Below are 133,334 nucleotides of genomic sequence, written 5' to 3' on the forward strand. Positions count from 1 at the left end.
AGGCTAATTAGCAGGGACTGGGCAATTTGCAGCCCAGTGTGCGGGGAGGCTCTGCCAATCACAGGAGGAATGGGCAGAGCGCTGAGTGCTGCTGAAGTGCTGCAGAGTTCAAACCACTTGGAGCTTTCAGAGATCAAGCACTAGATCAGAAAAGCACTGAATTAACATCGGTGCTCTCCCGCGGGGGCTGCTGCTGGAGAGGGGAGCTGGTTCTGTGTGGCTCATGGATTGTAGGAAACCTCTTCTGGCCTTTCTCTTGTCTGTTTTCCCAGTTGTCAAAGGGAGATAACGATGCTGATTTCTTGTTGAGACCACTTTGAGGTCAGCTGAGGAGGAAAGGCTGAGTAAAGCAGGATACAAGTTGAATAACAGTTGTTTTTACAGATGCTCTCCAGTGTTTGTATTGAAAATTCCTGGCTGGGAGAATCAGCTGGCGTTGTAAATCAGCGGGATAAAGGCAGGTTAGACATTTGTTGGTTATAAACACTAAAAAAGGTGTTATTTGTTTGCAGTAACCACAGAAGTCCCTGGCTGTCCCTGAGGTGCCATGTGCTGTGTGAATGGCAGAATTCACAGTGTCACCTGAGACAAGTACGGGCATCAAACGAGTCCTTGGCTCAGTATCTGCAAGGCAGAAATTCAGCATCTAATCAGACATCTCAGAGGGAAAGAGCCGGGTCTCACTTTGTCCCCTGCCTTTGTGCCTCCTGTCACGATGGCCCTGATAACGTCTTCCCAGCAGGAGCTATCCTGGGAAAGTAAAAAGCAGCTTTTTTTTTTTTCCCCCCCCAAAAGTACATTGAAAATAGGAGTGGAAGCAGCCCACAAAGCAAACCCTGCCGGTGATTATGGGGAGCCAGGAGAGGCACAACAGCACCCTTGTTCTGGTGGCTTTGAAATGGAACAAAGGCCTGGAGGGGACACGGCAGAGTTGGGTTTCACCTGTCCTTTGTGCCTGTGGGAGAAAAGCAGCTCCACCTGGACAAAACCCACTGGAACTGGGGACCTACCCATGCACAGGATCCCTGCAAGGCTCCACTGCAGCAGGTGCTCGTGTCCCACCAAAACCTTGCTGAGATACTGGCCCAGCTCAGCTCCTGCGAGCCCCTGGGCTGTGGTGCTGGTTTGTCACCTCTTGCAGCAGAGGACACCCCACAGGTCTCATTTCAGGGATTCTTTTTCCTGTTTTGCATTGAGTGGTGGCTGTAAGAATGAGACCTGTGCCTTTGCCAGCATTTCCCAGCCAGTGTCCAGGTTCTCGTTCCCATTCCATTGGGATCCTATCACCAGGCTCATTACCTTCTGCTTGTTCATTAGCTTGAGATAATGAAAACAACAGAACTGACAGGAAAAAGTGCCATGTTCTGTTTAGTGGAGACATCAAACCTACAAAACAAAATTAGATCCATGGATCATACTGTATAAAAGGTGACCTAAAAAGGAAAAAAACCCACCCAGGCTGTCAGTTCCCTGGCATCCTATTTGTCATCAGCACGGGATAATTATCGTGGATTTTTGTGACACAATAAATGCGAAAGCACAGGTGGGATCCATTTTCAGCTGTTTAATTGAAGAAATGAAAGATCCTGTAAGACAGAGTCAACACAGAGAATTTGTCAGGCTGTGCTGAAAACTTCCAATAGCTGAGACCTTGGGGTTATAAAATTACTCATCAGGAGTAAAGTTTTTTTATGCGCAGAAGTGAAGGGTATTGATTTTATAAAATATAATTTTATATTCAATATAAATGGAGAAAACCGCTCAAGCCAGCCTTCTGCAGAGCCTGAAAATATAGGACTATTGGGTGTAAATCAATACAAATAATATCTTTAACCCAGAAATTTTGATTCATTTATAAAATACAGGCTGCAACTCTTTTTTTCCCTTACACCTAACATTTAAAAAAAAAGGAAGTAGGGAATGGTTTCTCCAGAGATTTCTGCGACTTGCTTTGTCTTGCTGGTGCATTGTGTGTTTATATTTGTAGAATGAACCTGATTTTTAATTCCTGATATGGTAAGTCCCAGAATCATGGGATTGTTTGCATTGGGAGGGATTTTAAAAACCCTTCCATTACCCCAGGGAGCTTCAGCCTGGCCTTGGGCACTGCCAGGGACCCAGGGGCATTCACAGCTTCTCTGGGCACCCTGTGCCAGGGCCTGCCCACCCTCACTGGGTACAATTCCAGCCCAAAATCCTATCTAACCCTGTTGTTACCTCCTCAAACCCAGTGACTCCAGGCCTGCTGGAGCTCCCACTGAACGTGCCGGGATGGGAGAGCGTCTCCCCTCAGCCCTGAGGGACGAGGGGGCGCGGGGCCCTTTTCCCGCCACTGCGCCGGCGCCATCTTGTCTCCCTCAGGACCTGAGGGGCTGAAGGGTCAGTGAGGGAAACCTGAGGGACTGAAGAGTTCAGGAGGAGGCTGAAAGGTCAGTGACGGGAACCCGAAGAGTTCAGGAGGAGGTTGGAGGGTCAATGAGGGGCATCTGAGGGGTACCTGCGGGGATGAAGAGCCAGGAGGACACCAAAGGGTCAGTGAGGGGCACTTGAGGGACTGAAGGGTCCAGGAGGAGGTTGGAGAGTCAATGAGGGCAACCTGAGGGACTGAGAGTCCAGGAGGAGGCTGAAGGGTCAGTGAGGAGAACCTGAAGAGTTCAGGAGGAGATTGAAGGGTCAGTGAGAGGCACCTGAGGGGAATGGCGGATGTGTGAGGAGGTCTCTGATGGGTTGAGGGGTCCCTGAGTGGGGCAGCTCTGCTCCAGCTCTCAGAACCCAGAGAATTTAAAATCCTAAATGACCGTTTTAATCTGCCTCTGATACAGGTGTTCCAGTGGTGGTTCCTTTTGACACGACCCAGCTGGTGTGGGGTACAGCAGGTAACAATATTTAACTTCTTCTGAGGTGAGAATATTACCCTGCCTTGGAGGTAATTTTCCTACAGAAGGAAACAAAAATTCTTCTATCTAATGGGATGGGAACACGTTTGAGGGCCCCATTGTTCAGTGGTTTCTGTAAAGCAAATTTGGTCTGTCTCTCTGTGAGAGTGTAGTTTGAAATGCTCTTTTAGAAAAATCACTTGGTTCTCAGGTAACTGCTTATTTTTCTTTAAAATGTAGACTTATTTGTTCTCTAGTTCAACAGACCTTTATCCTAATGCCTGATGAAATGGTTAACAATTCTCACACGAGGTTCCAGGTATAAAGACTGTGAAAGCCATTCAGGATTTTCTTCTAAAGATTGAACAGGCATCCTCTGAAAAATGTCAGCAGTTCTCTCCTATTAAAGGTTATTAAGATTTGGACAATGCCATGGTTCCTTTTACAACAAAAACCAGAATTTGACAACCATTTGTTAAGTATCTAAATGTCTCTGAGGAACCCATGGAATAATAAGAGGCATTCAGAGGGGCTAAAAAAGCACCCATGGCCCCACTTCAGCATCTCCAGAGAGATCCTAGGTGTTCTCAGGGCTGGGCAGTAAATGCCACATTGGCAGCCTGAAAAAAACTTGTTTTCACAAATTTTATTTTAATAAATTCACAACTTTTCTATTTTCAGGAAGCAATAAACTCACATTTTAAAGTAGTTTAATATTTAGTCCAAAACCTCAGTTAAAGGTGCTTTGCAACGCAACACTTCTCTTTTCTCACATATAAATTGCCTTTTAAATATGAGCTGCCTCATTAAATTCAGTTGGCTTCCCAGAGAGAAGGAGGGTAAATATTTTTCAGAGCCTGGTGCTAATGGAGTCATTTAATGATGAATAATAAATAAAAATTACAGGCCTCTATTTGAGAAGCTTAGGTAGAGCTGTCACAGTAAAATTCATAACTTCCATCGCCAAATCCAAACAATAAAGAATTGTCTACTTCAGATGGCTTGAAATGCTTCTTATTGAAAACAGATGCTATTAGGTCAAAACATTTATGTTAAAAAATAACTTGTTATTCTCACTGTGAGTGGTCTTAAGTGATTTGTTTGGATATTTACAAAATATGAGTCAGTTTCCTTCAGTTTCAGATAAAGAATGAGCCATTCTCATTCAGCACGGGACTTTGTTGCACTTTCAGATCTGCATCCAAACCTTGCTCGTCCTGTAAGTCTCACAGCCTTTTGTTCCCAGAGGAAATTGTATCTGAGTGTCTTATATTACTTCAAAATTATGTAATTGATGTGTATTTAGGTACAGATAGCATTAGTGCAATTGTTGTGTTGGGTAGAAAGGACCTTCCCTTCTTTGTGTGCAAAGCAGCAAAATGAAAATTGATGCTGTTGCAGTGCACAGCCCATGGGTACCACAGGCACAGATATTGACTGGACAATTCCATGTATCAGAGGCTCTTTTGTAGCACTTGAAATGGATGTGCTGAATTAGTGAAGACATTATTGAGGACATGACAGAGTCAGCATTATGCAGCCACAATCATCTGGGACCTCAGCAGCCTCTCAGGCACACTGGGAAGGCAGGGTAAAAACCTCACAGCTCCATGGCAGGGCTGGTTCTGTTTCTTTGGGATGAAAAATGGGTTTGCATAGGATCACAGATTGGTTTGGGGTGGAAGGGAGCCTAAAGCCCATCCAGTGCCACCCCTGCCATGGCAGGGACACTTCCACTGTCCCAGGGGGGCTTTGGACACTGCCAGGGATCCAGGGGCAGCCACAGCTTCTCTGGGCACCTGTGCCAGGGCATGCCCACCCTCCAAGGGAAGGATTTCTCCCCAATATCCTAAGCCCACTCTCTCTGTTTGAAGCCATTGCCCCTTGTTCTGTCCCTCCATCCCTTGTAAAGAGTCTCTCTCATGTTTCTTGTCAGCTCCTTCAGCCCCTGGAAGCCACAATTAGGTGACCCCAAAGCTTCTCTTTTCCAGCATGAGCAATCCCAATTCTTTCAGCCTTTCCAAACATCCTGGAGCCTCCTCTGGGCTCACCCCAAGAGCTCCAGGTGCTCCCTGTGCTGGGACCCAGGGCTGGAGGCAGCTCTGCAGGTGGGGTCTCACCTCAGCAGAGGCAGCATCCCCCCTCCCCTGCCCCAGGGAAACTCTGATGTTCCTGGAAAGAGTGAAAATAGGGAGTTTTCCTATTCCCACCACTTTTTATTTGGGATGGCACAGTTTATTTTCTCATTTTCTTTAAACAAATGAAAGAGGAACTCAGAAAAGGGATGATCTAAGAGAAGTTTTCTATCTCCTTAGAGCCATACTGATCCAAACTGGTGTTCAGCAATGCTAATCTAACCTGCCATTCACAGTTCCTCCCAAATAATGATCCACTAATCCAGCTAAAAGCTTTTATTTTGCAAATAAAAGCTTTTGTTTCACAAATAAAACTTGAGTATTGCAGTTAGCAACACACAGCAATGAAAGTATTTTCATAAAATAATAATTGATGATAGAATGATCAGTGTGTGTTGTGTTAGGCTGTGAAAACAGCTGAACACACAGTTTGAAGTATCCAAATGGCACAGTTTATGAGTTTGCTGTTTATTTTAAAAAGTGAAAGAGATTCAAGTGTAAACACTTGCAGTGCTCAGGAGTTGGTTGAGCAGCCTCAAGCAGAGCTGTGCCAAAATAGGCACCATAGGGGGGGTTCCCCTCCTCTTTTGGGAAATGAGTTGCACAATGAGCTGATCAAGGAAATGATCTCTGGAAGTTTTTCTGCCTTCCTCAGTCCAAAATAGTTTCCAGCCAGATCAATTCCTTCTGCCAGTTCCCCATGCAAGTTTGGGGTTGGAGACACAGAGGTGAATATTTCTACAGCAGGGCCAGGGCAGATTTCTTTGGGAAATTGGATATTTACACCAGAAATTAGGCACAATCAGCCTAATTTCTGCAGGCACTGATCCTAAATGTTAGTTCTTTTGACATTTGGTGGTGAAATACAGGGAATGTTGCACTCTAATTTAATAGATTTTTTTATTATTATTATTAATTAAGAAACAAAACCCAAAATAGAAAAAATCCTAATCAGGATCACTGCATGCAGTGGACATAAAGCATTCGGTCTGGAAGGGGGATATTACAGTGCTGCACGCAAGTGGCCTCTTCCCGAGTGTGTCCCTCCCTGCAGCATAAGGCAGTTCCCGTGCTCCCTCTAGTGATCCCAAGGAAACAGGAGAGCTGCAGGTTTGTGAGCACGTCCTCGATATCGTTGCAGTGAAGTCAGGCAGGTCACGCTGGTTTGGGAATAGGTACAAAGTGAATCCTGACTGCGTTATTGACCTGCAGCCCTGCCCTTCCCAGCTGGCTCTGGAATTCTGCTGGAATGGGACACTCAGGACTGCCAGAAGGGCTCGTGTGAAGGAGCTGGGGCTGCCACATCCCTGGGAGGGACCAAGGCCAGCCTGGACAGGGCTTGGAGCCCCCTGGGACAGTGGAAGGTGTTCCGGCCATGGCAGGGTGGCACTGGATGGGCTTTAAGGTCCCTCCAACCCAAACCATTCCAGGATTCTGTGATGAGGAATTGAGGCAGGATGCTTCATGTTTGAAGGATCCTGGCAGTATTGCATTGTCAGTCTGTTCTTCCAGCCCTTGTCCCACTCTGATTGTCCTTGCTGAACTCTTAAATCCCAAATGAGCACTGCAAAACTCTTCTCTACACCAAGGACCACCCGAAAAACAACAACAACCCACCACAGAGCTGTTAAGTTATGTTGTAAATAGACAGATAGATAATATATCTGTACCTACATGTGTGTGTTTGCTCCCAGTAGTTGTGTTTGACAATTGAGAACAGGATGTTTTTACATAATAGACACAGGTTTAGCAAAGCAGAATAAGATTGATTTTGGTCTGAATCAACAGAAAAGCTCCTTGCCTCGGCTCCCTTGGAGTCACTTGAAAGATAGCAAGAGAGAGGCACCTGTAGAAATTTAGGCAGCTTGGCTGAGGCAGGACAAGCTCCTGTAGGTGCACACGTGTGGCTAGTGGTGCTGAGAGCCAGGAAAACCTTGGGCACTTCACCGTGAAATAAATCCTGTCCAGACTTTCCATGGAGCATTTGAGGAGATCTGAGACCTGTGCAGAGAGCATGAAACAACAACATTGCTGCCTACCTGAGGAGAGATTGCTGTAAAACAGCCAAAATTCTGAAGGCTTGGGGTGAACTTTTGTCCTCTCATTTTCTTCACAAACAGAAACAGATGCATTTATTTTAATATTTTTATTAGTCACAATTTTTTCCTAAAGTAAACTTGTGTGTTTATATTTTACTCTTTAGCTCATACAGTACTGTAGGATAAATAGATTAAAATGATTACCAGCCAGAAATATGTTTATTATCATCAGCAGAGTATAATTCCATGAAATCTAATTCATCATCTACATCTGGGTTTAATACTTGTACTCTATAATCTTTTTATTTTTCAGAATGTAATCGGGCTGGTTATTGGGAAAACAGATGTCAGAAGCTTTCCAGACCGAAAAAGTACAGTCCCTTTAAACTCTTTTTACTTCATTTTCTTCAACGGTATAATTTGGCAGAGATGACTGAAATCAAGGTTTAAATGATAAACAGATTTCTCAGTGTAAAATGGATAGAATAAAATGCACTCAAAAAAGTGGTGTCTGTTTGAGAACCAAGATGAAAGAGCAGCATTGGTTTGGCTGAGCCATATCAATTAGAAATTGGAAAATCTCTGTCATGGAAGAGTTTCATGCTCTGAAGATGGAACCAATATGAACCCACTCTTCCATAAATACTGCTGGGATGGAGCTGGTGCCTTCATATTTGTTCTCTCTTAAAACAGAAATGTTGAGGACATGTCTTGTGGAGTGACACAAGTAATTTCTGGCCTGAGTAGCAACAGCTTCATCTGGGACAAAATGGGAGTTATATGTTATTAATAATGTTAATTGGAAATTGAAATAACAAATTTACAGTCAGGGTTGGTGCAGACACTGTCAGGGAGCACCTCCAGCCCTGGAGAGCCATTCCAGCTCCAGGAGAAGGGCTCAGTTTTTCTGCTGCCACTGGCTCCTGCTGAGGTTTTAGGGGAAAGTCATTGTTGTCACCTGGAACTGGGGCCAGCCTAGTGCAGAGTCCACAGAGGGCTGTTGGTGTGTGTGCCCCATGGGCCTGCACTCAGGGCACTCTGGGAGATCACTCGAGTTTTCCTGGATAATTTGGTCATCTACTGCATCATGCTGTGATCCTGGAAAGCTTTATTAGTTACCTGTATGCGACAGGGCAGGGATGCAGACACCAATATCCTGAATTTTCCACAGCACTGGAAACATTTTGCTTTATTGAATTGCCCCCGCTGGCAGTGACCCTGCAGCCTGGGCCATCAGCCAGCCCAGCTCCCACAGACCTGGGGCTGTGTGACACAAACAGCCCTGCCTGTGTGCCAGCCCTGGTGTCACCTCCCACAGCTCCTGCCCCTCTCCTGTTTGAGGTTCACACCTGCGGGGTGCTCAGGTACAGCCACAGCAGGAGCTGCAGCCCATTCCCAAACAGCACCGTGCACCACCTGCTGGCCTCCAGCGGGAGAAAATTCCTGCTCAAACACAGGAAAACCCCAAAATAGTGGTTTTTATGCACATATTCTAGTTAGAAATCAAGCTGTGCTGAGCAATTGCTGCAGCCCTGTTTGTTTTTGCAGACATTGGCACTGAGAGATACACCTTCAATTTCACCATTCGTGATTCCCCAACTTATTTCATTAACGTCCAGTCCTGGGGCAGAGAAGAGTACATCAGATCCCTCTCAGAAAGCTTCAGGGTTGGTGACTGTGGTGAGCTTGTTTATTTTATTTTATTTTATTTATTCCCACCACGTTTCTGTTTGCATGGTAATCAGGGTTGTGCTGGTGGCTTTGCTGTGTTTTGCTCTGAGGACTCACAAACAGCCTAATTGGAAACAAATTGTTCAGTTCTGTTCAATAGAAAGAGGAAAGGAACAAGATTCCAAGGATTTCAACTGAAGCCCAGTAAATATGTCAACAAAAGAAACCCACTGGGTGCAGCAGCTCAGAGCTGGCCTGCAGTTAATCAATGTCAAAGCTCACGTTATATTGAGGTCTTAAACATGATGAAAAATAAGCTGTAAAGCAGTTTGCTGTTTGTCTTCCCTCAGTTATAGATATTACTATGATTGCTGATAAAACCACAACAAAAATCCTGTATTTATTTACAGGATGCATTTTTATCTTTTTTAAGTTCATTGAAAGATTTTGCTGCCTGTGGTTGTCAGAGTAAAACTTGTGAGCATACAGACTGTGCACACAAAAATATCTATAACTGTACCTATAATCAATTTCTAACATTACTTATCAATGTTTTATTTTAGTTACAATTGAAAATCCATTAATTCAGTCAAAGGAAGCAGAAAGAGAAGAAAAATTCAACCCTGTAACTCCTAGGTAAACTTAAAGCATAGAGTGGTAGTTCTTTCTAGAAAGATCAGAGTTAAGACTTGCTTTAATTTCCAGCCACATGAAATTGGTAGAAATTTTTGGTGTTTTCTTCTTGTGTAGCTGTACCTCCCTCCTGTGCTCAACAGTGTCTGGTCAAATCTCAGAGGAGAATATATTTAATAAACAAAAGGTCATAAAGCAATAATGTTCTTTGTTACTAAACAGAGTAAATTTCATTCTTTGAGTAAAATTGACAAGCTTTTTTTATACCTTTAGGAAAAACTATACTGGAATAAAGTTGCTTTTCCATATGAATGAACATTTTACACTGTTGATACCTCAGTGAGTGCTGTGCTGATCCATGGGATTTGTTCTGTTCTAGTGGCTACAAATTATTGCTCAGTGAAAATCACTCTGTGGTTAAAACCTCCTCCTGCTACGACACAGACACCAGGCTCCTGGCCCTGCTGCACCTGCCTGTCAAGGACCCTCAGGATTATTATTCCCTGGGGGACATCGTGGCCAATGGACAGAGCCTCCATGGGAGAGTCCTCAATGTGCTGGCAGCTGTCATGGCAGTGAGTGAGGAGCATTTCTGAGCTCTGCTATGAGTAACTTCATTGTAAATCTGTGTAAATGTGGATTTTGGACTGTGATGGCAGTGAGTGAGGAGCATTTCTGTGCTCTACCACGAGTAGCTTCATTGTAAACCTGTGTAAATGTGGATTTTGGGCCTCACAGTGGCCAGGACTCCATTTGTTCAGCTTGGCAGCTGAGTGACAATAACCACACACACCTTTTGATGAGATTTTTATCCACAAAATAAAGGGAAAATGAAGTGATCCCATTTTTAGTAGTCTAGAGTCTTTCTTCCCTTTTCTAACCCTTCTCTAGGTTATGAGTTTTATTCTTCCAAACACTGAATAGAACACAAGTGACTTCTCTTTCTTCCTCAAGGTTGGGGAGCCAAAGTATTTCATGACTTCGGACAAAAGGAAAGGCCAGAGGTGTGAAGTAAAGCTGTATGATGAAACAGAGAGGTCTTTCCCAATAGTATGGTAAGATGTTCTTTAATTCACTAAATGTTCTTTAATTCACTAAAAATATAATGCAAACATGCATAAAGAAATTAGCTACCACACACACTAATTAACTATAAACCCGTCTTTTAATTTAAATATATTGTTATTTAGAAGGCAACTGAGATGAGGCAACAATGTACACTGAAAAGAGACTTAAAGAAGAGATTCATTAGAATGGCCTTATATATCTTGTGCAGTTTTATGGCTTGCTGACAGCCTGCTGGCTCATGAATGGCAAAATGAAGCTCAGTTCCAAATAATTCCTTTTTTTAAATGTGGACATTTGAGCTAATTCAGGAAATGACTTTTACAACCAGCTGCAAAGGCTGTTTTGTCTCTTCCACAAGCACGAGGGCAGGAAAATGAAGAGCATGATCCATTTTTAAAGCCAAGCAGAACTGCAAGTGGAGTGGAAAAAGGTTGAAATAGTTTTTAAATATTTAAAATAATGCAGGAACGTTATGATGCAACTTTGGCTGTATTTTCAAACTTTGTCCTGTTTACAAACACAGCTCCACTGAGCCCATCCCTGAACAGGGCCTTGTTCACAGAGGAACCTTTGCATTTTGCCCAGAGTTTGTTCAATAAACTCGTGGCTTTTCCAAGTGCAGGGGCATGTGGGGCTGTGGTGTCCCCTTGCCCTGGGATTGCTCTTTGGTGGTTAAAAAGTGACTTCAGGGCCCTTTGTTCCCTCGGGGGAAGCAGGCAGCCAGCCCTGCACTGTGGGCTGGGAACTGTGTTGCCACCAGGGATGTTTAACACAATTCATGGCCACAAACCAAGAGAAGCAGCTCTGGGGTGAGCCCCTCCAGCCCAGGGTTAATTTGGAAATTACCTCCTCCATCAGCCCTCTCGGTGCTGGCACTTGGGCACTGTCAGGGGATTCCAGAGCCCAGCAGTCAAGAGCTGCCTGGGCAATATCAGATGAAAAGGAAATATCTTAAATCTTTTCCCAAGGATTAAGGAGAAAACCCACCAGACCAAGTCTGTGCTTTGGCTGTGCTCTTGCCAGTCAAATTTAGGAGGAGCTGAATGAGATTTTATCAAGAGACCATGAAATTACCATTTTTGAGGGATGTTTCTGACCTCACTCCAGTCCCATCATCCCCAGCCACAAAGATCCCAGTGTTGGAAGTGCTGAACATCTGGCCTGGGGATCTGAGCAATCAGCCTGGCCCAGCACACACAGCTCCTTTAACTGGGATTTGCTTTAGCTAGAAATTACTTGGATAAAAGCTGAAACACAGCATTTTCCCTGGTATATTCTGCATTTAGACCATCTTTATTTTATCCTGTTTGGGATAAAGCAGGAATTTCATGGCACATGGAATTTCAGTGCCATGTGTGTCACAAAGGAGTTGTGTCCCCTTTGGCCAATTTTATTACAACTACATTATTTAGTAATTTAGTACTAAACACTTTGAGTGCTGTTTCAAAAATGTTTTGATACATCCACTTTTGTTTAATTTAGCTGGGATAATGAATCCATCCAGCTGGCACAGAGTTGGATCCCCCAAGAAACAGGTAAAGCAGTCTGGTTTATGGTTTTATTGAAGTTCTTCATGTGACATTTATTCTCCAGTAACATGGAGGTGTTTTTCTGCACAGTTATATTTGCATCAGATGTGAGAATCAATTTTGACAAATTTAGGAACTGCATGACTGCAACTGTGATATCCAAAACCATCATTACAACTAACCCAGGTAAGAGCTGCTCAAGTATTTGTTTTTAGTAATTATTCTAGTCTAGAATGCATTAATTAATCTACTGGAACTGTGATTTCTTCTGCTTGCTCCTCACAAAGCTCCCTGCTTTTTGTCTGCTATGTGATGACCAGTTCCTTTGGCTTCTACTTTTATTTTATTTATTTCTTTATTTTATTTATTTTATTTGCAACCTTCATATGTTTATTCCATGCAGGATTAACAGTAAAAATAAAAAAGAGAAAAGCAAATCTTGGCTAATTCCAATGTGTTTGTGCTACCAGAATAAAAGCTTGTAAAATATAAAAATGCCGTGCTTTTACATGCAACATATACTGATAACTTTTAAAAATGCATCTTCAGAAACAGCAGAAGCAAATGTTCTCTTCAGCTTCATCAGAGAGAGTGCCCAGGCAGGAGCTCTGCCCAGCCCCATGAAGGAGCTGCCAAATGAAACCATTAACTGTAAGCATTTGATTTTATTTACCTGCACAGACTCATTTCATAGTGCAGCTGAAAGAGTTCCTGCTCTGTGTGTTCACAGAAACAAAGCTCAGGTCCAGCCTGACTGAGCAGGTAAAGTCTGGATGGTTTCTTGGGGCTGTCCCTTATTTTATCTTTATGTATCTCAGCTGCCTGTGCCAGCTGCAGCCTGTCTGCTGTGTTCTTTCTGTCTGCAAACAGCTGGAGAAGTGAGGGGGAAAGCTTTTGTCAAAAACTCCTTTTGGAGGATGCAAAGATTAAATCATAGATATATTCCTGATCTGAACCCCTTTTGTTTTACTTTTTTTTTTTTTTTTTTTTTTTTTTTGAGGGGAGCTTTACTGCTGCTTTAAATCTCTTTTTTATTGCCTTATTGCCATTGCTTTTTGAATAATTTCTGGCTCAGACACACTTAACTTGTCTTTTAAACTTGTAGTGGAGACTGTAGTGGATGTCTACACAGTGGAACAGCTGAAAGAAAAAGCTCTCCAGAGTGATGGGAAGCTGGAGCCTGTCCATGGAATTATTTATGGCTACATTTCCACCCTGGACATCGACGAGAGCGTGTCCAGAGTCCTGCGCAACAGATGGTGAGTGACTGCCTGCCTGGAGTGTGTGCTGAAACTGCTTGTCCCTCTCCCCAGAGCCACATGACATGGAGCAATGTTTTAGTCACATCCCAGAGAAGAAATAAAACTGCTCTGGAGGATGCCATGTGGGCTTCTGGTGGGGGATTTTGTTGTGGGGTTTTGTTGAGGGTTCTTTGTGGTCCTAGAGTGAAAAAGAAAGAGGTCACTTTGTCTCAGACAGACTCAAGAGTTTAGAAGAGGAATAATTTTTTAAAGACAAAGTCTCTTGGGAAATCTCAGTCTAGAAAAATGTTTCAGGAAGAACAAATTGCACATCTGCACAAATTTTCTCCTTGTTTCTCAGCTCAGTGTGCCGGTTCATCGTGAATGAGGTGTCAAACACCTGCACCTTCTGCACCCACGTCTCTCCAGAGGCCAAGTCCACCTTTGCCAGCTTTGACATCCTGGTGGATGTGACAGACCACACAGGCACCCTGCGCTCCTGCTACCTGGCTGACTGTGTGGCTGAGGACACCCTGGGCTGCACAGTAAGGGGGATTGGGCTGCTCCTGCTCAGCTGGGGAGCCTGAGGGGAATTACAGATATCTGAAAATGTTCTCTGTGTGTGGGTGCAAGAGTGACAAAAATGGGAGGGAGGGATGGACGGACGGATGGACGGACACACAGAGCTTGGCAGAAGTTGGAAATCACCAGATGCCAACAGGAATTGTGTTCAGTGTAAGACTGAACCCAGTTCAGAACACTCTTTTTCTGAGAACGTGGCTGGAAATCCCTAACACTGATTTTCAAACACCCTGTAGTTTATCTGGTTAATGTCTTGGTACACATCTCATACCAAGCACTAGGTTAAAATAGAAAAATACAGCTTAGAAATGTATAAAAATATGTAAGATGTTCTTTTCATCATCATTCTGTTGTGGAGATGATTTAACCACCTGCTGAAGTGCTCTGTGGTGTCCTGTTAACAGGTCACTGAATTCCTCATGCTGGAAGATGACCAGAGGACTGCAATGAAATGGCAACTCCTCTTGGAACGAAGCAAGATTTACTTCAAAGTTAGTATTTAATGCTTAATTCAAAACAGTACCTGGTTTTCACTTTTATACTTGTCCTTTTGGGCAAAACTCTTTTTACTCTCCCATCTCCCCTTTCTCTGTCCCTATTTCCAGGACAAAATGAAAGTGTTTGACTTCAGCAGTGACAGGCAGATGGCATAACTGTGTACTCACACAGGAAATAATGTAAATAAACCTGTCAAACATCTGAAAATAATCTCTGTCAAGGTGCTGTGATAACAAAGATCCTTAATTATTTTTCCAGGTTACTTCATCACCCAATTGGAGAACTGGATTAAAAGTGAATCTTCTTTCCTGCAAACTGGCAGATCCCATAGAGGCCAGTCAGAGCTTGTTGGGAAGAGACTGGAATTATTTATAAATGCTAGGAAAGGCTTCCTTCACTCTCTTGTTAGAGATGGAATTCTGCTGTTGTTAGGTTTTGCCAAGTCCGTTCTGATGCTAAAGGAGAAGTGCACGTTACAATACCTCTAAGTGAGCTTCTGAGTTAATATTTTTGGGTGATTTTACTTTAAAAAGTATACTTGGGCCTCAGCCTAAATGTTAATTCTAAAAATTCAACTCCTTTCAAGGGGGCTGGAAATTTCCTCACTCAGCTGAGATCTTTGAAAAAATCAGAAATAACAAATAGGTTAAAAGAGATCTATTGAACTTGTGTGGTTTTAACTGTTTTTGTGAAAGAAATAAAGACCCCCCCCCCTTGAAACACTGCCTGGGTTTGTGCTGCATCTGGCTGAGGCCAAACATGGAGCTGTGGGCAGAGCAGGGCTGATTCCCTTTGGGCAGACTAGGTCTAATTAGAGCAGAGTAATCAATTAGCAGTGACCTCTGACAAGCAAAAATCAAGCTGAGGCTGTAAGCAGGACTCTGGTCTCCAAAGCTGGATTTAAAGAACCCAGGTATGTATATTGTGCCTTCTTCCATGTATTTTTTCCCCTGTTTTTAACATATTCCTGTCCATAGCTTCACTCCTGAGCATGTTGGGACTCAGCCTGTTTCCAACAGAGGGAGATCCCCCAGCCCTGCTCTGCCAAAGGGTTTCAGGGCAGGACATCCCAGGGAACTCTGATCCCCCTGGTGCCCTCCCGACCCTTAAAGCAACGTGGCACAGAGAAAACCCCCCAGAAACAGGAAATCCTGACAAGCAATCCCAGACTGCACCCCTGGCTCATGGGTGGCAATAAAGACCCCAAAAATGCTGCCAGTGCTGGGTCACAGCATCCCTCTTGTAGCAATAAAGGATTCAACATTTCCCAGCCATAACAATTCCCATTCTGAAGGGAATGTTTCCCATAACTTAATCCCAATTCTGTCAATACCCAGGGCTGGAGACCAAACTGAAAACGGTGCCCTGCTGCTGTTGCCAGAGATGGGAAATGCAAACAGTACAGACACTTTAATTCCATCCTTCCTCTTCCAGAACTGTTCACCCTAATGGCTCTTTTAATTCTGAAGAAATTCTAAAGGAATTCTTTAATTTCTTCTGCCAGTGTGGTGTGCACCCTGGACTGTGCTGCTCTCACAGAGCTGCTTCTCTTTGGGAGACAGGATTTTTCTTTGTAGAACTCCCCATTTTTAAACCAAAGCTTTTCCTAGCAGTTATTAAGATCTGGCTCTGATAAATGGAAGTGTTTAACTTTGCTGGTTTGCATTTATATAAAAACAAAACCAAAAAATTCCATCTGTTTTTATTAGAAGTGAGCCAGTTCTGTGCAACCTTTGAAAATCAAGGTTTTGATGTTTGCATGGGGAGGATTTTTTAAATTATATTTTACAACTTGCTGTTGAATTGAAAGAGAACTCGCTGTCATGCAAACCGGTGGGGAGTGCTGGAACAGCTGGAGTTGGGAACTGGGGAAAGTTACCCAGTGTGGCTTTCAGCAGCTGGAAACACTTAAAACTCAAAATGCTGCACTGCACTGGGTAACAGCAACTGCTGCACTTACTGTTTCACTAAAAATACATTGAAATCACTCAAAAGAAAAGTTTGGTGGTGATCTTTATTCATATGCTTCTTTATTCTTGATCATTTTACATTATTTCACTTTTAGAACATTTTAAAATCTCAGTTTAGGCAAAAAACAATCTGCCAAACATCTGGCACGCTTCCTGCTGCCTTTGCCCCCTGGAGTGGAAGGAAAAGCCATCCTTCTTTAATTTGTATGTTTGAAAAAAGCAGGGAGGATCGCAAAACTAATCCAAAAAATCAAACATCTTTCTCTTCTAGAGGAAACTCTTTGCAAAGCTGCAACTCTTGATTTAGGGCTGAACATCTTCACATAAACCTTTGATTTTCCACAGCACAGCTGAGCCTTAGCTCCTACATCATCATTTGAATTGTTTTGATCAGTAATTTTTATTTTAAGGCAACACTCAAAGCATCAGCAGAAGAGAAGCACATGCAGAAGGACAGCCACGCCCATTGCCCTCTCCGATGTCTCAGCCTCCAGTTCCCAGGTACGGTTTTGGAATTAAATGTTGGAATCTGGAGCTTCTGGGCTCCACCTGCTCCAGGCTGGGCCGAACTCCAGGTGTGCTGAAGCCTCCATGGAGATGGGGCAGTGGCACTCAAACACCTTTTGGGCTCTGGGGTTCCGTGCCCTGCACCACCTTGAACCTCATGGACAGCACGTCCCTGATCCCCGCCTCGATCTCATCGTTGGCCTCCACGGACCCCACTCCTTTGGGAGACCCCGTGAGAATCAAGTCCCCTTCTTCCAAGGTGAATATGTGGCTGATGTAGCTGATCAGGTAAGGGATGGAGAAGATCATGGACGAGGTGTCCCCCTCCTGCCTCAGCTTCCCGTTCACCTTCAGCCAGATCTGCAGCTTGTGCGGGTCTGGGATCTTCTCCTTGGGCACGAAGTCACTGACGGGGCAGGAGGAGCCGAAGCCTTTGGCCAAGGTCCAGGGCAGCCCCTTCTGCTTGCACTGCTCCTGGGTGTCGCGGGCGGTCATGTCCAGGCACAGGGCATAGCCCGCCACGTGCTCCATGGCCCGCTCCTGCGGCACGGCCTGCGCCCTGCGGCCGATGAGCACGCCCAGCTCCACCTCGTGGTGCAGGTTCCGGCAGTAGTAGGGCCGCACGATCGGGGCCCCCTCCCGCACGTAGGCCGAGGAGGGCTTGAGGAAGAAGAGCGGCTCTGCGGGCAGGGCGCTGCCCATCTCCTTGGCGTGCTCCGCGTAGTTGCGCCCCACGCACACGATGTTCCTGCCCCACTCCCAGAAGCGGGACAGCGGTTTGGAGCCGGCCATGGCCGCCCTTGCCGCGTCCTTGCGGGTCCCCGCACGGCGCCGCCGCTGCTCCCGCTCCTCCTCCGCGGGCCGAGCGGGCGGGCCGGGGGCCGGGCCCGGGGCCGGCCGGGCGCAGCGCCGCCCCCCGCACGCCGGGCCGGGCCGGGCCGGGCCGTGCCGGCGCTGCCGCCGCCTCCTGGGGCGGACAGCCAAGGTAACCGGGCCGGGCGGGGTGCACGATGCTCCGCGGGGGCTGGCGGGGGCTCGGCACCGCCCTGGCAGCCGGGGCCGTCCTCGGGGCCGTTCTCCGAGCCGGTACGTGCGGCGGTTGCTCTCGGGCCGTGCCTCGCGGCCGCGGGCGTGCCGGGCCCCGGGGCTGACTCACCGCCCGAGCAGGCCGGCAGCTCTGGGCTGTGCCGTGCCGTGCCGTGCCGAGCCCATCGCGGAGGCCCTGCGGAGCCCCGGGCCGGCGGTCAGTGCTCAGGGAGGAGGAGGATGAGGAGGATGGGGGGCCGGGCTGCGTTCGGCGGGTGACAGCTTGTACCGGTGATGGAACCGACCCCAAACGGTCCGAGCTTGCGGTTGCATTTCGGGCCTAAATCCTCAACGCCTCTCCTGGGCTCTCTGGGAATCTCCTCAGGTGGTTTTGCATCGCTGGGGTTTTGAGACGTGGCTGTGATGGGCGAGAATCGCCGGGGTTCTGTGGCAGGGACGCTGCCGAGAGCTGCAGCGTGGCAGTGCCAGACCGAGCCTGTGACAGGTCCCGAGCTCCCAGGGTGAGCTCTGCACCTTCCCCTGCCGGGCCTGGGAGCTGCCCTGGCTTCAGACGCATGTCCTGGAGCCACAAACTCGCTGGGTATCCCAAAAATCCTCGCAGAGTGTAAAGAGTGAGCGTGGTTCTTGTGAGGCAGCACAGCAGCTGGGCGTGCAGTCATTTCTGAGTGACAGCCCTGCTTGGAACGGGAATTTTCCACTCTTTTATGTAATAGAGTAACCCCAAACGTTCTGGAGGAAGTGCAGGAATCAGCTGGGTTCTGAGGGAACCTGCCTGCTGACATTAACACCTCCAGCTGCAAAACCTTTCCCCTGGGCTGCTCCAGCTGTGCCCATGATCATTCCACAAGCCCAGGTGGGTGATTCAGAGCTGCTGTCCCATTCCTCTGCTCCAGACAAAGCTGAGCGAGAATGAATCACTGGGCATTCATGAATTCTGGGGCAGAGCTGTGTGTGTGACAAGATCTGAGCATGGCCAGGGAGCTCCTCTGGGCTGGACAGGTCTGAGCGGAGCATGAGGAGCTCCCTGCTCTACTCCTGAGCCGCACATGGCAACTCACAAAGCACGAGTTTCATTCTTGGTGGATGTTTTCTCGTTCCTTTGTTGAAATTACATGTTTGGAAACATTTCCTTATGTGGTGCAGCTTGTTTGTTTGTTTGGTAGGAATTGCAAATTACACATGCAAAGAGGCTGTGGGATCCCGGCCGAGGTTAGAGATGGTTCATAGGAAAGAAGCGTTTGAAGTTTGAGTTGAAGTTAAGGTTGGGTTGTTTCCTTTTGTTTGGTTGTATTTTTTTCCTAGTTGGTGTCTGGTGTGCAAACAAACACCCAGTATAGATAACTCTTGTGACTGACAGATCCAAAAGTTCTCCCTGTTGGCGAGCAGTTGTTTTGGGGCATTTTTTTCCCCTCATCAAAGACTAGTAAGGGCTTTTTTGTGTTCTTTTTTTTTGAAAGGAGTCTTCTCCAGAGGAGCACTGCAGGTAGGGATGCTTCTCCCAATCCTGTAAATACTCAGTGCATGCCTGTTGTGTTGTGCTTTGGGTTTGCTTTTGGAGCACTGTGTTTAATTTCAGTGTTCCCCATCCCTCACGAGCAGGGATGGTGGAGGTGGAAGAGCAAGAAGCTCTGGGCAGGATGGTTGTGCCAGAGGGCCCTGACAGCTCCCTGTGCCTGGCAGCAGGAGCAGATCTGCAGGACTGTGGGGCTCTTATCAGGGGTGGGCAGGCTGGGACAGTGGGACAGGGTGAGCGCCAGCACAGGGACCCTCCCTGTGGCACGGAGGGAGGTGGCCAAGCAGGAAAGTCAGGAGCCTCTGGGAGAGTCAGTGGTGCAGAATAAAATGGGTCTGAGCCAGCACAGGCACCTCTGGGTTGTGCAAACACCTCGTGGGTGCTCAGCCAGCAGTTCCTGACCTGCAGGGACTGGCACCTCTTTCCCTGCGAGTGTTTGAGCTCAGCTCTGAGCTGCAGCGCCCCAGCAATGCCAGGCCTGGCTGTCTTTGCTTCCCTTCCTTCAGTTCCTGTGGTAACACCTCTCAGGGTTGGTTATTTCTTTAAGAGCCTGTGCACTGAGCAGTGGAGCCCAGGCTATTTGCATCTGGAGTTTGCTTCTTGGATCTGATTAAACATTGAACCCAAAGCAAACATGGAGGCTCTGGTGTTGCATCAGGGCAGGCATGAGCAAGGGCCCTGTGTTACCTGGCCAGGTAACCCTTCCTCCCTCGGAGAGCCTGTTTGCTGTCCATGTGCACTGCAGGATGACCTTTCCCCCAGAAATACAAACTGGATATTTCTGTCAGAGCAATGTATTTCCGTATTTCCCTTTTTTTTTTTTTTTTTTTTGCCCTTCTTCCTTTTGGTTTTTTGGCTCTGACGTGTCCTTTGTGCCTTTTCTGCAAAATCACTGTCCCAGGCTGACCTTTGCCCAGCTCCATTCTGCTCTCCTGCCCCTTGAAATCTCCTCTCTGGTGCAAGTGCAGAGTTGTCCCTGCATGGAAAGCAAAGTGTCCTGTCCTTCTTGGGGCAGCTCTGGAGCACCCAGAGCTCCAGAGTTTTGTCCCATGGTGGCCTCTCCCCTCATGTCTGAAGGGGGCAGGTTGGGCTGTGCTGTGAGCTGGGGCCCCTGCCATGCCCTGTCCCTCCTGTCCCCTCCCAGGGCTGAGCTCTGGCTGTTTTTGGTGCCCAGGTGCAGCACAGCTGCGAGCTGGATTCCTGCACACCGAGCACGAGCTGAGGGAGCCCAAGGCAGTGAGCCAGGCCAACATGAAGGTGGAAATCCTGCCCGCCCTCACTGACAACTACATGTACCTGCTCATCGACCAGGACACCAGGGAGGCTGCCATCGTGGACCCCGTGCAGCCCCAGAAGGTAACACCCCCCTGCTCTGGGGTGGCCTTGCAGGAGGGAACGAGCCCCAGGCTGCCTCAGGTGTGGAGGAAAGGCTGGAAGGGCTGGCTGGGCACAGGGAGAGCCTGGGGACACCCCAGGGACTGCTGTGTCCCTCATTTCAGGGATTGCTGTGTCCCCCACTCACCCCAGGGACTGCTGTGTCCCTCATTTCAGGGATTGCTGTGTCCCCCACTCACCCCAGGGACTGCTGTGTCCCTCACTCATTTCAGGGATTGCTGTGTCCCCCACTCACCCCAGGGACTGCTGTGTCCCTCACTCATTTCAGGGATTGCTGTGTCCCTCACTCCATCCCGGAATTATTGACCTGTTTTGGGATTTTAGCCTTAATTTGATGTAGGGCAGAAAAGGGAAATGGCACTTGGGGCTGGGTCAGGGCTCGTGTGCTGTCCTCTCCCTCCAGCCCGTGTGGGATGAGCTGCTGCAGGGCTGCTGTGGCTCTCTCTCCTTGTGCCCAGGTGCCACCAGGGGTGCTGCCAGCTCATCCCATGGTGTGACTCTCCTCCTGTGTCCCTCCTGCAGGTTTTGGATGCAGTCAAGAAGCATGGAGTGAGGCTGACCACTGTCCTGACCACCCACCACCACTGGTAACCACCCTGTCCCTGGTCCCTCACACACACACAGCCAGGATCCAGGGTGATCTCTGAGCAGCAGCTGAGGCAGAAGGACCAGAGCTCATCCTTTGGCCTTGCTCTGAGCTGTGTGTCAGTGCCTTTCACCTTTGAAATGGTGATTTTCGCAGGCAGCCAGTGCAGTGCAGGGTGTGGAGGCAGCTGTGGGTGTGGGAGGGAGCAAATTTGTGCTGAGGTGCCAGGACAGGCCCGTGAGGCGTCCTGCAGTCAGCACTGTGGGAGGATCACACAGGTACCAATTGGCTCTGCCAGGGTCTAACATGAAGGTTTTGTGTAGTAACCTGTGCGTGGGTCAGAGTGGAGCCACCCCTGTGGCTGGAGAGTGAAACAAGCAGCCCTGAGCTGACAAAGCAGCAGCACAGCAGTGCTGGGCTCTGGGCTGGCTCTGTGCCTGCTCCCTGGTGTTTTGTGGGGTGCTGGAGTGCCCATTTTCCCATTCCCTGCCCCAGGTACTGCAGAGGTTACTGGGAGCCCCTAAGCTGCTGTTTCCCACCTGGGATGGACCTGTCAGGGGTTGATTCCCCCTCTGAGTGCCCCAGTTACTGCAGAAATGATCTCCACTCCTGTTGTTGTGCCTGTCCTTGGCTGTGAGGAGCGATGATCCTGGGAGAGGCTGGATCAGAAATGATCACCCGGAGCTCACCACTGCCCTCCCAGTGACCACAAACCTGTGCTCATCCCTCCCTAAACCCCTTTTTCCCCTTGCAGGGACCATGCAGGAGGCAATGAGAAGCTGGTGAAGATGGAGCCTGGGCTGTACGTGTATGGAGGGGACAGCAGGGTGGGGGCCCTGACCCACAGAGTGTCCCACCTGACATCTCTCAAGGTAAAGGGAGGCACTGCGGGGCTCTGGGTGTCCCCTCCTTGTGGCACAGCTCTGTCCCACCTGGGCTGGGCACCTCTGGTGCCTTTCAGCACATGGGGGTATCTGAAATGCAGCTTTCACCATTTTCCAGCCCTGGGACGGCAACGCCTCTGCCTTGTGTGAGGACAGCTCTGGGACACCTGGGACGTGCTGGGTGTCCCTGTGCAGCTGGGGGACAGGGCAGGGGCAGTGTGACAGGGGCAGTGTGACAGGGGCAGTGTGACAGTGTGACAGGGCAGGGATTGTGGGATGGGACAGTGTGACTGTCCTGTCACACTGGGCTGGGGCTGTGTGACAGGACAGGGTCAGTGTGACAGGGTCGGTGTGACAAGGCAGGGACAGTGTGACAGAGCAGGGTCAGTGTGACAGGGCAGGGACAGTGCTTTGCCAGGAGCACAGTGAGATCCAGGAGAACAGATCCAGCTGTTCCTGTGGGATGCCAGCTGGGAGATGGGCTGAGCACAGCAGTGCCAGCCTGGTTGTCCCCTGCTGCCAGGGAGCTGGGACAGGTGACAGCGCTGCTGGGACAGGTGCAGGCAGGCATGAAGGGCCTGGGGTGCACCCCAGGAGGGGCACAGCACAGGAGGGAGCACAGGAAGGGGGGCACATGAGGCTGTGTTGAATCCTTGCCTTTTCCTCATCCACTTCTCCCCTTCAGCTCCATTTCTGTTTGGGGTTTTTTCCACGCTCCATCAGCTTTGTTTAGGATTCTCTGTTGGCTCCTGCTGCCAGCCAGGCTTTGAGTGCATGGACATGAAAGGATGTGGCAGTTCCCTTTGTCAGGACACCTGCTTGAGGAAACAGCTCCGTGCCAGCCCTCCCTTCCCCCCCGGGCTCTCCCAGGAGAGAGCTGCTGCTTCCTGCCAGCCTGGGGCACATTTAGGGCCATTAGAGCACTGAGAGTAGCAATTCTTCTCTAACCATGCCATTGCAGCTTCAGCTTTAGTGTTCTGCCTTCTTCCCAGGTGGGATCTCTGAGTGTGAAATGCCTCAGTACGCCGTGTCACACCTCGGGCCACATCTGTTATTATGTGACTAAGCCAAATAGCTCCGAGCCACCTGCAGTTTTTACAGGTGAGGAGTTGGGAGGTTCCCTTGCAAAAAACAGAAGCTCCCCCTCTGCCTGGGTGCCTCTGGATGTGCATCCCTCCCTCCCTTCCTGCCAGGATATCCACACCCTGCTCCCCTTTCCAAGCAGGTGGAGCTGGGGAAGCCCCTGTGGATTTGTGAGCCAGGGCTGCACACCCTGCAGGCAGCATCAGCAGCGAGCCCTGCATGAGTCCGACATCCAGCATTTTTTTTTTTTTCCTGGACAAAAGAGCTGTTGGTTTCCTGTTTGAGGCCAAACTGATCCCAAATCCTGTTGGCTGATCCCAAACCCTGTTGCTTTTCCATATATCTGTGCTCAGGTCTGACAGCAGAGAGAGGAGAGAGTAGGGGAGTCAGGGAGGGCTTGTGCTCCACTGCTGGTTTGGGGCCTGGATCCTGCTTTGGGGAGAAGGATTCCCCTTCCCTGGGGCTCTGCTTCATCCCTGTGTTCTCCAGAAGCTCCTGCATGGAAGAGAAAGAGCCTTAAGATTTTAGGGAGCACTGGGCAGAAAATAGAGGTGACTCATCTTTGTTCAGTTTCACAGCAAAGTGTTCCTTGTCCCCTATAGAAAGGACAGCAGGGGACAGGGGCTGCCCACAGCTCGGAGGTGCTGGCAGGAGGTGCCTGGTGAGGCTCCCACGTGTGCCAGCAGTGCTGCTGTGGCCGTGCCCGTGCTCAGCTGCTGTGCTGGGGCTCAGGCTGGTGTGGGCAGCCTGCTGTGGCCTGATGCCATTGTCACCCCTGCAGGTGACACCCTGTTCGTGGCTGGCTGCGGGAAGTTCTTCGAGGGCACCCCAGAGGAGATGTACAGGGCACTGATTGAGATTCTGGGCAGCCTGGACCCCAGAACGGTACAAACCTCTGCTTTTGTGTGAGTGAGCAGCCCAGAGCAGCACCCAGGGCAGAGGAACACCCTGAGGGTGCTGCTGGGCACAGAGACTGGAATGGATGCTTACAGGAGTCCTGTGGTGCTGCAGGGCCCTGGGGAGGGTTGGCCTGCCCCAAATGTGTTTGTGCTGTGTGGGGAAGGAGCAGGGGCTGGTGGTTCAAGGCTGCTGGGCTGGGACATGGGGCTCTCATCTGTTCAGCTGGCAGCTTGTCCTGCCTGCTGAGTCCTGGCACGTGTGCCTGACTCCATTTGGGGGTGTTGGGTGGAGTGTGCTGTTCCTGCTGTGCTGCTGGCACCTGGCAGTGCCATTGCAGTGCCCAGTGTCACTGTGTCACTGTCCCTTCTCTTCCAGAGGGTTTACTGTGGCCACGAGTACACCATCAACAACCTCAAGTTTGCTCGGCACGTGGAGCCCAGGAACCCCAACATCCAGGAGAAGCTGGCCTGGGCCAAGGTGAGCTGAGCTGCTCCTCCTTCCCTGCACACAGAGCCTTGCTCAGGAGCTGCAGGAGAGGAGACAGGGCTGGGAAAACAGAGGGAGTTAAGAGCCAGGATGCTCTGTTCCAGGGGAGCAGGGTTTGCCTGTGCCCACAGTTTGCTGTCTGGGGGAGAAGTTCCCTGCCTGGAAACTCCTGTTGTGTCCAGGACCCTCCCTGCTCCCCAGAATTCCTGGTGGAGCAGCCCTGTGTCCCTCTTTGCAGGCCCAGTACGACAGTGGAGAGCCCACCATCCCCTCCACCATCGCTGAGGAGTTCACCTACAACCCTTTCATGAGAGTGAGGTAGGGAACCGTCCCAGTGCCTCCCACATTCCTGCCCGGGAGCCTCCAGGGCTCCCACTGGCTGTCCTGGCAGAGGGTTCCTGCATTTGGGAGTTGTGCTGAGCCTCATTCCCTGACCCAGGAGGCAGAACAGCCTTTGGTGTGTCTGTTCCTTCATCTAGCAGCTTCCCTCATCCTGCTGGGGCACAGAGGTGCCGTTTCCTCCTGAGCCTGCAGGCCAGGCTGGGAGCTGTGCCAAAGGCCAGTGTTTGGTGCTGAAGTGCAGCCCTGAGCCCTGACCTGGTGCCTGCAGGATCCCACCCTGACCCTGCTCTTCCCTCCTGGCAGGGAGAAGTCAGTCCAGGAGCACGTTGGGGACAGCGACCCTGTGCGGGTCATGGGCGCCATCAGGAAAGAGAAGGACAACTTCAGAGTGCCCAGGGACTGAGCCCTGCCTGCATCACTTTAATGTCACTTCAGGTGTCACTTAGACCTTTCAGATGTTTTAGGAGTCAAATCTTCTGTCATGGTTGAAGTTTTCTTTAGGTTTTTTGTTTTGTTTTAATTCAGAAAAAAAAAAAGCACTTTGCCCTTGTTGAGATGTTCTACAGCATATTTATATTATGATGAAGAATATTTATCCTCCTCTTGCTCTCTCAAGCTGTCACGTGTCACCTGCAGATCATTGTGCAAGTGTTGGTGTGAGACCCCAGGCTGGGCAGGATCAAGCCTGGGGGTTCAGGAAGCAGCTCCTGTCCTTGCTGTGGATGCACAAGGTGGGACTGAGATGTCTTTGTGTGAAGCAGAGACCAAACACAGGAGCTGAAGATCTCAATGTTTCCTCCATGCTGCTACTTCAACATTCTGGGTGTCCTCCAGAGACAGACCTGCCGTGCCAGTGCTGCTTCAGGGTGTCCCCTGGGAGCCCCACGGGCTGCCCTGGCTCTGGGGGTGGCTCTGGGGCCATCCCGCTGCTCTGTTGTCCCCAGGCATGCTCTGCTTGCACCCTTTGAGCCCCAAGCTGTTGCATGAAGCTGCTCCCTGCTGTCCCCTGTGTGTGAGCTGTGCCAGGCTCTGGCTGGTGCCTCAGAATGCAGGAGCAGCCACTCCTGGTGGGTGCCTGTCCCCCTGAGGGTGGTGACAGCCCTGCAGCAGGCCTGGCAGTCACAGGCAGCTGAGCAGTTGTTACCTGTCCCCAGGTGAGCAGGGATGGGGGGTGGCACCAGGTCTCCATTTGCTTTAAAATGCTGAATTTTCTGTGATTCAGAGAGAAAAGTGTTACCTAGAGCCGTGCTGCCACACCTGAGTGTGACTGTCCTGAGGGCTGGGCAGAGGGGAAATAAAGAACAGCTGGAAGCAGAGGTTGTTAACTCACAGATTCCTGAATTTCTTGGGTTTGCACTAGAGATTGAAGTCAACCAGCTGGGAGTGTCATTCTGCCTAATCCTGGGGTCAGTGGGTGGCACTGTGGGGACCCCAGGGGCTTCAGTGGCAGCTGCATTTTTGTGAAGGGAACACAGAGAGGGTTCAGCCCTGGTTCTGCTGCCTGTGAGTGCCAGTCCTTCCTCAGGAGGGGCATTTGGGCCCCTCAGGACAAGAGGGACATGAAGGGGCTGGAGCATGGCCAGGGAAGGGAACGGGGCTGGGAAGGGCTGGAGAATTCCTGGGGGAGCTGGGAAGGGGCTCAGCCTGGAGGGTTGGGCTCTGCTCCAGGGAACAGGGACAGGAGCACAGGGAACGGCCCCAGGCTGGGCCAGGGCAGCTCAGGGTGGGATTTTGGGAAAATTCCTTCCTGGAGGGGCTGCCCAGCCCTGGCACAGCTGCCCAGGGCAGGGGTCCCCATCCCTGAGGGGATTAACAGCCCTGTGGATGTGGCACTTGGGGACATGGGACACTGGTTTTTGGGGGGAATGGTTGGGCTCTGTCTCGGGGGACTTTTCCAGCCTCAATAATTCCACGTGGGAGCCATGGCCAGCCCTGGGGAAGCTCAGCTCTGTTTCCTGAGCCTTTGGGGCTTCCTGCACTCGGGGTGGGACCCTGTCCCTGGGGCAGAGACCCTGCGGGACCCCCCTGCAGCAGTTCCAGTGTCCGGCACCGCTCCGCACCTTCTGTCCCCGCTGGTGTGTCCCTCCAGTGCCAGCCCCCCATCCCTCCCCCTGTCCCCGCTGGCCCTGGGGACAGGCAGGGGCTGATTTTGGGGACAGAGCTGAGGGCTCCCCTCCTTCCTCCATGCCGGGGGTGCCACGATGCGCCCAGGCTGGCACTGGGGCTGTCCCCGTGTCCCCCCTGTCCCCATGGCCGGGCTGTGCCCGCCCCACGCTGCGTGTCCCGCCCCGCACACGCGGCACCGCCCCGCGGGTGGCGCTGGGGACGCGCCGGGGTCCCGCAGCCTCCCGGGGCCATGAAGGTGAAGGTGATCTCCGTGCTGGAGGACAACTACATGTACCTGGTGATCGAGGAGAGCACCCGGCACGCCCTGGCCGTGGACGCCGCGGTCCCCAAGCGGGTGAGCGGGTCCGGGGGTGGCGGTGGCTCCATGGCGGGGTATCCGTGGGACATCCCCGGGCAGGACAGAGCCCCCCATGCCCCGGCTGTGCTGGGACCCCTGCCCTGCCCTGCCCTGCCCTGTCCCTGCGGGTCCCCGAGCCGCCCCCAGCCCGAGCCGCGGCCCCCACATCCAGCGGGATCTCCCCAAAGCCAGCCCTGTGCACGGTGACCCCATGGGCACCCCCTTTCCCGGCCCGCTGTGCCCCCCGTGTCGCTGTCCCGCTGTCCCCAGCCCTCCCTGTCGCGGCTTTTCGGCGTTCGGGGCTGACTCGGGCATTTCCTTCCTCCCGGAGCCGGAGCTGCTCCTGGCCCTGCGTGTTGAGCTGGCACCGGAGCCTCCTGGCACCGAGCGGGGCTGGCAGTGGCCTGTGCCAGGGTGGGTGGCACGGCCGCCGTGTCCCTGCCGTGCCGGTGGCACCGTGCCCTCCTCTGTGCCTTCCCTAAGAAAGCACCGGCCAAAACTGCCCCCAAGGCCGTGGTGCCATCCCCCTGCTCCAGGCAGGGTCACATCTTTGTGTCTCACCCTCAGCGGGTGCTTTTGGAGGTTTGCCCTGCCTGGTGGCACAGGGGACAGGTCACTGTGTGGGTGTGTGTCACCTCCCGTGCCCTCTCACCGCTGCTCTGCTCCCTTTCAGCTGCTGGAGATCATCAGGAAGGAGGACGTGGTGCTCAAGGCCATCCTCACCACCCACCACCACTGGTAGGTGTGACCCGCTCGGGGTGGCCATGTCCCCACGGGGATGGCGGCCGTGTCCCCACGGGGACGGTGCCCGTTCCCAGTCCCATTCCCAATCCCAGTCCCTGCTGTGCCCCAGGGACCACGCCAGGGGCAATGAGGAGCTGGCCCAGCTGCTGCCAGGCCTGCAGGTGTTCGGGGCTGACGAGCGCATCGGGGCCCTCACACACAGGGTCAGCCACGGCCAGGAGCTCTCGGTGAGGGCTGCAGGGCTGGGGACACACACGGCTCCTGCTGCTGCATGGGGTGGTGGGGTGTCCCCATGGGGGGGAGTGGGGAGCGGAGTGGGGTGGTCACACTGTCCCCAGTGGGGAATGCATTGGGATGGTCACACTGTCCCCAGTGGGGAATGCATTGGGATGGTCACACTGTCCCCAGTGGGGTTGGTGCTGCTGGGCCGTGCTCAGCTCTTGGTGTCCTGGGGTGGGTGCAGATGTGGCCCCACAGATTCCAGGAAGCTCATCCCAACCCCAGCCTATTTGGGGTTGTGCTGGAGGCTCCCACCCTCTCCTAGATCCCAAATGCCATCAGGGCAGACACAGCTGGACCCACCCAAAGCCCCTTCAGATCTGTGACCTGCTGGGCCCCAGGCAGGCGTGGGGAGGTCTGGGGGGGTCTGTTTGTCCCCCTCAGGAGGATCCTGACCCTCTGTCCCCCCAGTTTGGGACCATCAGGGTGAGGTGTCTCTTCACGCCGTGCCACACCTCGGGCCACATGTGCTACTTCATGTGGGAGGACGATTCCCCGGATGCTCCAGCTCTTTTCTCAGGTACCCACGTGCCCCCCATTGCTTTTGGGGACACACTCCCTGTGTGCCGCCTGTCCCTGTGTGCCGCACACTCAGCACTGCTGGGGTGACCCTGGCACCCCCATTCCTGGTGTCCCTTGGTGCCCACCCCTGTCCCACAGGTGACACCCTGTTCGTGGGGGGCTGCGGGCAGTTCTTCGAGGGCACAGCGGAGCAGATGTACACCAACCTCACCCAGATCCTGGGCACCCTGCCCAAGGACACGGTGAGAGCCCTCCCCTCCCTGCCTGGGGGCTCCTGGGGCCGGGAGGGGGCTCAGGGCAGGGATCTGGGGCTGGGACAGGGATCCTGGGCTCAGGGCAGGCATCTGGGGCTCAGGGGAGGGATTCTGGATTTGGGGCAGGGATCCCAGGCTGGGACCTGCCCTGGGAGCAGGTCTGATGCCCGCTGCCTCCTACAGAAAGTTTTCTGTGGCCACGAATGCACCGTCAGAAACCTCAAATTCGCCTTGAAGGTGGAGCCAGAGAATGAGGTGGTGAAGGAGAAGCTGGCGTGGGCCAAGGTAAGTGATGGGATGTGCCAGGGGTGCCAGGGGGTGGCCTGGCAGCGGGATTTGGACATCTCTGTCCCCTGGCAGCAGAGGGATGACGAGGACCTGCCCACGGTGCCCTCCACGCTGCAGGAGGAGTTCCTGTACAACCCCTTCCTGCGGGTCACGTAAGCGCTGCGGGCTCCTCCCGAAACTGCTCCCAAACCCTCCTGAACCACCCCTGCTCCCCTTCCCCTCTTGCACCATCCCTGTTCCCAAACCCTCCTGAACCATCCCTGCTCCCAAAACCCTGCTGGGAAATTCCAGCCCGGGGCCAGAGGAGGCTGCCTGGTGTCACCCCAGAGCCACCGTGTGCCCACTGTCCATGCCAGCACAGGGTGGCAGTGCCCCAGTGCCCATCCCAGCCCAGGGCTGTCTCCAGGCTGACAGGGCTGTCCCTTGCAGGGAGGAGTCCCCAGGGCTGTGTCCCCTGTGTCCCCAGGGCTGTCCCTTGCAGGGAGGAGTCCCCAGGGCTGTGTCCCCTGTGTCCCCAGGGCTGTCCCCAGGCTGACAGGGCTGTCCCTTGCAGGGAGGAGCCCAGGGCTGTGTCCCCAGGGCTGTCCCCAGGCTGACAGGGCTGTCCCTTGCAGGGAGGAGGCCGTGCAGAGGTTCACGGGCAGGACAGAGCCCGTGGAGGTGCTCAGGGCTCTGCGCTCCCACAGGGACACCTTCAAGAAGCCCAAGGAGAGGCCCAACCCCCAGGCCATGCTGGCCTTTGACTGGGGGCTCTTTGGGCCCTTCCTGGAGAAGAAGTGACACCCCGAGGTGCCAGGGCTCCCCCTGGCTGGGCACAGCTCAGGCTGGCTCCCAGCTGGGTTTTGGGGCTGCATTTTGTCTTTAGGCTGCTTGTGTGAGGCTGCTCTGCTCCGCTCTGCTCCCCCCTGGCTCCTGGGGTTCCTGTGCTCCTGGATCCCTTTGGGGGGATCCCAGGCTGTGGGACCCCCTTGGGGGGCTGGCGGAGGGTCAGGACGTGGCTTGGAGCAGGGGACAGTCGTGGAAGGAGCCAGGGATGCTCAGGACGGTGGTGCTGTGCCCCATGGAGCCCCTGCCTGCCCTGCATCCCAGCCCAGGGCTTTGGGACTCCTGGAGCCCTCCTGGCCCAGTGTCCTGGCTGATGGACACTTGGATCCCCCCCATGGGACGCTGGGACATGACTGGTGGCACTGGTGCCACCAGAACCCACCCAGCTCCAGCCCTGTGCTGACAAATCCATCACAGCAGGGTTTGGGTGGGTTTCCCCCCCATTTTCCCAATTTTCCAGCAGGTCCCACAGGGATCTGTGGCCATGGCTGCCTTGGGGAGCCCTTGGTCCCTGTGGGGTGTCCATGTGGAGCAGGGTCAGCCCCAGGAGGATTTCCCAAGGTGGGACAGAGTTCAGGCAGCCCAGAACAAAGTGCTGCCATGCATCCCTTTCTGCTTTTTGCTTTTTCCAAGATAAAACCTGGGAAACACTCGGTGCCAACCCCATGGACATTGCCTTGCCAAGAGCCAGGGAGCAGCTGGGGCTCCCAGGCCTCCCCAGCCCTCCCTTTGTGCAAATCCAGGGCTGTGCTTTATTTATTTTTGCCTGAGAAAGGAGCAGAGTTTTATTTGCAGCTGTGGGGAGCCACTTCACACCACTGAAGTCATTCCTTTTTTTTTATTTTTGTGAAGAAAATGAGTGTTTGATGGCAGCTCCCAGCACTGGGGCAGAGTTATTTCAGGGATTTTCATGTGTGGACTGTGAATTTCTTTGTTGCCACTGGAGTCTGGTTTGGGCCTTTTTCCTGTGCTACAAACCTAGTTGGGTTGGTTTTTTGTTTATTTGTTTGTTTTCCCTTTTACTAAGTTATAGTTTGTATTTCCTTTGCATGAAAGGGAAAAGATTTATCCAGCTGCAAAATGGTACCATGGCCTGCATTCCTCAGTTCCCATGAAATGCTGGATTTTGGATGTCCCATTTGGGATTTTATTTCTCCTGGGTGCAGGGATGTCCCTGTGGGTGTGACCCAGCCCTGAGCCTGGGACAAATTCAATTCCACAGCCCAAACGGGGACCAATTCCAGCTGTTCTGGTGCCAAACGGGGAGCCCAGGGTGGCCCTGTCACCCCTGTGTGTGTTGGTGACGTGGGAACCCAAGGGCAGAGCCCTGGGGGTTTCATTCCCAGCCAATTCAGCCTCTCTGGATTTTGTGCATTTCTGGGCTGATGTGCTGAGCCCAGCCTGGAGCCCCTGCATGGCAAAGGGAATTCTCTGGAAGCACCAATTTGCTCCTCAGGAAGGAGAGGGGGGTTGATGCCTTAGAACACTGTGAGGTCAGGAATGATCAGCAACAGCTGAAAAATGGAAAGCTTTTAATTAAAAACATGAAAATTCACCGTTTGCTCTGTGGATTCATTGGAACCAAGTGCAGAGGGGGCTCTGGTTCCTGCCAGCCCCAAGGTCAGGAGTTTTTCTGTGGTAATTTCAGGATGTTATCCAGCTGTAAGTGCCTGTTCTGTCTGGATTTAGGGATTTTATCCCTCAGGAAGTGGCTGCTGAGGGTGGGTAAGGGTGACACTTCTGTCACTCCCTGCTGAGTGTTCAGGAAGAAAACACAGAGAAGGAGCTGCCCTTGGTATAAATTATTATAATTTAAGGAAAAGGAATCACAGGGTTTTGTCCAGCATTCCCTCCAGTCCCTCTGCAGCCCCAGGGATGATCCCAGGCCTTGGATCCCCTCTCTGGGGCCACAGACCCAGTGAGAGGGAGAGCTCCAGGCTCAGGAGAGCATTTCCAATGGGCTGTTCCAGCAGGGGCAGGCCCAGATCTGGGTGCTGTGACAGCCCAGCAGGGCCTGGGCAGGAACACTGGGCTGTGGCACAAAGCTCAGCCTGGAGCTGGGCTCCGAATCCTTGAACTCTCAGCTCTGGGGCTGTCCCATCAGCCTGGCAGGTGTTCCTGCCTCTCCTGCTGTGTCCCTGCCAGATTTGGGGTTTATTGCCCTCACCTCACATTTGGGGTTTATTCCCATCCCTTCACTCTCCAACTGGAGGATTGAGCAGTGCCAGGCCCTTCCCCAGAGGCAGATTTGGGGTGAATGAGCAGTGCCAGGCCCTTCCCCAGAGGCAGGGGCTGCCCAGAGTCCCTGGAGGATCAGCAGTGGAGGTCAGAAGGCACCGAGGCTCTCACCATTTGATGCTGAGGGCAGAGCTGGCTCTCTCCACAGCGTGGTACTGGGTGTGCAGCACCTGCAGGGCCCTGTGTGAGCCCCAGCCCCCCAGCCAGTGCTCATAGAGCTCCCTCACTGCCTGGTTCTGCTCTGGCACCTCAGCCCTCAGGGATTCATACAGCCTCTCCACCTGCTGCAGCTCCTCCTTGCTGGATTCCCCCTCCAGTTTGATCTGCCCTCCTCCATTCAGACAGCCTGGGGGGAAAAACACAAAATAGATTAATAACTTCAATAACTTTAGCTGGGAAAACATCCTCAGAAATTCCAGGTCAAACAGCTGCAGGGATGGAAACAGCCCAGGGACGGAGGTGCCCTCCCAGTTATCTGCCAGCAGCAGGGAGATGTGGGCTGCCTCCAGCTGGGGCTCTGCCAGCTCTTATCTCTTATCTCCTATCTGCTGCCCCCAGGAGGGAGCCTGAGCCCAGCCCAGTGAGCCCAGCCTTGCAGGAAAGGGAAAAGTGTCTGGGATGAGTTCTGGGGGATCCTTGGGAAGGAGCAGCTCCAAGGGAACCTCAGGGCTGCCCCTCTCCCAAGGGAGCCAGCAGCAGCACAGGGAAAATGGAATCAAATATTGAATATTCCTCCACCAGCCACAGCAGCATTTTCTGTCAGTGTGATGCCAGGTTTGGGCAATTTCAGGGGGAAAATCCCCTCAGGTACCAGAGCTCAGGAAATCCTCCTTAAAAGCAATTAATTAATGAATGATGCAAATGTTGTGTGATGGAATTCAGCTGCAATTCTTTAAATCCTGAGGAATTTCTGGCTCAGAGGTAGGTGATGGTGTGGCTGCCACAGCCCAAGGGGGTGAGGAATCTCCCTTTTCTCCTGTCTGGAATGCCCTGGAGCTCCCCCAGGATTTGGAGCAGCCTCACCTGAGGGACAGGCCATGACCTCCACGTAGTGATAGGGGCACTTCCCTCTCTTGAGCTTCTGCACCAGGTTCTGGATGTTCCTGAAGCCATAGGCCAGGGCAAAGTGCAGCAGGACCTGCCCATCCCTCTCCAGGGTCACCTCCTGGAAGTCCTTGTTCCTGAGGGAGCAGAGCACAGCAAGTGGCTTCTCCAAATCTATTAAAATCTATTTTAAGCTTCAAAGAGCAAAACCCAAATTCTTTGTGAGTCTCACTGAAAAGCTGTCCCGGTTCTGAGCCATCCAAGGAAAACAGGAAGGAATTCCTTCCAGAACCTTCCTGGAGCCACCTGAGCAGAGTTTGCAGGAGGACACCTGTGCTGGATAAAGCCTGAAAAGCTCAGCACAGGGAGCCCCTCCCTGACAGACCTGAGTTCCTTCAGCCAACAGCAGTTGGGGATTTTTGACTTCTGCTGGACCATAAAACACGGGAACAAACCCTGACTGAGGATTCCAGATTTCTAAGGTTAGTGGGAATACCTGGTCCTGATAAAAAAGTAAGTAATTTGATTTTTATCAAGTTTTTGAGACTGCTTTTTCTGCTTCTTAAACCAGGGAATCCTAAACATAAAAACTGCTCATTAGGGATATAATTAATTCTAAAGGATACATTAAATTAGAGCTGGGAAGGCAGAAGGAATCTCAGGTGGATGAACCTCAATGCCCAAACTCAGTGATTAATTTTGCGTCTCACTCCAGTTAAACAGAGCCCCAAAACCCTCCCACAAGGTTCTTTGGGATCAATAATCAGTGACAAATCTCCCTGATTGGCCTGATCCAAGGTGAGGAATCTCTGCTCTGCCTTTTCAATTACTCTAAAATTTTATAATTATTCTAAAAATTATCAGTGGGAAAATCCACCAGGCCAAACTTCAGGGTGTGGATGAGGAAGGGGCTGGAATTCTCCCTGGATTGGCTGATTTATTTAATATTGGCTGATTTATTTAATATTGGCTAATTATTGCTGGGCAGCTGGAGGATGGAACAGCCAATCTCAGCCCGGACGTGAACTTTAACATTGCGAAAAACCCCCGAAAGTTCAGCATATCAACAGGGAGAGAATTCTTGAGAAACCCAGAGTTTCCAGTGGGATTGCAGCTCCTTACTTGAGGGGTCTGTAGTGGATGGAGGCGCCGTGGATGCCGAAGAGCTCGCGGGCAGCGTGGATGAAGATGTGCTCCAGGAACCCTCCTGAGCCCCCACCGCGGTGAGAGCTCAGCTCCTCTGCAGCCCTGCCGAGCCTGGGGGGCACAGAGAGAACCCTCAGAGCACACACAGCACCCTCAGGGCTTGGGGGGCACACACAGCACCCTCAGGGCTTGGGGGGCACACACAGCACCCTCAGGGCACACGCAGAGCCCTCAGGGCTTGGGGGGCACACACAGAACAACCCTCAGGACTTGGGGGGCACACACAGCACCCTCAGGGCACACACAGAACAACCCTCAGGGCTTGGGGGGCACACACAGCACCCTCAGGGCCTGGGGGGCACACACAGCACCCTCAGGGCACACACAGAGCCCTCAGGGCTTGGGGGCACACATAGCAAAGGGAATTCTGGAATCCCTAAATCCTGGAAGAAAGAGAACAAGGAAAAGGGGAATTCTGAACTCCCTAAATCCTGGAGGAAAAGGAACAGGACTGAAATGGGATTTTGCTCTTACATGGTGTCCAGGGGAGAAGGATCTACATCTGACAGGGACACTCCTTCTTGCTCCAGCAGCTTCAGCACTTCTCCTAGAGCAGAACCAGGCACAAAGAGTTCTTATTTTTGGGATACAGGCAAACAAACCCCACAGAGCAGTCCCTAAACTGCCCCTGCATTTTACCAGGGCATGATTTGCACTGTTAAATGTAAATCTAGATCAATATCCAACCTCTGTCAGAGACAAAGGGTTAGTGAAGCCAGGGAACACTGCAAGGCTCCCAGAATTTGCTGGAATTGGGAATCTCCTGTGGCTCTCTTACCTGTGGTGATGACACAATCCACATCCCTGGTCTGGAATTCCTGGTTGAAGAAGTCTGGCCTGGAGGCCTCCAGCTTTTTGTCATAGCAGGGCATGACAGTGACGTGGTAGATCCTGTCAGGGGGCAGGTGCTGCAAGGGAGACAAGGCTGGGGCAGCCCAAATCCCCCTGGCCCCAGGGAGAGCATTCCAGGGGCAAGGAGTGGGGGAAATAATGCTACTGTGCCCCTGAAATGGCCCTACTATGAGTATTTGTGTATTTATATGCTTATGAGTAAATGAAATTATTTCCATTTCAGCTGCAGGCAGTGACAGCAGTTATGGAGCTTCAGAGGTTTCATGGAACCCTGGAATGGTTTGGGGTGGGAAGGACCTTAAACTCCAACACCTCCCACTGTCCCAGGGTGCTCCAATCCCCATCCAGCCTTGGGCATTCCAGGGATCCAGGGGCAGGCACAGCTGCTCTGGGAATCCCATCCCAGCCCCTCCCCACCCTCCCAGGGAGGAATAATCCCTTTCCATCTCTCCTTCAGCTCCTGGAAGTTTCCCTCGCTCTGGTGCAATGATCCAAGGTCAGGCAGAGAAGCCAATAATCCCTAATGAAGGCATTAGGGAATAAACTCCCTCCCAGCCCCTCAGGGCTTGATCTGGAATCTCACAAAACCTCAGGATCATCCAAGCAATAAACACAGGCTGAGCAATCAGGTCACTGACCCAGGGCTCCTGTTTCAGTCTCTTGTGCCAAATATTCCCAGAAATTGCCAAATTTTGTCCCAAATCTGCAGCTGCCCTGTGCAAGTGTCACAAGCAGCAACCCCCAGGAGAAATCCCAGCCCCTTGCTGGCTGTGGGGATCTCCACTCCCCCCTGGGAAGATTCCAGAGGTTCCAGGCTGAGGAGAGCAGCAGAACATGAGGCTGGGAATGAGGGATCACCTTTGGATCTGCACCTAAGCCCCCACTGCAGCCTTGGCTTGGGTCACTTATTTGAAATTATTCACCAACTTTAAACAACAGTGGCACAAAGACACTGAAAATAATAAAAATAAAAGTTCCTCAGCTCTCCCAAATAATTCAGGTTTCATTTAATTAGCCCATGCTTAGTGTTCTACCCTAATTACTACTCATTAGTAAGACAGAAGTGAGGAAGATTTCTGCCTTCTGCAAGACAATACTGACCCTTAAGTATGTATTACAGCAAATTTATAAATAATCAGCCTGAAGGGTTGAATTGGAGGAGTTTCTGAGTAAGAAGAGCATTTTTAGAGCTGTACCTGCTGCTCTGCAAAGTAGCCCTTGACCAGGGAGCCCATGACCTGCTGGGGGGATTTGGTAGTGCTGATGTGGGGGATGATGAAGCTGCCATGGGTTTTCTCTGCATAGCAGATCCAGCCTGCAAGGAACATCACCCAAAAATTAATTACAAAAACAAGAATCAGGCCTTCACTCTGCCCATCCTCCCCAAACCCAGGTTTGGTGCCATTGTCAGCACAAAAAGCAAAGCAAGTGTCAGCCCGGACTGATTTTAAGGTGTCTCTCCACTGCTTTAGCACCTAAACCTGTGCTGTGATGAGAATCATCCTGCAGGTCAGAACATCCATCTGCAGCTTTCTGAGCAGCTGCTGGGTTTGGGATTGCAGCTGGAACTGCAGGCATACCTGGGCAGGCAGAGGCCAGCATGGGCAGGGCCTTTTTGTCCTCTGCTTGTCTCTGGAAGCGCCTCACAAACTCCTGCTGGCTCTCCAGGAGGCTGAAGTTCCTGGAGAAGGTTGTGTCAAACACGTGGTGCACACCTGGGCAGGACAGCAGCTGGGTTAGAACCCTCAGGACACAGCAAAACACAGCAAAAATCCTCCCATTTCAACCAGGGGCAGGCTCAGGCACAGGTACAGGGCTCTGCAGTTGGCAGGGGATGTTTTTCAGCAGGGGAAAGGAGGAAAGGTGACAGGAGAGGTGGAAATGTAAAATGTTAAATTGTTTCCAGTGGTTCTTTACAGGTTTTATGGACTGATGGAATGGTTTGGGTTGGAAAGGACCTCAAAGCTCAGCCAGAGACATCTCCCACTACCCCAGGGCGCTCCAGCCTGGCCCTGGGCACTGCCAGGGATCCAGGAGCAGCCCCAGCTTCTCTGGGAATCTGTGCCAGGGCCTGCCCACCCTCCCAGCCAGGAATTCCTTCCCAAAATCCCACCTGTCCCTGCCCTCTGGCAGTTTAAATCCCTTCCTTTGTCCTGCCCTTACAAAAAATCCCTTCCCCTCCTTTTCCCAAGCTTTTCCCAAGCTTTCCTCCCCTCCCTCCAAGCTCACTGTGTGACTGAAGTTTTGGACAGTCTGGAATCCCTGTGGGGGTTAAATCCCTTTAACCTGAGCTCAGCCCAGAGAGCAGCAAACCCCACACTTGCCTAGGCCCTTGAGGAAGGTGGTCAGCTTCTGGGCTGTCTCCAGCAAACCCAGTTTGCACCTTGCAGCCAGGGAGGCTCTGGACTGGGGGGACACAGAAACCACCACCAGCTTCTGCTCGTGGGCAGCAGCAGCCTGGAAAACACCAAACAGCCCCAAAGTGGCAGAGCTGGCAGCACCACAGGGCTCACCCCATGGCAGGAATTTACACCAAACCCTTGAAAAATGAGAATAAACCCCAAAGTGTGGCACAGGCAGAGCTGGCAGCACCACAGAGCTCCCCAGGCTCACCCTCACAACTTTAAAAATGAGAATAAACCCCATGAGAGGAGTGGAATCCCTGAGGGCTCAGGAATTCCCTTTCCCTGTGGATTTTTCCCCCTTTTCCTGTGGATTTTTCCCCTTTTCCTGTGGATTTTTCCCCCTTTTCCTGTGGATTTTTCCCTCTTTTCCTGTGGATTTTTCCCTCTTTTCCTGTGGATTTTCCCCCTTTTCCTGTGGATTTTTCCCTCTTTTCCTGTGGATTTTTCCCTCTTTTCCTGTGGATTTTCCCCCTTTTCCTGTGGATTTTTCCCCCTTTTCCTGTGGATTTTTCCCCCTTTTCCTGTGGATTTTTCCCCTTTTCCTGCAGGATGAGGGGAACCCACCTTGTTTTGGGCCAGCACCTTGCAGAGCTCCCCGTGGCTCTGCTGGCTCACCAGGACACTCTCAGCCGAGGTGATGCAGCCACTGCAGGCCAGGCAATCATTCAGGGTGATTTTGGCCTTCTCCAGCTTCTGGGCTTCCCCATCCTACAAAAAAAAACCACCAAAAATCCCAAAGCAGGCTCAGTTCTGAGCCCAGAATTAAAGGAGCTGTTTCCCCACTTTGTTACAAATAATGAAGGTGTTGTTATTTTGATTTTTAAATCTTTATTTTTAATGAGATGATGACAAAGCCACCAGAATTTGGCTGCTTTTAATGGGATTATTTGGCACAGCAAAGGAGATTTCATCCCACACACTGGAAGGGAATATTTCCCTTCTACCTGCCCTGAATAATTTGATTTTCCCAAGAGATTCTCCTCCAATCATAGCCAGGAATAGACCAGGAAATGAGGCACTATTAACATTTTAAAATAAGGAACAGGCTCCTCAGGAAGTGCTGTGCCCTCCTTTTTTAAAACCAAAATCTGCCTAAAGTTCCAAGTTCCATTCCCAGAGGGATTCCCAGCCTGGTTAACTGAGCTGTGCCAACTTTTTTTGGTGAAAACAGGAAAAACTCAGCCTGAATTCTTCAAGCTTTTAAAGAAATAATTTGAAATATTATTTTTTTAAAATCCAGCACGATTTATTAAAAATATCTCGATTAAATCTCTGAGTGAGCACAAGGACATTGTCACAACCAACCTGGAACTGCCAATCCTTAAATATTGATAAAATAAATAAACTTTTCATTTTATCTGCTCTCTAATGAAAATCATCACCAATTAATAGCAGTGTTTCAGAGTATAAAAAACTGGCATAAATTGGAATTACTGAGTATAAAGTGACTGCTTTGAAAAGAAGTTATAAATTAAAATGCTGATAAAGTTTAATAGAATCTTAGCTTATCTGCCCTTATATTAATAATCAGTAATTAATGCCAGCGTTTCAGAGCATAGAAGTGGCACAAAATTTGAATTATTTATTATAAATTAAAAAGAAAAAAAACCAGGAATGCTGACAGCATCTCTTTGTGGCATTAAATGGATGTAGATAATTAAAATATTTAAAATACACTGATTTTTCTGGGTTTTTACAGTGAACAAAGACCCCACATACCTGATTGACCTGGAAATAGCTTCCATCAGCTTCAATCCTGATCTTGGCTGCTGCTTTTCCAGGCTTTTTGTCCACCTTGACAGGCTTGATGCATTCCTGAAAGAGCAGCAGAGCCTGGAGGTGAGGAGCTGAGCAAGGAAGAGGGGATTGATTAAAAAAAAAATATTGGGAATTTAATTAAAAAATAAATATTGGGGATTGATAAAAAATCAATATAGGGAATTGGATAAAAATCAATATAGGGGATTGAATAAAAAATAAATATGGGGATTGGATAAAAATCAATATAGGGGATCAAATAAAAAATAAATATTAGGGAATTGGATAAAAATATTGGGGTTTTAATAAAAAAATCAATATAGATGATTGGATAAAAAATAAATATAGGGCATTGAATAAAAAATAAGTATTGCGGATTGATAAAAAATAAATATTGGGGATTTAATAAAGAATAAATATAGGACATTGAATAAAGAATAAATATAGGGGATTGAATAAAGAATAAATATTGGGGATTAAATAAAAAATAAATATAGGAGATTCAATAAAAAATAAATCCAGGGGATTTAATAAAAAATATTGGGGATTAAATAAAAAATAAATATAGGAGATTCAATAGGGATCATGGGGATTTAATAAAAAATATTGGGGATTAAATAAAAAATAACTCTAGGGGATTGAATAAAAAATAAAGAACTCAAGGGATCAAAGAGCAGCTCTGGATCCTGCCCCCAGTCCAGGCTGGAATTTCCCAGTTTCTCCCAGCCCTGCAGAGGGGTGGCAGGCAGAGGCTCTCACCCCCTGGGAGCAGGAGGAACAATTCTCCAGCATCATCCCAGCCCGGCTCTGCTGCTCCTGAGCTCAGCTCTGGCTCTGCAGCTGTGGCAGGAACAGCCCCTTCCTCCTCTTCCTCCTCTTCCTCCTCCTCTCCAACATCCAGGACAGGTCCCAGCTGAGCTGCAGGGAGGTGCCAGTGCCCAGCCCAGCTGGCTCTGGGGACAGAAGGGGCTCCGTGCCACCCTGCCCTGCTGTCCCGGCACGAGTCCCAGGGGGATTCTGGATTTTATCCTGATTTCATCCTGATTTTGGTGCTCAGTCCCCCTGGCTCCGTGTCCTGCTGCTCCTCTGAGCACTCTGAGGCTCCCCTAAATGGATCCCCCGGCAGGAACCCTGCACTCAGATCCTGCACTCAGAGCAAAGGCAGGGCTGGTGATTTCCTGAGGAATTCCCTTACAAACCCAAACCCAGGGAGAATTCACCATTTTGGGCTTCGCTATTGCCCTGCCCACAGTCCCAGCTCGGCTCTTCTGCTGTGCTTCTCAGAAATACGGGACAGAAATCTGGATACGAATCCTGGGTATGAATTCTGGATATAAATCCTGGGTGTGAATCCTGGATATGAATCCAGGACAGAAATCCTGGGTATGAATCTGGATCCAAATCCAGGACTGACATCTCGGGTGTGACCCCACAGTGTCCAACAGTGACCCCACAGTGACCCTGTGGTGTCCCATAATGTCCCCGCAGTGTCCCCGCGGTGTCCCCGCGGTGTCCCCATGGTGACCCACAGTGTCCCCGCAGTGTCCCCGCGGTGTCCCCGAGCCCTGTCCCGTCCCTGTGGCAGGATCAGCTCCCAGCCCTCGTTTCCCCCCCAGCAGCGGGAGGGGTTTTACGGCCGGGCACGGTCCCGTGCGGTGACACCGAGGGGCAGAGGCTGAGGCGGCACCGCCGCCTCCCCTCAGGGCCCCTCCCCGGCGCTGTCACCTGCGAGGGGGCGATGAAATCGTCCAGATCCGTCAGCTGCAGCACCCCGCTGAAGCGCGCCGCCATGGCTGCCGCCGAGCGAGCCGTGTGTTGTGCAACCGGACTACAACACCGCCGGAAAGGGAGCCGCGTGTCGTGACACGGGACTACAGCACCGCCGGAAAGCGAGCCGCGTGTCGTGACACGGGACTACAGCACTGCCGGAAAGCGAACAGTGTGTCGTGACACGGGACTACAGCACCGCCAGAAAGGGAGCCGTGTGTCGTGACACGGGACTACAGCACCGCCGGAAAGCGAGCAGTGTGTCGTGACACGGGACTACAGCACCGCCGGAAAGCGAACTGCGTGTCGTGACACGGGACTACAGCACCGCCGGAAAGCGAACTGCGTGTCGTGACACGGGACTACAGCACCGCCGGAAAGCGATCCGCGTGTCGTGACACGGGACTACAGCACCGCCGGAAAGCGATCCGCGTGTCGTGACACGGGACTACAGCACCGCCGGAAAGGGAGCCGTGTGTCGTGACACGGGACTACAGCACCGCCGGAAAGCGAGCCGTGTGTCGTGACACGGGACTACAGCACCGCCGGAAAGGGAGCCGCGTGTCGTGACACGGGACTACAGCACCGCCGGAAAGCGAACAGCAGCACTGACTGTTGTAATAGCCACCGCAATTACAATATAATATTTTTTATTTTTGCTCTGTAAATATCAACCTTTTGGAATAAACTGATAGTGTGTAAGGCCTTTTCGCGTTCTTAGCAATTAGAAATGAGTCAGCGCCGGGAAAATTTGGTGTAATTCCTCTTCTTTCACGCATTGGAATCTCCTGCCTCAAGGGGATGCCAAAATTAAATCCCAGCAAATGTTTCAGGCTCTGAGGAAAAAAAAAAAATTTGGTACAAAATGAGGTGAATTCCCTGCAGCTGCTGGGCCCAGCCAGGTGCTCAGGGGGTACTTAAGGAGCACATTTGGGGTGGGGAACATTTGGGCTTTAGGGAGAGTGGGGGACAGGGAGTAGCTGAGGTTTGTTCTGTGTTTTGGGACTGGGCTGTGTGGGACTTGACACCCACTGCAGGTGAATCTGTACACACACACTTTTCAATATTTATATTTTATATTTATAATCTATATTTATAGTTTACATTTATAATTTACTTATGTCTTATATCTATATTTATATTAACAGCTCTATTCACGCTTATGTTTATATTTACACTTATATTTATGTTTTAAATTTATACTCATCTATATTTCCTGTTTATATTGATATTTATTTCCATTTCCCTCTCTATTTCCATTTCTCCCCAGCAGGTTAAGCTGCCTTGCCCATCCCCAGGTGCCAGCCTTGCTGTGCCAAGCTGGGCACACCCCGAGCCCCTTTCCAGGAGCTCCTTTTCCTGGATTTCCTTGGGCAATTCCAGCCCAATGAGGGTCCTCAGCAGGGGCTGCAGCATTTGGGGTGCCCCCAGCACCTCTCCCTGTCCCCCCTGGGAATGTGGGGCCAAACCCCAACTGCTGGGCTGGGGGTGCTGGGGGCTCTGGGGAGGCTGGGAGGGGATCCATGGGGTGGAGTCCATGGGATGGAACTGAATAGGATGCGAGGGGATCTGTGGAGTGGGATGAGACGGGATCCATGAGAAGGGGATGGAGTGGGTTCCATGGAATGGGATCCGTGGGAAGGGATCCATGGGATGCAATAGAATAGGATGGGGTGGAACCCACATGATGGGGATGGGATGGGATCCATGGGGTGGAATGGAATAGGATAGGAAGGGATCCATGGTGTGGGAATGGGGTGGGATCCATGGGATGGAATGGAATAGGATGGGACGGGGTGGGATCCATGGGAAGAGATCCATGGGATGGGATGGAATAAGATGGGATGGGATCCATGAGATGGGATGGGATAGGATAGGATCCATGGGATGGGATCCATGGGATGGAATGGAATAGGATCCATGGGATGGGATCCATGAGATGGGATCCATGGGGCTCCTGAGCAGCCTTGGTCAGCCCTGAGCCTCCTCCTGCTACAAACCACTCTCCCAGTGACCCTTAAACCTGTCACACCTCTCCCTGCTGTGCCAGGAGTGTCCCCAGAGGGTCCCCAAGGCCCATGGGGTGGGATGGAATCCATGGGATCCTGAGCAGGAGGGGCTGGGGCACTGCTGGCCCCATTTCCGTGCCCCGCTGCTCCCCAAGCCCTGGCACAGAGGCACAGCACATGTCACAGCAGCCACTTTTCCCTTTTCCCCTCTCCTTGCTCAGTTTGTTTGCTCTGCAGGGCTTGGAGCCTTCCCTGAGCGTGGTTTGGGCCTTGTGCAATGCAAACATCACTGAGCCAGGGAAAGCTCTTGTGCAAACCTGCAGGGAGGAACAGCGGGGTTGAATTCCAGCTACAAAGGGATGTTTGGGGCTGCTGGGACTTATAGGGGTGTCCCCATTGTCCCTGGGACACAGGAGGGACTCTGGGAGGGCTCCAGGGCAGGGGTTAAATAAGGACTGAGTTTAGAGGGGTTGGGATGTTTGTGGGATTGCTCTGCAATTTCCAGAGCAGGGGATAAATCGGGGCTTGGGTTAGAGGGGTCTGGAGTATTTGTGGGATTATTCTGCAGGTCTCAGAGCAGGGGATAAATCAGGATTTGGGTTAGAGGGGTGGGAGTGTTTGTATTTTTGCCCTGCAGGTTCCAGGGCAGGACATAAATTAGGATTGGGATGTTTGTGAGTTTGTTTTGCAGTTCACAGAGCAGGGGTTAAATCAGAGCTGGCTTTAAAGGGTCTGGAGTGTTTGTGGGATTTTTCTGCAGTTCCCAGAGCAGGGGATCAGTCAGGACTGAGTTTAAAGGGGTGGCAGTGTTTGTATTTTTGTTCTGCAGGTCCTAGGGCAGAAGATAAATCAGGGCTGGCTTTAGGGGGTCTAGAGTGTTTGTGGGATTGCTCTGCAATTCCCAGAGCAGGGGAAAAATTAGAATTGGAGTTGGGGTGTTTGTGAGTTTCTTTTGCAGGTCCCAGAGCAGGGGAAAAATCAGGATTGGAGGGTTTGGTGGTAGGAAAAGTTCTCTGGCACCCCTGCCTTCCCTCTCTCCTTCTTTGCTGCTGAAAATCCCCCTCAGCTGAGGATGGGATCCCAGAATCACTGGGGTTTAAAAAGACCTTTAAAAACCTAACCAATTCCCCCAGCTCTGCCAGGGCCACCCCCAGAACCTGTCCCCGGGCCAGCTCTGAAATCCCTGCAATGACCCCAGCACCGCCCTGGGCAGCTGTACCAGGGCTGTTCCCCCCTCTGGGGGAGGAAATTCTTTATTAATCTCCAAATTAAACTTCCCCTGGTTTAACTGGAGGCCATTTCCTGCTGTCCTGTCCCTGCTCCAGGGCGCTGTGACACCCAAACCCCACCCGGGCTGACCCCTCTGGCATTTCTGGGTGTTGGCTCTGCGGCTCCTTGGAGCCAAAATTTCTTTCTGTTCCTGAATTCCCGGCTGGGAGCTGCAGCCCTGAGCAAACAGAGTGACACCAGCTCCTCAGGGAGGCAAATATTGTCCTGTTTGTGGGACAGGGATCTCCCTGCTGGTGACATTTACGGAGGCTGTGTCACCCTGGGGGCACGGGCTGGGGTGAGCTCCTCATCCTCATCCTCGTCATCCTCCCTCAGCTCCATGCCAGGTTTGGCACTGGAGATTTTTGTGGCTGAACCAGAGACAACCCGAAGGAACAAACTCCATTTCCAGAAGGTTTAAACTGTTTAAACTATTGCAGCATGCATGCTTTTATACATTCTTATAAAACTCACAAATTTAACTTTGCTCATTGGTCATGAATGACAAACAAAGGGAATAGAGAATATAGAATTGGAATAGAGAATTGCAGGTTTCTCTTATTTTTCCTTCTTTCTTTATTGTTTTCTCTGTCAATGACCTTGGTAGGGAATTCTTTCCACGTGGATGCTCTTCTCAAAAAGCTGCTGTGAAAGCTCCTGCACAAGGGTGGCTCTGGGCAGCCCTGGGGACACCCCTGTCCCCCATCCCTGTTGGAGCTCTCTCCATCCCAGGAGAAAATCCCAGGTATTTCAGGAGAAAAGGCTAGGATGGGATGTTGGAATGTGAAATGCAGGGAACTCCCAGAATAAACCAATTGTTGTGAAAAATCAGCATCAACGTTGTGAGGAAATGGCATCCATGCGTCTCAAAAATCAAAGGAGTCAGAGATGAAACAAAGCTAAAGAATTGCCAGGATATATTAAAGAAAACCCTCAAATATTTACATATATAATAGAAATAATATATATTATATAGACATATACATTATATTATATATTTATATGATAACCATGATAATATATTTAAATTACATATATATTATAATATATGTAAATAAATTACGTATACATGATAAATATATTAAATTACATACATATATTTAAAATACATATAAAATTATGTATTTATACTATAATTATAAGATATTTATAATGTAATATATTTATATTTATATTATTATATAATTCAAATATAAATTTATGTCTAGATGTTTATATTTTTATACAAAAAAATATAAATAAAAATTAGATGTACGTTATTTATATTATAATTATATAAAATATAATAATATATTTATAATAATTTAGATTTAACATATTAAATATAAAATTATATATAAAATATATATAAATATATATAAAATTATATAAATATATATAAAATATATTATTATATAAAAATATATTAAGAATATATTAAAATATATAAATATATATAAATATATTAAAATATATAATGCCTATGAATATGCATTTAAACAGTGCAATGAAAAAGTACATAAGGAAATTTGCTATATCTATCGCTGTGCTTTTGGCAGTTTGCTGGATTTTACCCCTTTTATCCCTTGTTCAGCTTTCAAAAGTTGAAATTGAACCTCGTTGCTCACCCCTTCTCCAGCCCCGGCTTAGCCGGGCCAGCACAAAGCCCCTTTGTCCCGGCTGGGCGTGCCCGGGGGACCGGGCAGGATTTATTGTCCCTGTCACACCTGGCTGAGCTCAGCCTGCCCAGCCCGGCCCACCTGGGCACGCTCGGGCCCATTTGGGGCTGTTCTCCCCATTTTAGGGTGTCCCAACCCCCGTTTTGGGGCTGTTCCCCCCATTTTAGGGTGTCCCAACCCCCGTTTTGGGGCTGTTCCCCCCATTTTGGGGTGTCCCGCCCTTCCCTCCCAGCCAGGGGGGCCCTGGCGCAGAGCTGGGAGAGGATTTTGGGGAAAAAGCGTCTGGGGGGGTAGAGGCAGGGCTGTGTGGCATGGGGTGAGTCAATTAAAGGGGATTTTTTATTCCAGGTGAGCCCCAAATGCCCCTCACAGACCCTGCAGAGGCGTGGGGTGAGTGAATTAAAGGGGATTTTATTCCAGATGAATCCCAAAATCCCACTCACAGACCCTTGTAGGGCTGGTGTGTCATGGTGTCAGATAAAGAGGATTTTTTTATTCCAGGTGAGATCCTAATTTCCCCTCACAGACCCTGCAGGGTCATGGAGCGAGATAAAGGGGATTTTTTATTCCAGGTGAGCTCCAAAAGCCCTTCACAGACCCTTGTAGGGCTGGTGTGTCATGGGGTCAGATAAAGAGGATTTCTTTTTATTCCAGGTGAGATCCCAAAACCCCCTTACAGACCCTGCAGGGTCTTGGGGTGAATTAAATGGGATTTTTTTTTATTCTGGGTGAGCTCCAAAATGCCTCTCACAGACACATGTAGGGCTGGTGTGTCATGGGGTGAATTAAAGAGGATTTTTTTTTATTCCAGCCCTGAAATCCCCAAAAAGTGCCAAAAATGCCAAACCCCGGAGTTTTGGGCCCTGAAACCCGTCTGGAGGATCCCAGAGGCCTCTTGCCCTGAGCTCCAGCCCTGTGACTAATTACTAAAATTACCCTAATTGCGAAGTGCTGATGGCTGCTGCGGGGTGGGTGCTTTGGGACGGGGTTTGGGGCAGTCTCTGAGTCACGGCGGCCGCGTTTGTTGGTGACTCTCGGAATTCCGGAGGGCTGAGAGGGACCTGGAGAGCCTGAGAACAGCGGGGTGTGGTGGCACTGGGAGGGGACAGGGACACCGATTATTGATGGCCACGAACGGGCAAGCCCGGGCCAGGCCCGAGCGGGGCTTGGCAAAAACCCGCCTGGAGAAACACCCAGAAAGGGACCAAACAGCGATTTTTTTTTTTTTTTTCCATTAGTTGGTTGTTATTTTGGTTTTGTGTTTTTTTTTTTTTTTTTTTTTTTTTGTTTTGTTTTGGGTTTTTTTGTTTTGTTTTGTTTTTTGGGTTTTTTTTTGTTTTCTGGTTGGTGGTTTTGGTTTTGTCTGTTTGTTTTTGGGGGGGTTGTTTTTTTGTTTGTTTTTTTTGTTTGTTTGGTTGGGGTTTTATTTTTCGGTGGGTTTTTTGTTTGGTTGGTTTTTGGTTTCTTTTTTGGTTTTTTTAGGTTTTTTCTGTTTATTGTTTTTTGGGTTTTTGTTTTGTTTGTTTGTGGATTTTTTTGATCGTTTTTTTTTGGTTGGTTTGGGTTTTTTTGTTTGTTTAGGGTTTTTTGGTTTTGTTTGTTGTTTGTTTGTTGTTTTGGGGCTTTTTATTTTGTTTTTGGGTGGTTTTTTTGTTTGGATTTTGTTTTGGGGTTTTTTTTGGTTTTTTTTTTTTGATTGTTGGGGTTTTTTTTGTTTGGTTGGGTTTTTGTTTGGTTTTTTTTCGTTTGGTTTTGGGGCTTTTTTGTTTGTTTGGGGGTTTTTTGTTGGGTTTTTTTTTGTTTTTTTTTTTTTTTTTTTTGGTTGTTGGTTTGGTTTGGGTTTTTTTTTTTTGTTTGTTTGTTTAGAGTTTTTTTGTTTTCATTTTTTTTCCAAATCTGAGGATGTAAAATCACCCTGAGATGAATCCAAAGGCACTGAGCCCCCAGCCTGACATCCATGGGATCTGGAATCATGGAATACCCTGGGCGGGGAGCGATCACAGGGCTTGTATCCCAATAAATCCCATCCCTGGAGCTCTCGGGCTGTTCCCGGGGATCTGTTCATATCCCTGGGGATGAACCTTTCCTAAAATCCAACCCAACCCCCCTGGCACAGCTCCGTGCCCCATCCTGCCTGCCCCAACCTCCCCGTGGCGCTCCCGGCCGGAGCTGCCTGGCACACCCGGGCGTTCTCTGGCAGCTCCGGGCACAGAACGGATCCCGGGCGCCGAACCCTGCCCGGGGCTGCGGGGAGCGCTGCCCGCCCGGGGCTGCCTCGATCCGGGACGGACAGACGGACAGACCCGGCTGGCTGCGGCTCCCGGCACTGCCCAAGAGCCTCGGTTTTGTCCCGCAGCTCCTTTGTGCTCCTGGAGCCGGGGAGTGCCCGGTTCCTGCTCCATCCCCTCGGTGTTCCCGGAGCCCAGGAGTGCCCGGCTCCTGCTCCGTGCCCAGGGAGTGCCCGGCTCCATCCCCTCTGTGCTCCCGGAATCCAGGGAGTGCCCGGCTCCATCCCCTTTGTGTTTTTCCCCCCACCCGCTCCATCCCCAGGGAGTGCCCGGCTCCGGCTCCATCCCCCGTGTTCCATCCCGGAGCCCAGGGAGTGCCCCGTTCCATCCCCGGTGTTCCCTCCCGGAGCCCAGGGAGTGCCCCGTTCCATCCCGGAGCCCAGCGAGTGCCCCGTTCCATCCCCCGTGTTCCATCCCGGAGCCCAGGGAGTGCCCCGTTCCATCCCCCGTGTTCCATCCCGGAGCCCAGCGAGTGCCCCGTTCCATCCCGTGTGTTCCCTCCCGGAGCCCAGGGAGTGCCCCGTTCCATCCCGTGTGTTCCCTCCCGGAGCCCAGGGAGTGCCCCGTTCCATCCCCGGCTCCCTCTCCATCCCCGCTGTGCTCCCGCAGCTCAGTGAGTGCCCAGCCCCGTTCCGTGCCCGGGGCGTGTCCCGCTCCATCCCGGGATGCAGCGCCCGGGCCACGCCCCGGTTCCCCCGTCAAAAGGAGCCCGCGGTGCCCGAGCGTGCCAGGGACCGGCACGGGCACAGGTGAGCGCCACAGGGTCCCCTCCGAGCGGGCACGGCCACCTTCTGTCCCTGTGCCACCCACCCGGGCCACCTCCTGGCCCTGGGCCACCAAACCGGGTCACCTCCTGTCCCTCTGCCACCCACCTGGGCCACTTCCTGTACCTGGGCCACCTCCTGCCCCTCTGCCACCTCCTGTCCCACCTGGGCCACCCCCTGTCCCTCTGCCACCCCCCCGGGTCACTTCCTCTTTCTCTGCCACCCCCTGTCCCTCTGCCACCCCAGACCCAGCTCAGGGCGTGGTGCCTTCGATAACTCCAAATTCTCCCTCTGTTTTCCCAGAGCCCTGCCCCCCCCCCCTTCCCCAGGAGTTTTTCCCACTTTTGGGGCTAATTTTGGGGTTTGTGAGGGGTGTCGGGGTGTCCAGATTTCCACCTGACCTCTACCTTTCTTCCTCTGGGTTTAAGGTTGGTATTAATTTATTTCTCTTTGGTTTTTCCTTTCTGAACTGGTTCCTGGGCCTCTCCTGAAGACCTGTGCTGTTTGGTTTCTATTTATTTATTCCTGTTTGGTTGTTCCTTCAGACCTGTCCAGAAATGTCTCCTCTGCTGCCAGGGCTGGGATTCCTCCTGCTGCTGCTGCTGCTGGGTGAGTCTGCTGTGGGCTGGCCCAGGAGGGTTTTCCATACCTGGGACCACCCTAAAAGGGGAAATTGCGCTGCCAGAGCACAAAATGTGTCTTGGGTAGTTGCTCTAAATCCCCAGGTTTTCATTGGCCTGTTTGTTTTTGGATTTGTGAGTGAAATATTTCAGTTTTTAGGGTGGAACGTCCCACTGGCACTGAGTCTCCCCCTGTCTGTTCAGAGCTGTGTGCTCCCTGTTCCTCTGCTGGGAAAGCACTTAAGGAATAATCACAATTAAATCTAATTACCCCTCTATTCATTGAATAATAAATCCCAGCGTGGTTTGGGGTGGGAGGGACCTTAAATCCCCTCCACTCCATGGGTAGGGACCCCTCCCACCATCCCAGGCTGCTCCAAGCCCTGTCCAGGGACATTTCCAGGGATGGGAAATCCATTCCAGGGCCTGCTCTGGAACAATTCCCTATTCCCAATATCCCACCCAGCCCTGCCTTTGGGGTGGGAGGGCACATTCCCAATTCCCAATTCCCTATTCCCAATATCCCACCCAGCCCTGCCCTTGGGGTGGGAGGGCACATTCCCAATTCCCATATTCCCAATATCCCAATTCCCAAATTCCCGCCCAGCCAGTCCCTGGGTCCTATCCCAAATCCTGCACCCCAATAGGGGACGGCTCCTTTGGCTGTTAATTAGTGACAGTTCTGCATTAATTAAATAATTAAAAATGAAGTAATTAAGGAAAGTGTTGTGCTAATGAAGTGAAGAAGGCAATGCAGGTGTTGTGCTCATCCAAGCTGCTTTAGGACCCCCTTCCCAATGCAGTTTTTGGGATTATAAACTCATCCACAGCAGGAAAGGCACTCCTCCATCAGAGCTATGGAGCTGCAGAGCCCTCTCTGTGTCCCCTCCCTGTCCCTGCCCTTGTCCTGCTGGTATAAAATATAATATATTATCATATAATATAAAAATATAATATATCAATATATAAATATATACATCAATATATAATATTATATATTATGTAATATATTTAAATATATTTATAACATATTTTCATATTATGTATAATATAACCTATTTCTAGATATCTATAACATTAACATATATATGTTATATATATTATAATAACATATATAACTTGTTATATGTATTATATACATATATATTATAATAACGTATATATGTAATAAATATACGTTATTATAATATTTATTATATAATATAGAATATAGTATATTAATATATTGATATATATCAATATTGCATTGATATATTAATATATACTATTATAATATATACTAGATTAATGTATACTAATATAATATATACTATATTCTATATTACATTACATTGCATTCTATATACATTAATATATAGAATATATGTAATATATATTAATATAATATATTCTATAATAACCTAAGTTACAATATTTGTATCGTCTCACTCTTCACATGAGACTAAAAATAAAAGTCTTTATAACACCTCTGAGTTCCCCCATCTCTGAGTGGGAAAAAAGCAGAATCCAGCAGAAATGAGCTCTGAAATCCTTCAGAGGGCTGAGGAGGCCGGGCTGGGGCTGGGAAGGAGCTCAGTGCTGGCTCTGCTCCCAAATCCCTTTGTCTTGCAGGGTGCCAGGGAGCTGCAGCTGCTGGGACACAGCTGGTAAGGCAAATTCATCCCCAAAATTGAATTTAGTGTGGGTAAAACCTTCCAGGATGGTTTGGGTTGGGTTGGGGGGGACCTTAAAGATCAGCCATGGCAGAGCCCCTTCCTCTGGGACCCCACTGGAACCACCAGGGGAACTTTCCCTCCCCTGTGGGGTGGGCTGGGCTGGAAGTGCCCAGGTGAGTGAGGTGCAGAGCTCAACTGTCCTGGGGCTCAGGGTTTGGGGTGTGATGTGCTCGGGGTTTGGGATTTCAGTGAGTGTGCTCAGGATTTGGGATTTAGGGTTTGGGTGAGTGTGCCCAGGGTTTGGGATTTCAGTGAGTGTGCTCAGGGTTTGGGATTTGGGGTTTCTGTTTGTTCAGGGTGTAGGATTTGGGTGAGTGTGCTCAGGGTTGGGGATTTCAGTGAGTGTGCTTAGGGTTTGGGATTTCCACGTGTCTCAGGGTTTGAGGTTTGAGTGTGCTCAGGGTTTGGGGTTTCACTGTGCTCAGGTCCCATCCCAACCCAAAGGGCTCCCCCAGCTCTGACAGTGTTTGCAATGATCCCAAGCAATGTCAGAGCTGCATTTTAACCCTGTCCCTTTCCTCCTCCTCCTGGTGCAGTGCTCCAGCTCCCCCGTCAATGGTGAGTTCCTTTCCAAATATTTATCAGAGAGCTCAGAGTGGGCTCTGTGTGCCAAGTCCTCCCACAAATCCTTACCTTTGTCTCTCTTTTTTTTTGTTCTGGGCTCAGAATCTGCCGTGTGTGCCTCAGTGCCCAGGTAGGTGAGCCATGCCCAGGGGCTGTGGCATTTCCCTGGGAGGGATTCTGCTTTTCTTGGGGTGACCACATCCCCCTGAGCCCAGATTTTGGGATTTTCCCCAGGGCTGCCTGTGGGCAGGGAAGGCTCTGGTTGCACTTGTTCAAACAGTGAATGAAGGGAAAGTGCCCTGCTGGGGTTTGGGAGGACAAAGAAAGGCAGGGCCAGGCTCTGGGGAGCAGCCAAGAGCCTTGGCACCGGTGCTGAGCTTATCTTGGCTCCAGTGGGGCTCAAACAGCCCCACTCCAGACCTCACTCAGCCTGAATGGTGGCTGAGGGTCAGCAGTGCACCCTGCCTGTCCCTGTCCCTGTGTGCCCTGAGCTCTGCTCCTGCTCATTTGGGAGGGCTGGATCCCTCCTGGGGGGACAACCAGGAGCCAAACCCTGCTCAGGGCACTCAGGTGCCTTTGGGTGCTGTGCCCAGCTGTGCTCTGGGCTGCTGGGGGGTGACACCTCACATCTGGATCTGTCCCCACCCAGTCTGGTGCCCAGCTCCCCACTGGTTGTGCCCTCATCCAGCTCTGCCCCAGCTCCCACCAGTTTTCCCCCACATTCCCCACAGCTTCTGCCTCAGCTCCTCACCAGTTCTGCCCTACCCAGTTGTTCCCCATCCAGTTCTGCCCCATTCCCAGCCCATCCTCTCCCAGTTTTCCCATTCCCATCCTGCCCCTACTCCCATTCCCATCCCAGTCCCCCATTCCCAGTTCTGTCCCACTTTCCCCCATTCTGTTTCCCCCATTCCCAGTGCTGTCCCCATCCCCCATTCCCAGCCCATCCCATCCCAGTTTCCCCCATTCCCAGTGCTGTCCCTGTCCCCCATTCCCAGTTTCCCCATTCCCAGTTTCCCCCATTCCCAGTTTCCCCCATTCCCAGTTTCCCCATTCCCATCCCAGTTTCCCCCATTCCCAGTTTCCCCATTCCCATCCCAGTTTCTCCATTCACAGTTTCCCCATTCCCATCCCAGTTTCTCCATTCCCAGTTTCCCCATTCCCATCCCAGTTTCTCCATTCCCAGTTTCCCCCATCCCCATTCCCAGTTTCCCCACTCCCACGCTGTCCCTGTTCCCTATTCCCAGTTTCCCCATTCCCATCCCAGTTTCTCCATTCCCAGTTTCCCCCATTCCCATCCCAGTTTCTCCATTCCCAGTTTCCCCCATTCCCATCCCAGTTTCCCCCATCCCCATTCTCAGTTTCCCCACTCCCATGCTGTCCCTGTTCCCTATTCCCAGTTTCCCCCATTCCCATCCCAGTTTCTCCATTCCCAGTTTCCCCCATTCCCGTCCCAGTTCCCCCATTCCCATCCCAGTTTCTCCATTCCCAGTTTCTCCCATTCCCATCCCAGTTCTCCCATTCCCATCCCAGTTTCTCCATTCCCAGTTTCTCCATTCCCAGTTTCCCCCATTCCCATTCCCAGTTTCCCCCATTCCCAGTTCCCCCATTCCCATCCCAGTTTCTCCATTCCCAGTTTCCCCCATTCCCAGTTTCCCCCATTCCCAGTTTCTCCCATCCCCATTCCCAGTTTCCCCCATCCCCATTCCCAGTTTCCCCACTCCCACTGTGTCCCTGTCCCCCCAGTGCCAGCCAGGAGCAGCTCCTGGAGGTGTCCCAAGGCCGAAGGTCCCCGTGCAGCCTCAGCTTTGCCCAGCTGGCCTGTGCCCAGGTGAGGCCCCTCAATCCTTCAGTCCATCCATCCCTGGGGCTGGGATTTGTGTTCCTTGGGGATTCTGACACAAACCAGCCCCGGGGGAGCAGCCGAGGCTGTGCCCGGGGCATCACCCTGTGTCAGGGGCCACTGCCCTGTGCCACCCATGGGGCTCAGGGGTGCCCAGAGCACCACGGACACCTTGGGCAATTGGGGATTTCCCTCTCCAAACCCCTGGAGTGAGAGGGAAGTTGGGGCAAAGGGACTTTGCAAATCAAATGGACTTTAAAAATTGGCGTGACAGTATTGGGGTGAATCTCTGCAGGAGAGTCACGCTGGGTGTTGGGATAAAGCACAATTGGAAGGGGGAAAAGCACAATTAGAGAAATAGAAACAAAATTGGAGAAATAAAAGCCCAATTAGAATGGGTAGAAGCACAATTAGAAAAGGCAAAAGCATAATTAGAGAAGTAAAAGCACAATTAAAGGGGTAAAAAACATAGAGAAGTAGAAGCACAATTAGAGAAGTAAAATCGCAATAGAAGCGGTAAAAGCACAATTAGGGAAGTAAAAACACAATAGATGGGGTAAAAACAAAATTAGAAGGGGTAAAAGTACATTTAAAAGGAGTAAAACCACAATTAGAACTGGTTGCAGCCTGGAAAATGCCACCTGGATATTCCAGGTTTAGTTTCTTCCTGGTTTTGTCATTATCTCTTCAGTTGCTGCCAGTAATTGCAATTAAACTGACAGCAGTTTGTGGGTTTTGGTAAATATTTCTGACAAAAAGATGGCACTTCTGCAAACATTTGTCAGTGGGGTTTTGGGATTTTTTGGTGTTTGTTTTTGTCTTGGTTTTGTTTTTGTCTTCTACTGTTTGTAAGCCATTGCCCTGAAAAAACGTTTGGGAATTAGAGAAGTCCCCGTGGAAGTTTCTAGTTAGATGAAATTTTTCAGAAATTTGAGCACAATTTTGGCAATTTTGGGGGTGGTTTTTTTTTGGGATAAAGCTTTTAAAATCTGTGCCAGTGTTTTACCCCCTCAAGGGAAGAATCCCTTCCCAATGCCCAGGTGTGGCTGAGCCCCCTGAGGGTGATTTCCCCCCTAAATATTCTCTTTATTTGCATTTCCCTTCTCTTTTTAGGGAGCCTGGCTCCAGGACCTCCAGGATGATTTCCTCTCCTCCTTATATTCCTGCCTGGCCTCTGAGCCCAGCACAGCTCTGGATCCAGAATATTCCATCCTGTTCTTTTCCAAATACGATGCCAGGAAGCTTTTGGGGTCCCTGACCGAGTTCAGCCATCAGGTGAGCATTCCTCCAATGGAATTCCCTCAAATCCAGGGAAATTTTGCCCAGGAAAAGACTTCATTTCAAATCCCTGATTTATTTTTTTACCTTATTTTGGAAAGAGATGTCACCCTATGATTTTTTTTTTTTAGGGTTTTTTTTTTTGAGGTTTTTTTTTTTTGAGGTTTTTTTTTTTTTTTTGAGGGTTTTTTTTTTTTTGAGGGGTTTTTTTTGAGGTTTTTTTTTTTTTTTTTGAGGGGTTTTTTTTTTTGAGGTTTTTTTTTTGAGTTTTTTTTTTTTTTTGAGGGTTTTTTTTTTTGAGGATTTTTTTTGAGGATTTTTTTTGAGGATTTTTTTTGAGGATTTTTTTTGAGGATTTTTTTTGAGGATTTTTTTTGAGGATTTTTTTTTGAGGATTTTTCTAAAGATTATTTTTCTAAAGATTATTTAAAAGACTTTTTTTTAAATTTTTTTTTAAGATTTTGATTTTCTAAGCCTTCTGATGTTTACATTCTTGTAATGAACTTTCTCTCACACTTTATGTAAGCAACTTGTTGTTTTGCATTCTCTCCTGGAGGAAGAGAAATTTGATAGACTGTTGGACCAGTGTCACTGGAGAGGTGGCACTGTCACCCTCCAACCCGCTGTCACTTTTGGAAATCTATGAATGTTGGAGTCAGAAATTAAAATTCTCTTTTTACCTTGAAAAGAGCAGCGAGTCCACTGTGCAAAGAGCCCCATTTAAAGCAGCAGTTTAATTCAGCATTCGGATCTTCTTGGATTTCTGTCCACGTCTGGTTGGAATTCAGATTTTTTTTCTCCTCCTTTCCCCCAGTTTTCGCGGGTGCCCGTTTCCCTGGAGTGGAGCCTGGTGTTCCTCAATGGGCTGTGGGAGAGGATGCTCCAGGTCCCTGGCATTGGGACCCCCCCAGTGCTGCTGCCGTGGCTCCACGGGGGCCTCCAGCCCCTCCTGGGGCACCCCGAGGTCTTTGGCTGCCTCCGTGCCAAGGATGTGTCCTGCGAGCAATTCCAGCTGCTGTGAGTCTGGCCTGTCCCCTCTGATGTCCCCTCTGTGCCACCAGAGCCACCCCTGGGGGCTCCTCCGGGGGGGAAAATCACTTTGGAGAAGGGTGGGAAATGGATTTGTAGAAAGTCTTTAAAGTTCAATCAAAGGTTTCTATAGTGTGTATTTATATATCAATTTGAGATAAGAAATGTTGGTTTACAAATGTTATGGAGAGGCCAAGAAATGCTCATAGTGTGTTGGAATTAGGAGATGACAATACAGTGGCTTTATTGGAATTGGGAAATTACAGTACACTGGCTTTTTTGGAATTGGAAAATTACAATACACTGGCTTTATTGAAATTAGGAAATTACAATACACTGTTTATTTTACAGTAAAGTAATTACAATACACTGGCTTTTTTGGAATTGGGTAATTACAATACACTGGCTTTTTTACAGTTAAGTTATTACAATACACTGGCTTTTTTACAGTTAAGAAATTACAATACACTGGCTTTTTTTGGAATTAGGAAATTGGAATACACTGGGTTTACTGGAATTAGGAAATTACAATACACTGTTTTTTTAAAATTAGGAAATTACAATAAAATGGCTTCTGATTGTGATGGTGTGAATTACAACATCTGTGTTGTCTCACCCTTCTCATGAGACTGAAAAAGCAATAAAACTTTTTAAAACACCTCTCAGTTGCCCCATCTCTGGGTCAGAAAAGGGCATAATCCACCAGAAAAGGATGGGATTGAGAATATCCATGTTTTTGTGAGTCCAGCCCTGGCCTCAGCAATGTCTGAGGTGTTTTCCTTCCTTTGCAGAGTGGCTGCCCTGGATGGAATCTATTCCCAGCTTTCTGTGCAGGAGCAGAGGAATCTCTACGCTGGGATCAAGCATTTCCTCACCCAGCGTGGTAAAGGAATTCCCTGATTTCCCTGGGCTCTGTCCAGGGGGTTTGGGAACCTCCAATGGGAACAGGCTGGGAATGTCAGCAATCAATGGATTTGGGAATGATTTCCCTACCTGGAGGCTTGATTAACCCAGTATTTTTATAATTTTTTTTTTTTTATAAATTCACTGCATTTGCTGCCTGTGCAGGGTTTGGTTGTGCTCAGGAAGGGACCCAGGCAGGAGCTGCCATGAATTCCCTGCAGAAAGCTCCTGGTGCATGAGGAGGGAAGGGAGAAAGAGGCTGGGCATGGGATATTGGCAGGGCTGGGATTCCTTCTGCCCTGTCCAGTGGGAATTTGTGGTGTGAGCAGGGAGAAAAGGAGAAAGAGGCTGGGCATGGAATTTGGGCAGGAGCTGCCATGAATTTCCTGCAGAAAGCTCCTGGTGCATGAGGAGGGAAGGGAGAAAGAGGCTGGGCATGGAATATTGGCCAGATTAAGCCCTTTTCTGCCCTGTCCCATGGGAATTTGTGGTGTGAGCAGGGAGAAAAGGATGAAGAGGCTGGGCATGGAATATTGGCAGGGCTGGGATTCCTTCTGCCCTGTCCCGTGGGAATTAGTGGTGTGAGCGCTGGATTTGGGTGTGAGATTTGGGTCTGCTGGGCTGCAGCCTCAGAAATCCCAGTTCCCAGTGGTTCCAGCTCCGTGGGCTCTGTGTCCCTGCGTTCCTGTCTGACTGCAGGACCCAGCCAGAGCTGCCACAGCCCCAATTCCACTGCCTGGTTCCGGAATTTCCTGGGATCCTTTCTGGAGCACGCCACCGTGGAGGACCTGCAGCTTTTTGGGGATGAAGCCACAGTAAGTGGGGACCCTGGGAGGGTCACAGTCCTGCCATGAGCAGAATCAGAGCCCCAGGATGGTGGGGTTGGAAGGACTGAAGGGTCACCCACCCCATTCCAGCCTTGCCCACTGTCTCAGGGTGTCACTGTCGGATTTTCTGAAAAATCCCTTTGCCAGGATTTTCTCCTGGGAAGCTGAGAAGTCTCAGAGAAAAAGGAAAACAATAATTATCTGTTTTGCTTCTCCTGTGTTTTGCTGCTTTGGAATGTGTTTGGTGATTGTTTACCCACAGGTGGTTGTTTCATTAGTTTCATGTGAATTGTTTTGATTCTTTGGCCAATCAAGTTCAAGCTGTGTCAGGGCTCTGGAAAGAGTCACAAGTTTTCATTATTATCTTTTTAACCTTCTGTCTGTGTCCTTTCTGTATCCTTTAGTATAGTTTAGTATAGTATTTTTATATAATATAGTAAAGTTAAAATAATCAATTAGCCTTCTGAGAACATGGAGTCAGATTCATAATTTCCTTTCAACGACGGGGTCCCAGAAAATACAGGACCAGGGTGCTCCAATCCTGTCCAACCTGGCCCTGGAATTCCTGCCAGCAGGAATATTTCTCTGGTTAATCTGAGGTGAACAGCCACTGCAGTTTTTTTCCCCGTCATATGGTGAGAGAGGTTTGCACAGAAATTGGTTCCACAAAGGGAATTTTTCAGGGACCAAACTGGAGCCAGTGAGAGGAGCAACCCCAAACCCGATCAGGGTCCCAGTGTTTACTTGAAAACAAACAAAATAAACCTCAGCACAACTTTAAACCCAGGTGAAAAGCCCTGAGGTTGGTTCAGACTGTCCCATGTCTCTGTCAGGATTGAAGGACCCATCTGAGTCATTTTCCCTTTTTATTTTTTCCACCTTCAGCTTCAAAAATTTGCCAGGGACCCGGTGAATATGGAGATGGTTGGGAACCTCACCTTGCTCAGGGAGACTGCCCTGTACTACACCCTGCTCCTGACCTCTGCTCCTGCCTTTCCACTGGCCAGGTATGGGTCTGAGGGGGTCTGATTTCCTGGCATGGCTCAGTGTGCCACTGTTGATTAATTTTCTCTTTAAGGATTCCATTTCTCTTTAAGGGTTCTATTAATTTTTCTTTAAGAGTTCCGTTCATTTTCTCTTTAAGGGTTCTATCACGTTTCTCTTTAAGGGTTCTATCACGTTTCTCTTTAAGGGTTCTATCACGTTTCTCTTTATGGGTTCTATGATTTTTTTTCTTTAAAGTTTCCATTCTTTTTATTTTTAAAGGCTCTATTTTCAAGTAACCCCACTGCCCTTGCTCTCTGGGGCCAGGTCCCCAGTTCTTCTCCTGGGAAATGATTTCCCTGCAGTGCTTCCAGGCTTTTCCACCTCCCTGATCTGGAGCTTTGGCACCTGCAGGGCTGAGATGAAGGGGGAAGATGCCTGGAGGAAGAACATCCTCTGGAACAGAGGAAAGCTCTGCTGGTCCCCCTCTCTGACCCAGCCTCTCCTTCTGTCCCCAGCCTCCCGGACAGGTTCCTTTGTTACCTGAGCCCCGGGGCAGTGGCAAACCTGAGCACGGAGGAGGCGCTGGGAGTGGCCCAGAGGCTGGGGAGGAGCTGCCCCTGGAGCAGGGGGGTGCCCGGAGCCTCCCTGGAGCTGCAGGTGAGCACTGGGGATGCTCTCGCGGCACAAAACCCGGGGATGCTCTCACGGCACAAAACCTGCAGGTGAGCGCCTGGGAATCCTCTCAGCTGCACAAAACCTGGGAATCCTCTTACTGCACAAAACGTGCAGGTGAGCACTGGGAATGCTCTCACGGCACAAAACCTGGACATGCTCTCACTGCACAAAACCTGGGGGTGCTCTCACGGCACAAAACCTGCCAGGGGTGAGCACTGGGAATCCTCTCAGCTGCACAAAACCTGCCAGGGGAGCATCTAGGAATGCCCTCACGGCACAAAACCTGGGGATGCTCTCACTGCACAAAACCTGGGGATGCTCTCACTGCACAAAACCTGCCAGGGGTGAGCACTGGGAATCCTCTCACTGCACAAAACCTGGGAATCCTCTTACTGCACAAAATGTGCAGGTGAGCACTGGGAATCTTCTCAGCTGCACAAAACCTGCCAGGGGAGCATCTAGGAACGCCCTCGCTGCACAAAACCTGCGGGTGAGCGCCTGGGAATGCTCTCACTGCACAAAACCTGCCAGGGGTGGGCCCAGCTCTGTGTCCCCTCTTGTCACCCCCCTCTGGGTCACCTTTGGTGTCTGGCTGGGTTTCCATCACCTCACAGGGCTCAGAGGTGGGAATGGTCCGTCCACATTGAGAGGGAGACAACCCAAAGCAACACACTCCATTTCCAGAAGGTTTCAAACTGTTTTTATTCCAGCATGCAAGCTTGTTATACATTCTTACAAAGCTCAGAAGTTCACATTTACTCATTGGTCAGGAAAGACTAAGTGTTCATTGCAATAGAGAATTACAGGTTTCTCTCATTTATCCTTCTCTCTTTCTTGGTTTCTATTTTTTATCCTCTTTCTTGGTTTCTCTTATTTATAGTTTTTGATTTCTTGGTTTCTCTTCTTTCTCCTTTGCTCTTTTTTGGTTTCTCTTCTTTCTCCTTTCTTTATTGGTTTCTCTTCTTTCTCCTTCTTTCTTTCTTGGTTTCTCTGTCAACAACCTCGGTAGAAAATACTTTCAGGAATAAACAAACTTACCAAACTTCTCTCTGGCTCACAGAAGTCACTGTAAAACCTCTTCCACACCTCCACAGGCAAACCTGAGGCAGAACTGCAGGGGTTTAGGGCTGTGGGATGCAGCATTGCTGCTCTGACTCTGCTCTGTCTCACAGGTGGCTTCCTCCCTGCTGAGGAATTTGGAGGATTTCTCCCCAGCCGTGCTGGCAGCCCTGGGCCAGGCTGCCCTGGGGCTCTCAGTGTCCAGAATCCAGGAGAACATCCCTGAGGAGCACCTGGAGGCAGCTCTGCCTGCCCTGGGCAGAGTCCGGGGCTGGAGGGACGAGCAGGCCAGGGCTGTGGTCAGCAAACTGCTCCAGTCTGGCCACCAGGTATGCAGAGCTCCTCACACCCACAGGCTCCTCCTGGAAGGGTTTCAGGCACTGGGAGTGCCCAGGGAGGGTGGGAGTGCCCAGCCCTGGAGGTGGCACTGATGCCTTGGGAACAGAGGCATCAGAGCTAAAGAATTAAAGGAATAAAGTTGGGATTTTTTAAAGGAGCTTCAAAGGATTCTGACAGAACCACAGGACACAGTCTTGAGCTGCACCAAGGGGAATTGAGGTTGGGTATTGGGAAGAAGTTTTTTACAGAAATGGTGATGAAGTTCTGGGATATTCTGCCCAGGGAGGTGGTGCAGTCCCCATCCCTGGGTGTGTTTAACAAAGCCTGGGTGTGGCACTGGGTGCCAGGGTTCACTTCAGGTGTTGGGGCTGGGTTGGACTCAATCTTTAAGGTCTCTTCCAACCTGGGAATTCTGTGGATTCACCTTGGACAGCACAAGAGCCCAGCCATGGCTACACCCAAGATGGACAATGGGTCAGGAGTTTTCACACTTTGATAAGTTTTGGTCCATTTCCATATTGGGTTCATTGTCCAATTCCAGCTCAGGTTGTGCAGTCCCACCCTCCCAGACTGCTCTCCTCCATTCCCTGCTGTTTGCACTTTCTGAGCCTGGAGCTGCAGCGGTGTCCTTGGTTCTGGGGGCTGGAAAAATGTAGGAAATGAATTTGTAGAGAAATATGAATTTCTAGAGAAACAGGCATTGTGGAGAGAGAAATGGAACTTAGAAGCAAGTTTCAAAGGAGGGTCTTGCAAACAAGACTGGATAGTTTGGAGAAATAGAACTGTGAAAGATGCATTGTGGCAGGACCCACGAGGGGTAGTTTTAGATTATTAACTTTAGGGCATTTACAGCATAGTGTAGGAAAAGCTGATAGGCCAAGAAATGCTTAAAATAGAATTAAGAAACAGTTAACTTCTGATTGTGATGGTAAGAATTATAACATCTGTATTGTCTCACCCTTCACGTGAGACTGAAAATGGAATAAAAGTTTTTAAAACACCTCTCAGTTACCTCATCTCTGGGTCAGAAAACAAGTTCATCTGACAAAAAAGGATTGTTCTGTGAGACTGAGCTGTGAGGAGAGCTGCTGACACTTTATATGAAGTTCAGAGTTAGAAACCAATGCAGTCCAGAACCAGGAAAATATAAAAGCTCAAAGGGAAGGGATGAGCACTCAGAGCTCTGGGCTGGGGATTGGCGGGGTTGGGCACAGCTGGCATTGAGGATCTCAAAGATGTTTTCCAAGCTGATTTTTCTGTGATTCCCTTGCAGATCCTGGATGGACAGAGCCTGGCACAGCTGGGCACTTTGGTGGGTGGCCTCAACAGCAGCACGCTGTGGAGTTTGTCCCCAGAGGTTGTCCTGGAGGCCGTCCAGCTGCCAGCCTTTGCCCAGCACGTGGACACCCTGCCCCGTGCTCTGAAAGGGATCCTGGTGGAAAAGGTGATCCTGTTTTGTCTCACCCAGGAGCGGGGGTGGGGACACTGCTTACCTGGGGCCAGGTGTGCCACAGCTGCCCCCTGCCAGCATCCCCTGGGGGATTGGTCACAGCCAGGCAGGGTGGCAGCAGGACAGACCACTCCAACCCTGCCATTGGCTCTGTGTCACTGTCCTTGGCCACTCCAACCCTGCCCCTGCCTCTGTGTCACTGTCCTTGGCCACTCCAACCCTGCCATTGGCTCTGTGTCACTGTCCTTGGCCACTCCAACCCTGCCATTGGCACTGTGTCACTGTCCTTGGCCACTCCAACCCTGCCATTGGCTCTGTGTCACTGTCCTTGGCCACTCCAACCCTGCCATTGGCACTGTGTCACTGTCCTTGGCCACTCCAACCCTGCCATTGGCACTGTGTCACTGTCCTTGGCCACTCCAACCCTGCCATTGGCTCTGTGTCACTGTCCTTGGCCACTCCAACCCTGCCCCTGCCTCTGTGTCACTGTCCTTGGCCACTCCAACCCTGCCATTGGCACTGTGTCACTGTCCTTGGCCACTCCAACCCTGCCATTGGCTCTGTGTCACTGTCCTTGGCCACTCCAACCCTGCCCCTGCCTCTGTGTCACTGTCCTTGGCCACTCCAACCCTGCCATTGGCTCTGTGTCACTGTCCTTGCCCTGCTCAGCCCCTTGGGGACAAGGCCAGCAGGGATTTGTTTTATGAAGTGCTCCCAAAAACTGCTTCCCTGTGGATGTTCCCAGGGAAAGAATAGAAATGGTTAATAATATATTAACCAATATATAATATATATATATATTATATATATATATATATATATATATATATATAATATATATATTATATATATTTTATATATATATTATATATATAATATATTGTGCACATATAAAATATTATCTATAAAATATATAATCTTTAATAATTATAATGGAATGTATATTATATATTATATAGTGTATAGTATATATTATATAGTATGTATTTTATATATATTGTTTATAAATATATATAAAAATAATATAGATATAGAAATTTATATATATATTTAAAAATATATTGTGTATTATAACCATAGAATAATTCAAGGTTGGACTTGATCCTGGAGGTCTTTTCCAACCCAACCAATTCTCTAGCTTTGATCCTGCCATGATTTGGGCTAAAGCTGGGTGAGGAGATTTGCCATGGTTTGCTCTGTTGGTTTTTTTGCAATGGTTTGTTCTGTTGGGTTTTTCCAAGCTTTCCTCCAGGGTTGCCCACCCCTCTGAGCTGGTCAGACTCATCCCCAGTGCCCTGGCCAGCTCCATCCCAAAATCCCTGCTGGTGTTTGGGGAAGAAAAGCCAAACGTGCAGGATCTCAACGACAAACCCTGGACCAGAGAGCAGGTAAAGGGCTCCTCCTTCCCCTCTGTGGCAGCCCTGCCCTCTGTGGGCGCATGAATTCCACCAATGCCCCTGGAAGCAGAGCCCTTTTCCCTGGAAAACCTCTGACTCTGCCTTTGCTCCCCAGGCTGCCATGTTCTTCAGTGATGTGGTGAAGGCAGAGCCTGACTTCAGCAGGTGAAGATTTCCCTCCTCTCCTTCCACTTTCTGTTTGTTTTCCTGACAATTCCCACCTTTCCTGTGTTCCATCCACATCCATCCCCTGGAACTCGTGGGAACAGATGGGAGATGGAATGGGAGCCCAAACACAGACATGGAAAATGGAGATTTACCAGGGCTCAGCTGCCAGAAACACCCAGGGACCACATTTTCCTTCTAAAATGATGCTGCTGGCTCAGGCTGCACCTGCAATCTTGCTCCAGATTGCCTCTGGAAGGCATTTCCAAGCAAGGAATGCCTTTCCAAGCAGGGAATGCATTCCCAAACCTTCCAGGGGGCAATTCCAGGGATTCATTTAGAGGGGCTGCTGTGTCTTCTTGATGTATTTGAGATGAAAATTACAAAACCAGGGATTTATATCTGCGAAACCCAGTGGGGTGAGCAGAGTCCTGCTCTGAATGCTCCTTCCTGAAGGCTTTTCCCTGCTGATTTTCCTGCTGGGAACTCCCAGGCTGTCCCAGTCTGTGCTCCAGGGCTTCACCTGCGCAGCTGCCAGCGCTGTGGGGGCAGAAAGGTTCCAGGAGCTGGCCAGAGTCATGAGGAAGAAGAAGGTCAAGCTGGGCCAGGACCAGGTAATGCCTCCTTCCTTTCCCTCCTTCCTTCCTTTCCTTCCTTTCTTCCTTCAGAGCAGCATAAAACCTTTCCATTGTTTTATCTTTTCCTTGTGTTTCATGGTGGTTTCTCTCCTTGATGCAATCTCTGGTGTCCTTGCAGCTGAGCTGCTTGCTGAGGATGGTGACCCTGCATGGGATTCCCCAGGATTGGGACACTTATCCCCAGGACCTGCTGCTGTTTTTAAGGTAACTGTGCTGTGGTTTCCATCATGTTGCCTTAGAGCAACATGGGAAAAATAAAAATTAGTTTATAACCAGGCTGATTAATTTGATTTCTATTTCAGAGTTGTTTAGGCCTCTTCCTGGGGAATAAAAATGGGATTGCAGAAAGCTGGGGGTGGGTAGATTTTATGAGGTATTGCAATAAATCCTTCCTTGTGAGGTTTCCCGGAGAGGCTGAAGCTGCCCCATCCCAGGCAGTGGCCAAGGTCAATTTTATCATTCCCGAGTCTCTGAATGTGCTTTTCCCTTACAACACCAGAGAAAACAGGGAATAAATTGAATTTCCCTGTTCCAGTACTTCCCTGCTGTGGTTCTGTACCCAAACCTTGAACCGTTTTAACAATAGATTAGTTTTAATTAGTTTGAATTTGAATCTAACAATGAATTAGTTTGAATTTGAATCTAACAATTAGAACAGTTTGAACACTAAATTCCTTCAGGTGAAAATTGGTTTTTAAATAACCATTTTTAAACTCAAGGAAATTTTAAAGGATTTAATGGCATAGAAGAAACCTGGGGAGGAGCAACTCCTGGAGTTCAGTGTACAGGTGTGGGAGATGTTTTATCAGACATGGGGTGCCTCGAGCTTGACCTCATTCCCTAAAATTCATGGAGTTTGTCTTTTCAGCCCCTCAGACTATGCAGGGAACTGCAGCCAGTTCTTCATCAATGTTGGGAAGGCAAACAAGGATGTTCTGCCCAGAGAGGACCCTCAGAGGCAGCAGCTGCTCCTGGAGGCTCTGGAGTGTTTGGTATGAGGACAGGGATTGGGGTCCTGCAGGAATTAATTGGGGTCCTGCAGGAATTAATTGGGGTCCTGCAGGAATTGGGATCCAGGGATGCTCCACCCCAGTTAATGCCTCTGCCTTTATTCCAGGGAGTTCCTGGCACACAAATAAATCACACAAGCGCTGAGATCCTGGGCTGGCTGGTGTGTGAGCTGGATGGGGACTACATCAGGGGTTCTGGGGGCAGCTTGCTGAAGGATTTGAGCCACTGTGGATCTTTCCTGCCCGAGCAAGAGGAGGCCATCAGGGATGTCCTCAGCAGTGGCAACACCACCTTTGGGTATGGGTTTTCCTCCTGGGCTCTTCCCTTAACCAAACCCATGGTCCTGTTAAGGCCTGAGTGAACTCCAGCCAAGCAGCTTGATCAAAAACCCAAAAGAACTTCTTCATTTTGAGCTTTACACTGAGTCTTTTATGTTGTTTTGTTGAAATTATTTCAGCTGAAAGGCCTGGGTGAAATTCTCCTGAAAAATGGGCTCACTTCTGTGTCTCTCTTGCTTGTTATAAAAGCTTTTCCTCTGGTCTGCAAAATTGACTTTTCATTAATCAAACTTCTCTGCCTGGCCTGGTGATCACAGGTGAGGTCAAGCTGTTTGTCAGGCACAGGTTTCCAGGAGACATTCTGCCTGTCCAGTGAGAGATGTTTGATAAATATTTTGGTAAATATTTTCCTTCCTGGTTAGCTGCCCCAAGATCTTGGCACTGAACTGGGCCATAGCAAGCAACAGAAATTCTTTGGGCTCCAGAAAGAGCCTTAAGAAAAGAATGTGTTTGTTCAAGGCCATTTTCCCACCCAGCTGCCCTGATTTATGTCCCTGACAACTTCTGCTCTGCTGCAATGACATTTTGTGCAACAGGAAGTGGTTGAGGTGTTTTAGGGTTTAAACCTTGTGTTTTCTTAACATCATATGTTGCAAGGATGTAATCCTGGGAGATTTAAAGGTGGTTTTTTCAGTTTTGTTCTTCCTTGAGACCTGATACCTACCTGCTAATTTTCATAGTAGCTTGCATTAGAGATAGAAATGAGACAGATGAGACATTGTTTTTTGTGTAGAATAGATTATTTTTTATTGTATATAGCTCATTTTTATATGACATTAGAAGGTACTGTGTTTGAATTTAATAGCTTAGTAATTTATTGAAACTCAGTTGATTGGTTGGTAATGCTTAGTGTATATGTTTATTAAGCTTTTCTCATTCTAGATATTTTTTCTTTATGGATTTTTATAGGATATACTTCTTATTTTTTATAGGTGCAAACTGTTTTCTTACAAGAACAGATTATGTAAATTGATATTTATTTTTATAATTCTTTCCCTATGGGAATTTAATAGCTTAGAGTAGTAAGGTTTAAATTATGTTTATAAGGCTGTTCTTTCATAAGGTTTTACTTGTTTGCAATATATTTTTGTCTGCAGGCCTCCTTCAGCGTGGTCGGCCTTCACCCTGAGCGAGCTGAGCGGGCTGATCCCCGTGCTGGGTGCCAGCATCCTGCAGCAGATCCCCAAGGTGGGCTCTGCCGTGGCCTGGGGACCCTGGGGATGGGAATGGGGCTGGGGGCTGCAGGGCCAGCCCGGCTCCAGCAGTTCTTCCTTTTAAAGCACCTGGGGCCAGAGGGATGGGGTGTGGGAGGGGAGGGTTTGTGGAGCTGGGGCCTGGAGCAGAAGCTGGGCAGAGTTAAGGAATAAAGCAGGGATTTATTAAAAGGCCTCAAAGGATTCACCTTGTGCAGTGCAAGGGCCTGGCTGTGGCTACACCCAAGATGGACAATGGGTCAGGAGTTCTCACACTTTGATAAGTTTTGGTCCATTTCCATATTGGGTTCATTGTCCAATTCCAGCTCAGGTTGTGCAGTCCCACCCTCCCAGACTGCTCTCCTCCATTCCCTGTTGTTTGCACTTTCTGGGCCTGGAGCTGCAGCGGTGTCCTTGGTTCTGGGGCTGGACAAGGATTGTTCTGTGTGCCTGAGCTGTGAGGAGAACTGCTGACTCTTTCTGTGGAGTTCAGAGTTATTATATACCAGTGCCTTCCAGAATCTGGGAAAGTTCAAACTGAAGGCATCAGAGCTGACTGGTTGGAACTGCAAATCCAGGTCACTTAGGGAGAGCAGGAATAACTCCCAGTGCTTTGTGAGGCGCTCCAGTCACTGCTGGGTTGGGGGAAAGGGAGAGTTCAAACATTGAAGGAATTGCTTTTGGTTCAGGATCTTCAGAGCCTGGTGTGTGAGGAGCAGGGGCTGTGCTGGAAGCACATCCAGCATTCCCAAATCCCCCTGATGATCCCTTTTCCTTGCAGAAAGCCGTGACCACCTGGCTGAGGAACTTTGCCTGGGATTCCCACCTGTCCAGGGAGGAGCTGGCCACGGTCATCGGGGGGCTCCTGCCCCGCCGGCACAAGCGAGCGGAGGGTACGGGAGCTGCCCTGAGCCACAGCGTTCCCCCTGGGCCCACGGGTCACCCAGAGCGTTCCCTCTGGGCCCAGGGCTCACCCTGACCATTCCTTTTGGGGACCAGTGCTCACCCTGACCATTCCTTTTGATCCCAGGGCTTACCCTGACCATTCCCTCTGGGCCCAGGGCTCACCCTGATCATTCCTTTTGGGGACCAGTGCTCACCCTGACCATTCCTTTTGATCCCAGGGCTCACCCTGACCATTCCCTCCGGGCCCAGGGCTCACCCTGGAGCTCCTCAGGCCTTGGGAGAGGCTCCCAGGGAGGTTTGGAGTCCCCATCCCTGGAGGTGTCCAAGGAGTTCAGTGCCGGTGACAAAGTGGGGATTGGGCACAGATCAACCTTGGAGGTTTTTCCAACTAAAATGATTCTGGGATCCAAAGCTTGGAGCCAAAGGATTTAATTGAACCCTGTGTTTGCCATGGTTTCAGCAGGTTGCTCAGCTAAGCTGGAGATAACAAAGACAATGCTGGATGATGAGCTGATGCCCACCTACTACATACCTGAGGAGCTCCTCCGTGCCTGCCTCCAGAACATATCCCAGGAAAATTACCTCTACCTGGAAAATGACCTCTCCAATATCCTCAACTACCCCTTCAGCAACCCCCAGCTGGCTATAGTGAAGGAATACCTGGACGAGGTAATTCCAGCCCAAAAATGTCCAGTTTCCACTGATGGGATTGTTCAGGGTCTTGTCCTGGGGAATTTAGGATCTCCAAGGATGTGACAAATTTCTATTGATGGGGCCAGTCAGGGCTTTGTCCTGAGGAATTTGGGATCTCCAAAGATGTGATTCCAGTTTCCACTGGTGGGATCTCTCAGGGCTTTGTCTGGGTGAATTTAGGATCTCCAAGGATGTGACTCCACTGTCTCTCGGCTCCTCTCCCAGGGTTTGCTACTTTTACTGGGAAAAATATTTATTTCTTATCGCTCATTTCTATATCTAATCAGAGTTTTTCTGGCCTCTTGGCCCTCAGCCTTTCAAGGGCACCTCTGAGAGGAATGTGGCTCCATCCTCCCTCCAATCCCAGTGAGAGAGATGAAAACAGCTCTAAAATCATTCCACCTTTCCCCAGGCTGAGCCCAGCTCCCTGAGCCCCGCTCTGAGCCCATGCCCTGGTGTCTCCACAGAGGTATCCCAATGGTTATCCCGAAAAAGTGCTCTCTGCAATGGGCCCTCTGCTGCCCCTGCTCACCCCAGAGGAGATCTCCACCTGGAACATGAGCTCTGCTGACACCCTGGCTGCATTCCTGAAAACTCAGCCTCAGCCCTCGGATTCCCTGGTAGGGGCTTGGCCTTGCTCTCCTGGCTTTGGGGCTGCTTTTGGTTCTGAGGTGGTTGAAGCATCTTTGGTGCCACAATTTTGATTGGCCCAATAAACTTTATAAAAGAAAGGCCTTGTAAAATCAGGCCTTCCTGTTCTAAGCTAACCTATTAAATTCCCATTAAATAAAAAAATCATAAGAATAAAAATCAGTTAGCACAACAATCTATTCTTGTAAAAAAACCATTCACGCCTATAAAAACAAGAAGCCTATCCCATAAAATTCCATTAAAAATATAAACATATCTATTAAATGTTTAATAAGCATATAATGTATATAAATATATTAGAAATATATAAACATATATATTGTTTAATAAGCAATAACCCTTGCCAACCAATGAACTAGATTACTAGATTTCACTAGATTACTAATCTATTAAATAAATATATAAACATATCTATAAAATGTTTTATAAACATATAACATATATAAATGTATATAAAAATATATAACATATAGTGTTTAATAAGCAATAACCCCTACCAAGCCACGAACTAAGTTTCACTAGATTACAAATCAATTGAATTCAAACACAATACCTTCTAATACCATATAAAAATGGTATACAATAAAATGTTTTTAATTAATAAAACTAAATAAAATTTAAATTAAAAATAATAAAATAATATGAAAATTCTGTACAATAAAAAATAACTTTTCTAGATAAAAACCAAAAATTTCTATCTCTAACACAAAAATCATAGCAACACAAACAGTTCCATTTTACTTTCGTAATTATAAAATACGGAGTTTCTTTCGGGGATGAAGCCACACCTCCTGATTGAATTGAATTAAATTAATCTAATTAATTGTGTTTCTAGGCCTCAGCAGCAATCAAACGCTACCTGGAGCTGGGCAATGCCCTGAATGCCACGGCCCTGGATGCCATTGGCACCAAGTACGTGTGCCTGCTGAATGCCACTGACCTGAAGGCCATCAACCCCTCCAGCCTCAAGTGAGTCCCAAGTTGGGGTGTCCTGGGCTTCTTCCAAAAGCCCTTTCCCATCCTGATTGTGTTTGTAGGGTGCCCCGTGGTGGGAAGGAGTGGTGAATCTGAGTATGTGTTCTCAGAAGGCTCATTTATTATTTTATGATGCTATAATATATTAAAGAATACTAAACTAAGCTGTGCTAAACTATACTAAAGAATACAGAAAGGATACAGACAGAAGGCTAACAAGATTGTAATGAAAACTTGTGACTCTTTCTAGAGCCCTGACACAGCTTGACTCTGATTGTCCAATGAGTCAAAACAATTCACATGAAACCAACGGAACAATCTCCAACCACACTCCGAAAGGGCAAATCACAGGAGAAGGAAATCAGATAATTAGTGTTTTCCCTTTTCCTCTGAGGCTTCCCAGCAGCAAAATCCTGGATGAAGGGGTTTTTCCAAGAAATTTGAATACCTCACGTCCTTTTCCTTTTCCTGCTCTCAGGGAAAGGGAATTTAGGGAGCACCTTAGAACCTGCCAGGCAGGGCTCAGATTTCCAATGCAACTCTCTTTATTTCAGCCCAGCAGGCTGCAAATCTGACTCTGTGCTTGCTTTCATCTGCAGAAGAGTTAATGAAATTGAATTTTATAGAATTACTGAGTCCTTAAGATTGGGAAAGGCCTCTCAGATCATCACCCAGCACCGTGATCACCACTAAACTATCAAGTGCCACATCCTTGTGGTTTTTAAGCATTTCCAGTTTGAACTCCTCTGAAAGACTCAATGAAATTAAATGAAATTAATTAATTACCACTTGGCAAACACACAGATTTATTGGGCACCATCAGAGCCATCATCACCTGAAGGACAAATTCTCAGCAGGAAATGGGGCCATTGTTTTTCCTCTCAGCTTCTCTCCATAGAGCTGGGAATTGGGGATCACCTGTGCCGTGCAGAGAAACCCAGAAAAACACTCAGAATATGCAAAAATTGAACAGGTTGAAGATGATAATAAAAGCTTTTTTCACCCTATGTCTTTATTTTTCTGCAGACTGGTGTCTCTGAATCCTTCAGCCTGTTCCCAGGAGACAAAGAATATCTTGTACCAGAAAGCCAAAGAAGCTTTCTCTGACCAGCACCATTCGCCTGCTTACTATGAGCTGATTTTGCCTTACCTGGGTATGTAAAAATCCAGGATGCTGTGGGGAAGGAGAACTCTTAGCCACAAAATAAATGGGTATCAAAATCCATCAAAGATGTGGGAATTTTCAAAGTCAAGTTGTTAAAAGTTTGTCTTTCCATGTTGTAGATAGCACAAAATATTCTGTGCCTGCTTTAAGTTGCCCAAATCTGTTTCCAGACCATCACAGGGAAAATCAGCCTCAGGATTTATCTCAAAGCCCTTTTCCATGTCACAATTTTTTTTTTTTCCCCTGTTAAGCCAAGATTTTTTCCAAATTCTCCTCACCCTTCTTTCTACTGTCTGGCATCACCACAGATTTTTAATGCCCAACAAAATAACTCCCAATAAATAAAGGAGGAGCATCCCCACGTTTTGCAGCTGGGCCTCAGTGTGTTATCAGCCCCAGCCTAATGGGTTTTGAGAAATCCTCATTTTGTGCAGAGACCCAGCAGTGCTGCTTTGGGGTGTGCCCTCCTTTGATGCTCTCCTTGCTTTGCTGCAGGGGGGGCTCCTGCTGCAGATCTGAAGGTTCTCAGCAAGGACGATGTGAACATGAACGTGAGCACCTTTGTGACCCTGAGGAGAGACTCCCTGATGGTGAGCTGGGCCTTGGAGCTCTTTAATTCCCTGCATTCTGTTGTGTTCTGTGCTTGGGTTTGGTTGTGCTGCTGTGTCCGTTCGTGGATTCCATCAAATGCAAATTCCATCAAATCCAAAATTTCTTCTGTTACACCAGTAGAAAGTGGGCAAAGGGCCTGAAATTGATTACAAAATAGAATTTGGAGTCCTGGATGGATGGAAAGGCAGCTGAATTTCCTCAGGGCAGGCTCTCACAGTGGCAGGGGACAGGCATGAGCCCACAGACAAGGCAATGGCACCAGTTTGGGCAGAAATCCCGGTGATTTTGGCAGGGATGGGACCCCCAGCTGAGTGCAGGAGATTTTGCTTCTTCCCATGGGAGCCCCATCATTTCCAGGGGGGTTCTTTCCATCCCAGCCTTCCCACCCTGTCACATATAGTTAAAAACCTTGTAAAAAAACCAACAACATTATAAAATCAAGCCTTATTTTATTTATATATTAAATAGAATATATTATAATTTTTAATATATAGTATATATCAAATATTACATATTAAACAATATATACAATTATTTAATACCTAATATATCAAATATTACAGATTTTATTATATTATATAAATTTATTTTATTATTTATATTTTATTCTTCAGTATTTAAAATATTTATATTATATATTTCTGTAATATTTCTATTATATATTTATAATTTATCAATTATAAAATTAATATATACATTAAGATATACTCTTATGTAGTGAAAGAAGTTCTTGGTTAATTTTTAAATAATTATTTTTATTTAAAATATTTTTTGATTATTAAATATTATTTTACTTATACATTAGATAATATAGAATTATTTAATGTATAATAGATATTAAATTTATTATGTATATTTATTTATATATTGTTATAATTTATTATTTATATATAATAAATAATATATTGCTATAATATTTTTAATAAATTATATAATCAATATATTATTAAATAATAAATAATTAAATCATATATAATTTAATATTACTATTAAATTTATTCATAATGTAATAATATTAATATAAATATTCTTATATATTTATATAGGATAACTATATATTTATATAGAATAAATACAGTATAAATATATATTTATATAGGATAAATATATATTTATATAGAATAAATACAGAATAAATATATATTTATATAGGATAACTATATATTTATATATAATAAATACAGAATAAATATATATTTATATAGAATAATAGATAATTATTTATTTATATGGAATAGCTTAAATATTTATATAGAATAAATATTATTATTTATTATTTTTATTTGTTTATTTCTATATTATTAATATATAATACATACTAAATATTAAATATTTAATATATTTTATCTCTTCTTTATTAATTACATGTTATAAAATCTCACTTCTGTCTCTAGCACGAGCTCCATCAGCACGATGGTAACGCTGCTGTGTGTGTGTGTTTCCCCAGCTGCTGACGCCCGCGGAGGTGCAGGGGCTGCTGGGGGTGCACCTCCCTGGGCTGGCGCGGTGGCAGAGCAGGGCCCCGGTGCGGGACTGGGCGGCGCTGCAGAAACAGTCGGAGCTGGACGAGCTCCACATCGGCCTCACGGGGGGCGTGCAGGAGGGGTACATCAACCTGGTCACCCCCAAATTCCCAGGTGGGTTTGGGGCCCGGCTGGTTGGGGTTTCACGGTTCTTTTTGGCGTTGGACGGACACGTGTGTGCTAAGGAAGGCAGGAGCCTGCCCTGAAATGGAAAATGTAAAATTCCCCCCTCTGAATTGCTATAAATTTGAAATTAAGGGGCTCTCAGGCAAAGATATGGGAGCAGGAGTAACAGATCTTTAATAGGGAAGAAAATAAAAAGATAAAATAAACAATGCAGTAAACTAAAAGGACACTGCCAGGTTCAGTCACTGATTTCTGTGCTCTGATGTCCTCTCTGTCCTCCAGCAATGTCCTCAGCCCCTCTGGGCACTGTGGCCATGGTGTTCCACCTCCTGCCTGCCCTGCTCCTCAGCTTCCTCACGGTGTCCATCCTCTCCTGACCATCTCCTCCCACGAGGGACCAGCCTGTGACCTGCTCTGAGACCTGGCTGAGGAGTGCCCAGAGCTACAGGCAGCTGGGGTCAGCCCAGGACTCACTTTTAGGTACTTTTGGCTTTCAAATCACTTGGGAAAACCCCAGTTGTGTCTGAAGGGAAGATCCCAGACTCTTTGGTGCAGGATCTTTTCCTTTGGGACAGCCCAAGCCCAGCTCAGCCTCAAGCCACTGCTAAAGCCCATCTTACTGCTGGGTTTAAGGGTGAGTCCTGCAGGTTAAAAATGACATTTCCCAGAGCCTGACCTCGTGACACTGCCAAGACCTCGGGGTGGGAGTGAAGTTTGCCAGCTGCTTGTAAATAAATCCTGGAACTGAGTAAAAACGCCAGAAGCAAACTGATGAGTGTCTGCTCTTCCTTGGGGCTGCCCTCACCCTCCTGACTGCAGGAATTCCCCCAGATGAAGGCTCAGAATCCCAGAATCTGCCTGTTCTGTTCCTTGGGGTTGGCTGTTCAATGTTCAGGAGCTGAGACTGTTCTCAGCTTCATCATCTGGAGGGAAAGTTTTTGCCCAAGGTTTTCCATATTCTTTCCCCACTCATTGGAAATATCTGTCAAAAAAAAAACCCTCAGTGAAACCTGTATCCAGCTCCTGACATCCCCCTTTCCTCCAGGAGGAGAGTCTGGGAGGGGAAAAAGGGATTTATATATTTTATGTCTTATAAATCTTCACTCTCTGAGCTTTCTAGAGAGGGAGCAGGTCTGTCCTTCATTGCAGATTTTGGATTTATGCTGGAAAAGCTTCCCCACAAAGCACTAAACACCTCAAAGGACACGTTGGGTTAGGAAAAACCAGATTGATGTTTTATTGTATAGCACTGAACAGTAATCAAGATAAATTATCTCCAGCTAATCATCCTAGGAAAGTGTGTGTGTGGTTTGAGCAAACCTTGATCAAAAAGCAGCTTGTGAGAAAAGTTAAATAAGATTTTTGGGGATCTCTCTGCTGTGGTGCAGGGCCACCAGTGACTCAATCCCTGAGTTTTCCCACTGTTTAACAGATCCCAGTGGGATGGGATGGACAGGAAATCCCTGCAAGAGCTGGGCCCGGTGCTCTTGCCTTGGCAGAGCAGTCAACAGCACTGCTGGTTCTACTGCAGGGAGTAAATCTCTAGTAAGGACCTGTGGAAGCTTCTCTGGGCTGGAAAAATCTGTCCTCCTTCACTGGCCCACCTCAAAAACAACCAAACCCTGTGCTGGCATCAAACGGGGATGGATTCTCTTCCCTTTTCTGGTCCTGCTCTCCAGCAGGGACTGCCCAGCGCAGTTCCACTGGGATGGAGGGAGGGGTGTGCAGGGTGGGGGTGCTGAGGGGGGCTCAGAGCAGCCCCCCCAGCAGAACACTCCCCATGGTGGCTGCCAGCAGGAGAGCGAGGCAGGAGCAGAGCCTGGATCCCGATCCTGATCCCGATCCTGATCCTGCAGGGGGGGAGAGCACAGGGAATGGGATTCTCCAGCTGCCCAGGGAGGGCTGTGGGCTCAGCAGCTGATGGGACACCTTGAAGTGCACCTGAGAACCCGGGGGCACCCCCAGGGCCACGTCCCCAGCTGTCCCCCAGCACTGAATCCCCCCAGGAAGGAGGGGACCAGGCAGCTTTGTCCTCCCCAGCATTCCCAAGCCTTTCCCCCATTCCCAGCTCACCGGGCTCAGGGTGCAGGTTGATGTGGCCATTGGAGGTTGGCTGTGCTGGCTCTGGAACGCTCCCAGGGGTGGCTTTGGGGCTGGGGGCAGGGCTGGGAGGGGAGCTGGGCTGGCACGGCACGGCTGGGGAGGAGCCGGGGCTCGTTTGGGGGGGAATGGTGGAGCTGGGAATTGGGGTGGGCGTGTGTGGGGTGGCAGTGGGGACAGAGGAGGGGTGAGGGACAGGGGTGGCAGTGGGGGTAGAAGAGGGGTGAGGGACAGGGGTGGCAGTGGCAGCAGAGGAGGGATTGGAGAAGGGAGTGGCAGTGTGAGGAGATGTAGGATTGGGGACAGTGGTGACAGTGCTGTGGGTGGCAGTGGGAGCAGAGGAGGAGTGAGGGACAGGGGTGGCAGTGTGAGCACAGGAGGGTTTGGGAGTGGGAGAGGTGGGATTGGGGACAGTGGTGACAGTGCTGTGGGTGGCAGTGGGAGCAGAAGAGGGGTTGGGGACAAGAGTGGCAGTGGGAGAAGAGGTGGGATTGGAGACAGGGGTGGCAGTAGGAGCAGAGGAGTGGTTGGGGACAGGGGTGACAGTGCTGTGGGTGGTACCAGTCAGGTTAGTGCCAGCACTGGTGCTGGTGGTGGCCCTGGAGGTGACAGGGCCTGGGGTGGCACTGGGGCTGCTGGTGGCCCGGAGGGTGCTGAGCAGGGTGACAGCAGGGGAGGTGGCTCTGTCTGTGGTGGGGGCCTGGTGGGTGGAGCAGGGTGCTGCACTGGTCACAGCAGGAGGGACAGAGGGGGTGGCAGGGGGGACAGTGGGACCCCCAGTGTGTGTGGGGGTGCCTGGGGGGGTTGGGCTCGGAGTGCTTGGGGTGGGGGTCCTGGGGGGGACCATGCTCAGCTGAGTGGTGGTGGGAACAGTGGCCATGGAGGTGACACTGGCTGGGGTGGTGGGCACAGGGGTGGTGACAGTGGCTGTAGAGGTGACACTGGCCGGGGTGGTGGGCACTGGGGTGGTGACAGTGGCTGTGGAGGTGACACTGGCTGGGGTGGTGGGCACAGGGGTGGTGACAGTGGTCATGGAGGTGACTCTGGCTGGGGTGGTGACACTGGCTGTGGAGGTGACACTGGCTGGGGTGGTGGGCACAGGGGTGGTGACACTGGCTGTGGAGGTTGTGCTGGCCGGGGTGGTGGGCACTGGGGTGGTGACAGTGGCTGTGGAGGTGACACTGGCTGGGGTGGTGGGCACAGGGGTGGTGACAGTGGTCATGGAGGTGACACTGGCTGGGGTAGTGGGCACAGGGGTGGTGACAGTGGTCATGGAGGTGACACTGGCTGGGGTGGTGGGCACAGAGGTGGTGACAGTGGTCATGGAGGTGACTCTGGCTGGGGTGGTGACAGTGGCTGTGGAGGTGGCAGCAGGGCTGGCTGTCCCCGTGGGCTCAGGCCGCCCTCCCTGCAGGCCGATGTCCAGCACACAGTCCAGCTCCTGCTGGGATTGCTGCTGTACCCAGCTCACCACCACGGGCTCGTGCTCGTGATCCTTCAGCTCGGGGAGGTTTTCCCCCAGCAAATGTTTCACGTCGGTGACGCTGAGTTTCTGCAACACACACACACAGCATCCCCTTCCCTCACCCTCGCAGCCCCAAACGCTTTGCTAAAGGGGCTGCAGAGCAACTGAAACTTCCTAAAGGAAATTTATAAAGGTGAGGAAGTGGAGAATTGGTGATTTGGTTGGGCTCTGTCCTCAGCCAGCCCTGCCCTTCCCTGGGGAGAGGGGCAGCAGCACCCAGGGCTGTACCTGCAGTTCCTCAGGATTTAGGGCGAGGAAGGTGCTCAGATCCATGTTTATGGCCACACCAGCATTAGCCAAATCCTTCAGATCTTCTGCTGGAGCTCCACCTTAAAGATAGCCCAAGGAACACCTGGAGATGTGCAAACCCTTCCAGCACTTCTGGGGAGGATTTAGGGAGGTGCTGGAGGCTGCCAGACCTGTCTGTGGCTGAGAAGAGACCCAGAACCTGGTGTTGGGAGGGAGGGTGAGGGGAAGCACCTACCCAGGTATGGCTGGATCTGGCAGTAATAGGAGCCAGGGGTGCTGGCCAGGCTGGCAAAGGCCTCACGAGCCTTCCTATAGAGCTGATCCTTCTTGGTTTGGGAGCATGAAGAGATGTTCAACCGCCCAGCAGTCCTGGAAGGGGGGCACAGGTCAGCTCTGATGCCTTAAGTTTGGGCTTTCCTATTTCCCAGATTCTGGACTGCACTGGTACATAACTCTGAACTCCACAGAAAGTGTCAGCAGTTCTCCTCACAGCTCAGGCACACAAAGCAATCCTTGTCCAGCCCCAGAACCAAGGACACCGAGAGCAGTCTGGGAGGGTGGGGCTGCACAACCTGAGCTGGAATTGGACAATGAACCCCAATATAGAAATGGACCAAAACTTATCAAAGTGTGAGAACTCCTGACCCATTGTCCATCTTGGGTGTAGCCACAGCCAGGCCCTTGCACTGCTCAAGGTGAATCCTTTGAGGCCTTTTAATAAATCCCTGCTTTATTCCTTTAGCTCTGCCCAGCCTGTTCCAGGCAGCCTCTCAAGGTGTCAGCAGCACCCCAAATTGCAGATTAATTGTTCTGGTGCCTGGGAGGGATGAGTGGGATATCCCTGCTCATGGTCCTGGCGCTCAGGTAGGTTCTGGGATTGGGACACAGCCATCCCACTGTGCTGGTTGGGAGTGGGGACATCCACAACAGAGCTGGGGCTCTTCCATCCCACCTCCCCAGAGCCCAGGGCCTCTCTCAGCCTGAGCAGCAGCCCCAGGAAGCGGCTCACCCGATGGCTGCAGCAGGGATCTGCTGGATCTGCCCCTCCTGCAGGTTGCACAGGCGCCTGTCTCCGATCTCCTGGAGCAGGGGCCCCGTCAAGGAGCCCCCCAGGGCCAGGTACCTGCTGAGCAGCTGCTGCACCTGAGGGACACAGGGCACGTGGGGGGCACAGGCAGGGATGGGAGATGCTCCTGGGAAGGATGGCAGTGCTGCCAACCCCCCAAAACCCCACAATGCCTCCAGCCCAAGCTGGGCTGGGACAGGGGCAGTCCCAGTTTGGGTTCCTCACCATCCATCCCCTTCTGCTGCCATGGGTTTACCTGGGAATCGCTCCATGGTCTTTCTGAGTGGCTGAGCAGGGCTGAGAGGGTCTCACTGGATGTCACCTTCCACTGGCTGATCTCCTCCTCTGTGTACAGGCGGGACAGTATCCCCAGGTGCCTCAGCTTCTCATCTGGGATCCCTGACCCCTGGAAAAACTGTGGGGCCCAGCCCACAGGGCAGGGAAGAGGGAAAATAGGGCAGGAATGAGTGCAAAGGACCCACTTGGGCACCTTCATCCCTGTGCCCACTGAGCCGTGTGCCCTGCCCATCCCAGCTTGGCCTGTGCTGCCGGGGGGCTCCTGCCCTGTGCCACCCCTTACCTCATCCACCTTCTTTTTCAGGACCAAGTAAGCCTCTGAGGGGATTGGCTGATCCAGCACAGCCTTCAGGTTTTCTACTAACACATCATTGCTCAGGCACAGGTCCAGCTCCTCAGGGAAGAGGAGACCGATGTCTTCGATGTTGCTGGCAGTGATGGGCTCAGACTGGCAGTCTGAGGGCAAGGAATTGGTCAGGCTGAGGGTGTGTGTCCCCTGTGTGCCCTTCCCACCTGGCCCTCAGAGCCCTGCTGAAGGACAGGGAATCACAAAAACGTGGCTCAAGCCATGGTGGATCCTGCTCCCATCCCCTGGTCCCCAATCCACAGAGGTGCCTCATTTGCTGTCATTCCCTGAAGTCATTCCAGAAGAACCTGGTGATGTTTTGCAGCCCACTTGTGCTTAGTCCTGTTAAAATCAGCTCAACTGCTCCATATCCACTACAAGAATATCGTCTGCTCCTGCAGCATCCTGCCCTGGGGACTGTCCCAGCTCCTTCCTGAGTGCTGCCACCACATCCCTGCTCCCAGGTAAGAGCAAGACCCCACCTTGTGCTTCAAGGACATTTCCCCACTTCCCCCGTTTGTGGGAATCCCAGATTTCTGCCTGGTCCAGCCGGGAGCTCCCAGACCCTACCAGTCCCGGGCATTGTCCCCTCCCAGAGCCCCGGCCTGGCCGCAGGGAAGGGAAACACTCACGGTCGGTGCTGCGCTGCAGCCGGGGCTGGGAGGCGGCCGAGGCTGCTGCGAGCGCCCTGAGGAGCAGCAGGGATTCCTCCCGCTGGGAACGGCCCTGGCTGATGTAGGCGGCAGCGATGCTCGCCCTGAAACCCTCCCGAGCTGCCTGCGGGGACACGGAGTGCTGGCACCGGGGGGACGGGGACAGAGGGGTTCTAGGACCGGGAGCACAGGGACAGAGGGAATCTAGGACTGGAGAGCACAGGAACTCGAGTCTCCCAGCCTCGGAGCTGACCTCCCTGATGGCCATCTCCCCCCGAAGAGGGAGGGACCTTACCTCGGCCACCAAACTCAGCGTGGTCCGGTTCAACGCCAGCACGAGCGGCCCCAGGTCTTGCAGAGTCTGTAAATCCCAGCCTGAGGGATCCCTGCGGCAGCAGGAGCAGGACCAGCTCAGCATCCCGTGGATCCCCACCCCTCCTGTTCACCGCCCATCCTCCAGCAGCAGGAAGGCTCCTCACCCGTACGGTGTGCCCCCCGAGAGGAGCAGGGCATTGAGGGCGTCCTGCTGTGCCCCTGCCAGCGCCGGGCACAGCTTCAGCTTCTCCAGGATGTTGGGGTCCGAGGCCAGGATGGTGCCCGGCTCCAGGTCACACACCGGCACCCCGAGGCTGTGGGATGTCATGAAAACGTCCCCTAAAATCAGTGCCGGGGTGCTGCCATCCCCACGGCCGGGTGGGTGCCCCCATATCCCGGGGTTTGGGTGAGGGATAAAACAGCAGCGCCCGCGATTCAGCCGGGACGAGGCTCCCGAGGCAGCCGCGTGGAGGAAGGAGAATCCTCGGTGCGTTTGTGTTTCTGCAGGAGCCCAGCCCGCTGGAATCCCAGCACGGAACCGGCTGCACAGGGCTGTAAATCCTCCCTGCTCAGTGACCCGGCACAGCAGCAGATGTGGTATAAACGCAAATTCACCCCGCCGGAGCCCCGAGGAACCCCCAGAGCCTCTGCCGGGGCTGGTACTTACTGGGGATGCTCAGCGTTGGACAGGACGGCTCCAACAATCAGAGCAGCCTGTGGAGAGGATGGGGATGCTCAGCCCCGGTAAGGAAAGGGAAGAAGGGATCCGAGGTGCAGGGAATGGGATCTGACCCGGCTGGAGCACCCACACTGCTGCCCGTGGGAGCAGCCAGGAGCTGCAGCAGCCCCTGGGTGACTTGTGGGGACAAAAGCCACCAAAGCCACTATCAGCAGCGGGGACACTCGGGTGGGTCTGTCCCTGCTTGCCTGGAGCTGGGTTTGGGAGCAGAGCACGGAGGGGAGGGATGGGACAAGGACGGGGCCACGCTGTACACAGGGGGACAGCAGGGAGGTGGTGGCTGTGCCACCCTGGAGCTGAGCACTGTGGGAATGGTGGCACCTCCAGGGCCAGCTGGGGGATTTTGGGAAAGCCCTGGCACGGTGGGAGCCAGCAGAGCCGGCAGGGACTCACCGCTGTGGCTTTCACCGGGTCTGTGGACACACCTGTGAGGAAGCAGGAGCAGGTTAGGAAACATCCCCATTATGAATTATGACCTGCTCGTCGGGGTTGCTCCAAGCAGCTCCAGATTTGAAGTCTGGGAAGAGCCTTTCCTTTGCTAATTTCATGTTTAGGAAATGCTGCAGATCACTGTGAAGGGAGCAGCCCCCAGCCCAAGCACCCCCAGCTCCCTCCCTCCACCCCCCAGGAGGGTGTGGAAGACAAAAAGGGATAAATCCATCCCTGGAAATCCGGGAAGATGTCCCTGGGAAAAGCCTGTGGATGCTGAGGGGAGCAGGACACAGAGCCCGGGAGGGCTGAACCGAGCGGGATTGGGATGAGGAGCAGCACAGCTGGAGCATCCCTGGTGCCAGGGGCTGCCTGGGGGGTCCCGGGGCAGTTTTGGGGGACAGGATGTGACTCACGGAGGCAGAGGGTGATGGCTGCCAGGGCTGGGGCTACCCACACCATGGTGCTGCTGCTGGGGGTTCGTCCTTGGAGCGGGTCTGGAGAGCCGTGTACCACACTTGGAATGGCTGGAGGTCCTGGGGCTGCTTCTGTCACCTGGGGCAGGAGCTGTTCCACACTCGGGGTCAGAGCTTGGGGACAGCACTGCAGGTCCTGGGGCTGGTTCTGTCACCCAGCACTGGGGCTGGAGCTCTGGGGTCGGGGGTCTCACTGCGCCCACCCCATCTCTGTGGTGCTGCACAGACCCCAGCGACCACAGGTGGGATTTTAAATCCCACATAACAGAAAACAGGACTTTTCCCACCGGTTAGTAAAAGAAACTCCACAATTATCCTGCAGGGACAGGGTCCCCCTCCATCCCCCTGCTCCTCACCAGCACAGACTGGGAGAAATCCAGTGCAAGGCAGTGGGGGAGCCCAGCAGGTGTTCCCCACTTCCACACTCCTCAGGGGGATCCACTGATAGAAAATCAATCTCTTCTCCTCAAATTCCCCAGGGCTACCCACAGCAATCCGTTATCGCCGTTTGAACTCAACGCAAGGAATTTTCCCCCCTAAATCTCATTTCCCCCCCCCCCCAAATCTCATTTTTCCCCCCCAAATCCTACCGTGCCTGTGCCAAGATGTTCTCCTCCCCCTCGTCCAGGGGGATTTGGCTCCGGGATGGGAGGATTCCCCAGGAAGGTGCTGGTGGGGCTGGGGCAGGGGCTGGGCAGCGCCCGGCACTTTATCTGCGCGGGGTGGGGATGTTGCTCCGCACACGGGGTGTGACAGAGCAGTTTCTCAACTCTGTTTTGTCAGGCTCCTTTCCTTCTCCCCGCTGTTGATTTGGGGCTGTTTCCTACTTCTCATAAAGGGTCACTGAGCTCTGGGTTCAGCTGAACCGAAAGTGAACCCAGAAGGAGTTAAAGCCTCTGGTTTGGGAGTTTCTGTGCTCCTGAGGGGGATTAAGGTGCTGCCGATGAGGGGAAAACCTTTAGAGCTGCTCAGGGGTTATTTTATAAGGTGCAGAACAGACTGAGTCCAGTGATGGGCTCAGCACCCTCTGGGAGGTGTCTCCCCTCTCCTTTTTCCCTAGATCATGGCCAATTCCATTCCATTTTTTTCAGCTTTTCCCCCTGATCACGCTCCAAATGTCAAGCACATGTCATGAAGGGGACCAAGACCAAAGGAATCAAATCCTTCCCCAGGCTCTGAGATGACAACCTGGAGGAGCTCCAAGCACAAACTTTATCTGAGCTTTTATCCCGGGAAAAGGGAAGGGTGGCTGGGCTGGAGCAGGGCTGCACCCCCCTCTCAGCCAGGTTTGGGGGTCCCAGCCCTCACCAAGGGTCCCTGGAGCTGCTGGCAGTGTCAAGAGGGGTTTGTCACCCCCAGCCCTGTCCTGTCCCCAGCCCTGTCCCCCAACCGGTCCTGCAGCCCCAGGGCTGGGTCGACGCCCATGGGTGTTGCTCGTTTCTATTTTGGAAGGATTTACTGTGAAAATAGGTCCTGTTGGGACAGTAAAATTACAGAATGCTATGAGGCTGCTGGAGAGACACAGCCCCTGCCTCGGGCTGGCTGGACAGAGGTGGCTGGAGCAGGAGGGCAGGGATACATCAGGGCCACTCTGGGGGTCACCGCGTCCACTGTGTCCCTGTGGAGATCAAAGCTGGCCCTGAAACCCCCTCGGGAGCTGCCACTGGAGGATCCACCCAGAACTCGAACATGTGGAGGAACATTGCCCCAGGCTGTTCCTGGGGACATTGCCAGGTCAGCTGTGAGCTCTGACTGCAGGTCCCTGTGCCAGGAGGGCTGGGAATGCTCCCCTCCCTTAACCAGTGGCCCTCTGCCCACATCTGGTTCATAATCTTCAAAAAAATCTCCCAGTCTTAGAGACTGCAATAATTCCTTGGGTCTTCAATCGGTTTTTATTCCGCTCCAACCTGAGGGATGAGTGTCCCTCACACAGCAATCCTCTAAAATTCCATCCTCCCTCACACAACAATCCTGCAGCCCACACAACGCTCCTGTCCCTCACACAACAATCCTTTCACACAACACTCCTGCAGCTAACAACAATCCTTTCACACACAACAATCCTTTCACACAACAATCCTTTCACACAACAATCCTCTCACACTCAATCCTCCCTCACAATCCAGCCCCTCACACAACAGTCCTCTCGCACAACAATCCTGCAGCTCACAAAACAATCCTCACACAACAATCCTGTCCCTCACACAATAATCCTCTCACACTCAATCCTCCCTTCACACAACAATCCTCTCACACAACAATCCTCTCCCTCATACTCAATCCTCCCTCGTCGGGCCGGGTCGGAGCCCCAGGGTCGCTCCCGCGGGGCCGGTCCGGCCTCATTCCCCTCATTCCTGGAAGCCCCCGGGAAATGGATGCAGAGAGCAGACAGTGAAGGGCAGAGACACGTTTAATACAGCAAATACACCAAAACTGGAACTGCGGAGTGCACGGGACATCACAGCCACGCCACAACCCCAGGGCACCGGAGGAGCCGCAGCCCCGCGGGCAGGAGGGACAGGACGGGGACATTGCCCTGGAACGCAGCCGGGAAGGGCGCCTGGAAAACTCTGCAGGGTAAGGAAAATTCCCTCTGCAGGGCAAGGAAAATTCCCTTTTATCTGTGGCGCTGGGGAGCAGCAGCACGCAAAGGCTGGGCTGGGGTGTGAGGGCTCCTCCACACAAACACGGCGGGCTCGGGTGCCAGCCATGTCCCCATGTTCCCACCCCTCATCCCGGCCGTGTTCCCGCTCCCAGCGCCGGCAAGGCTGGGTCCCCCCTGTGACATGTGAATCCCCGCTGTCACTCTCCAGCACCTCCCGTGCGCGTCACCCCTCGAATCTTTGGCAAACACGTTCCTTGTGTTCCTTCCCGGCTGCGGGACCTGCCCGGCCCTTCCCGGCCACGGGGCCTGGCAGAAGGACAAGCGACTCCTGCTCCTCCTGCCCTCCGAGCCCCTGGCACCGGCCCTGAGCCCACCGTGCCTGCTCAGTGCCCAGGGCTGGCACCTCAGGCCATCCCCGCCCTGCAGTGGTGGCACTAAGCCACAACATGAAGGGACACACGGGAAAAGTGATCCAATTCTCCCCCCACACCCCCCCGGGGATTTCGGTGACTTGCAGGGTGTGTTTATCCACAAGGAGAGGGCTGTGACTTTTTATTCCCCCTCGGGGTGGGAATATCAGCTGTATGAACCCCATCAGGTGTGTTTTCAACGGGATGGGTCTGGTGAGGTGACAACAACTCTGGGTAAGTGCTGACCGTGGTGCTTGAAAGGCCTGGGATGGGGCTGTGTCGCCCCAGCTGTCCCTCCCCAGCTGTCCTGTTCTCCTCATTTCCAAATGTCCCCCAAGGGCTGCAGAGGATGAGCAGGGAAGGCGAAAGCAAAGCAGGATGACCAGCAAAGCAAGGGCACTTATGAGGAAATTTCTTGGCATCTATCAAAGCTGAGCTCCTGCCTGCTCTTCCCATCAGTTCTCAGCTTTTTAATTTCACCTTTGTTCTTTCCCTACTGTTGCAGAGCTTTCCCAAACTGCCCAGCTGAAGGACCTGCCTGCAGGACCCTCTGGAAACCTGCCAGGCAGGAGCCACCCCATGGGACCTACACAGGACACTGGTCCCTCCTCAGGTGCGTGAACAGAAAGGGACTTGTGTCCTCTGACCTATCTCAGCAGGGATAAAAGCAGGAAAGGCAGTGCTAGAAGGAATAATAAAATCCATTAAAAAAGCTTTGGGCTGCCGGCTCTCCGACCACAGAAGTACTAAAAATACCTCATTCCTAAGACCACCCGTATTTTACAAACCCTAAAAGACTAGATTCTCTTCCTAGAAAATTGAAAAAAGTTTAAAATCCATTGGTATCAACTCCTTCACCTTCACCAAACCTTTAAAAACCGCCCAGGTGGGCTGAGGGAGGGGGCGAGGGGCAGGGACCTTTCCATGCCCATCCCAGTCCAGTTTCACAGGACACCCTGGGACTGGGGGACTCTCGGTGTCCCCAGAATGTGCTCCAGCCCCCAATCATGGCCCAGCAGCTGGAGTGAGGGAATGGGGGACAGGGACACTGGAGCTGCACCCAGCACCTTCTCCCCTCCCTATGCTGGGCTGCAATTCTGCATCCAAGCATGGAAAGGTTGTGGTAATGTCCATGGCAAAGGCAGTGCCCAGCTGTGCCCGGGCCCCAGGACAGAGATGGAAAGCTCTGTGGTCACTCTAAGCTGGAGTATGACACACTCTGCTGCTGAGGCTCAGAATTGGGAAAGGGACATCCCATGACCAGATGAACGATGGACATCACAAAATAACCCCACCTCAACCCCTCCTAAAATCCACCTGGTGCCAGCCCCAGGAGCGAGGGAAGCCACAGAGGGAGTGCAGGTGTGGAGGCAGCGCCGGGCTCTGTGGGGACCCGCTGGGACAAGGCTGGAGCTGGAGATGCAGGGAGGTGCTTTGTGCTCACTCCAGAGCCCACTCAGCCAGCCACTGCTCACACTGCACCCGCTGCTCCTCTGTCTCCTCCCTGCTGCCTTCCCCCCCTGCTCCCTCCTCTCTGGCAGCTTCCTGGCTCTCCTCCTCCTCCTCCTCCTCCTCCTCGTGTGTCCCCTTGTCCTTGAGCTCCTGGATGACGTCCTCCAGACGCTGGGTGACGTTCTGGGGCACCCAGTTGCTGTCCATGGCGGTGACGAAGGGGTCGGGCGCGCACACCTCGATCAGCTCCTTGCCCGTGGGGATGCGCAGGTAGTAGGCGTGGAGCATCATCCTGTAGGGATTGCTGTCCTGCCGGTGGCTGTAGGTGAAGTCCCCCACGATGGGGTGGCCGATGGCGCTGCAGTGAACCCGGAGCTGGTGAGTCCTCCCTAGGGGGAGAGTGGGAATCAGGGATGGGGAATTTGTGAATGCCTCCTTCAGGGCACGATGACAATGCACCTAATGGCATTTGTCCCCCTGCTTCCCTCATCCCTTTCCAGACCAGAGCTGCCCCTGTCCCCACCTGTCAGCGGCTGCAGCAGCACTTTGGTGACGGGGTCTCCGCTGTAGGATCCATGTTCCAGCACGATCAGCTCCGACTGGCACGGCTTGGGATTCTCACAGCCTGCAAGGAGAGCCAGAGGGGGTTTGTGATGCCCCAGGGCATCCCTGGGGGCGTGGGCAGAGCAGGGGATGGGGCTGCTCACCCTCTGTGCCCTCGATGCACATCATGTGGGTCATGCCCTCCGTGGTGTTCTTCCCGATGGCGTAGCGGATCGACATCCGGCTCTGGCTCACGTGTCCCCTCACCTGGGGACAGGAATGTGCACACTGAGCCCTGGCGCGTGCTCCTCACCCACCCCCCACGACAGGAACCACAGAAAGGGTGGGGCTGGAAGGACCTGAAAGCCCATCCATTTCCCCAAGCCCAACTCCTTGTCAGGGGCAAGGACACCTTCAACGTTGCTCCCAGCCCCACCCAAGATGGCCTTGGATGCTTCCAGGGATGGGGCAGCCACAGCTTCTCTGGGCACCCTGTGCCAGAATTCCTTCCTGATATTCAACCTAACCCCACCCTCTGGCAGTGGGAAGCATTCCTTGTGTCCTGTCCCTCTATGCCCTCGTCCAAATCCTCCTCCAGCTCTCTTGGAGCCCCTTTAGACTCCAACACTGAATCTTTCTCTTCTCCAGCTGAACACCCCCAAGTTCCTCAGGGCAGAGGTGTTCAGGAACACCAGAAGGCCAAGGCAGGAGGTGGCAGGGAGGGCTCACCAGGGCCAGGTAGGCTTTGGTCACCAGGCGCTCCTTGAAGCACTTGTAGGCACTTCCCGCCGCCGCTTTATTCAGCGCCACACACAGAGCCCCGCTGGTGGAGAAATCCAGCTGGTGGCAGAACCTGGGAAGGACACGGGGGTACAGGAGCATCCAGGCCATCTCAGGAGTGTCCCGAGCAGAGGGCAGAGCCGGGCTCGGTGCCCAGGAGCTCACCTGAAGCCATAGTAGGTGTCGGGGTCGGCCAGCTCGGGGAAGCGGTGCTTGAGCTGGCTCTGCAGGGTCAGCGTCTCGTACCACATCTTGCTGTCGATACGCAGGTCCCAGTGCTTGTTGACCACGATGAAGTCGGAGCTCTGGTACAGGATGGACAGGTTGTCGATGGTGCCCGGCTCCATGGCCAGCGCCCTGCGGGGCACAGAGAGCGAGGGGGAACCGGGATGAGGAACCGCCAGCTGCGGGACGGGCACAGCAGCCCCGGACACACGGGACGGGCAGGGCCTGGAGGTGGGATACCCCAGCAGGGAACGGAGATGTACCGGTGCTGCCGAGGTCACCCGCGACCCTGCTGTCACCCTGCCCGTCCCCAGGCTCACCGGTGTCACACCGTGCGGGTGCAGGTCCCACGGCGGTGCGGACGCTACCGCAGCGCTCCAGCCGCCGCCATGCCGATGTCACAGCGCACGGCCCCGCCGCTGTCCCGCTGTCCCGGGCCGCCCCGGCGCCACGCGTGGAAGGCCCATGCCCGCCCCGCTGTCACGCGTGGAGGCCTCGCAGCCGCGCGGTGCTGCCTCTGCCCATCCCGGCGGCGGCCATCGGCCTTGCCCCGCTCCCCGCTGCAGCGAGCGCGGCGGCCCCGCCGGAGGGCACGGGGCAGAAGGGAGGGGACAGGGGACGCGGGGCGGGGACGCGCGCGGCGGAGAGGACCCCGAACCGGGCGGAGGTGACCCGGACCCGGACTCGGATCCAGACCCGGACTCGGATCCAGACCCGAGCCCGGCCGGGGGGACCCGCGCAGCGCCGCCGCCCCGGCCCCGCCCACTCCCGCAGCGCCTCCCGGCAGCGCTCACGTCGCGTCCAATCAGTGCCGCCCCCGCCGCGTCCTCCGGCGCGCTCCACCCAATCAGCGCCGTCCTCGCCTCCGCCCGCGCCCGCCGCGCCCAATCAGCGCCGGCCCCGCAGCGCGCGCGGGCGGAAGCGCGGCGGGCGCGGGGCCGGCGGCGGCGGCGGGAGCGGCTCATGGCGAGCGCCGAGGATGGGCCCGAGGACTGGGCCGAGGACGGGCCCGACGATGGCTTCTACGAGCGCTTCGCCGACGAGCTGGAGGTGCTGGCCGAGCTGGGAGGTGGGCGCTGCTGCGGCTCTGGACGGCAGGCGGCGGAGGGAGGGAGCGGGCAGGACCGTGCTTTGCGCGCCCGTGTGCGCCCGTCCCGCCGCGGGTCCCCTCCGGTGACCGGCACCGTGGTGTGACCCCTCTTGCAGATGAGCCGTCCCCACCCGCCGGCCCCAAAACATCGCAGTTCCGGAGCAAGCGGCAGCCGCCGGAGCAGCCCGACCTCCCCGGGAACTCTCCCGGCGGCACCGGCGCCAAGAAGAGGGACCGGGACTGTGTCCCCGCCGTGTCCCCGGCAGCAGCCGAGCCCCACAGTAGGTTTGACCCGGTTCCCCGGGTGCTGCTGCCCCTGTTCCCCGCCCCGAGCGGTGCCGGGTGCTGGAGCATCCCCTGGATACCACCGTCCGTCAGTGAGTGATGCTCTCCTCCTGCTCCAGCCCCGAAGCCGAAGCGGCAGCGCCTGGAAGCTGTTAAGAAGCTCGATTTCGGTGCGGACGATGAGTTGGCTCCGGATGTCCCCTGGGATGGTGGCCCAGAGGCACCTCTGGCTCCCCACGATACCAGGTTGGCCACCCTGAACCCCATTTTTAGCAGGAGAGAGTGGAAGGTCCCTTCCCCTGCTGAAGGAATTTGGTGTTTTCCAGCTCGAACCAGCTGGAGATGAGTGGAATGGTCCCCATGCAGATCACACCACCCTTGGAAAAGAAGAGGGTCCTGAGGAGACCCCCCGTCCTGGAGGATTACATCAACGTGACATCCACCCAGGGCACCAGGGTCTTCCTGGTGCTGAGGGATGATCCCTGCAGGACAGGGCTGGAGGTTAGGAGGGATCTGAAGGTCGGCTTTGCTCCTCGGTGGCCTCCAGGTGGCTCAGGAGGGCGCTGGCCGTGCTGTGTCCCTGCAGCTCCCGGATTCCCTGGGCTGGAACGCTCGCAGGCCGCTCCACTTGCTGGGGGTGCCCTTCTCCTACCTGAAGGAGCAGGTGGCTGAGGAGGTACCACATGTCCCTGCCCTTCCCCTGTGTCCCTGGCACCCCTGCTGGCCACAGGGCTGGCTCCCAAATCCCTGTCCCCAGCCATGACCCCTCTGTGTTTGTGCTCAAGCGTCGCAGGCAGGTTCTGGAGGCCTCCCAGCAGCTGACAGAGATCATCAACAGGTGAGGTGCTGGCATGAAATCCCTCCCCAATCCCTGCCTTGCTGCTGGATTTCCCTCCCTCACAATCAAATTTTGGGGGACCTGCAAGCAGAGGAGCCTTTTTGCCCTCCTCACCCCCAGCCTGGGGAGTCTGGGTGCAGTTCCCACCTGCCCTGACTGCTGGGGTGCTTTGGCGTGCATCAATTCCATGCTGCAGCTGCCTGGGGAGCGAGGCCAGCGCCGAGAGCCCGGATCCCAGCATGGACACAGCTCCAGCAGCCCAGGAGGAGCCTGAATCCCACTGCCTCTGGGTGGACAAGTTCACCCCCCAGCGCTACATGGAGCTGCTCAGTGATGATGTGAGGTGCTGGGACGGGGGGGGGCTTGGCATGGGTGGGGTCATGCCCTGGGATCAGGAATTGCCTGTGGAAGCACTGGTGGGTGGCTGTGTCTGTGCTGCTCTGCCTGGGAGCAGTCCTGGGTCCCCGGGAGCTTGGGATGGCAGCTTTGCACTGGAGGCTGGGGGTGTTCTGGCAGATAAACCTATGGAATGTCACCAAAATGAGACAAAAAATATTGAGAGGATTTTAGCCAGAAATTGTTGGCTGTTTTGGATTGTTCTGGAGACTGTTAGAAGTTTTGTAGGGAATTGGACGTGCTGGGAATTGCTGAGTTGAGCCAAGAGGGGGCATGGCCAGCAGGGATGGGGCTGGTGTGACTCACCCAGGCTTTCCCTGAGGGATGGGGGCTGAGCTGGGAAGGGAAATGTCCCCACCTTGTCCCAGGGAGATGCCAGGTGGAACCCTGAGCAGCCTCCTCCTCTATGGAGAGCTTTCCTCTGCCCCCAGCTGGATTTTCCCCAGGTTCCATGGATTTTCCCTGCTTCCCTGCAGTACACCAACCGCTGCCTGCTCAAGTGGCTCAAGCTGTGGGACACGGTGGTGTTCGGCAAGGACAAGGCTGGCAAGAAGCCCAAGCCCAACCCTGCAGCCAATCCCCCCCTCAGCCACCCCAAGGAACATCCCAACAAGTGGAAAACCAAGGTGCAGCTCACCGAGGAGATGCTGGAGGCTGAGCTGGACCAGCACAAGAGACCCAAACACAAGGTGGGCAACAGGGGACGTGGCTGTGGCTCCCTGTGCTGTCTCCAGCTGAGGAGCAGCATTGTCCCCTCTGAGGAGGGAGCCCTCCAGGAGTGACCTCCCCTCTGTGCCACAGGTGGCCCTGCTCTGTGGGCCCCCTGGCCTGGGCAAGACCACGCTGGCCCACGTCATCGCCAGGCACGCGGGGTACAATGCTGTGGAGATGAATGCCAGGTGAGCCCATGCCCCCCCCACAAAAGGGGGCAAGTGATGCTGTGGCAGAGGTGATGCTGGAGATGATGCTGGCCTGGGGGTGATGCTGGAAGTGATGGTGTCCTAAGGGTGATGTTGGAGGTGACACTGTTCTGGAGGTGATGGTGCTGTGGAAGTGATGGTGCTCTGGAGGTGACTCTGCTCTGGAGATGATGGTGTCCTAAGGGTGATGCTGTTCTGGAGGTGATGGTGATGGTGTTGTGGAGGTGATGCTATTCTGGAGATGGTGGTGCTGTGGAGATGATGCTGTTCTGGAGCTGATGCTTTCTGATCATGCTGTTCTGGAGCTGATGCTGCCCCAGAGATTATGCCGGCCATGTCCCCACACCCAAAGTCACCTGTCCCCGTGTCCCCTTGCAGCGATGACCGCAGCCCCGAGGTGTTCCAGACCAGGATTGAAGCTGCCACCCAGATGAGGTCGGTGCTGGGCTCCCACGAGAGGCCCAACTGCCTCATCATCGACGAGATCGACGGCGCGCCCGCGGTGAGCACCGGGCCCTCAAACGCCACCCCATTAACAGCTCCCCCAGCGTTCCACGAGCAAGAACCCATCCCTCCCATCCCATTTCCTTCCCCCAGGCCTCCATCAATGTCCTGCTGTCCATCATCCAGAGGAAGGACAGCGAGGGCGAGGCGGGCGCAGGGCGGCGGCGGCGGCGTGAGGGAGGGCTCCTGCTCAGGCCCATCATCTGCATCTGCAATGACCAGTGAGTGTCACCTGCCCAGGAGGGGGGACAGGGACACCAAACCGTGCCCCCAGACAGGAGGTGGCTGCTGGGAGTGTCTGAGTGCAGCTCCTCAAGTCCTGGGGTTGGTTTGTGCCCTTCACATTGAGGGTCTGGAGGGTGTGCAGGGAAAGGAATGGAGCTGGGAAGGGGCTGAGGAATTCCTGAGGGAGCTGGGAAGGGGCTCAGCCTGGAGAAAAGGGGGATCAGGGGGAACCTTGTGGCTCTGCACAGCTCCTGACGGGAGGGGACAGCCGGGGGGTCGGGCTCTGCACCCAGGGAACAGGGACAGGAGGAGAGGGAACGGCCTCAGGGAAAGTTTAGATTGGATATTTGGGAAAATTCCTTCCTGGAAAGGGCAGTCAGGTGTTGGTTGGTCCTGCTCAGGGCAGTGGTGGAGTCCCCATCCCTGAGGGGATTTCAAATCTGTTTGGATGTGGCACTTGGGGACATCATTTCACGATGCCTTGGCACTGCTGGGGGAACAATTGGACTCAGCACTCTAAGAGGTCTTTCCCAACCTCAATAATTCCAGGATTAAGAAGGGAATTCCCTGCTGGGCTCCCTCACCCCCATGTTTCCCTCCCCAGGTTCGTGCCCGCGCTGCGCCCGCTGCGCCAGCAATCCTTCCTGCTCAGCTTCCCCCGCACCGCGCCCTCCCGCCTGGCCCAGCGCCTCAGCGAGGTCTGTGCTCCCCTGTCCCTGTGCCTCGGGGGTGTCCCCTGTCCCCCTGGCTCGCTGTCCCCTCCCCGCTGAGCCCTGTCTCTCCCCAGATCGCGCTCCGGCAGGGAATGCGCGCGGACACGGGCGCGCTGCTGGCGCTCTGCGAGAAAACCGACAGCGACATCCGCTCCTGCATCAACACCCTGCAGGTGCTGGGGACACGAGGATGGCCCTGGGGACGTGAGGAGAGCTCTGGGGACACTGCCAGGGACCTGGGGACATGGCAAAGGCCTTGGGAACACTGCCAGGGCCCTGGCGAGAGCTCTGGGGACACTGCCAGGGCCTTGAGGTCACTGGCAGGGCCTTGGGGACATGGGGAGAGCTCTGGGGATTCTGTCAGGTCCTTGGGGACACTGCCAGGGCTCTGGGGACACAGGGAGAGTGCTGGGGACATGAGGATGGCCCTGGGGACAGGGGGAGAGATCTGGGGACACGAGGAGGGCCTTGGGGACATGGGGAGGGCTCTGGGGACCAGGGGAAGGCCTTGGGGAGATGGGGATGGCCCTGGGGAGATGAGGATGGCCATCAGGACATGGCCATGACCCTGGAGACACAGGGAAGGCTTTGGGGACATGGGCATGGCCATCAGGACACAGGGTTGGCCCTGAGGAGACTGGGATGGCCATCAAAACATGGGCATGGCTCTGGGGACATGGGAATGGTCCTAAGGACACGGGCATGGCCGTCAGGACATGGACGTGGCCCTGGGCACACCCTCCTGCTGCAGCTCCAGGCTCATGGGGACAAAGGGGACAAAAGTCCCTTCCAGTCAGATCCCTGAAGCATCTCCCGTGGAGGAAGAGGGGGGTGGCTGTGTCCAGCTGTTCCCAAGGGCCTTGGGATCACCATCCCCTCCATCCCTGGCTCCTGCTGCAGTTCCTGCACGGCCGAGGGCAGAAGGAGCTGAGTGTGCAGATGGTGCAGACCATGAGGATTGGCCTGAAGGACCAGAACAAGGGGCTCTTCTCCATCTGGCAGGAGATTTTCCAGCTGCCCAAGCCCCAGAGGTAGGAGGAGGGGGTTTTTATATCTGTTGAGTGCTTTGGGGGTGGTATTCCTATTGCCCAGAGAAGCTGTGGCTGCCCCATCCCTGGAAGTGTTCAAGGGAGACCTACAAGGTCCCAGGGAGCAGTTTCTTGAGGGGATTTGTGTCCTGCAATGGTTTGGGTTGGAAGGGACCTCAGGACACATCTAGTGCCACCTCCCACTGTCCCAGGCTGCTCCACACCCTGTCCAGCCTGGCCTGGGCACTGTCAGGGATCCAGCGGCAGCCACAGCTGCTCTGGGCACCTGTGCCAGGGCCTGCCCACCCTCCCAGGGATATTCCTTCTAAACCTTTCCTCTCAGTTCAAAGCCATTCCAGATGCTTTGTATTCCTGCAGCACTGGGAAACCCAAACCCTCAGTTCTCCCCTTTGGGCTCCCCCAGGCACAGGATAGGAATGGATCCCTCTCTGCCAGCCCAGCTCCAGCTGGGGGACGAGGACCTGTCCCACCCTGGGGGCTTCAATTCCTCCTCCCACCGCTTCCACCACATCCTGCACCTCTCCATCTCCTCGGGGGAGCAGGAGAAGCTGGCCCAGGTGAGAGCAGCCAGGGGGGGCTGGAGGGAGGCTCAGACCCCCATCCAGGTGAGCTCCACCTGATCCCACACCCCCGTGCCCTCAAACAGGGCCTGTTTGAGAACTTCCTGAACATGAAGGTGCGGGATTCCAGCCTGGGCTCCGTGTGCCTGGCCCTGGAGTGGCTGGGCTTCTCTGACCTGCTGGGCAGGGCCGTGCTGCAGGCCCAGAGCTTCCAGCTGCTGCGCTACCTGCCCTTCCTGCCCGTGGCCTTCCACCTGCTCTTCGCCGCCGCCGCCGTGCCCCGCCTGGCCTACCCCAGCAGCCAGCCCGAGGTGAGTGCAACAGGGCTCTGACAGCCAGCCCTGCCTGCAGGGACACCCCTGAGGGTCCCTGTGTATTGGGGTTAATTAACAGTATAGCCAGATGGAACGGGCCTGGGCTGGTCTGGCCTTGCTGCTAGACCAAGGGTGGCAGCTGTGGTGGTTTCACCTCAGAGACACTTTTGGCTGGCTGGATGTGTGGTGGTTTCACCTCAGAGACACCTTTGGCTGGCTGGATGTGTGGTGTTTCACCTCAGAGACACTTTTGGCTGGCTGGATGTGTGGTGGTTTCACCTCAGAGACACTTTTGGCTGGCTGGATGTGTGGTGGTTTCACCTCAGAGACACTTTTGGCTGGCTGGATGTGTGGTGGTTTCACCTCAGAGACAGCTTTGGCTGGCTGGGTGCTGCAGCTGGTGCTTGGGATGACTCCAGGCATGCAGAAGCTCAGGTTTGGTGGAGAGGCTTCAAGGCGAGGTGGAGGGTTTGGATCCAGAGCTTTATTCCTGGCACACAGGCCTCTGAATCCAACAACAGCTCCAACAGAACCGCGTGGTTGCTGTGTCTTTTTAACCCAAGGGGCAGGGAAGGGGTAGGGGTGCCACCAACCAGGTAAGGGGGGGGAAGTCTCAGGGGACAAATGACACCTGGATGCCCGATGTCCCCAGGGCCGAGAGGCGTTTTTTGAACTCTGCCAATCGCACGATGCCCTTGCTGGATTGCCAAGATTGAGGGACAGCACTAAGCAGGGGCAAGGGAGGGCAAGGGAGAGGTGATTGGCACACCTGGGGACAGAACTGGGGTACTGGGACAGGCTGTCACATCACACCCCGCCCCTGTGCTGTCCCCAGGCCGCGGCCAAGCTGGGCCAGATGCAGAACCTGGTGCTGTCCATGGTGTCGGGGATCGCGCCGGGCGCCCGGAGCCGCGCGGGGCAGCAGGCGCTGGTGCTGGACGTGCTGTGCCTGCTGCTGGACATCATCGCCCCCAAACTGCGCCCTGTGAGTGCCCCCCGCCCTGCCCTGCTCCCCAGAGCCCTCCGAAACCCCCACAATGAGCCAGCCTGGGGTTGTGTCCCAAATCCGGGCTGGGCTTGGGGTCACAGCTGGTGCAGAAGCTGGGGACAGAGTGTTGAGGTGCCCAACGGTGTGGAGGGGTCCTGGGCCCCATCTGGGCTGGGCTTTGGGGAGCTCTCAGAGTCACCCCCACCCACGAGAGGGTCTGTCCCTGCCCTATGTCCCCAAGAGAGAACTAAACTTGATCTGGGTCCTTCCTCACCCAGAAACAAACCCTGTGTGTGGCATTTTCTGAGTCCCCATTGTTGGGAGGAAAATGATGGATCTGACTCCATGTTCTTAGAAGGCATATCATATTTATATTATATTATATTATATTATATTATATTATATTATATTATATTATATTATATTATATTATATTATATTATATTATATTATATTATATTATATTATATTATGCTATACTAAAGAATAGAGGATGGATACTTGCAGATGGCTAAAAGATAGTAATGAAAAACTCATGACACTCTCTTCAGAGTCCAACACAGCCTGACAAAGCCTTGACTTAATTGGTCGTTAAGTCATAACAATTCACATGAAACCAATGAAAAAACCACCAGTTGGTAAACAATGTCCAAACCACATTCCAAAGCAGCAAAATGCAGGAGAAGCAATCAGATAATTACTGTTTTCATTTTTCTCTGAGGCTTCTCAGTTTCCCAGGAGAGAAATCCCGGCAAAGGGATTTTTCCAGAGAATGTGACATGGTCTGTTTGGGGTTTCCAAGCTCTGTGCTGTCCCCTGGGCAGGTGAACACACAGCTCTACAGCCTGAAGGAGAAGCAGCAGCTGGCTGAGCTCATCAGCACCATGCTCACCTACAACCTCACCTACCTGCAGGAGCGCCTGCCCGAGGGCCAGTACGTCTTCAAGCTGGACCCGTGAGTGCCAGGGCTGGGGAGGGCACTGGGAGTCAGAATCCTTCCCTGGAATGGAATTCCCAGAGAATCTGGGGCTGCTCCATCCCTGGAGGTGTCCAAGGCTGGGCTGGATGGGAATTGGAGCACGTAGAAGGGGTCAGGGCTGGAGTTGGAGGATTTTAAATCCCTCCCAACCCAAACCATTGCAGGATTCTGTGCTGATCCTCAGGAAGGAGTTGGGAACTTTGGCTTTGCTCCATCCCCAGATCAGCTGGGCTATCCCTCCCTTGGGCTGGGGCTGAGCAGGTTGGGTTTAGTGGGATTAAAGGGAAGGGAGCAGCTTCCTGTGGCTGTCACCAGGAGGTGGCAGGACAGGGCTCACCCACCTGGGCACACCCCTGTGGCACCTGGCAGCTCTGGCAAACAGATCTGATGTCACCAGCAAAACCTGGGCTTTATTTATTTAACAGCATTGGTTTGACAGCTGATTTCTGAGTGACTGCAGAGCCACCTGACTCAGGGCTTTGCTCCTTGTATTTTAGGGGCAATAATAGTGGATAAATAGTGAATAAATAGTAAATAAATAGCGAATAAATAGTGGGTAAATAGCAAAATATTCGTGGATAAATAGTGAATAAATAGTGGGTAAATAGCAAAATATTAGTGGATAAATAGTGAATAAATAGTGGATAAACAGCAAAAAATTAGTGGATAAATATGAAATATTCAGAGCTGGCAGAGGGACTGGTGGCTCCTCGGTGCTGGGGATACTGAAACAGGCCTGTTAAGAATCCAGCTGCTCTGATGATCCCAAATTCCCGTTCCTGGCTGCATTCCCATTAAACCTGTCTGGGGGGGCACTTGGGGTGGCTCTGAAGGTTGAGCTGTGCTGTGCCCCTGAGCTTTTCAGTGCAATCTGTCCAATCTCCTCTTTTTGCTTTCAAGCCAGGGTTAAACCCCTCTAATCCCTCCTGCATTCCCATTCCCATTCCTGCGCGGGGGGAAACCGAGGCAGGAACCGCCCAGGGGCAGGGCTGGGAGATGCTGAGGGCCTCAGGCTGCCCAGAGCTGGCTGATTTTTGGGTTGGTTCCCTGTTTTCCCTGCAGGAATGTTGAGGCCGTGTGCCGCTTCCCAGCCCTGCCGGCCCGCAGGCAGCTCAGCTACCAGGCCAAGCAGCTCATTGCCAGGGAGATCGAGCTGGAGAAGATGAGGAGGACAGAGGCACGGAGCCTGGCCCAGGTGGGCGTCCCCAGGGGGCTGCCAGGGCTGGGGATGTGCAGGAAATCCCCAGGGATGTGTTTTTCCCCGAGCTGGCTTTGGCTGCAGGGTGGAAATCCAGGATTAACCCCCCCTGGCTGCAGCTGTTCCCCTGCACAGCTGGGCTGGGCTGCAGGGCTCAGCTTTTGGCAGGGATTCTGGAGGGAATTGAAGCTTTGAGCCCTTCCAGTGAGGGGTGAGGGGAGGTGGGAATTTTTAGGTGGGGATTTTAGGTGGGAGTTTTTGGTTGCTGTTTGTACCTGGTCTCTACCTGAACTCTTCTCTGCCTCCTCTTCCCTGGCTGCTGCCACTTCCAAAGCTCCCAAAGCCCCCAGGAGCAGCAGAGTGGCTCTGCCCACTCTCCTGGAGGCAGAAAAAGATGGGAAGGGGTGGAAAAGGTGGAGAAACATCCTGGGTGTAGCTGATGCCTGCCCTGCCATGGTGCCAGAGGGATAATTGATCCCTGGGAGCCCCTTGGAGCAGGAGAAAGGCTCCTGGGAGGTGTGTGGGACAAAGAGAAGCTGCAAAAACATCTCTGAAGGCTCCTTGTTTACATGGTGGGGATGTGAAATCCCAGGGAAAGGGGCTGGGGCAGATCCCAGGAGGCAGAAAATGATGGGAAAATCTTTGGGATATTGGAATCCGACCTGGGTGGGATGGGGCCAGGGGGGTGACAGGAGCTCAGTGCCCAGTCCTGGAGCTCAGACACCCCGAGGGGAGCCTGGCCCAGCTCTGTGCTCCCCACAGGACCCCGGGAATGGCCCCGGGGAGGAGCTGGGGGACGCGGAGCCAGCGGGGACCCCCAACCACCACCAGCGCCTGGAGCACATCGTGAGGAGAGCAGCCCTGCAGGACAAGGTCAGGCCCCAATTCCTGCCCCAGTTCCTGCCCCAGTTCCTGCCCCACCTCCCCCCAGCCCTTCCTGGGCTGCCAGGCTCTCCCTGGCTCCACTGCAATTGGGATTTTTAGTCCATTTCCTTTAATAGCCCAGCCCAGCTCCATGTGTCCCGTAAAGGCCTCGCTGGGACTGGCATGAATTGGGCTGGGTGACATTTTGGGTGTGTCCTGGGAAGTTTTCAGGGCTGGGGGAGGGAGGAGCTGTGGGGATTTGGGCTGAAATAGCTGAATTTGGGCTCTGTGGGAAAGCAGCTTGGAAAGGCTGCTCTGGAATGATCCCACCCTGGGCTCCAGGAGGAGCTGGGATCTCTCCAGGGCTCAGCTGCCAGCCCTCTCCTGCCTGTAAAACCCCACCTGAGCCTCACATTTTGCCTTTCCCCCAAATTTGGATGCTGTTTGCATTCCCAGGCCTCTGGCCCTTCCTGCAGGATTTGCATTTGGCTCCTGCTCTGCTCTTGGGGTGCCTGAGCCGTGCCCAGGGACAGCCCTGCCCTGGTTCTGTCCCTCCCTGAGCAGCAGCTGCAAGTGCAGGTGCCCCAGAGCCACCCCCATTCCTGCTGCTTGCTCCCCACAGCCTGAGCTGGACTTTTTTGGGAGGCCACTCCAGAGGAAAGAGGCGGCCAAGGCCCCAGGTGGGTGACACAGGGACACAGAACTGGGTGGGTGGCACAGGGACAGAGTGGCTCCATCCCCAGGTGGGTGACACAGGGACACAGAACTGGGTGGGTGACACAGGGACAGAGTGGCTCCATCCCCAGGTGGGTGACACAGGGACACAGAACTGGGTGGGTGGCACAGGGACAGAGTGGCTCCATCCCCAGGTGGGTGACACAGGGACACAGAACTGGGTGGGTGACACAGGGACAGAGTGGCTCCATCCCCAGGTGGGTGACACAGGGACACAGAACTGGGTGGGTGGCACAGGGACAGAGTGGCTCCATCCCCAGGTGGGTGACACAGGGACAGAGAACTGGGTGGGTGACACAGGGACAGAGTGCCCCTGAGCTCTGGGTGGGTGGCACAGGGGTGGGGTGGCCTCAGAACTGGGTGGGTGGCACAGGGACAAAGTGGTTCCATCCCCAGGTGGGTGGCACAGGGACAGGGTGGCCCTGGGTGCCACTGGGGCCTCTCCCCATTCCCAAAGAGGGGCTCCTGTCCCTCAGCCCCGTCCCCAGGGGACAGCAGCAGGGACAAACCCAGCCCAGCTGGCAGGGAGTTCCTGTGGGCACATCCCTGGATTCCGCCCCATCCAAAGGGAATTTGGGGGGAATTTTTGGCTGCAGCATCCAGGATTTGGGAGCATCAGCTCTGCCCTTCCAGAGCCTCCCCCAATCCCCCTCTCCAGCCAGGACACAGCTGATAATTTGAAGGTTTTTAAAGTGGATTTTCCTGCTGCAGCCCCCCAGGTTTCCAAGGAGGAGTCCCTGGAGCTGCAGATGGGAAAGGCCGTGGGCAGGAGCGACGTCTGGTTCCGCTTCAACGAGGGCTTCTCCAACGCTGTCAGGAGGAACCTCTACATCAGAGACCTGCTCTAGGGAAACCTCCTGTACACCAGAGACCTGCTCTAGGGGCACCCCTACATCAGAGACCTGCTCTAGGCAAACCTCCTGTACATCAGAGACCTGCTCTAGAGGATCTGTTACATCTCTACATCAGGGACCTGCTCTAGGGAAACCTCCTGTACATCAGAGACCTGCTCTAGGGGGGCACCCCAACATCAGGGACCTGCTCTAGGGGATCCTCTGCATCAGAGACCTGCTCTAAGGGAACATCTACATCAGGGACCTGCTCTAGTGGAATATCTACATCAGGGACCTGCTCTAGAGTCATGCTGAGCTGAGCTGAGCTGAGCTGAGCTGAGCTGAGCTGAGCTGAGCTGGAGGATCAGCTAGTTTTGCCTTTCCATCCCATGGCTGGCCTATGTGCCCATGATTTTGAGCCATGATCTTTTTTATTACTTGCTAGTTTTGTTTAAAAAAAAAGAAATAAAATGGATCAAAAAAAAATCAGTGGTGAAGTATTGCTCTGTTTATTTCAGACATAAACTCGAGGGGCCAGGTTCTGCCTGGTTTGCTGGGAAGCAATATCCTACAGTGTACAAAAGTATCTAAAATCACTAAAAATGGGGGGATTTTATAAAAAGCTTCTTTACAAGTTGCAAAAATCTGCCTGTTGTGGGTGGCAGGGGTGTGAGATGAAGCTGCAGCACACCCCTGGGGCAGCCTTTGCTGCTCCTTTCCCCCAGGCTGCCCATCCTGGGGGGTTCCCCATTTCTAAAACACCTCCTACAGCTACAGGAGCAGAAAGGAGCAGAGGGCAGGGCTTGTTCAGGTTCTGGGGCTGGAACCGGAGCTCAGGGATCCCAGCCTGTCCTGCGGGGGGACAGAGCTCAGAGGATGATGCATTTGCCTTTCTCCACCCAGGGGTTGTTCTTCATCAGCTCCGGGTTCAGGAAGGGATCCTCGGGAATGCCGTCCTCGATCCACTTCACAAACCTGCAGAGAGGGGAGGGAGGGTGGGCACGGCCCAGGGGGAGCTGTGGTTTAAAGGATTTCGAGCTTTGGAAAGCTCTGGGAAGGGGGGATCTGCACCCTGGGGGCAGATTCTACTATAACATATGATATAGTAGAATATATATTCTAAATATATATATATTTATATATCATGTAAAAATATCATATATCATAATATATATTTCATTTTAAAAATACATATATAAAAGAGAATCATGGAATAGTTTGGGTTGGTAGGAACCTTAAAGACCATCCAGGGCCACAGTTTTATATATAATAATAATAATAAAAAAAACATATATATATACAAAGACGAGAGAGTGCATGTGTGTGTGTATATATACACACACACATATATATTTGGTATATATTTACACATACCAAATTATATATCAAATCTATAATTTTAATCAAATTGCAGTGGAAAATGAAATTAATATTACACGTATGTGTTGATGTAGATAGGATACAACTTCTAGATCAGATTTATTATTTTTTAGGCATTATGGATAACATAGAATGAAGGGAAAGGAAAGGAAAGAAAAGGAAAGGAAAGGAAAGGAAAGGAAAGGAAAGGAAAGGAAAGGAAAGGAAAGGGAGAGGGAAAGGGGAAAGGAAAGGGAAAAGGAGAGGGAAAAGGAAAGGGAAAAGGAAAGGGAAAAGGAAAGGGAAAGGGAAAAGGAAAGGGAAAAGGAAAATCCCCACTCACTCAGGTATGGTCTTGGAGGACATCTCCCTCTTGTAGGCCAGCTGGTACTTGAGGCTTTCCACCTCTTTTTTCCATTGTGGGAGATCCCACTCATCCATCGCGCTCTCCGAGGGCTCCGTTGGGCTGGGAATGGGGATTTTGGTGCCTTGTCCTGCCCTGATCCCTCAATTACACCCCAAAGGCTCCCCCAGGATGGGGACAGGCTCTGGGGGAGGTTTCCAAGCCACAGAGGAGCCACCAAGGGCTCAGGGAGCTTTTGGGGCTGTTTTGGCTGAGGCAAAGGCTGCCTGGTGCTCCTCTCATGCAAAACACAGGGACAGAGGCAGATTTGACTGGAATTTGGGTGGGGAGCGGCTCAGAGCAGCTGAGGCTCCTGGGGAAGGGGCTGTTTGTCCTTGTCCTGCTCTGAAGGGACCAGGAGGGATTTGGGGCAGCCTCAAGAGTGCTGGAAACGGCTCAGGGGTGGCCAGCACAGATTTGGGGAGCAGAGCAAACCCCTCTGCAGCCCCCACCCCACTGTCCCCCAGCAGTGACCCTGGGCGGGGACAGCGTGATGGGGAAACTGAGGCACAGCAGCTGAGGGGGCTCAAGCAGTGCCCGCAGCGGGGTGGCCCCTGTGTCACCCCAGAACCCGGGGGCACAAGAGGACATTTCCTTGTCCCCAAGCCCATCAACCCCAGGTTGCCCTGGCTGCGGGAGAACGGGCAAGGAAGGGCGAGACCCTGCCCGGGCACAGCTCCATCCTAGCCCCGCTCCATCCGAGCCTGGCATCCCCGGAGCTGCAGCCGGGACCGGGATCAGCCCCTTCCCCTTACCGGGATCAGCCCCTTCCCCTGCCCAGGATCGGGATCAGCCCCTTCCCCTGCCCGTGACCGGGATCAGCCCCTTCCCCTTCCCAGCCCCGGGACCGGGATCAGCCCCTTCCCCTGCCTGGGACCGGGATCAGCCCCTTCCCCTTACCGGGATCAGCCCCTTCCCCTGCCCGGGACCGGGATCAGCCCCTTCCCCTGCCCAGGATCGGGATCAGCCCCTTCCCCTTCCCCGCCCCGGGAGCTGCCCCGATCCCGCACATCCCCGCTCGCACCTGGTTTGGGGGTACCGACAGCAGAGAAACGGGGCCGCAGCTGCAGCCCTGGCCTTGCCCTCGCTCCTCCCGCAGCCTCCCCGGCTCCCGGCGGCCCCGAACGCTCGGGATGATGTGAGGATGCTCGGCTGGTGCCGAGGGATCGCGGCCGAGTCCTCCCCCCGCCGCTCCCCGGGGATTTGGCTCCGCTGGAGCGCCCGGGATGGAGGCGGCTCCTGGTACCCGGCCCGGCTCTGGAATTGGGGTTATCCCGGCCGCTCCCGGTCCTGAGGGGCACAGGGAGGAGGGGACGGGTGGGGGACATCCCCAGGGAGGCCCTGGAGCCCTGCTGGGATCCCTGACCTGATCCCTGCCCCAATCCCTTCCTGCATCCCTGCCCTGATGGCTGCCTTCATCCTTTCCTTCATCCCTTCCTGCATCCCTTCATCCCTTCCCTCATCCCTGCCCTGATCTTTGCCTGAATCCCTTCCTGCATCCCTGTCCCAATCCCTGCCTTCATCCCTTCTTTCATCCCTTCCTCATCCCCACCTTCATCCCTTCCCTCATCCCTTCCTTCCTTCATCCTTTTTTTCATCCCTGCCTTCATCTTTTCCCTCGTCCCTTCCTTCATCCCTTTCCCGGTTTTCTCCCTCTGCTCCCCTCGGGATTTTGTGGCTTTTCCCCCTTCCCGAAGCTGCAGGAGTTGGAGAGGCTGGGAATAACTGAAAAAGTGGAAAATAAAAGGATTTCCAGCAGAAGGGATGGAGCACCGGGCGGGTGAAAGGGCAGCGTCATCAACAATCAGAATTAATCAGAATTATTGATGAGGGGTTTGCAGGGAAGGACAAAAGCCCACAAACAGCTGGAGCTGATTAAAGCCAAAATAATCAATGGAAAAGCAGAGGTGGGACCCCCCTGCCTTCATTAAGGCATTAAAAATAAACCTGGGGTAAAAGTTGTTGCTTAAAAAAAACAACCAAAGTTTGCACACAGCAGAGCCCAAGCAAACCCTGGCCCAGGGCTCCTCCTTCCTCCAGGGAATAAATATTGAATATCTATTCAATAAAAATAATAGAAATATGGATTTAATATTAAATATGGATTTAAATTTTGATTTAATTTGGATTTTGTGTCTCTGCATCACATCTGGGCTGGGCTGGGCTTGTCCCACCCCAATAACTGGGGCTGGAGCCATTCCCCCATTCCTGAGGGACAGAATTCCCTGGGGGAGAGAGGAGATGAAGCTGGAATATAAATATAAAATAATAAAAAATAAAAAATATTATAACTTATATTTAAGATTATATATATCTATAAATATGATAGAATAAATAATATGAGCTTATAAATAATATTATAAATATAAACAATACAGTAAATATATAATATTATATAGTAGAATACATATATATATTCTACTTTTGATTTTTATAAAAAAAGTATATATAAAAGAGATGGAATGGTTTGCATTAGTAGGAAACTTAAAGACCATCCAGGCCCACGGTTTTATATATATATAAAAAAAAATAATATCTAATATATATATACAAAGACAAGGGAGTATATATATTTTTATATATATTTACACATACAAAATTATATATAAAAATCAAATCTATATTTTAATTTTAATCAAATTGAAGTGGAAAATAAATTTATATTACACATATGTGTTTATGCAGACAGGATACAATTTCTAGATCAGATTTACTATATTTTATGCGTGAGAACATTTAATATATAGAATTTAATATATTTAATATATAGAATACACACATATATATACGTATATACATGTATGCATATATACATACGCATACATGCCAACCTTTATGTGTATATATATATAAAATATAAATATATACACACAAAATAGATATAAATATAAAAAATAAATGTATAAAATAGAAAATATAAAATTATATAAGAAATAAATATACAAATATAAACAATAACAAAATACTTATATAAATATTTATAATTAGCAGGTTACTATATAAATTTTTATATATAAAAAATAAAAATAAAAATATTGAAAAATAACTATAAAATATAAAAATAAAAATATAAAGGCTTCCTGAAAGAGACATCTTATAGGACATACATAGGAAATAGATATATAAAATATTTAAAATCTATTAAAAAGTGATGTGTTTTCTGTGTTCTTCTGACGTGCCAGGAGCAGGAGGGTGCCCTGGGCTCCCATCCCTTCCCTTCCCTTCCCTTCCCTTCCCTTCCCTTCCCTTCCCTTCCCTTCCCTTCCCTTCCCTTCCCTTCCCTTCCCTTCCCTTCCGGGAGCTGCTCCAGGCAGGAGCAGGCTGTGATTGCAGAGATTTGGGGTCCATCCCACCCTCCAGGCTGTGATTGCAGGGATTTGGGGTCCATCCTCCCCTCTATGCAGGAGCAGGCTGTGATTGCAGGGATTTGGGGTCCATCCCACCCCCGTTTTTTGCAGATTAAAGGATGCTGAGCTCCTGGGCTCTGCACTATTATCCAGCGGGGCCATCTGTTAAGCTGCCATTTCCATAGTCCCGGGATTAAATCTGGGATTTTGGGCCGGGAGAGCAGCTGGAAACGTCCCTGTGACCCCAGGGGAGCTGGGCAGGGACCCAACCCCGACCCTCAGAGCTGACTGAGGGCCAGGGCCAGGGCAAAAGGGCTGGGGAAGGGAATGGGGCACCAGCAGGGCTGAGGGAGCCGGGAAGGGGCTCAGCCTGCAGAAAAGGGGGATCAGGGGGAATTCTTGGCTCTGCACAAGTCCCTGACAGGAGGGGACAGCCAGGGGGTGACAAGGGACAGGAGAGGGAACAGCCTGAGGCTGGAAAATTCCTTCCACGATCCTCAAATCCAACCTTTAATGGATCCCTGTCTGATCATTTCCCCAATCCACATTGACTCCTGTCCCCAACCCTCCTGGGGATGTCCCTGCCCTGGGCCGCCCCTTCCAGCTCTTCCATGAAGGAATTCCCCAAATATCCAACTCAGAGGAGTTCCTTCTCCTCTTGTCCCTGTTTATGTTTATTTCCAGGTGAAATTCACAATTTTCCAGGTGAAATTCATATTCCAGGTGAATTTCACCATTTTCCAGGTGAAATCCACAACTCTCCATGTGAAATGTGATTTTTGGTGCTGTCCCTCCCCGGCAGCTCTGCTCCCTCCTGCCTGGCAGCGTTGCTGAAGCAGCAGAACTGTGTCTGCTCCAGCTTTGGGGTGAGGCAGCTCCAGGCCCCATTTCCTGCTCCAAAGCCACTTTTCCATTTTTAATGAGCTCTGTTCCTCTCCATTTGACCTGCAGCAGAGCTCAGCCTTCCTCCAGGAGCACTCCAGGCCCAGAGGGAAGTGCAGAGCTCCAGAATAGGTTTTTCCTCATCCATAAAAGATTAAATCATTACCTAAAGGATCCATAGGGCTGCTCCAAGGCATTAAAACTGAGCAGGGATCAATAATGGAGAAGGGTTTACTTACAGGAAAGAAACATTTCCCAGATTTCCTGTGCCCAGGGGGAGAAATCCAGGCTGGAAGGGGACACAAAGCCCCTGCCCTAAATCTGTTCCCACTCCCTCTTTGGGGTCCTGGCATGGGGGGATCTGGAGGAGACTCAGCCTGGCCCAGTCCAACCCCAAGGCAAAAATTCAAACCTCAAAATAAACCCCAAACCAAAAACCCAATACTCAAAAGGAAAATCTCAGCTCCACAAAAAAAAAAAAAACCAACCCTAAACCCCCCAAAGATGCCTCAACTTCCCAAAATCCCTTAAATTCCCCCAAAATCCTCTCAACTCAAAAAAAACCCTACCCCTCAAAACCCTCCCAACATCCTAAAAAAAACCCCAACCTCCCAAAATCCCTCAACTTCCTAAAGAAAAACCATAAACCCTCACCAAAACCCTCAGCTTCCTAAAAACCCAACCTCCCAAAAGATCCAAAACCCAATCCCCCAACAAAATAAACCCAAAGAGACAAAAACCCCTCAAAGTCAAAAAACCCTAATCCCCCAAAAAACAGGACCAAAACACCCAATAAAAATCCCCCAATATAAAAAACCCCAAAGAAACCAAAGCCAAAAATAAAACCGCAAGCCCAAAACAAAATCCAACCCCAAAAGTCCCACCCCAAACCAAGTAAACAACCAAAAAAACCACTCAAAATGTCAAAGTAACAATGGAACATAGACAGTTTTAATGAACAAGGTGTCAGATTTCCATCCAGGTGCATTTTTTGTGGGAACTTTGGGATAACAAGAGCTGCAGATCCCCCAGACCCCTGTGGAAATGTGCAAAGTGCCCCTGGGCACACATTGGGGTTTGTTTTCCTGCAGAGCCCAGCCCAGGCTCCAGAGCTCTTCCAGGTCACAGTGAATTCCAAATTCCCATCAGATTTAGGATGTGGGAAATGCCACCTGCACCAATCTAAACCTTATTTTCAGCAGAAAATAAAAGGCCAGCCTGAAAGCTGGATTATTTCCAAACAAAAGCAGCTCTCCACTGCCCCACACTGGGGCTGGCTGAAGAAAATAAAGCTCAGTTTTATCTTCAGCCTCTTGGTTTAGAATGAAACCCAAAATCAGAGCTGTATGCAAACAGCACTTGACCCCAAACTGCTGCAGAGGGAGTTCTCAGCTCCCTGTTTTCAGCTTTTCCCTCTCAGCAGTTGCCTCTTGCAAGGTTTGTGTCCCAAAAGGAGGAAAAATTCTTTACTGCCTCCTGCTCCATCCAGAAGCTTTTGTCAGCTCCTGAAAACAACTCCAAGCTGCTGCCCCTTCCAACAGTCCTGAATGTGTGGAACTGCAAGAAACTCCCAAAATGTGGCTCTGGTCCCACTGCAGAGCCAGGGAAGTCAGGTTTTAGCTGACTCTTCCTGGAGGTGACAACCAAAGCAAAGGAACTCTCCAGGAAGAGACTGGTTGGACGAAAAACCAACTGGAAAATATTCCTGAGGATTTGGTCCCAATTAAAGCTTCTCAAAGGCACTGACAAACTTGGAAACTTCCTGGTGAACTGTGGTGCCAAAGGGGAGCTGCCCCAAGCCCTGGGAAGAGACAAAACACAGTTAATTCCCTTCAGGAATATTTTTTAAATATAAAAACCATTTCAATATTTAATTGGTGAGGGGTATCAGGGATCTGCTTTGCTGATAAATCCTACAAATACCGGGATACTCACAGACTCGAGGAAAAAGGTGCAGAGCTGCTTGGCCCAGGGACATCTGAAACAGAGAGAAATTCCCACTCATTCCCACAGGCGCAGCCACCCCTGGCTCTGCATGGCTCAAAAACCTACAAAAATCCAACAAGCTCCAAGCCAAAGGGATTCCAGATTTACAGGAGAATGATTGGGGGGAACCTCAGAACTTGCAGCCCCAGGGGGACAATCCCAGAATTTCAGGTGGCTCTGGGGCAGTCCCCACTCTCAGAATGGGACAATGCCAGGATTGATTTCAGGTGGCTCTGGAGCAGTTCCAGTGGAATAATCCCAGAATTTTAGGGAGCCCTGGGGCAGTCCCAGAGGGACAATGTCAGGATTTTTCTCAGGTGGCCCTGGGTTAATCCCCACACTCAGAACGGGACAATCCCAGGATTTATTTCAGGTGGCTCTGGGGTAGTTCCAAGTGGGACAATCTCAGGATTTATTGCAAGTGCCTCTGGGTCAGTCCCTACTCTCAGAAAGGGACAATCCCAGAATTTCAGGTGGCCCTGGGCAGTCCCAATGGGACAATTCCAGGATGGATTTCAGGGGCCCTGGGGCAGTCCCCAGTCACTCACAGGTGCAGGTTCTCAATGACCACGTTGAGGCTGAAGAGCCCCACAGATTGCATCCTCTTGTGTCTGCAGGTCAGGAACAGGCACAGGAACTCCCCCACGTACTGGGGGCCGAGGTTCTGCCACCTGGACAACAAAACCACAAAACCACAGGGGTTGAGGCACTGGGAGCTCCCTCTGGCACCTGGGGGGAGCCAATTCCCACAGAGCCAAAGCAGGAGCTGCCCCCAGCACTGCTGGAAGCCAAGGGGGCTCTCCCAGGGACGAGGGAAGGAGCTGCCCCCTCTCTCCCAGCAAATCGCTGCTCCCCAGAGCCATGGTGAAGGAATTCCCCAGCTGTGCATTCCCCAGATGTGCACCCCACATTATCCCCCTGCCAGGGCTCACTCACACTCTCAGCATGGTCCCCCCCTCCCGACTCAGGTCCCTCAGGAGCAGGTTGGCAGTGCCACACAGGATGTGCTCCTCACAGCACAGCTGGTCCAGCAACAGCCTCAGAGCCCAGAAGTTTTTCTAAGAAGAGACAAAATATGATTTAACCTCACTGCCAATCATTCCTTAAAATAAATAATAAAAAAACAACAATAAAGATCAAAGCAAAGTCAAATTAAACGTGGCTGAAGCTTCCAGGATGGTGTTTTATCATTAAACATTATTTGTTTTCATCTCTTACAACAGGAATCACTTCCTGGGACTCACCCCAAAAGCCAGGACTATCTCTAAGAAGGAAGTCAAGTGGGGAAGGTCACAACAAAGCATCTGCTGCACTGCTTGCACTGCCAGGATGAGAGAAGCCTCGTGGTGCAGCTACACAAGAGAGCAACAAGGAAAGAAATGGATTTAAGAGCTGCTTTTCCTTTATTTATCCACTCATACCAGCACTGAGTTATTCCAGGTCAGCCACAGAGCTTGGAGGGCACACAGCAAATCCACAAGAACCTTATCAAGAGTTAAACACAGGGGAATGGAACAGGGATTTTATTGCTGGTGCTCTCAAAGTGCTCACATAAAAATGAAATCACACAGGAGCAGAACTATGGAATTACAGGGGAAAAAATTCAGCTCAGAAGTCACATCTTTGGAAAATAAACTGAAATTTCCTCCAAAAAAGTAAAAAAAGAGTAAGGCAGCTCCTTAGATGACTGCATTGAATATGGAATGTTATTCCTGCTATCTCAAACAAGTTCCACATACCTGAAACCCTTAATTGAAAAGAAATTTAGAACTTCTAGGCAATTCTGAGTTTTGAGAAGCCCCAGTGTCCTGTGTGAGCCAAACCCTGGGAGGAGTTAGGACACAATCAATTATTCCCAGCCCTCCTCTTTTATAAATCCATCAATTTGGACAAGGATAAAGATTTCTCCTGGCCTGAAGATGCGCAGAGCAGAGAGACCCTCAGTTCTCTACCTCCATATCTGCTCCAGAGTTCAGACTGTGTTAATCTGATCACCCCCAAAAAAATCTTCCAGGCCTCTCTTGAAAGCTTTCCTTAATAACACAACAATTTTCACTGCTGGGGACAAATTCTTTGTTGTCATCACTCACCTGACCAGAGAAAGTAGCAGATGGTAAAGAGACATTAACTCCAGACTTGAGATCCTCCAGGAAGTTGCCACTGGCTGCCAGCACATTCTGCAAGGGGACAGTGAGGGACAAGGGTGGCAGATCCTCCCCAAACCATGTCAGAAATGGGCGTTTCATGAGCTTTTCAGTGACTTCTTCAGCATTTCTGCAGAGGATGGTGCCTGCCCACCCTCCCAGCCAGGAATTCCTTCCCCATCTCCCATCTGGCTCTGGGAAGCCATTCCCCCTGTCCAGGCCCTTTCTGATCAGAATGAACAGATCCAGAACCAGTGCCAGGCCTGAGCTGGGAGCAGAATGAACCCATTTCCAGCTGCCTTTAACATTCCTAAACCCCCAGGTGCTGCAGAGCCACCCTGGCACAGGATGGGGCACTGCAAGTTCACTCTGGCATCTGGGAGAAGGAGCCAATTCCAACATCCACAGGAATCCTGTCCAAACCCAAGCCAGGAGATCTCCCAGCTCCCAGCACTGTTTGGTACCTCTTGGAAGCTAAGGGGGGGCTCTCCCAGGGATAAGGGGAGCAGGTGCCCCCTCTTTTCCAACAAATCACTGCTCCCCAAAATCATGATGAAGGAACTCCAACATTTGGCCTAAAAAACAACAGCACATTTGTGTTACAAAGTGAAATCTGGGCAGAGAGGTGAGTTACTCAGAGGAAAAGGGTCAGAGTAAATCCTTGTCCTCTCAAGGAGAGGGAACAGGACAAGAAGGAATTTTGGCCTCACTCACATTCCTGTAGAGTGCCTCACTGCTGTAGAGCAGTTTCAGTGCCTGCTTAATTAGCACAGTGTTCCTCAGGGGAGAGCCTGCAGGGATGGAAATGAAAATTATCAAACCCAGACCCCACACAGCCCAAGTCACTCCACAGCAGGAACACAACCAGGATATTCACCTGGTTACAGGTTTGTTCCTGCAGAGCCAGCAGGTGTTTACAGCTGTTCTACTCTGGTTTGTGGAGGAATGAATAAACATCAGCTACAAACCACAGCTCTGGAAAGCTGCAAAGTCTGGACACCATCCAGCCTGAGCCAGGTGATCCCAGGGAAGTGTTTGCTGTGGACATCACACCACACTGAGGGATCTCACACTTCCAAGAATTCTGCCAGCAGGGAACAACTCCCAAATAAATCTGAAGACACCCTGAGAGGTGACAAAGCCCAGGACAGATGATGGCAATTATATCAGAGGCAGAGCTCATGATTCTGATGATGAAACATCTCCCATCAGGAGGCTTGCTCCTCAAGGTCATGGCTGAGACATAAAGCCAAATCCCCACTGCCAATGGCAATGCTGGGAGGGAATGAAGAGATTTGGATTTGCTTTGAATAGTTTCTCTTGCTTTGCTTTCAGCAGAAAATGAGCTGACAAAATGAGTGTTTTAAGTGAAGTGAATAATCCATGCTCCAGGGAAGGAAGGAAAGGAAGGAAATAAGGAAGGAAATAAGGAAGGAAAGGAGAAGTGACACTCACCAGCAGTAACCCAGGGCCCTGTCTCCAGCATGTCATTCCCAGAGGGAACACAGCCTGTCCTGAAGATCTTGAGGTAGACCTTGAACTGGCAGGGGGTGATCCTGCAGGCAGAGCAGCAGGCCAGGCTGTTCACAGGGAACAGCAGGGAGTGGGCAGCATCCAGGAAATTCCCAGTTTTGCACAGGTAGAACGGGATCAGATCCCGGAGGTCTCGGAGCCTGGGAGGAGGAAATGAAGGTTTGGGGTTCGTTAGGATGGGGTTTGTGTAGGATTTGGGGAGAGATCTGCTTGGGCTTGACCATTGCAGAGGGGAGGGAAGAGAGGGGGAAGAAGGGAGGAAAAAGGGGGGAAAAGGAAAGGGAGGAAAAAGCAGGGAAGGAAAGGGAAGAAAAAGAAGGGGAAAGGAAAGGGGGGGAAAAGACAGGGAAAAAGAAAGGGGAGGAAGAGAGCGAGAAAGGAAAGGGAGGAAAAAGAAGGGAAAAGGGAGAAAAAGACAGGGGAAAAGCAAAGGGGGGGGGGAAAAGATAGGAGAAAGAAAAGAGGGGGAAGAGAGGGGAAAAGGAAAGGGAGGGAAAAGGAAAAGGGATGGGAATAGGGGAAAAGAGTGGAATAGCAGAAAAGAGAGAGAATAGGGGAAAAGAGAGGGAAAAGGAAAAGGGGAAAAGCCCTTTACCTTTGGTTTTCATTGCATTTCACAGCTCTCAGGTACCGAACAACTTCCTTGTACCTGGGGAGAAGAACAGAAGGTGAGAAGGAAGGAGAAGGAAGTGCAGAACTGTGCACAGGGCAAACAATGAAAGAAGCAAACCAGGAGAGCTTCCCACACAGGACAGCACAGCAGGACAGAAATAAATAAATATTTGGAAATATTAGCTGGAAATAAATTCCTAGAGGTTACTCCCAGATTATGTCAGCTGTGGCAAAATAAAACCAGAGGTTGCCTTGCAGCTGAATTCTTTAAGTGGACTGGATTCTTTGCAATATTGGATTTTCTGAAGACCCAGAACAGACTCTTCTGGCTGCCTTCCACTTGTCAGCCTCTGATGAAGAGGAATTACTTGGAAAATCAACATGTAAAACCTGTAGGGTTTTTGGAGACACAGAAATGAGCCACTCCAGCAATCTTTTCTTGGTCCTGAGGCATTCAAAGGGCTTTGATTGACTTCAAAAAGCTCCTGGCCTTGTTGAGAGGAAAAAAAAAAATTTAAAAAAGAGTTTGTTTTGTGTTTCCCCATACCAAAGTACAGAGGTTTGGAGCAGTCAAAATATAAGAATTGAGTTCTCAAAATGGAAAAGCCAAACCAATCTCACTTCTTTTTCTCCAGCAGTTTCTCCACTCGAGCCTCCACAACAGGGAGAGCTTCCCACAGGTGGGTCTTCCTTCCTTTCTGTCTCCTCTGCCCAGTGATGTTCTGGCCTTTTAAAACTGTGGTCAGCAGCATGTGGTCCCAGGGCAAAACATTCAAGCTGGAAAAATAAAAAGAAAGTAATTTTTAACTGTGTTTTGTTGTACATCACTAATTAGCTGCTTTAACGATTGTGAAGTTTGATTAATAAAACATTTTGGGGTTTAGAGCTCAGTCTGGGGGAAAGGAAATAAAACTTTAGGGAGAACAGCACAGTCATGGCATCAAACAACAAACAGGGAAAGCAGCAAATACTGAAATATTCCTCTAAAATGCTCCCACTTTAATTATCAGGGAAAGAACATTGCACTGGATCCAAACACACTCAGAGGCCCCAGAACTCACCTGTTTGAGAAGGCATAGCAGTGGCAGGGAAGGGAGATGGACTGGAAAAACTCAACAAACTTGTCATACAGAATTTTTGGGAAGTCACACAACACCAGCATCCTCTGAAGTCGGGTTATGATCCTGTGATTTGAAAAGAAAAATAATTCAAAAAGGGTGTTTTAAAATGAGGTGAGTTACTAACAAGTTGTCTTTTTTCATCATATGGAAAACCACACAAGTTTGGGGTTTTTTTGTTTGGATCTGTATGTGAATTTCTGCTTTAAGTTTTGTAGTGAATAATGAAATTATTATTGTGCTGTTGTTTTTAAAACCAAGGTTCTGTGGGGTTTAAGCTTTAAAACAAAGATCTCCAAGGAATGTGTACAGCAAACACTTCAAACTGTGCTGGGCTTGAGCTCCTGCACCTGTCCTGCTACTGGAATCTTTTCTGTATTAATTGATAAGTGGAGATAAAAAAGAAGAGTTTACTCTTTACGTTTTGGCAGGGAGGTAAGGACAAACTCTCCCTTTTTTGTTCCAAGTCAGAAATTAAAAAAATCAAGAACAGCAACTTAAAATGAGAACTGCTGAAGGATTTGGGTTGTACCTGTCATTGGCTCCAGAGAAGGTGAGAATATAGAACTGGGTTGGAAAGAATTGAATTCCTCATTCACCAACCTTGTGTGGCAGGTGAATTTGGGGGGAAAGGTGAAGGTTAGAGCTAAAATGGGAAGTGAATTAAGCCAAGGGAGCTGGGTGTCCTCATTCTCCAACCTCTGGGGGAGCTTTTCCATGCTCCATCCCAGGGGAACCCTGCCAGGCTGTGACCTCTCCTTGGTGCAACAACCACAACCTGCTCTGGCCTCCCACGTGCCTCTGAACAGGGGATTTGTCACCTGAAACCAGCAAGGAAACCAATCTCACCTCTGGAACAGAAATGGGACAGCAATCCTCAGGGAAGCAGTGTGGCTAAGGTTCTGACAGCTCCTAAGCCTGGAAAAAACCAACACCAATTAATGCCTGGCTTCCCTTCCTGCCTTTTCCCCTTCTCTGTACTCAGCTGTTGAGGAAAACACTTTTTAAGGAAAAATCTTGGAAGCTGGCATGCTGAAAAAAATTCCTGCAAAGACTGAAACAAGTGGTGAAGTGCAAAACAGTGAAAAATTCTCAGGTAACAAATGCAGCCTCTACTCCTTGCAAATCTAGATCTCTCCTCAGCAGGAACTGCAGGGAGCTGCTCTTTCAAACCAATCCAGACATCATTTCCTTCTCTTTTACCAGAACACCTGAATTTAAACCCCAAAATGTTCAGGTTTCACAAAGCAAAGCTCCTTGTGCTGTTGGAAAGTGTTTTGCTGAGTCGCTAAGTGTAACTTCGAAGTTCTAAGTTAGGTTAATGCTGTTGCAGTGTTATTCCCCTTAAATCATTAAGGTTAAGTTTTAAACTAAGCTTAAGTTAGGTGTAAGTGCTGTTTCTTTGTTGAATTGCTAAGCTTAGGTATAATTTAAAGTACTGTTAAGTGGGAGTGCTGTTAAGCTTTTAAGGCCGAGCTCCTTTTTATATTTGTGTTCCCTTTGTCCCACACTGCCCTCGGTGGTTCTCGGTTCGTTTCCTTTTCTGAATGCCTGGATTATGTTCGGGTTTGTTGTTGCTTGTTTGCCTTTGTTGTGCCTAAGCTCTCCTGTAAGCACTGGAGCAAATCTTGCCAACCAACTTTGTTGTTTAATATTAAATCTGCCTTTCCCTTGGCAGGGAATTTTGACAGAGATCTCAAACTCTCACTCCTGCTGAACTTTTCCCTCTCACATCCAAGCTTTTCTTTTTCCCAAATCCCTCCTGCTCCAAATCCCTCTTCTCCCTCAGTGTGTTCATCTTCCTCTTGTGCTGCAGCCCGGGCTGGGATTTTTACCCTTTCCTAATAAACAAACCCCCAGGACTGTCTCACTAATTCCCCTCCACTGGAGGAAAGAAGGAAGATCCCGAACTCTCTGTGGGCCAGGTACTTACAGAGCAGGGTCTTTGTGCAGGGCAATCTGTTTAGCTGCTCCCAGCAGCATGACAGCAGCAGCTTTGGGGCTTTCTTGGTCTGCCTGATTTAAAAATCTTGTTACCAGCTCGAAAACATCAGAATACCTGAGAAAGTCAAGTGGCCTGTAAGATCAAGGGTCTGTAAAAACGGATTTCCTAAACAAGCGGTAATTGTGGCCATCCCACAGCTTGAGAGCACTCAGAGCCCAGCCTTGCCTTCAGAGATCTCCAGCACACTGAGGAGGTGCTGGCACCACCAACACTTTGGGTTTTGAAGGTTTGTTATACCGGTGAAAAGGTGAAACTCATTCTAGGAAAGAAATTAGTAAAAAATCCTAGAATGGGTTGGGTTGGAAGGAACCTTAAATTCCAACCCAAACACCTTTCACTGTCCCAAGCCCCAATGTCCAACCTGGCCTTGGGCACTGCCAGGGATCCAGGGCAGCCCCAGCTCCCCTGGGAATCTGGAATCTGTGCCAGAGCTGCCCACCCTCCCAGGGAAGGATTCCCTCCCAATATCCCCCCTAAAGCCACCCCAAAGCCCAGGCCTCAGGTTCCCACTTTGCCAGGCTGTAACAATCAGAGATCCCCAGGTGTCCTGCAGAGCACAGGAGATTTACAGACACATCGAAGAGGGATTTGAAACTACAGCCAAATGCAATTTATCTTGCTCACCATACAAGTTCTCTCCACTCTATTTTTGCTGTCTCAGGTGCCACAATTTTGATTATAACTCACTAAATAAATCAAAGTTGCCCTGACAAACACAAACCTGTTGTCACTTACTTGTACACCACCTCCATATTCCGTGAGCTGCAGACCCTGCACTGCCCTGGGGGCAATTTTGGCTGGCAGCAGCATTCATATCCTGGGGGACAGATCCTTTCTCCTGTCAGGTATTTGTTATAGGCTACAGAAAGATCCCTGATGAATTTTTCTAGCAGATCTCCTAAGACACAAGACAAAAAAAAAAAATTACATAAAGATTTTTCCATTATTTTTTTCAAAATCAAAAGACAAAGTTCCCCATGTGAAATTGCTTAGGAAATTGTTTGCATCCAGTTTTATTGGTCAGGAAAGCTTTTTGTTGCTGAAAGAGGGGAAATTTAGGTGGGATATTGGGAAGGAACTGGTTCCTGGGAGGGTGGAAAGGCCCTGGAGCACCCTGGGATAGTGGGAAGTGTCCCTGCCCAAGAAAAGGGGTTGGAAGGAGATCATCTCCCAGCTCCATTCCACCCCAAACCATTCTATGATTCCCCCAGATGGAGAAAAGCAGGAACCTGCACCCATAAAGCCATCCCTGGTCCAAGCATGGAAAAATAAACCAGAAGAGCAATTTAACTCCTTAACAACTGCCCAAGGATTGGAGTGGAGCAGCCAAGCTGTAACCCAGGGCAGAGACTGAGCAGGGCCCTGGGGACAGAGCAGCCAGGACAGGACCTGAGCAGGGCCCTGGGGACAGAGCACCCACCCCCACGGCGCAGCTCCGTGTCCAGCTCCAGCAGCTCCAGGTTGAAGGTGGCCAGGATTCCAGCCAGGGCAAAGTTCCTCTGTGCCTTCCAGAAGTTGCTCTTGTTGTGGGCATTGCAGTGGCACAGGGAAGGGACTGTCCAGAGCTGGCACTGTGTCAGAAAATACAAAACAGGGAGAGGTTGCTGGGGTTTTGTGTCTTCCCTCAGCACTGAGTGAGGGGTTACAATTCCTTTTATCCTCCCTGCACCTGAGTAAATATCTGACAAGCAACAATTTGATATCATGGCAATCATTATAAAAAAGCCCCTCATTGATTACCTGTCACTGCTGAGCCCTTCACAGAGAGCCTCAGGGCTGGCACCCTCCCCACTGGGAACTGAGCCCTGTCTTTGCATGTTCACCCCAACTTTGCCCACAGCTCAAAGTCTTCTGAAATTCAAAAAGGTCCAAGCAAATAAACCCCCACCCCCACACAATTCCCCCCACTCCTAACTCCAGTGAGGACAGAAAGCTGGCATTTCTCTAATTCATTAAAAAATGTCAGATTTAGTAATCTGATTTTATGAAATGCACTGTGTGCCCAAAGCAAACAGGACAAATAAATGCATGTTTACTCCAACAATTATCCAGACTAGAAATAAACCCCAACAGAACCACACTTTTAATAGTTATGAGGAGCTGTTAATCAAATTTCCTGTATTATTCTCTTAGAGCCCTTAACTCTTTCCTGGGAGTGTAGAGTTACTGAGTCCTAATCTATCCTATTTCTTTGATACAGATACCTTGTTATTGTGCACTGCTTTATGTAACCTGCTTTGCTCCATCCTGTGTAATAAATAACTGCTAAAGCCCTTTCTCTGCTCCCTCCTGTCTATTCAATAAATAACTCATCTGATATCAGACCTGACCTTAAGAACTCGTGAGCCAGAGTGGTTTAGGCACAGTCACCTGAGCAGAGCTGCTGCCAACAATATGAGCTAAGGCAGGGCTTGGCTAAAGCTCCATTTGATCCACAGTTTTGTCTCCTGTGCCCTGCCCTTACCTCAGCAGCTGGTTTGTCACAGATGTAGCAGTAGCACTGGTCACAAATATCTGCATTTTTCCCAAGGGGGAAGCAAGTGTCACTCTCTGTCCTCCTGCAAGGTTGAAAAGCAGAGGGTTCATTATGAAAATCCCATCCTTACCCAGCTGTGCTGCTGCCTGCAGCTGTTACAAAGGGGAATGTGGGAAATGGGAGCCCAGAGGGGACAGCCCAGCCCTGCACATACTCAAAGGGCTGCGTGCTGCAGTCGTGCCTGGCGTGAGGCATCACATTGGCCTGTTTGCAGTAGGTGACCACCAAATCCCCCTCCTCATCCACCAGCTCCTCTGATTTCTTCTCTTCCAGGGGAGACTTCTCTGCAGGAGAGAGAGCAGGAGGTGTAAATCAATGTTAGGAATGACTGAGATTTACTTTTTGAACACTGTGAAACACATTTCTTTGGGATCTGACAGAATGGCACACCAACTTCCATGAACTATCAAACCAAATCAAAAAGGACCCAGCTGAAAAGGCCCAGTCTGAGGTGAATCTAAAGTATTTTAAAACTACACAGCAGCATCCTTTGAAGTGGTGCCAAAGATATCCCTACAAATTGGGGATTTCCTCCTGGTTTTATTCACTTGTGCAGCACACAAAGACAGATTTCAAGCATAACACAGAATTAATTCAGCTTATTCCCCAAATCTTTCAGGGAACTCCAGCAGCAGCAAGGGAACAGCTCTTACCCTGTGGCTCTACAAACAGGACTGAACTGCCTTGGGTGCTCTCCCCTTCATCATCATCATCATCATCACTGATCAGGATTACGTTGTCCTCCTCCGCCTCCTTTTCTGACGGCCACACGGCCACCAACTTCCAAATTGGAACCACCTGGCAGCCACCAGGGTAACACTGGCTGTCCATTTGTACTTTTAAGGTGTTTTCTTGAACAAGGGAAGAAAAAGACTCCTCTGGGACCCAAATTCTTCTTCTCTGCTGGGTAAATTACACTGGAGACAGATGTTTCATCCTCAGTGCACTCAGCACCTCAACACCCACTGGAGCTTCCATCCAGAGTTCAAGGAAGCCTGAAAACAAGAAGAAAAAAAATTAAAATATGAGATGAGCTGTTCTTCTGGTGGGTTTGGTGGGGATGGCTGCGGAATGAGGAGAAGGGGAATGAGCTCCCACTGACAGGGAAAGTTTAGAGGGGGTTTTGGGACAAATCCTTTCCTGGGAGGGGGATAGGCCCTGGCAAAGGTTCCCAGAGAAGCTGTGGCTGTTCCTGGATGCCTGGGAGTGCCTAAAGCCAGGTTGGATGTACCTAGGAACATCCTGATTGAGCGGAAGATGTCCCTGCCCATGGCAAGTGGTAGGAATGGATTGTTGGAAATGATGCAGCATTAAATTTGGGACCAATGAACGGGAATTGCTTTGGGTTTTGTGTGTATAAATCTGCAAGCTTTCTAGTAAAGAACCACCTGTATATGGAATGTCTTCCATGGCACATCCTGGCCAGAATAAAGTAAAGCCTCACTTTATCACTGTGTAGTGCTGGGGGGCGGGGTGTTTATATTTATCCTTCCCAAATTTTGCTGTTAAAGCTCCTCCCATCCCAAACCGTTCCAGAATTCCACAACAACTCCTGTTAACAGCAACTCAGATTGCTCAGATTGAAAAACATTCAACAACAACACCAGGAACACCCAAAACAACAACAAAAACCCTACTCCCACTCCCTTTCCCAAACTCAAACATCCCCCAGTTCACCCCATTCCCAAACTCAAACATCCCTCATTTCACCCCATTCTCAAACTCCAGCATCCTCCATCTCATCCCTCCCCACAAGCAACGGCGTTACAGCACCTGGGAGGAAAAATCCCAGCACTGATTCCGAGGGATTTTTTCACTAACAAGAATCAGTTTAAGAAAACCTAGGAAGGATTTTAACCGAAGTAGAACCCCCCATGGCAGGGGGCTGAAACTGGATGGTTTTTAAAGTCCTTTCCTTTAATTTCCCCCTCCCTTCCCCTCCCTCCGGCACCCCCAACGCCTCACACGCCGCTCGCCCCCCCAGCCCCAAACCGCCTCCTCCCAACGCACCCCCCGACCAACCTCCCCCAGAGCAGCTGGGTGCCCGCTCAGCCCTTCCAGCCGGGCCGTTCTGCCCGGGATTCCCGGAGTTTTCCCGCAGTTTTCCCGGGATTCCCGGCGTTGGCTTTCCCGCTCACCCGGACCCCGCTCCCGCCGCCCGCCACTCTTTGAAGGCCCGAGCGCTTCCGGGCCGAGCCCCGCGCGCCCTTCCGCCCTCACCGCGCCGCCTGAGGGCTGCGGGCCGCCGCCATGTTGGGTGAGGGCACGGGCTGAGGGCTGCCACGCATTAAATAAAACTAATTTTTCAGTAAAAACGTTAAATAAACGCTTTATTCTCCGCGAAAGCGGCATCAGCGCAGCGCCCTATGAGGGCTGTTCCCTGTGTCACCGCGGCCGCCATGGCGGACCCTGCACATCCCGCCGAGCTGTGCGGGCAGTGCCGCTGGGACAAGGCAGTGTCCAGCCAGAGACACGGGAACTCCGCAAAAATCAACTTTATTCGGGTAAGGGAGAGAGAACACTGTCCCATACTTCTGTGGGGTCTCTCTGGAGTTTTTGGAAGGCACAGCTTCCTTTAATCCTCATTTCCTTACCACGTTTCCCTCCTATTTTCCCCCTTGGCCGAGGCAGTAGGGAGGTCCCAATACTACATATCCCCCATTTAACATGTATTCCCCCATCACAGTTGAATGAACATTAATATTCGATTTAAACTGACCCTGGATACAGTTCATACTCACAATTCTATCAAGTCTGCACATTTCTCCCTGAAGTTCAAACGGTTTGAGCTTCTTAAATCCCCACAGGCATTCCTTCATTGGTGCCTTCAAATTTAGTCGTTACTAAGATCATTAACACCCATTTCTTCAGCAATGACTTAGACTCCCACACCCTTTCCACCAGTGACTAATTCCTTTTTTAACATTTAGTTGCCACATTTAGACCAATTGCCATCAAATTACTGAGACCCCCCCACACCCATTCTGCCAGGACCTGATTGGTTCTTACTGATAATTTTGTTACGTTTTTCATTAGTGAAGACCACAACACCACACTCTGCGCTGGGGTTGGCCCCACCTCGAATATTTTGAGCAGTTTTGTTTACTAAAATAAAAGATATTAAGCTGTGGGAGAGCTTCCAAAGGAGTGGCACCATGAGGTGAAGCCATGGGAGGAGCAGCTGAGGGAGCTTGGTCTGTTCAGGGGATTGGGATGAGATGGTCTTGAAGATGCCTCCAAACCCAAACCATTCCAGAATTCCATGATAATCACAATAATTCCATGATAATCACAATAATTCATGAGATGGTCTTGAAGATGCCTCCAAACCCAAACCATTCCAGAATTCCATGATAATCACAGTAATTGAGATAATCACAATAATTCATGATAATCACAATCATTCAGTTACTCCAGCTAGAGCAGGAGCACCCAGCACAGGATAGAGGAGACCCATTGCAGGTTCCTCACCAGGGAAATGTGATTTTGGGGATTCTGTGCAGGACTGGATGATCACTGTGGGGTCCCTTCCAGCTCAGGATATTCCTGAATTCTGTGATTCTGAGTCGTTCCCCTCCCAGCCCTGCTCGCTGCTGGAGGAGGAGGAGATGCTGTCGCTGCATCTCCTCACCTCCATCGCCACCTTCTGTCGCGACATCAGCGAGGAAAAGCCGCGTTCAGCAGCTGAGGCTCCCCCCAGTAACACTAGGTCACTAGGTGGTACCAGAGCTCCACACAGCCTCAGACAGGACTCGACCTCAAAAAAAAAAAAAAAAGGAATTAGGGAATTCTGAAGCAGGGAGAGCTGAAGAGCTGAAGCTGCGATGTCTTAATGTGCTGCTGGCACAGGGAATCGAGTTTTCGCCGGGAAAAAGCCGACGGGACCTGTGAATAAAATAAAGATATTTTCTGGTGTTCAGGGCTACAAGGGCAATGTGTTTGTGGTTAAAGTTGTTCAGCTGAGTGATGGTGTTACAGCACCTGGGAGGGAAAGTTTGAGGACTGATTCTGAGGGAGTTTTTCACTAATAAGAATCAGTTAAAGAAAATCTAGGAAGGATTTTAACTTAAGCAGAATCTGCCCATGGCAGGGGCTTGAAACTGGATGGTTTTTAATGTCCCTTCCAACCCAAACCATTCTGGCATTCTGTTCCATGATTTCATCTTAAAAATGAAGTGCCCCGATACCTTTAATTCCTGATATCCTTAATATTAGCAACTACTTAAACAACACTCAGAATATGATCACCTTTTCCTTCAAGAAACTGCACACCCCGCCTGAAATATTCATGCATTTAAAAAAAAAATCCCTCTTCCTGCAAATGAATATTTATTCCATGAATAATCTTTCTGGCTTTCAACACATTTGGGCAAAATGTTTCAAGTTTCTCTGCTTACAATGACAAAATCTAAACCTGACACCTGAAGAGATGGCCTGGTTTCAGCTGTGTGGGGCATTTTCTAGAGACATAATTTCTTCTTGTTGCTGCCTCCTTAACACAACACGGTTTTAGCAACCTTGAGTAACTCAACACAGCAATTTGGGGGATGAAAAGAAGTATGGAGATAGCAGGGAGAATAACAACAGCAGAACTGGCCCTTGGCCAGAAGACTTTTCTCTAAAACTCTGCTCTCATGCAGAAATTCCTGATTCTCTGCCCATGGCAGGGGGCTGGGACTGGATGAGATTTAAGGTCCCTTCCAACCCAAACCATCCTGTGATTCCATGATTTTGTGAAGTCCTGGGAGATGATCTTATGGCTAAATATGGTCAGGACTTGAGTGCTGTGCCTTGTCCAAGACACGGTGACATCGGTGGTTCCTCTTTCCAGATGAAGAGTTGGCGGCGGCGGCTTATTTTTAGTGGTGTGGGTGTAAAATATTGAATTTCGCATTGCCTGAGCTCGGTCTGCTCTGCCCTGGTGGGTTTTGTGCCCAGATCCAGCCAAGCTCGAGGTCTGGGGCTGACATCACGGAATCAGAGGATCCTGGAAGGGACCTTAAAGCTCATCCAGCTCCAATCCCAACACCTTCCACTGTCCCACATTGCTCCAAGCCCTGTCCAGCCTGGCCTTGGACACTGCCAGGGATCCAGGGCAGCCACAGCTTCTCTGGAATCTGTGCCAGAAATGTCTCAAACCACTGCTAGAAATGCAAATAGATTTATATATTGGACAGGTGATTCCCACATCCCTGCTTCCAGGAGACTCTGCAGCTGTTGGGACATCACTGGAGACTGCAGCTCCCTGGGAATGAGCAGCTGAGGGCCACAGGAGTGGGATTCTACCCTCCACCTTCAGAGGAGTGGGATTTTACCCTCCAGCTCCTCAAGTCAAAGGGAATTTCTCTCTGACCACAACAGCAAGCAGACCATTAAAACATCTGTTCAAAAACCTTTCCACGTCCCATTTACATTCACTGCTACTTCATTGTGCTGCACAGTTTGTACCTGGTGAAAGGTTTGGGATACATCAGTGGGCTGGAAAAGGCTCTGAGGATCAAAACCTCCAATCCCACCTGGGCAGGTGCTAATCCAGCAGCTGAGCCCACCCCAGCTGATTCCTGTCATGCCTCTTGGGTGTGTTTGGCCCCAGAAATGATGGGAGATCTGGAAATGGAAAAGAGATTCTTAGAACCGAGCTTTTGGGAAAGAGTTGTGGGGTTTTCAAGCTTTCTCTGTGGGGTTGTGAGGGCACATCCCCCCTTCTCCCCTTTGGGGAGCCCCTCAGCGCTTTGCTGTGTGGGACTAGCTGAGGTTTCAGGAGGAAACAGGATTTAGGTGATTCTAATGTGTCTGTGAGGGAATGATGGGCCCTGTTTGTACCCTGGTGTTGCTGAGATGGGAGGCAACCAGCCCAGGTGTCAAAAAAAATCCTGGATTGAGGAGGAAGGCTTGGGATAAGAACGTGCCTCACTGTGCAGGAGGGAAATGGGAGCAGAGTGAGGAGCATGGGTGAAGCTCAGGGCCTGTTCCACCTAAATTACAAATAAGCTGTTACCTGAACCCTGATTTTGTGAGGGAATGAAATTTCTGGGGTGATGGCCCAGTGATGTTCCCCTCACAACTTCATTCCTGAATTTGGAGCTGTTGTCCAGTGCCAACCAACTGGACAACAGCTCCAAACCCCAAAGGTAACCCATTAACAAATGTGTGAGAGAGAGAAACCCTTCATTCATTCCTTCTCTGAGTTTAATTACAACCAAAAAACTTCAAATCCAGGAACAAATGGGACCAACATTCCCAAACCATGGAAAAGCTTTCACACCTATGAGATACCAGAGGTCCACACAGGAGAAACCCCCCAAAAAGAGGACTCTGGGTGCTGATCAGGCAGGAGCTGCTCTGGGTGAGGTATAAATCCTGTGTTTTTAAACCCCACATGGTTTTCCTGGTGTGTAGGAAGGGGTAAAAGCCTGAGAGAGCCCCAGTTCGGTTTGGTTTAAAAGTCCATCAGCCCTGAGGCACAAATGGACGCCAGGCTCCATCCCTTCCAGCACTGACAGGACTAACACAGATTTCAGTGCTTGAAAGAAAATATTTTGTTCTGCTCTCTTTCCCTATAACTTCTTTCCTCTTTCAAGACCACATAAACCAGAAGTGGGATGCTGGGAGAAGGATGGTTCTTTGAGTGGTTCAGAACACATGAAATGCTATTTTTTTTGGCTTTTCAGGAGGACAAGAGCCGGGCCAGGGCAGGAGAGTCACACAGAGCCACCGGCGCTGCTCCCTGCGCCAGGCAGAGTCCCGGCAGTGAGCACTGGAGATGCTCCTGCCCCGGCACAGTGGCGGCCAAGAGCTCTCGATTTAAGAACCAGATGAGTCTGAACCTCCTTGGAATTCCTTCAAAAATCTGCCAGCACTCTCCTCCCCGCCGAAAACCGGATAAATCCCCTTCGTATCCCCGGCTCCGAGCGAGGCCCTGAAATATTATCAGTGCTCTTTGACACCCTACCTGCCCCTCATCCCACCTGGCTTTCCACAAAACGCATTTCCTCCGCTTTCAGGGGGAAAAAAGTCAGATTCATTCAAGCCCTGACACTCCTCCAGCACTTGGGTGATCAAGTCTCCTCCGGTTTATATTTGATATTTTAATAGGGTTTCCTTTTGGCCCTTTAATGAGTTTTTATTCCCCTCTGTGCATCAGACGCTTCGGTCTGACCGACAGTTTTACTCACCCCATGTGGAGGAATATGAACAGCCAGGACAACCTTTTCTTCCTGTGGCAAGCTTTGCTCTGCCAACATTTTTCTTCAGCTCGCAGTCAGGGGATGTGTCCTGACCCTTTCCTCGCCCATCCTCCAGCCTTGGAGCTGGGATGTTCCTGCTGCTGCCGAGGCAGGAACAAACCCAGCCCTGCTGTGCAGGCTCTCAGCTCTGTAGCAGGGAAGGAGGGAGAAAAAGAGGGAGAAAAAGATTAAAAATTAAAGCAAATGTGGGGTTTGGCTCGTCTGAGCAACTGAGTTTTGTTACTTCAGTCTCAGCCCCTCAGCCTGTCAGGCGTGGGGGACAATTTATTATAGGGTGCAGTGAGTGGGACAGGCTGGGGCTGTGCTTGTGCCTGTGGAGAGCTCCATTCATAGAAATTCAGAATTACTGAAGGGTTTGGGTTGGAAAGAGCTTTAAAAACCATCCCATTGCACCCCCAACAGCTTCCACTGTCCCAGGCTGCTCCAAGCCCCATCCAGCCTGGCCTTGGACATTTCCAGAGATCCAGGGACAGCCACAGCTTCTCTGGGAATCTGTGCCAGGGCCTGCCCACCTTCCCAGGGAGGAATTCCTTCCAAATTTTCCACCTAAACAGTTTCTGTCTTGTCCTGTCACTACAGAAGTTATTTCTGACATACCCCAAGCTGAGCATGGAGAGAGAGCAGATCTCATCCTGCAGGGCAGGAGGTGCTCAGAGTCCTGCTGGGAAAGATCCCTGACAGGTCCTCCTGGGCACAGGGCACTCACCTGGCCTGAGCCACATCCCATTTTTCCCCCGTGGATGGCAGCAGTGGCTGATGCCAGAGGAGGGGTTGGTGCAGGACACCTGGTGGAGTTCCAAAGGATCCCACACCCCACGTGCTGCACAATAAATCAGTGCCAGTGCAGGGCCCCAAATCCTGCTGGACAGTGGGGATGGGATGGGATGGGATGGGATGGGATGGGATGGGATGGGATGGGATGGGATGGGATGGAGAGGGGAAAGGCAGAGCCACCCAAGGATTGAGATCCCACATGGACAGCAGTACCTGCTCCCAGTGATCCTGGGCTACTGGAGTTCTGCAGCACATAAGTTCATGGAAAAACTGAAATAAAGCAAATTTTAGGGTAGAAAAGATTGACAGAAAAATCTGTAAACCCTTTTTTGTGTGTTTTGTTTGGTAATTTAGGAATTCTCAAGGTGCCCACTGCTGCCTGCAGGCACAGGGGTCCCAGCAGCACCTTGTGCTTAATTCCACAGACCCAACAGAATTACAGAGTCTAAAACCATCTCTCCTTGGATGTTCCACATTCAACTTGGGCTGGTTTTTGATGTTGCAGGAGGCTGATGCTCATCTGCTGAGAATTAGGAGGTCATTATTCTATAATCCAAATTGCCTCTCATCCATAGGCAGAAAATGACAGGAATATTTAAGCCCATTGCCCAGATTACAAACTTGGTGGCAGAGCTCTGCACCCAGTAGTATCTTGCATCTGATAGCTGCCAATAATTTCAGTCAACTGTTTAACATCTGGCATTACTATTTCATGTCTGGCTTAAGCTGTAACCTTTTTTCCCCCCTGCTTTTAGAAAAGCTTTCTCTGCTTTGAGAGAATTTTGATTACTACAGCCTTGCCCAGGACAGATTTATCCTGTGATTTAACATTTTCTGATGGAGCCTCATTTTGAATCAGTTGAATAATTGGCAGTGACTTTGGTATTAAACTGATTCATGATGTACATGCAGGCCCTTCAATAATTGAACATTACTGTCTTTATAATCGAAGCCCCTTTTAGACCATTAAATGCTATTGGAAACAGTCTGGTGATCTGCTTTAATTAAAAATAAAGTGCAGAGGATTGGAAATGAGCAGGGATGAGAGGCACTTTGTGGCCCTGAGCAGCTCCAAGATGGGCTGAGGAGTCCAAAGCCAGGCTGGAGCAGCCTTGGGTAGGTTTAGGTGGGATGTTGGGATTCAGGAATTCCTCCTGGGAGGGTGGGCAGCCCTGGCACAGATTCCCAGAGCAGCTGTGGCTGCCATGGATCCCTGGAGTGCCCAAGGCCAGGCTGGACAGGGCTTGGAGCACCCTGGGATTGGAACTGGATGAGCTTTACAATTCCCTTCCACCCAAACCACTCCAGGATCTCTGATGAAATAGATTTTCTCTCTGCTTCTTTTGAGAGCTCTTAACTTGGGATCAGTTAAAAACCTGGGGAGCGCATGAGAGAAATCCACAACTCTCAGCACCATGGGTGAAAAACAAACACAAATGGCCCAAATCCCTCTCTTTTGGGATCAACACAGCTGCTGGGGCTGGATCTTGGTGTCCCTGATTCTGGGGGCAGGCCTGGGATGAGCATCCATCCAAGGAATCCCACTGGGAGAGGCTGGTGGGGCCTCAGCTCCCCAAAATCCGAGGTGTCCTTTTCACACTGCAGCCCTGGCCAGCCTCTGGCAGGGCTCTGATCTAACAGGTTTTGCATAGCTGCTAGACATCTTCCTAATAGCATCCCCTGGGAATTCTAAATTTCACTCACAGCCTCTAAATTTTCATTAAGAGCAGTCACACACGGAGAATGATGGATTAGATTTTATTGTTGGAAAATCTCCAGATAAAATTAAAGTGCTTCTTTCTTTTCTGAAACCTTTACCTTTCCCCTGTGGTGCCCTATAAATAAGGTATCAAATAATGTTTATCCTTTTGAATTCTGCCATCTTACATGTTTCATGCTTAGTCCTGACCACTTTCCTGCCTCTGAAGAGATGTCACTCTTCAGTTAAATCCCAGGAACAGACAGCTACCTCATGGATTTCATTGTGCAGCAGCCTGCCTGCGTCCCAGAGCCTTCACTTCAACCCACTATTTATAAATACAGCGTTGTCTCCTTCCCTTTCCTGGAAGCCTTTCTTTCATTTCCTTCCTCTTTCCATCAAATTCCCTCTGTCCTTTTTCTTTTATCCCATTTCTCCAGCCTCTCTGTGTCCATCTGATCCTGCAGACAGATGAGGCACAGCTTTGGGATGTGCTGGGATCACGGGGCTGAGGCACTTCCAGCCTCCACCAGCCAAACCCTGAGAAGTGGGAGCTGCTCCCGCTGCCCCTGGCCAGCAGATTTTTATAGCAGATGTTGTTTTTTCCTCAGTGAAATTTAAAAAAAAAAACCCCACTATTATTTTAGGACTTTAATAGTTTTTGAGATGCTTTTAGTCTCCCCTTGAAAAAGCAAGAGCCCTGCAGGCAGTTGGTAGGAAGTGTCCAAGAGCTGGGAATGCTGCTGTGATTCATACTGGTGTCAGCTCAGTCAAATGAAATTCCACAGGGATTTATCCAGCCAGGCCTCCAAACAAGTTTTAGACAGCATCTCCCACCCCCAAACCTCACACTTCACAGCATCTTAAATTAATCCAGAGAATGGCCAGGGCTGGGAAGGGCTCCTGCTTCCCACCTCAGCCCAGGGAATCAGCAGCCTTGCCCTGGGGAGGGAGAAAAGCAGGATTGCAGCTGGATTAACACAATCACTGGCTATGGGGGTCCCCATGGCTCAGACTGGGGCAGGGTCTCCCTGGGCACTCACCCCAAAGGATGTCCCTGCAGGGCTGTCCCCAGCCCAGGAGCTCTGGTCACCCCTTGGGCACTGCAGGTGGGTCCTGGGCTTGTGCAGACCCCCAGGACAGGGGATTGTCCTCAGAGCACAGCCAGGGCTGCCTTTCCAGCCCCCCTGAACCTCTCCTGCTGCTGCTTCCCCACAGCACAGGCTGCTCTCAAGGCTCATTCCCACCATTTTGGGACATTTCCCTGTGATTTATGTACTTCAATAGGAAGATATTCCACACCAGCACAGAGCCAAGCCAAATCCTTGTCTCAAAGTTCCTCCAACCTGCCTGGATCAGCCAGGACTCAGCTTCCCTTGTGCACAGAGAGGTGAAGAGCTTTCCAAGAGGAATAACTTCCCCTTCTCCTTATAATGCCTCTCCCGTGCATGTGAGGGAGTCACACAGGTGACCCTGGGGGTGAAACTCATTAAAATCTTAAAGATTTGGCCGATTTGTACCAGCTGGGCACCAGGCCCTTGGTTTTGCCCCCAGTTTTGATTTTCCACCCCTGAGCTAAGTGCTGCTTCCCAGAGCAAGGATGAAGAGCCCACGAGCACCCTTGGTCGTTATCCCTCCCTTTTCCTTTGTAAAATAATTCTCAAAACTCTTCTCAGGCCAGAAGAAAAATCACCCACAGGCTGGGGAACAAACAGAACAGGATCCCAGCCACATCCTCTCTGCTGCACCTTCATTTCATCCCAAAGGAAGCAGCAAAGGGAGGAAAACTCTCTGGATTTATTGGCCACTTTTACAGCTTTGTGGGTGCCACGTTCTGCACCAAGAAAACCCTTGGTGCTTCCAGAGCCCTCTGAGGGTCAGAGGTGAGCCAGAGAGGAGGAAAAAGCTGGGAAAGGGGGGAACCTTATAAATCTGGTACCAGTGAGGTGCCAGAGGTGACCAAAACGTGCCACAAAGAGGAGTGAGATCTCAGCCATCCCTTCTCTGAGCTGGAGTCCCGACACCCACGGCTGGGAGAGGTGCCAGGGTTATTTCTGGGGAGGGTTTGTGCAAGTTCCAAGCAGAGTCTCAGCAAAAATGAGACAGGAGGGAGAGATGGAGCTTTCTTTTGAGCAGAGATGTTGGAAACACGTGGGAGCGAAGAGTTGGAGCACCCACTCTGAGGGGCTGGGAATGCACCAAACCCATGGACCCAATGCACCCAGCCACGGACCAAACCCAGCTGTCTCACAGCAGCTCCTGAGCTGCAGTGACAAATCCAAGGATCCCCAGGGCTGCTCCCAGTCCCACTGCAGCTCTGGGTGCGGGATCACAAGGCCACAGTTGCAAATCCAGTTTAGTGGAGCAGAGGGGGCTTCCCTAAAGGCAATCCCCAGCTGAGGACAGAGCGAGAGCAAAGGGCACAGGGAAGCACAGGACCTCTGACTCCCTTTCCATTTGGGAGGGAGGTGTTGATGTTTTAAATGCCAAGATGGATGGAGAATTGGCAGTGGCTTGCATTCATGAGGTCACTGAGAAGCAGAAAGTCTCCTTTTCCATGGCTGTGGTGAGAAGGCGGCATTGGGTTAGAAGTGAGCGAGCGAGGGCTGGGCACGGCTCCCAGCACACTCCAGGGGCTGTTGTGCAAGGATCAGCTGGACACCAGCCTGTCCCTGTCCTGCTGCTGGAGCCGTCCTGCCTCTGCACCCCTCCTTGTCTTCCTCCCCTGAGGATGGAGCAGAGCAGCTGCAGCTCAGCTCATGGGGCAGAATATCCTCATGTTCTTGCCCAGTGCCTCTCTGGGACCCCAATCCCAATCTCAGGGCAGAAAATCCTCATGTTCTTGCCCAGTGCCTCTCTGGGACCCCAATCTCAATCTCAGGGCAGAAAATCCTCATGTTCTTGCCTCTCCAAGGCCCTGATCTCAGGGCCTGGGGACAGGTTTGCTCTGCCCAGGCTGAGCTCTTCACCTCCAGCCTTGTTCCAAGAGCACCCAGAGCTGAGCAGAGCCAAATCCAAGCATTTTTTCATGGATGAAAATGTTCAACAAGATCCTTTTGGCTGCGATTGTCCTCATGTAGGAGCACCTGAGGTACTACAGCTCCAAAGCTTGTGAGGAGAAGGACGAAATTATTTTTATGAATTTTATATTTGACTTCCTGGTTGTTCCTGGAATTTTGCACATCCCCCCTGACAGAGAGGAGTGGCCCAACTGCTTCTCCCAGGAAGTCTTTGCTCTTCCACCGACCCATCCTGTGCTAATTTTCCTATTCCTAAACCCAGAGTGATTAATACTGAGTAATCTCTGAGGGATTTTACAAATCTCAAAGTTCTGTAATTTTTCTCAGTATGGAATTCTGGAAAGAAGCTTCTGAGGAAAGTTGTACCAAAAATGGACTTTCAGTAATTTTTTTCTCCTTCATCAAAAATAAGGTTCTGATTTTTAGCAACAACAATAACCTGAAAAAAGACTGGGATTAACTCAAGAGCTCCTTCACTTTCACTCCATTTCTTTTGCCCCTCCACAGGGAAATCCTCAATGCACAGTTCCCAAATGTTAATGAACACCAGCCCTTTCTCGGTACCTTTTAGGGCCTGATTCACCAGGATCATCCATAAATATTCCTTTAAAAACCTTCCTGAGGAGCTCCCGAGGGCAGCCCGTGTCAGGAAATGTCGGATATTTCTCCCTCTCCTTCTCGAGCCGTTGGTAGCCTGCTTGGGAAAGAACAGATGCGTTAAAAGTTGGGAGATTTACAGCCCCCCACACACACGGGAGCCATAAACCCACAATTTGTTCCATTCCCAGAGCAGCTCTGCCCGCTGCAGGACCTTTCATCGCTGCTGGAAAGCTGCCTTGAAAAAACCCCCGCTCTTTTATGGCCACACGGACACAAAGTTCAGCTCTCGGTGCCTCAAAGATGGAGATGGGGGAAGGAAGAGATGAATTCACTGCCCCTGGGTTTGCTCCTGGTGCTTTCCTGGGCAGGCAGATATCCCAGACTGGGAATGTTGATGGGAACAGGGCCAGGAGGGTGGGAATCCTCTGACACACAAGGTCTGCTCAAGCTGTGACCCTCAGGTGATCACTGCTGGCCTGGTACCTGTTCCTGACCTCCAGCGGCACTGGGAGCATCAAAATCCCTGCATGACCAAGGAACTGCAGCTCAGTCCAGCCTAACAAAACCCAGCCTGGACAAAGGTGTTGGTGGAAACACCAAAATCACCCTCAGAGTTCTGCATTTATGGTTCAAGCAGACTGTGATGCAGCCAGATTTATTCCTGATATCCAGTGCTGGAATAGCAAACAGCCAGAGGAGCTCCTTGACCTGCCTGTGGGATTTCATTGCTGAGCACAACCCAAACCTGCTTCTCCTTCTGCTCCCAAGGAGATCCCCCAAGCACAAAGGGTTAAACCTCTGTCCAGTCTGCCCTCCCAGCTTCCCCAGTTTTTGCAAAGGGTGGGAAGGGAAGGATTAGAGAGGAGACATTTATGGAGAGCCCCTCCTGGAGTCTCTGTTTGATGCTGGGGGAACAGCCCTGCTCCAACAAAGGGGCTGTAAAGCACTGCCCACCACAAAACCCTCTGTTGGGGGCAGCCAAATCCCTCCTGGGATTATCCTGGCCTGGAGAGGCCCTGGAAGGAAAGGCTTCCCCCTTTTTCTGGCTGCATTATTCACAAAGAGCTGGT

The 133,334-nt window shown here is 51.0% G+C and overlaps 10 protein-coding genes across 19 annotated transcripts; 5 read left to right on the plus strand and 5 right to left on the minus strand.

Annotated features, from left to right (window-relative positions):
• Positions 1–4,026: 4,026 nt before the first annotated feature.
• MEIOB (meiosis specific with OB-fold) lies at positions 4,027–14,877 on the plus strand. 2 transcript variants are annotated; one of them, XM_059484567.1, is made up of 13 exons: positions 4,027–4,095; positions 7,364–7,421; positions 8,599–8,730; positions 9,285–9,357; positions 9,734–9,929; positions 10,309–10,409; positions 11,905–11,957; positions 12,042–12,137; positions 12,501–12,602; positions 13,057–13,210; positions 13,554–13,737; positions 14,179–14,265; positions 14,531–14,877. In XM_059484567.1, exons 1-13 carry the CDS (start codon positions 4,027–4,029, stop codon positions 14,645–14,647), a joined length of 1,422 nt encoding a protein of 473 aa, XP_059340550.1. In that variant the 3' UTR covers positions 14,648–14,877. The 2 variants fall into 2 exon arrangements, with proteins under 2 accessions (XP_059340550.1, XP_059340551.1); XM_059484568.1 differs by lacking the exon at positions 14,179–14,265.
• A 1,390-nt stretch (positions 14,878–16,267) lies between these two features.
• FAHD1 (fumarylacetoacetate hydrolase domain containing 1) lies at positions 16,268–17,623 on the minus strand. The gene has a single exon (XM_059484741.1). It carries the CDS (start codon positions 17,539–17,541, stop codon positions 16,855–16,857), a length of 687 nt encoding a protein of 228 aa, XP_059340724.1. The 5' UTR covers positions 17,542–17,623; the 3' UTR covers positions 16,268–16,854.
• A 38-nt stretch (positions 17,624–17,661) lies between these two features.
• HAGH (hydroxyacylglutathione hydrolase) lies at positions 17,662–26,310 on the plus strand. 5 transcript variants are annotated; one of them, XM_059484496.1, is made up of 10 exons: positions 17,702–17,734; positions 19,254–19,279; positions 20,484–20,665; positions 21,227–21,291; positions 22,045–22,162; positions 23,167–23,275; positions 24,039–24,142; positions 24,533–24,634; positions 24,882–24,961; positions 25,289–26,310. In XM_059484496.1, the coding sequence occupies exons 3-10, from the start codon at positions 20,561–20,563 to the stop codon at positions 25,386–25,388; spliced, it is 783 nt and encodes a 260-aa protein (XP_059340479.1). In that variant the 5' UTR covers positions 17,702–17,734; positions 19,254–19,279; positions 20,484–20,560; the 3' UTR covers positions 25,389–26,310. The 5 variants fall into 5 exon arrangements, with proteins under 5 accessions (XP_059340478.1, XP_059340476.1, XP_059340479.1 ...); XM_059484495.1 differs by lacking the exon at positions 19,254–19,279 and having other exon boundaries at positions 17,662–17,734; XM_059484493.1 differs by lacking the exon at positions 19,254–19,279 and having other exon boundaries at positions 17,682–17,835.
• Positions 26,311–27,228: 918 nt separating this feature from the next.
• LOC132080819 (hydroxyacylglutathione hydrolase-like protein) lies at positions 27,229–31,916 on the plus strand. Of its 2 annotated transcripts, none has more exons than XM_059484133.1 (8): positions 27,229–27,446; positions 28,123–28,187; positions 28,303–28,420; positions 28,884–28,992; positions 29,133–29,236; positions 29,432–29,533; positions 29,609–29,688; positions 30,151–31,916. In XM_059484133.1, exons 1-8 carry the CDS (start codon positions 27,342–27,344, stop codon positions 30,314–30,316), a joined length of 849 nt encoding a protein of 282 aa, XP_059340116.1. In that variant the 5' UTR covers positions 27,229–27,341; the 3' UTR covers positions 30,317–31,916. The 2 variants fall into 2 exon arrangements, with proteins under 2 accessions (XP_059340116.1, XP_059340117.1); XM_059484134.1 differs by having other exon boundaries at positions 29,612–29,688.
• Positions 31,181–41,737, minus strand: CIAO3 (cytosolic iron-sulfur assembly component 3). Of its 3 annotated transcripts, none has more exons than XM_059484130.1 (11): positions 41,590–41,737; positions 39,826–39,921; positions 38,671–38,814; positions 38,026–38,158; positions 37,282–37,416; positions 36,898–37,016; positions 35,628–35,757; positions 35,324–35,396; positions 34,766–34,900; positions 33,623–33,780; positions 31,181–32,945 (listed from the first exon to the last, which is right to left on the minus strand). In XM_059484130.1, exons 1-11 carry the CDS (start codon positions 41,653–41,655, stop codon positions 32,707–32,709), a joined length of 1,428 nt encoding a protein of 475 aa, XP_059340113.1. In that variant the 5' UTR covers positions 41,656–41,737; the 3' UTR covers positions 31,181–32,706. The 3 variants fall into 3 exon arrangements, with proteins under 3 accessions (XP_059340113.1, XP_059340115.1, XP_059340114.1); XM_059484132.1 differs by lacking the exon at positions 41,590–41,737 and adding an exon at positions 41,085–41,363; XM_059484131.1 differs by lacking the exon at positions 41,590–41,737 and adding an exon at positions 40,624–41,363.
• A 7,774-nt stretch (positions 41,738–49,511) lies between these two features.
• MSLN (mesothelin) lies at positions 49,512–75,066 on the plus strand. Its single transcript, XM_059484714.1, has 29 exons — positions 49,512–49,604; positions 50,165–50,228; positions 51,851–51,885; positions 52,491–52,512; positions 52,621–52,648; positions 54,262–54,346; positions 55,472–55,633; positions 56,451–56,653; positions 57,457–57,548; positions 58,268–58,383; positions 59,281–59,402; positions 59,898–60,039; positions 61,230–61,445; positions 62,729–62,899; positions 64,147–64,293; positions 64,418–64,467; positions 64,961–65,081; positions 65,224–65,309; positions 65,974–66,097; positions 66,223–66,413; positions 67,552–67,642; positions 68,429–68,540; positions 69,017–69,222; positions 69,714–69,866; positions 70,733–70,866; positions 71,899–72,026; positions 72,533–72,627; positions 74,097–74,286; positions 74,581–75,066. Exons 1-29 carry the CDS (start codon positions 49,521–49,523, stop codon positions 74,673–74,675), a joined length of 3,465 nt encoding a protein of 1,154 aa, XP_059340697.1. The 5' UTR covers positions 49,512–49,520; the 3' UTR covers positions 74,676–75,066.
• A 247-nt stretch (positions 75,067–75,313) lies between these two features.
• On the minus strand, positions 75,314–83,159 carry LOC132081173 (microtubule-actin cross-linking factor 1, isoforms 6/7-like). Its single transcript, XM_059484715.1, has 14 exons — positions 83,084–83,159; positions 82,434–82,584; positions 81,982–82,013; positions 81,517–81,563; positions 81,014–81,163; positions 80,830–80,920; positions 80,514–80,658; positions 79,819–79,991; positions 79,495–79,653; positions 79,182–79,315; positions 78,408–78,541; positions 78,152–78,252; positions 76,372–77,950; positions 75,314–76,148 (listed from the first exon to the last, which is right to left on the minus strand). The coding sequence occupies exons 2-14, from the start codon at positions 82,477–82,479 to the stop codon at positions 76,048–76,050; spliced, it is 2,892 nt and encodes a 963-aa protein (XP_059340698.1). The 5' UTR covers positions 82,480–82,584; positions 83,084–83,159; the 3' UTR covers positions 75,314–76,047.
• Positions 83,160–84,885: 1,726 nt separating this feature from the next.
• Positions 84,886–89,176, minus strand: RPUSD1 (RNA pseudouridine synthase domain containing 1). 2 transcript variants are annotated; one of them, XM_059484594.1, is made up of 6 exons: positions 88,829–89,176; positions 88,449–88,588; positions 88,233–88,356; positions 87,668–87,770; positions 87,484–87,585; positions 84,886–87,349 (listed from the first exon to the last, which is right to left on the minus strand). In XM_059484594.1, exons 2-6 carry the CDS (start codon positions 88,532–88,534, stop codon positions 86,949–86,951), a joined length of 816 nt encoding a protein of 271 aa, XP_059340577.1. In that variant the 5' UTR covers positions 88,535–88,588; positions 88,829–89,176; the 3' UTR covers positions 84,886–86,948. The 2 variants fall into 2 exon arrangements, with proteins under 2 accessions (XP_059340577.1, XP_059340576.1); XM_059484593.1 differs by having other exon boundaries at positions 88,449–88,640; positions 88,829–89,173.
• A 286-nt stretch (positions 89,177–89,462) lies between these two features.
• CHTF18 (chromosome transmission fidelity factor 18) lies at positions 89,463–101,078 on the plus strand. The gene is made up of 22 exons (XM_059484532.1): positions 89,463–89,577; positions 89,715–89,879; positions 90,003–90,129; positions 90,210–90,384; positions 90,470–90,559; positions 90,669–90,721; positions 90,918–91,059; positions 91,594–91,806; positions 91,919–92,016; positions 92,416–92,539; positions 92,635–92,762; positions 93,371–93,464; positions 93,554–93,652; positions 94,380–94,510; positions 94,932–95,085; positions 95,175–95,399; positions 96,238–96,387; positions 97,215–97,345; positions 98,432–98,564; positions 99,330–99,440; positions 100,054–100,111; positions 100,878–101,078. The coding sequence occupies exons 1-22, from the start codon at positions 89,472–89,474 to the stop codon at positions 101,012–101,014; spliced, it is 2,844 nt and encodes a 947-aa protein (XP_059340515.1). The 5' UTR covers positions 89,463–89,471; the 3' UTR covers positions 101,015–101,078.
• Positions 101,079–107,940: 6,862 nt separating this feature from the next.
• LOC132081005 (uncharacterized) lies at positions 107,941–121,081 on the minus strand. Its single transcript, XM_059484468.1, has 20 exons — positions 120,947–121,081; positions 119,578–119,919; positions 119,079–119,208; positions 118,853–118,946; positions 117,809–117,959; positions 117,124–117,286; positions 116,317–116,442; positions 115,233–115,301; positions 114,327–114,449; positions 113,887–114,042; positions 113,249–113,302; positions 112,576–112,793; positions 111,835–111,911; positions 111,585–111,695; positions 111,067–111,153; positions 110,221–110,328; positions 109,913–110,034; positions 109,525–109,647; positions 108,926–108,968; positions 107,941–108,791 (listed from the first exon to the last, which is right to left on the minus strand). Exons 2-20 carry the CDS (start codon positions 119,753–119,755, stop codon positions 108,714–108,716), a joined length of 2,211 nt encoding a protein of 736 aa, XP_059340451.1. The 5' UTR covers positions 119,756–119,919; positions 120,947–121,081; the 3' UTR covers positions 107,941–108,713.
• Positions 121,082–133,334: the final 12,253 nt, after the last annotated feature.

This window comes from Ammospiza nelsoni, chromosome 17 (assembly GCF_027579445.1).
Source record: "Ammospiza nelsoni isolate bAmmNel1 chromosome 17, bAmmNel1.pri, whole genome shotgun sequence".
Classification (NCBI taxonomy): domain Eukaryota; kingdom Metazoa; phylum Chordata; class Aves; order Passeriformes; family Passerellidae; genus Ammospiza; species Ammospiza nelsoni.

Excerpts from the sequence above, each read along its gene's own strand:
- LOC132081005 (XM_059484468.1), bottom strand. The coding sequence starts at position 119,755 with ATGGACAGCCAGTGTTACCCTGGTGGCTGCCAGGTGGTTCCAATTTGG. Across the intron at positions 114,450-115,232 it reads GTCCCATTTCTGTTCCAGAG|GATCATAACCCGACTTCAGA; the intron begins GTGAGATTGGTT and ends TTCAAATCACAG. Across the intron at positions 114,043-114,326 it reads TGCTATGCCTTCTCAAACAG|CTTGAATGTTTTGCCCTGGG; the intron begins GTGAGTTCTGGG and ends TTATTTTTCCAG.
- LOC132080819 (XM_059484133.1), top strand. The coding sequence starts at position 27,342 with ATGAAGGTGAAGGTGATCTCCGTGCTGGAGGACAACTACATGTACCTG. Across the intron at positions 27,447-28,122 it reads ACGCCGCGGTCCCCAAGCGG|CTGCTGGAGATCATCAGGAA; the intron begins GTGAGCGGGTCC and ends GCTCCCTTTCAG. Across the intron at positions 28,188-28,302 it reads CTCACCACCCACCACCACTG|GGACCACGCCAGGGGCAATG; the intron begins GTAGGTGTGACC and ends GCTGTGCCCCAG.
- MSLN (XM_059484714.1), top strand. The coding sequence starts at position 49,521 with ATGCAGCGCCCGGGCCACGCCCCGGTTCCCCCGTCAAAAGGAGCCCGC. Across the intron at positions 56,654-57,456 it reads TGCGAGCAATTCCAGCTGCT|AGTGGCTGCCCTGGATGGAA; the intron begins GTGAGTCTGGCC and ends CTTCCTTTGCAG. Across the intron at positions 67,643-68,428 it reads TCCTGCAGCAGATCCCCAAG|AAAGCCGTGACCACCTGGCT; the intron begins GTGGGCTCTGCC and ends TTTTCCTTGCAG.
- FAHD1 (XM_059484741.1), bottom strand. The coding sequence starts at position 17,541 with ATGGCCGGCTCCAAACCGCTGTCCCGCTTCTGGGAGTGGGGCAGGAAC.
- HAGH (XM_059484493.1), top strand. The coding sequence starts at position 17,760 with ATGCTCCGCGGGGGCTGGCGGGGGCTCGGCACCGCCCTGGCAGCCGGG. Across the intron at positions 21,292-22,044 it reads CTGACCACCCACCACCACTG|GGACCATGCAGGAGGCAATG; the intron begins GTAACCACCCTG and ends TTCCCCTTGCAG. Across the intron at positions 23,276-24,038 it reads GCCACCTGCAGTTTTTACAG|GTGACACCCTGTTCGTGGCT; the intron begins GTGAGGAGTTGG and ends TCACCCCTGCAG.
- MEIOB (XM_059484567.1), top strand. The coding sequence starts at position 4,027 with ATGAGCCATTCTCATTCAGCACGGGACTTTGTTGCACTTTCAGATCTG. Across the intron at positions 8,731-9,284 it reads CTTCAGGGTTGGTGACTGTG|TTACAATTGAAAATCCATTA; the intron begins GTGAGCTTGTTT and ends GTTTTATTTTAG. Across the intron at positions 13,738-14,178 it reads AGGACACCCTGGGCTGCACA|GTCACTGAATTCCTCATGCT; the intron begins GTAAGGGGGATT and ends TCCTGTTAACAG.
- LOC132081173 (XM_059484715.1), bottom strand. The coding sequence starts at position 82,479 with ATGGTGTGGGTAGCCCCAGCCCTGGCAGCCATCACCCTCTGCCTCC. Across the intron at positions 82,014-82,433 it reads AGCCATCACCCTCTGCCTCC|GTGTGTCCACAGACCCGGTG; the intron begins GTGAGTCACATC and ends GCTTCCTCACAG. Across the intron at positions 80,921-81,013 it reads TCGGGGGGCACACCGTACGG|GGATCCCTCAGGCTGGGATT; the intron begins GTGAGGAGCCTT and ends CTGCTGCCGCAG.
- RPUSD1 (XM_059484593.1), bottom strand. The coding sequence starts at position 88,630 with ATGGAGCCGGGCACCATCGACAACCTGTCCATCCTGTACCAGAGCTCC. Across the intron at positions 88,357-88,448 it reads GACACCTACTATGGCTTCAG|GTTCTGCCACCAGCTGGATT; the intron begins GTGAGCTCCTGG and ends TGTCCTTCCCAG. Across the intron at positions 87,350-87,483 it reads GCTGCTGCAGCCGCTGACAG|GGAGGACTCACCAGCTCCGG; the intron begins GTGGGGACAGGG and ends CTCTCCCCCTAG.
- CIAO3 (XM_059484130.1), bottom strand. The coding sequence starts at position 41,655 with ATGGCGGCGCGCTTCAGCGGGGTGCTGCAGCTGACGGATCTGGACGAT. Across the intron at positions 35,758-36,897 it reads GCTACTTTGCAGAGCAGCAG|CACCTGCCCCCTGACAGGAT; the intron begins GTACAGCTCTAA and ends TCTCCCTTGCAG. Across the intron at positions 34,901-35,323 it reads CCTTCTCCCCTGGACACCAT|GCTCGGCAGGGCTGCAGAGG; the intron begins GTAAGAGCAAAA and ends TGTGCCCCCCAG.
- CHTF18 (XM_059484532.1), top strand. The coding sequence starts at position 89,472 with ATGGCGAGCGCCGAGGATGGGCCCGAGGACTGGGCCGAGGACGGGCCC. Across the intron at positions 90,130-90,209 it reads CTGGCTCCCCACGATACCAG|CTCGAACCAGCTGGAGATGA; the intron begins GTTGGCCACCCT and ends GGTGTTTTCCAG. Across the intron at positions 95,086-95,174 it reads AGCAGGAGAAGCTGGCCCAG|GGCCTGTTTGAGAACTTCCT; the intron begins GTGAGAGCAGCC and ends GCCCTCAAACAG.